Source organism: Pelecanus crispus, chromosome 4 (genome assembly GCF_030463565.1).
Source record: "Pelecanus crispus isolate bPelCri1 chromosome 4, bPelCri1.pri, whole genome shotgun sequence".
In the NCBI taxonomy this organism is placed as follows: domain Eukaryota; kingdom Metazoa; phylum Chordata; class Aves; order Pelecaniformes; family Pelecanidae; genus Pelecanus; species Pelecanus crispus.
In genome coordinates this window covers 50,110,847-50,229,266 of record NC_134646.1, presented here as the reverse complement: position 1 = coordinate 50,229,266, position 118,420 = coordinate 50,110,847, and the positions used below count along the sequence as shown (strand labels likewise).

Below are 118,420 nucleotides of genomic sequence, written 5' to 3'. Positions count from 1 at the left end.
TGCTCTCCGAAGGGGCTTGCTCTGTAGCAGGTAAAGTGCCTCATCATGTGGGATGGGCAAAGCTCTGACAGCCACATGTCCTTACTGCCCTGGAGAGCTGCCCTGCGCCTGCCACAGATGTGCTCCAAACAAAGCCCCCGCTGAAGGACCCCACAAAACACAGGAGATACTGCCCCTCGCATCCCACGGCTTCTCCCAGTGCCAGGAGGAGAGCTGCAGTCGGGGATGTCTGAAGCCAAAGGAGCGGGAACCTCTGAAAACGCCAGTGGTACCCCATGATGGGAAAGACAAGGGGCTGAGATCGAGGGTAGATTTTCCCAAATCACCTCCAACGAGAGCCAGGTCTGCTGCAATCCAACAGGCAATCTCCAGCCACGTTTCACATACAGTGCTTCATAGTTCCCAATCAGTTCACTCTCTCCAGCGTTCACTGTTCTGAGTCAGTCAAGAAAATGGCTATTTTTCCCACCAACACCATATAAAATAACGTAGATACAAGTCAAATTATGAAGGATTTGTAATTTGCGGTTAGGGTTACCATTTAGGAAGTGCTAGCAGGTTTATAAATAGGGTCACAAAACCAAACTATGAATCAGTACAAGCCAGAGCTTGTCATCCCATTTGGAAAGGATGCCACCGTGATTGTCATTCTCTGTGCTGTTCCTCCCACATTTACCCCTACCCTGCCTCTCTCCACACATCCAGCGGGTGTGAGGTATCATCGGGACAGCATTTTGTAGAAATTACCTTCTATCAAAGTGCAGGCTGGGGGACCGGTCCCATTTGCCTCATCAAAGTCTGGTCTTCCGAAGTAATTTGTTGATACAAACCTCTTTCCCGCTGTGAATTTTATGGACTTTTCCTCAGAAAAAGCTGTTGACACAGATCGCTATAGATGACTTGCTTGGTTTTTCTCTCCCCTTGTCCATAGGAAAGGATTGCTTCTGCTAACATTAAGCTTTGCCATGCAATAATCCTTCCGGGAAGCTGAACATGACAGCATTTCATTCGAAGCTGCTGATCGCATGGGAGAGTGGGCAAGGTCTCTGCCAGTTTCAACTTCTAAATAAAAAGGAAAAAAATCTCTAGTGATGAGCTGCTCAGCCCCTCACCTGTCTCTGTGAAGCTGAGTATTTAAACCTCTTCTCTTTGGAAAAATAATCTTATTTTCATTGGCCCTATTTCCAGCATGGTGTTGATGAAGCATGGGAAATTTTTATGTAAAAGGAGTTCTCTTTCTGTGTCCACCCCCACCCCCGCCACTAGCCTCGCTGTTTGTCACCAGCGTGGGTAGTGACAGCCCTAACAGTGCTGTCCTAGCCAGCATGCCAAATAATAAAGCAGGTGGGCAGCCTCACTGCGGGAAACAGCCTTTTCACAGTGTCTTTACCCTTGAGCATAGGTAGTCATTGCAGCATGGAGACCCTGTTTGGCCTAACAGCTTGCATATAAAAAAATGCATCCTAAGACTCAATAATTTCTCTTATAACGAGCTCAGCATCCAGGGCCTTGGCCAGGGAGGAGAGCCCCAGCTGGCCAGTAACAAACCTGGCCCCAAAAAGCAGTCCTTGCCAAAAATCCTGCAAGGGTGGGAAGAAGGAGGCAAGCAGAGAGAGCCATGAACGCAGCCCGAGGCTGTACTGAGCACATGAACAGCACCTGCAGGGCAGAGATGGTCTCAGCTAACACTTTTCTTCTGTTTGAAGGGATGGGAATGGGCTAATTTGGAGCTGGCAGTAGGTAACCAAAGAGAAGATACAAGATGAATCTTATATAATGATCTGAAACGGTTCTGCATCCCCCCTCCAGCTCCCCGTGACAACCATGGCTAGAAAGAGAGATGCCTCTGAGTGACGTTTAAAAGGTTTCACATACCAGTGTGGTAAAGAGAGCCTCACAATTGCTCATTGCTTATCCATCTCCCTCCTGTAATCTGTTGTGTCTGGAGGCTGCTGCCATGTGCAAACATCTGGGATGCGTCATGGACCTTCTCCTGCTGAAAAGAGGGGATGGTTTTTTGGACGTAAACTAAGCTCGGAGGCGCTCTGCAGCCTTTACAAGGGAACAAACAGCAAGTTATTGCACGTACGATAGGAACAGAGGGAAAGAAGGGAGAAGGTTTTCTTCCAAGACAAATGTAAGAGCCTTGAGGGTGTGCAAAACCTTCACAAGCAGAAACCTTGCATGCACACAGGGAGGAGGAAGGCTGATGGGTTGAGGCAAGCAATTATGACTTGTGTTTTAGGGGGCTGCCTGAGCAGAGGGGAATACTGCCAGGACCACCGAGCACCTTGCCGGTTTTGCAAGCTGTGTCTAGTTCCTACCTCAAGGGTGAAGGACGGCAAGTTGTTCTTCAGGGCAGAAGTTAACCAGGAGTAAGGATGGCCATTGCACTTGGGCAGCAGAGAGGAGGGAGCACCCGTGGCAACCTGCCAGGCAGGCCCTGCTGGGATCCCTCTCCATCCCTTCCTGCAGGGCTTTTTGCAGGATTCCACTCTGCCTGTGAATGGGGACCTCCCATGGGAGCCAGCCCTGGGCTGCCAGCCTCAGTGCTGCATTCCGGTTCCTGGCTGGGCATCACTCAGGGACACCACATCCTTATGGCACAACCACAGATACATGTCAGAATATTCCAGTATCCGTTGCTCTTTATTTTAGGTCTGTATAAACCATGAAGGCAGGCGCATGTAGTTCCCTGCCTCAGCTGGCTTTTGGGAGCCCAGGATCCTTCAACCTCCACGTAACATGAAGATTTTTTTCTTCTGTCTTCGGTTGACATCTTTCTTCTCCAGCCAAAGAGTTTTCCTCTTTGTCTTAGTGAAATCTCTGAAGTTTTTAAGCCCTAATACTCCAGTTCCCTTGTTCTCCTTCTGGAGAAACGCATCCACCCTCCTTCTTTCCCCTCAAAATGCAAAGGCCCCAGTCTGGAAGAAATCTGGGCAGAAGCTGATGGCCTGCTGACCTGTCTGTTCATGGAGACCCTCGCCAGGGTTGCACCACTGTCTGCATAATCCATGGCACAAGGCAGCAGTCATGAGACACAGAATTCACACACTACATGCCAGTATAGTCCATGGATTATTTTATTATTTTTTACCAAAAAATAAATGCCAACAGTCTTCCTTTTTAGCCTGACATGTGGGACTAAGTCGGTCGCCTTGCTCTCTCTTGAGACTGAAGCTGGTGGTCTCGACTGGCTGGACTTGATTAGTTAGCCCTGCTACTAATGCGCTGTCAAAAAGGCAGCTTCCTCCTCAGCAACATCCCAAGCAGTTCATTTTTAGAAAGACAAACAGTTCTGAAATCTGCAATGGTCTAAATATTTTAAGGCAATAGTCTTTTATTAGTTTCTGGTTCAAGGAAAATACACTCGTCTCCAGGCAAACGTTTTAAATGCAGTGAAAGAAATTTTCAAAACTGTTTGTCGTTCTGTAAGGCTTTAGTTTCCTGTTTGGTATTTTGGGTTTTTTTTTTTTTACTTCTGTCATCAAAAATAAGAGGGTTTCTCATTTTGTGTTTTCTGTACAAGCTGTGATTTGCTGAAACTGTTACCTGCTGTATAAAAGCAAAGCATGAGAAATACTGTCTCCCCATACTGGGTTATAGGTAATAATAAAACTGTAACAGGTGAAGGATCTACCTTTAAGGAGGAACAATAAAAATATTGGCTGCCTTAGGTCTGAGGACTCTTGAGTTTCTTCATTGTAAATGAATAATAAATGACCAGGGTTTGCTGGTGACTACTTACGAATAAAACACTACGGTTGGAAGGTAAAATTACTTTCTTCAGAAGTGGAAGGGAGAAGACGGGATGCTAGTACTGCCCGTGCTGCTGGGGAGGACTCCCAGGGGGTTGCCAGCCTGCTGGGCGCAGAGGCCAAGGGATGGCAGAGCAACAACAGAGCCGAGGAGCTCTTTGGGTTTCCTCTCCTACTGTGTGGGGCAGCCGCACCTGGGACACTGTGTCCAGTTTTGGGCCCCTCACTACAAGAAAGACATTGAGGTGTTGGAGCGTGTCCAAAGAAGGGCAATAAAGCTGGTGAAGGGTCTGGAGCGCAGGGCTTATGAGGCGCGGCTGAGGGAACTGGGGTTGTTTAGCCTGGAGAAGAGGAGGCTGAGGGGAGACCTTATCGCTCTCTACAACTACCTGAAAGGAGGTTGTAGTGAGGTGGGTGCTGGTCTATTCTCCCAAGTAAGAAGCTATAGGATGAGAGGAAATGGCCTCAAGTTGCACCAGGGGAGGTTTAGATTGGATATTAGGAAAAACGTCTTCACCAAAAGGGTTGTCAAGCATTGGAACAGGCTGCCCAGGGAAGTGGTTGAGTCCCCATCCCTGAAGATATTTAAAAGACTTGTAGATGTGGTGCTTAGGGACATGGTTTAGTGGTGGATTTGGCAGTGTTAGGTTTACATTTGGACTTGATGATCTTAAAGGTCTTTTCCAACCTAAACGATTCTATGACTCTTATGATTCTATGGGACAAGGCAGGCAGCCTGGGCTCTGATCGGGGTCCCTCTGTGGGCTGTGCACCTCTGTTCCTCAGACTGGGCACTGGGGTGGCCTTGTGTGCTTGCACCACGCTGGACAAAGTGGCCCCTGCCCCTCTCCTCCTCATGGTGCCTCCCTTGACTCATGCTTCTGCTGCAGACCTCTGCTGATGGTGAGACCTCTGCCTCAACCCACAATTCCCTGGGAAGTTTCAGGCAAGGTGCCTCAGCATTCCTTTAGAAGAAAGAAAAACATGCTGTATTGTATAGGTAAAAAAAAAAAAAAAAAAAAGAAGTGGTTACTGTTTTACTGAGAAGCTCTGCTAGGGCCATGCCTTGGATCAGGGTTACAGCTGGCCCAGTTGTAAGCATCTGAAAATCATCACCAGCTTGTGTCCAGCAGAAGCATGTTAAACTGCGGCAGCTGGATGCTAAATAGGACTTCTCTGGCAGGTTTGCTTTGTTATGTTATAGATGTAAGATATCTGTAAATACAGAGGAATGGAAATTGGCTGTTTTGACTCAGTGTTCTCAGCAGAAAGGCACGATCCAACAGCAAGAGAACAGTTCTTCAGCCAAGCAGTGGCCCTAGACATTTTAAGTATGTTATAGGCCACATTTCACCCAAAAGACGTCACTTGCTTAAGATCTTCAGTGTAGTGTACCTGTCAGCAGAGTAAGTATAAAGAAAGTTCAAGCCAAGTTTCTAAGAAAGTTTTAAAGTGCAAGGTGTGATGGATTTGGACAAGAGCAATTCCTTTCTAGATAATGACCAGCCTCATCTATTGCCTAAAATATGAGCCCACCATCAGGACAGAAACAGAAACAAAGCTCTCTGTGAGGGGGGAAACAGTGCTTGCAAACTTCTCCAGCAATACTGAAAAGGCCCTGAAAGCCTGCTTCTGACCACCACCAAAAATTGGCTCTGCCTGTGCAAGGCACTAGGTCAGTGCTAGCATAAAGCCCTAACCAAACTTTGGTACTTTTTCCCCCTATAATTCAAAATTCACAGTTTCAAGGAGATGGATTGCAAAAGGAGGAGATAGATGAAGGGGAGCCGGCAGACTACAAATAGCACAGTAGTAGTATGTGCCACTAGCAGGTGACAAGCCAAGGTGCTTAGGACAGTAGATGCTGCTTTGTGTTTTATCTTGTAAATCTTGTAAATCCTCATAGCTGACCTTGGCAAACAGCAGTTCTCAAGGCAAAACTCTGGCAAAGCTCCTGGAGCCTAAACCTCCTCAAAACCTTCTTCCAGGTGGTAGCAGAGGGCAGGAAAATGGCACCTGCATGTTACATGTCCACTCGGGCCTTTCTAATCAGCTGTTGTCACAGTGTGGAAAAAAGACTGAATCGTTTTTTGAAGAATGTGAAAAAAATTCCTTTCTGGAGCCCTTTCTCTTGGTTGTGTACACCATGTCCTCCTTTGGCTCATGAGGATGGAGAAGAGAGGAAAAGAGGGACCTGACACCTGTTGCTCTTGGCACCAGCATGCCCTAAGGGACCCCTCATTTCCTGGAGCTCGGGTGCACCTCAGCTGGGCCCTCACGCATTTGGGGGGGATCACACTCCCTCTGCACCCATCGCCTCTACGTCCAATCCAAACCGGACATTTCAAAATCAGTGAATTTTCTCCCTTGCGCTCTCATACTAGAATGGCTCACAGCCCTTTTATGAAGCATACATGAGCTCAGCAAGCTGTAATGACCCTTGGTTTTCTGGGATTTCTGGTTTGTTGTGCAAGGTTTCCTAAGTGAGGGAGGGAAACAGCCTGTTAAATGGAAATACAAGTATTTTCTCTGAAAACCACCGATGGGTGCAAAGAATCCACTTAGAACATATAACCAAATGTTATTTAATATCTTAAAAAGTAACACAATCCAAAATGGATATTTCACACAACACTACATAAACAACATGAACACAATATTACCATATGGAGGGACTTTCAAATATAGACTTACAAAAATCCCTGTCCTTTTTTTTTCCTTTAAATTATTATACTAAGCATGACAAGTAATCATCATTTACAATATGGTACACTGACACAATAAAAACCATGTTACAAATGTGCTGTTATAAATCAGTAACGTTAGGGAAGACATTTCATGAACTGTAATTATTTCATATGAAATACTATACAATATAAACAGAACATCCATCTTGGATGACCTTTACAGCAACCAGAGACCAAGTAATTTTTAAATTTTTTTTTCAGTGCAAACACATTTATACAAGGCAGTCTTGGCTGCAAAACTCCCTTCTAACATACAGTAAGTCCCACTTGCATTTATTAACTCATTTAAACCTAATGCAACAGCCACATTCAGTCACTCACAGAAAATTACCTGCAGAATTATGATCCCTTTAAACTTAAGTCTCCTCCACATATAAAAGTAACACCTGTGCCAATTACTCTGAGGGCCCTCTCGTACTTCTGGGTGGGTATCCTTTGGGCGGCTCTAAGCGCTATACAACACCAGGGCAGCGCACCGCACCGAAAATCGCCCTTCCGAGGTGCGAAACACGCGGCGGCTGTCGCAGCATCCCGGCTGGGCGGCTGCGCGTTTCGCCGGGGATTCAACCCAGGCTGCCCTTCCAGAGCCCGGTGCGTGCCTGTGGCCTTCTGCTCCTTCTCGGCATTTAGTGTCTCGCGTGGGGGGCGGGAGGAACATGGAAACCCTCAGCTCAGAACCGAGCGTCAATGGAGTTAACGACCCATTCCCATCTCCGTCAGATCCGTGGGAGATCAGGGGAATTACGCCAGATTTACACCCGCATAACTGGAACCAACGTTTTGAGCGCCGCTATGAAAGAAGCGCGACAGTCCCGTTTTCTTCTAGCACCAGCTTGGCTTTCGGTGGGTCCACTGCACGCTTCTCATGCAGCAACGATGCACTTTACTTATGCTGGGGGTAACATTTTAGATATATACTTTTTTTTTTTTAAAGAATTTCGTAAAAAATAGAACATTTCTCTTTAATACTGTACAGTTTTTTTCAGAAGAGCAAAGAGAATTGTAAACTGTGGGTGTGACACCAGTTTAGGAGTGCTATTTGCTTTCTCAGCACAACAGTTTGAACAATCATGTTGGGAAAAGCTCTGCGAAATGTATTCGAAAAACAAATTTTTAATTAAAATAACTGTTACTTAAACCACCGCTGGCAGTACTCATATGACTGAAAACTGATTGGTTTTGGCACTGCTAATCCAGGAGTCTCTGCAGGACTGCAAAGTAGTTTCTCTCTTACTTAAACAATCTGAATGCATTGAAAGAACAACTTCAGAGTATAAACATGAAACACTTTGGTTAACTATTAAATTTATTCCAATGACTGTAAGAAAGAAACTGGTTAATAAATTAGCCTGCAGGCTCTTAGGCTTTCTTTTTTCCAACATGCCTGGACATGAAGAGGGTCAGCGAACTCTGCCTACCTCACAGGCTCCCGAGGCTCAGTTGGTACCAAGTGCTTCAAGACCCTCAGGAGAAAAGGCATCATTTAAGTGCAAAGTGTTATCTGTGTTCATGATGGCCTCTCAACACCAGTTTGCTTGTTCTCTTTTCTAAAAACGACTACTGCTAGCAAGCACTTAGGCCATGGTTTTCATTAAAATATTTGTTTTCCAATACATTTTACTTTTTAAAGTTGAGTGAACATTGTTTTGCCTATTATGGGCATTTTACAGTGGTGCAAGGAGTCAAATGGCTAATGATTTCTTAAGATTTTTAACTGAAATACTTAAAACTGGCAAAATTAGCTCAACTGATGATTGTATACTAATTTGCATCAGGCTAATGGTACTAGGTTTGCTGAAAGAGGTCTTCATAAATCGGGATTGGTATATAAATGTGATCTGCTTAGGTTCAACTGCCACTTTCTTCCTTTGGTTTTTGGAAAAATCTTTCTTCCCTCTTGAAAGGTGGCTTGTTGCAGCTGGCTACTTTCGAAAAGCCAGCTTCATTTTTCTTGGAAACTTGCCCACGCTCTTTGAACAATAGGCACATACCTCAAGTAGGGACCCTAATGCTGCTCCCAGCGAAGTCAATTAAAGGCTGTTAATATTAAATTTCTATAGGAGCAAGTGTTTCAGATGGACACAATCTAGAGAACAGAGTGTGCATCGTTAAAGGAAGAGCTGTTTTAACACCCTTGCCAGCTCAGAGAAACTATGACCTGATATGTTGACAAAGATGGAGGCAGAATAGGGCCCAAAGTATTTGAAGGCTGCCAAGAAAATACCCAGAGTGTCTTCTGTTAAACCCCAAACTGTCAATCATATTTCACAGACGATAGATGTTCCTAATTTTGCTAAATTACAAATACATTTTCAAGTTCTACCAGGCAGAAATTTTAGCAGTAACTGGGGAGAGGATGGAAGGTTTCAGCCTCCCTTTCACTCTTACCCCAATTATGCAGCCTTGTCAAAGTCTTTAAGTGACTCATCTGAAAGCGAGATTTTTAATATTGTAGAAGGAAATTGTGGCAATGGAAACATGATGACTTCATACGCAAGCATTGACACACAAGAGAACGCCATGACCTAATGCTTCAAAGTTTTTAACCTTGCTTTGTACAATACACTTTTCATGTTGCTGCATTTCATCAAATTCATGGAGGTAGTTATATGTGTAAAAAAAATTACCATAAAAGTAACATGTTGTATTATAATAATACATATTAAGTGTGCAAAATGCCGACAGATTTGTGTTGACCCTTTACAGTTGAACACAACACAGATTCAACCTAATCTAACTCTGTAAACCTTTAAATTGATACATTAGAAAAATGATAGATAAGCAACCATGTAATACAAGGCTATGATTTCATCAAAGGATTAGGGTGACATAAAGCACTCAAGCTCCACTCTCGTGGTTTGGTTACCAGAACCTCAGGATGGAATTTCCTTATATCCCATTGTTGATTTTAAAAGGAAAAAAAAAAAAAAAAAAAAACCCCAAAAAGAATTCAACATTAGAACGTTTCTATTTGAAACTTCTGTTTACATTCCATATTCCAAGAGTCACATTAATATTGGTACAATGCCATGTCAACATTAATATGACATTTATGTTGTCTGCTGGTCTCTGGGAACTTTAGGAGATAACATACTATACAGTTTACAGGTATGTGCTATCATATTTTGTTGGAGTTATGTCTTCTGTACAACCAGCTGCCTGCATAAATTCTGATTAGTTTATGACAAACAAATATTTCCCCCAAAGGTGAAATTTGTTTTTGCTGTTCACATTTTAATACTGCTGTTAGTACTTCAGATCATCACTAAATTTTTTTATCGTTTTGACATTTTTATTTACTGAACTGATACATACTACTGATGTCAGAGCTTGTCTCAGAAACAAAATCACAGTCAGCCACTGCATAGTATATGACAATTCTCCACAAAAACTCTGACTCTACAGTTTGCATGGAATAAGTACGGCTGGAGTTACACATTGAATAAGATGCGTCATGCAAAGCATTATATGGTAATTAGAGCACATCTTGGAAGGTATGATAAGGCAGAAGGCTAAAGGCCAAGTGACTTTGATAACCAACCAAAAGCACAATAATTTCCTTTATGTGCACTGAAAGGTCTTATTGCTCCTATGAAATGGAAATTATACACTGAAACCAAGGAAAACAGACCTGTGCATTGACTGGGTGTTCTTGACAGAACTGGAAACTGATTGTGTCCAGAGTTAGAAAGCTGTTTTATAAGTAAATGAACTATATCCAACTGTGTAACATAAGGCTGAATCTTCAGTAAAGAATTCTGATGACAACAGAGAACATGAGTGAAGCTCAAATGACTTTGTGTACAGAATAACACATGTCACCAGAACCTGATGAAAATACTGGGTTTTAATATGTACAGTTGGGTTTCATACCTGTGTACTACAAGAGCTAGACAATGTAAACGTCCCTTTTCTAGGCAACAATTTGGGCTGTTGAACATTTTAGCATCTTTGTTATTCTTCCATCAATTTGTCTGTTCTGATTAAAAAAAAAAGAAAAAAAGAGTTAAATTTGAAGTCAGTTTGTTGCACTACCAGGTTGCATGAGTAACAGAGCAGAATGTGACCCTATATCTAAAAATTACTCTTGGAGTTTAACTATTCTTAGAAGTTACTCTGCAGTAATTAGCATAGTACTAATTACTTTGGAGTAACAGTTTAGGGGAGAGCAATTAGGATATACCATACCTACAGAATTCAGATTTCTGCTGCCAACCATGTGGACACATTTAATTTCTAGAAAATAGACATGTCCATAAAATGCTAAACTGCAAATAACATCCACTGAATAAAAAGGCCAGAAGTTTATAATTCTCTAAATTTTGTTCTCTGATAATCACTACAATGTATGCTATTTTTAATAGCCTAATTTAGGCACTCTATTTAATAAGCTACATAAAATAGATTTATGTCCTTCCACTAGAAAGAAATCAATTCTTCAGGCCATACTTGTCATTTATATCATAAAGAATATTTTTGTTCAAAGAAATTAGTTATTCTGATTCCTATATTAATGGCAAGTTGCAATACCAGAAGTGACACACGAATTAGATTATCTTTTTTAAATACTTGATTTATACTGAAGACATTTGTTATGTTTTGTGTCACTCCACACTGTGGCTCCATGACAGTTACAACTTTCCCTTCCTTCCCCATTCCCCCCTCTATGCAAAGGCCCACCTCCTCATTTGTGACTATGGAAGGTCAGGTATCAAGTCTCAGTAAGTAAACGTCTCTCATACTTTTGAAACACAAAAGGAGAAGCTGTCTCCCTTCCCACCCTCCATACTTAAACACCAAAACAAAACCCAAACCTCTTTTTACTCGCTTAAACGGGTATTTGCAAAATTGTGTCACAAAAATGCACAGTGAAAGTGACTGATTAATATTAATAATTCACAGATAGAGCTGAGGTCATCACTTGTCATGTTTGGCATTGTTTTTCCTCATGGTGATCCTGGCTGGTTACTTCCAGCAGTGGCTCAGTTTTTGAAGTAAAAACCGATCAACTCTGCAGCAGAGTTTAGCCTCTGACCGGGGGCATCACACATCTGTGGCATTTTTTTTAAATGAAGTTGGCAACTGCATGGACATTGAAAATGCAGATTACACTTACAGTGTCTAGACTTTCATATATGTGCTCAGTTACAATTAAGTGAAGCAAAAAGTGTACATATTATCCCTACTGCTATTCTGTTGCTACAGAGCCGCAAATGTGAAAAGCAATACCTTGAAATAAAGATTTCTTTGTTGCCCCTAGTCTACATAGCAGCACAGTTTAAGTAAACACTAAAACTGTGGTTGAGATGCTTTTTTAATTTTTCCCCAAAGATGTAAACAACAGTCCCAGTGTCGTAAACTTTGCTGTACAGGATGAGACAGAAGATCTGAGGCAGGATGACTGTCAGACACTAGTGACAGAAGCTTGCAGGCAGTTAGCAGGTTTCTGCAGTTTCTCAGCTTCACTTGTCGGGGGGTCTGCGGTGGCTCGGAAGCTGAATGTCGGGCCTGCGCCACCATGTGCAGGGCTCAGAGCGGGGTTCTGACGTCTGTTGCTTTCAACAATACTTGAAGTGTTGGATGCCAGGCTCTCACGAGTACTAGAACGGAAAAGAAATATATATACACTCATATATGACATGCCTATATATCTATCAACCAGACAGGAAAGGAGAATGGAGTGTTTTATAATAGGCATCCTGTATTTGTATGTAATGTCACATCAACAAACCATCTCATTTTGACGGTACGCATATATTCCTCCAAAACAGGTTCCCAAGGTACTCAGCAGTCATCATGCTGTAACACAGGTATAGCACTAAGCAGAGCTGAAGCTGAACCGGTATCAAGCATCTGGATTTTTCACCCAAGGAAATAGCTTCCATCTTGCACGTGGAACATATTAATTTTCTTTCCTGACTGGTGCATTTTTGCACAAAGAAACTTCATCATATCAGCTCTGTGACTAGGCAGAGCTAGGAGAGTATCACGTAACACAGCTTCCTCTGTTGTCTCTTCTTCTACTTATGTCTTTGTACACAAAATATTAACTAAAAAATGCTACTTTACATTAAACCCACAATGCTTCTAAACACAACACTTCAGTTTTGCTTTGCAGCTGAGACAATTGCAACTTACAAGACACTGAGAAATCTTAACTGCCTGGCCTGTGATCATGCACTGAACAACAACTAGTGCTGCTATTTCATTCATAAAATGGACAGCGTTCCTTTAGTTCTAACATATTGTTTATCCATGGGAGTGGCAGGACACTTAGCACTTTTAAAGACTAAGCCTTGTAATGATACATCTAATTATGAATGCAGAGGAGCCTGTACTTTTTAGTCTACAGCTTTCAAAAAACTCGGCCAAGATATGCTAAGGCTAGTTTTACCACTGCTACTCTTTTTGTTCTCTTTCCGCTCTTAATAACTTTTGATCTCCAAATAACGTGTTTCTGTGCAGAGACAGATTTGGTTTTCAAATAGCCATGTGGTCCCTGGTTATGTATCCTTCACCTATATCCCTACTTCTTTGCAAAATGACATCACCACTTGCTATGGAGATGTTTATAGAGTACATTTAGAGGACTGAATGGGTTTGTTAAATAAGCACTAGAAACAGAGACACTAACAACAGAGTAGTCAGTTTAAAGTCAACCTAAATTTACCTGCTACTGAAAGGGGCAGCTCTTGCCTGCCTTGTGTGGACCTGACCCTGCCACATGTTCCTGCTGCTTCCCTGATGCTGAGCCTTGCAGCCAGCCAGATCAGGGACCGCTCTCAGTTAAATACTAGCCCTAAGGAAAAAAAAAAAAAAAAAAAAATTAGTGCTAGCATCAGGGGAAGAGTAGCTTTGGATGTGGCAGGGAAGAAATGTGTCAGTGCATGGCACAGGGGAAGGAAGAAACAGCTTGTTTAGTTGTAGGGCAGATTTAAATCATCTTAAACTGACTGAATCTGGAAAATCAATGATGCTTTCAGGAAAACTCCCATAGATCTTTTAAATTGATCAAAACGGTACTGATCATCTTCTGCCAATTATTATTGTCAGTAGTTCCAAACAGCTATGATGGGTGACACACATAGTAAGAGATCTCTGTGAGCTGCAGTGATGTATGGTGCACTTCTGTTGCTCTTGTTTTGATTCCTCTCCTCTGCTTTTTAATGAAAATAGATGCAACCTTTGTTTTTCAGAGATCATTCAGTATTGTATCATTCTTTATGGGACCACCAATTCCAGATCTTCACACATTTTCAATTCTGATATTACAAACTGAGCGTTACAACATTTATACACAAAGACTGCAGTGAGAATTTTGCATGCAGAGTAATGCCAAAATTAGCTCTTTCTTTAGGTGACAAAAGAGCAGCAGTATTATATAAGCTCTAAAAATAAAGGAATAAAATTAATATTGACAGCTAACATTTACTATATACAACTTGCATAAAAGCAATGAACAAAATACTGTGAGGCTGTTTTCCCAATGGTGATGTATCCATGAATTTCACACACAAAATACTTCTGAAGTCAAATGACCACTGCAAATCTCTAACTACATCGTGCTTTTTTTTAAATGCCCCTTTTTTCATCACACTTTAAAAATATACTTGTTCTTTCAGAGCATAGAATCGGTAATTTTGATTCCCAACCATCATTGCACACTTCAGTTTAAATGAAAAGATACCACCACACCTCAGGAAGTCGAGAGTTACAACATCAGGGGAAGCTAGAAGAGTACACCTGAGGAATACCACTCCATGCACGTCCTTTCTTATACTCTCTTCCCTAGGCATCTGCTAATGGACACTGTCAGATCTAGGTGAGTCTTACCAGACGGATGCTGAATGGCTTTTTTTGTATTTCCTGGAAAAGGGCTGCAGAGTACATTTTTTGTTATAAGGTGAGAAAGTAATAACAGCATGGTAATTATAGCCAAAGGGCTGAATTCACCCTCAGCTCAATTTGTTTTTATAGACTTATACCGAGGAGTGACCAAAACTCAGCAAAATCATCCAATTTAATCATCTTGATGCAAAGCTCATAAAAAAGCCTTTGAAATATCCAGACTATACAATGGTCTTACAAAACCCTACAGAATGTTGCTTTTTAAAATTTATTTATTTTTTAAAGTTTACTTTATATGATCTTGCCAAAAAAAAAAGACATTTGTTAATAAGTAAACAGTAAAATTAAAAAAAAGGGATGTGTGGAACACATTATTAAAAGCTGCTTATCTGTTTCTCTTCTGATCTAAACAAAGTGATCTAAAGCTATCTAAAAGCTAGCTCTTGCTAGCTGAGTTTAAGATTAACATCAACAGAAATTTTAGCTTTTGTGTAAATAATTAGGGAAGGAAATGTCTGCCTTTGCCTTAACCAGAAATGCAAGCTTGATATTCAGCTAGCATACAGCTAGCAAAACAGAAGTCTAAGAACTGATTTTTATCCAGCTGACATCCTATCCTGGAGGTGAAATGCACTCTGAGGAGTGAGACAGGCTGGACAAGAAGTGAACACCACCATATACTCCCCTCATGAAAACTGACTAGCAAGTATAGCACTTCAACTAAAAGAAGAGATTACCTTTAAAAAAGAACAGTGCAAATAGCCTCATACAACAGTTGTACGTGAGAAAGATGCCAAGCATCTGCAGAACAATCAATAACAGGAACAAATTCAAAACCTTCTTGAGTTTCTTTTTTAAACTGGACTCAGTGTAAGTGGTACAATTTACTCAAATTATTTTTCAAATTTTTTACGCAGAAGATTATACATATGTTAAAAGCCTGCTCTAGTTTGATGATCACTGCATGCTGCAGCAGGCCCAATAATTACTGCCTTGTCATTAACATCAAGTGGGACTAGCCATCAAATCCAAAGGAATTTATTCCAGAGTGACATGACTTTAACTGAAAATTAAATTTACTCCTGTGTAGAAGCAGGAAATCTTTCAGATGCCTTTCTGAGAGCCTTTGCTATAGATTTAAAAAAATATATATAATTCTGAGGAATAAGAACACCTTTTACAGGGGGGAAAAAAAAAAACAACAAAAAAAACCATTTTTCTTTCACCTAATACAAATCCAGTCTTGGAGGTTTTATTTTTAAACACAGGCAATAAATAAATTACACTTAAGTGAGATGCTATAAGAGAACTACCATTGTAAATTATTTCTGTGCTCTTAGAGTCATTGTTCTGAACTCTGATGGGTTGCTATCCAGGGCAAACAAAACCAAGCAAGCTCCATTCCAGCAGGGACCTAGGACTCTCAGAGGCCAGAGAAGGAAGAAGGCTCAAGTGAAGGATTCTTAACCTGGAAATGAGCTTGTGAAATCTTCAGGGCAGGGAACACATCACCAACTCTCTCCTCCCTATGCTTGTAAGACTCCTAGCACACTGAGACTTCCACGATGTCTGAGATCCCTGGAATGGAAATGACTAACCCGCACCACCACATGGAAACGTCTGGACTCTCTTCCCAAGTATCTTAGGCAAGGCACCTCTCTCTCTGCTGAAGCAGTGGTGGGTCAGCTCTGAAGTTCAAATAGCCTGAGCACTTTCAGCTGTGTGTGAGGAGCACCTGTTCCAGTCTCAGCCATTTGGAATGGTGATAGATACACTTCCAATATTTTTGAAGAAAACAAACAAAAAAAGCCCAAAACCAAAACAATCATCATGCTCGGGTTTTTTTGTCTGAGCCAAAGATTATGCAACCTAGTCATGTCTAGTCTTCCAATTAGTCTTGTTGGTGGTTTCTTAGAGGGCAAGGGAAGGGGGGAAGTATGCAGGAGCTCACTCCTTCTATTCTAAATGCAAACACAAGTTTAATACAGAAAAAAAAAGGATACAGGGAGGTTTTCAGCAAACAGAAAATGAACCAATACAGAGTCAATGCCGCAAATGGTCATTGGTTGCTTACAATATGGTGGGAAACCCACACATCTGAATAGCAGATTCCAGAACTGTAGAAAACAGTCTGAAAGCATGTGAAATTGTTTAATAGGGCCCTGTGTTCTGTCACCAGTATCACACACACATATAACTAAAAATTGAACTTTCTAGTCTGTAAAGCTGGAATGAATGTGACAGTCCTACCGTGGAGAGTTGAACCCGCTGTCCACAGTAATGCTGCTGCTGTCCATGCTGTCCAGGCGGGCTGAGTGGGTGGCTCTCTGGTTGTTGCTATTTTCTGTTTCCTTCGGGGTGAGAAGAGTAAGATTCTTCTCAAACTTTCGCTGCAGATCCCTCTCCTTTTCCCTCTCTAGGAGCCACTGCATTGTGCCGACATCATCCCTGTTCTTTTCTTCCTCAGCATTTTTGTTGGTTCCTTCCTCTGAGTCGTCGTCGTCAGATACGTTGTAGTAGTCGAAGGAGGCCTCCTGGTTCCCAGTTGTCTCTTGCTGTCTTTGTGAAACGGGCATGACTTGTGTGACTGAGGTTACTATCGCTTGTTCAAGTTTCTCACATCTGACCGGCAATGTGTCAGAGGGGGTCTTTTGATGGGGCTTTAGCAGGGGTGTGCTAGACTTATGATAACTATTCACAGAAAGAGTGTTGTGCAGAGGTTTAAAGAGTGTATCTTTGCTAAATATTTCTTTCCTTTTATCAAGGCTGCTTGATTCAGCACTATGGTGTTGAACCAGCCGCCCATTTGCGATCACCTCTGGAGTTTGGCCAGCAACCGCTGAACCACTGCTTGGGCCCTTTGGGGACTCCTCTTTATGCACCCCAGGCTCCCTAGCAATATGTTGAGACTGTCTTTCTGCGGGAGTCATTTTTTTGAGCCCATCTGTCCCTGTCAGCGTGTCATGATCCTCTTTATTCTTTCCCAGTGGTGATGGAGCAGTAAGCACAGTCTCACTGGATGTGTTGCACTGAAAATAGTCATCGACTGCAGATTTTGTTGTGCAGGAGTTGAGCTCACTATACGACGGCAAAATCTCTGTAGGCTTGCTTTGCTCCAATAGGCTACAAGAACTGGGGGTTTCTACACTGCCACTAGCTATTTCAGGGATGCAGGTCTCCTTGTAGCTTGCAGATGAAATCAGAGCCCTTTGATGACTGAGCGACTGAGATGGCCTTAAGGTACTATCATCAATGTAAGTTTGGCTAGTTGTTTGGTCATCTGGGCTACAGCCTTCACCTATATCTTCAGGTGTGCCTAAAGTAGCTGAGCCCAGAGGTCCCTTGGAGTTATCCATGGATCTAGACCTTTCTTTAGCCTTACTGGACCGCTCATTCCTCGATCTTCTATCCTGTGTATGGCTGTGGCTCCGATGGACCTTGGAGTGGGAGCTTCCCCTGGAAGGTTCAGGGAACGGCATTTCGGTTCTTCTTTTGGCCAGCTCACCAGACACATCCCACTCTGGTGTCATGGGAAAGTGAGATTCAATCATGTTAGGATTGCTGTGCATTATAAAATTATCTCCCTTGTGTTCTATTATAAAACAGCCTTCCCGTGGGGATCGAGTCAAGGGATCATAGAACTCATACTCCCTTTCAGCAGGTATATCCAAATGAGAGCCATCTGATGGGTCTCCTTTGGACACCCGAGTCTTGCTGTGTGACCTCGATTTCCCATGAGACTTTCTGTGATTCCTGCTCTTTTTACTGCGTCCACTGTGGTGAGCTGAAGATCCTGCTTTGCTTCGTTGAGCTTTTTCTTCTTCAAGTTTCTTCATTAGTGCAGTGTGCCTCATGACATTTTCCACAGTCAAGTCTGGGTTAATGCGCCTGATAATCTCCATTTCTACCTCTCTAGGTATAGTGGTAGGGGTGTCCTCATCCCTTAGCGGCCACTCCTCTGGAGGAAACTGGGCAGAGAAATTTGCCAACTGTTTTGTCTTGTCCTTCTTAAAACTTAATCGGAATAATTTGAGTCCAAATTTCTTAGACTGCTTTTCTACATCCTTAGGCTTTGTGAGTGTCTCTGCTTTATAAGAAAAATTGACAGTACTTTTACTTTTCTCAGTAGGTGGGACCTGACATAACGAAGGAGGACAGTATGAGTCTTTACAGTCTTTTGCTGATTTCCTCTGTAGGGTAGATGCATGCATGCTGTGCATGTCTTCTCTGCAACAATGGCAGGAGTCGCAGTGGTTTTTGGGTAGTGTTCGGTCCCTGACACATCCCGAGGTGGAGGGAGTTATAGTTCCTTGTTGTGGAGAGGTACATTGAGACCTGTCAGGTATCCTCTCATCCAAATGGTACCATTTACTGTTAGTTCTTATGAGGGACGGTGTTATAAAGTAAGTCTGTGGGGTAACAATGAAATAACCATCTGGAGTTGGGTATATTTTCCTCTCCCGTACAAGCATATTCAAGGTATGTCGAAGGATTTCTGGACTGGGTGTTGGAACTCCTAGAAATGACAGTAAACACATATCAGGGAGTGCATAAAACCGTGCGGGACTCTCTGGCTCCCCCCTTCCCAACAAAAAAGCTGTTTTTTTCCAATGTGCAAGCTGGAATATGCTGAACAAACAACTTTGTAAGGCATTCTCTTGTCTGTTTGTTTTCCCACTTACCTCCTACACTTCAGACATATCTATTATTAATTAAATAGAAAGAAGGCCATTAATGGAGTGAGAGAGAGAGAGAGAACTTCTAGTCACTTCCATTACGCAGGTGACCTTAAGCTACAAGATGGAATCACTGGAAATCAAAGGGTGTCAGGGGAAACATTGCACTTTTATTCTTCTTCCAACAAAATATTTATGTCCCAATTCACCAGAATTACTTATTATAATGCCGAGTCACGTATAAAACAGTAGTTATTTGTTACTTTGGATGCCTGAGTTGTTTTCCACAGAATACCACACAGAAAAGAAAAAGCATTCCCCTAAACTGCCCCTTTATCACAAACGATCAAACTGACTTGCTCTCCCATTAAAACATGTTTCAACTACATCAGCTGCTCCACAAAAGACACACCTTGAATGATACAGTTCATCTTACCCAAACAGACTTTTCCACTATGCTGGAAGTTACAGATTTAGCTCCTAAAAATTTGCTTCTCAGAGTTATCTGCCTTTTATGTGAGATGTGAGGGACACTACCTAAGTGCATATACCACATACTGAGAGAAGGACAAGTATGACAATGCTGCATCAGTGTCACATTAGACACATGATAGATTTGGAATTGTGAGCCTGATCCTTCCCACCACCAGTACTCCTGCTGGGTTTAGTGATGCAGGACCAAGTCTTCAATACTTTATTAGATAAAATACCAAGTTAGCATACTGTGCACAGGAATAAGTTCCATCTAGAGCTAAGGAAACAAGGGATTTAGTTTAAAAACCCCCTGTTTATACTGAATAAGAAAAAAAAAATCCTTCAAAATTTTCAGTGGAAAAAGCTATCTTAAATCAATATATTTTGTTGAACTAAAATGCACTTTAATTTTAACTTAATGCTGGGTACTGACCCAGTTTACATTTTTAGAACTAGTGAAATTTTTTTCAAAAGTTTGGATGGTCTATTTTAAACTAAAAAAGTTAATATTATTTACTCTGGGTCTTAGTTTTCTTTTCAACAAAACTAATTTAGAAAAAAAAAATAGAATCAGAGAGTAACCTAGGTTGGAAGGGACCTCATGAAGTCATCTGGTCAACACCCCTACTCATAGCCAGGCCAACTTAGATTACCTTGTCAAGTCAAACTATGACTACCTTCAAGAACAGGAATTCCATGGAATCATGCATGCAAAAACATTTCAACAAAGCATATGCTTTTTACAAAAATGCTTCATGGAAAAATCTCAACCAGGTGTACCTGCCACAAACACAGTATCTTCAGCAGCACATAGTGTCTGGTCACCAACTCTTCTCCCATATGTCAAAGGCTGGGTGGAGCCTGTAAGCTCACTGATCTTGTGTTAGCAAATGTGAGGATGACAGCAAGGGCTCTGGCACTATGACCAACACCCCATCAAAAGATTAGTGACAAGGAGTAGAGAAGTTGTACTAATTCTCTAACTCACCCTCTTCCTTCCTACTGGGTTGCAGGCAACACAATAAGTATTCTTATGTCTGGCTGTGAATGTTGTTTGAATTTAGAGACATGACCATACTGCTCACATCCAGTAATATCTGTAACTAAAAATCTTACAACAAATCTGGAAACAGCGAAGTGTTAGGAATAACATGGACACGTGAGTGAAAGCAATTCCAACAGAGAAGGCGCACGGAGAAGTACATGGGGGCAGTAAATACATTTCATGCACAGTCCACAGAGCTGAAAGACTGGGGCCGATCCAGACACAGGAAGTAAAAGAGGTAAATAAAGAGTATGATTTGAGATAATAAATGAGACTGAAAATTGGAAAGAATACACTAATGAAATGGAGAATCAGGAACATACATTTTCTCCCTTTTTCATGTGGGTGTCCACAATTTATGTGATAATCCTAGAGAGAGTAACAAAGACCCCCAGAACTGCTGGATGAGCAAACATGCCAGAAATAGCAACAGATGGGAAAAGCTGAAATCCAGAGAGCTGGGAGAAAAAAGGACTATCCCTCCCTAGCCCAGAGTCCTGAATCTCTCTGGACTGAGGTAAACAATATGCTGAGCTTCCTCTAGATTGTGAGGCAGTGGCAATTGGAGAGCAGGCTGCCCTCCACATGAGCTTTCAGTAAAGCACATGAACACAAAGAGTGATTTCAATTCCCGTAACAACCAGCAGTCATCATCTAACCTTTTCTTTCCTGTGGTGGAGCTGCTATGTCCGCTTGGGTAACACCACCCCTTTTACATTATGCCTTGCCATCACCACAAGAAATGTGTGACCCTGACCTCAAGCTCCTGTGCTTCTCCACCTTGTGCTGAAAATGTACTGCAGGGTCCAATCCCGGTCCAACTGGGATGCACTTGCTGTGCAGCAGACAATCTCTCTTCCTGCCTCTACATAAACAACCTGATTGATCCATTGTATTTTCCAGGAGCTTACACGTAAATACCTCAACACATACCTACCTCTGTCTGTGAGAACTTGGTTCTTCATCTTCATTTTACTTAAAGATTTTTTTAACGTAGTTTCAAAAACATCCGAACAAAAATAAAAGAGAGAAAAAAATTCTGGGAGTTTACAGAAAAGTTAGGGAAAGAGACTAAAATGAATCTTCTGATGTTTTACAACAACTTAGGCAAAAATGCACTGCAAATACATGGTAAAAATAATATGATGTATTTTTCACCCAGTAAACCATAATGACTACAATGTGTTGGGTAAATGAGTCTCTCTGGAGCATGGATGCACACTGGATGCACAGTAGTTACATTAATTGACTAAATCCTGTGAATAGAGAATGTGCAGATAAACACCAAGAAAAAAAAGCAACTGCAGACCTGGGCAGTCAATGATGCTGTAAAGTTATCCACGTCAGCTGCCTTCTCTCTGGAGTTAGAGACTATCACTTTTATCACTCCCAGCATGCAGTACATCCCTGTGGTTCACTAAGCCAGCACTGACGATGGCAGATGCAGATCTTTGGAGCTCAGCACTGCCAGCTAATGCTAGCTATGGGTTTTGTTCAGATCTCTTTCAGGTACTTACAAAAGCAGAAACAGACCAAACTCTAATTAGGCTTTCCTGCATGGTGGACAGGAGCAATGACACTAATCTAGCTCCCATTGTTGTTATTTTAAATACAGATTTCCCAGCTTTCTCAAGACTTTTCTCTTTACAGCAACCTGCCCACATCATGTCTATATGTAACCTATCCAATGCCTTCAGAAGTCTCCTTATGGTCTCTCTTCCTCCATTAAATAGGAACAAGAGGAAAAAAACAGTAGTTTAGACACTCTAGCATATAAAATACTGCATGACAGCAGTGGTGTTATTTAAGATTATGTAGTGGTTTAATAATTCAAAAGCAGAAACTGTCTGGACACTGAATCATCAGACATGTACATTTTCTGCATCTCAAGAGAGTCTACTCTGCCATCCACTGAGCTTCCAGACAGAAGATTATGTCTTGTTTGCTGCTCACAAAGAACACTGACCTAGAGTGAACTCTGTTAATGTAAGACACTGATTTTAAGTGCTACATATACATTTCACATATTTAAAGAGTGAACAGTTATGAAGGTGAACATCAGAGGAATTTGCCAACTTTCAGAAAACTGTTTGCTTCAAAAGCGACCCAGTCCAATACACACATTTTTTACACTGAAATTTTTAACATCTTAAAAATTATTTTAATAACTATGTGGACAAAACTGACCCCCCCCCCCCCCCCCCCCAACAAACAAACAAAATCCTTAAGGCAGCATAGACTAAGGCTTGATGTTTTCTTCAGCCAGGTTCATACAGATAAGAGGGTCTGGCTGCCAAACACAGGAACAGAGGTTACATTTTATAGCTCCTTATACTGGATTTCAAAGATTTACATTAATGTATGGGATTTAAACCATGGTCAATAAATTATAAAGTAGGGCTGTACAAACATCTCGTTGTTTAATTCTAAGTTAGAATAATGGGAGCACATGCAGCAGGAGCCCTCTTGCTTTTTTAAAAATGTGACAAATAACAAAAGCCACAAATAAGATGTGCATTACCATTACAAACTTTTTCAATAAAATAAATTCATGAAAAATACATCTGAAGTAGTATTTAGATGGTGTTAAATCTGCTAAAATGATTTTCTCCTGAGCTGATGCTAAGGCTTAACAAGGGATAAAAGAAATACTCTGATTGGCTCATGAAATACTAGTTAAGGATGTGGAGTGGTTGCTATGTGATGTTATAAATAATTAGCATACCTTATTTCAGATAGAGCCATGGCCCAGATTTATGCCTGCACAATGGCTCAGCAAACTAGAGGGCTAGACTGCAAGTGTAAGATCCTGCACTGAGGCAAGAGGTTTATTATTCTTAGGGAGTTTGAGAATAGCATCTGGGGTCTTAGAAAATTTATACATGCCATGAAATGCAGTGAAGCATCTGTTCATAAAAACACAAACAACACAGGCAGACAAGTGCTGCTACAGGGTGAGATACAGAGAGGTTATGTGACAATGACTGATACATCTACACTAGAAATGTTCTCCTCTCTCTCAGAGCATCAGCACCTAATCAGGAAAAATAAACTATCAGAATATAGGAGGACATCAGATATTTTAAAATAGCCACAGTGAATACCAGGGCTCAGAAAGCCACGGGTGATTTATGAGAGAGTTTGGGCAGACAAGTCAAAAATATCACTCAGCATAATAAGAGGTTCTGTTTATTGGAAAGGACAAAATTTTTGGATAATGCTATACACTGAGAGAACATGTATGTTTGCTATGTTAAACATGTCATGGCTGGGAGAGAAAGGCATTTCTCTAGAGAGGGGAAAAAAATCAGACAACAAAGGGTAGATTTCTTTTCTCCCCCCAAATAATTTTCTTTACATTTTGGGAAGTGAGGGAGGAAAAACAAGGCTCTCCTTTTTTTTTAATCTCAGACTTCAGAAATGCACATGTTCATGGCTAGTGGAAAAAAAAGAGGCAGCAAGAGACTGTGTGCTAACTTGCCTCAGGCTTCTTCTGAGCAGAGTCTACAAAATAAACCAGCCTGTTGAATTATTTTTGATGCATGATTCTGTCTAGCAAGAATAGCTCAATACACCAAGTCAACTGATAATCATGCTCTCAGGAAACCCAAGGGATGCCACCAATAAATTATCATTTCCACCATGCAATAATTTTTATATAAAAATATTGGTAGAATGATTGGAAAAATACTTGCAATCTATGGAACTCTTCCAGTATGTAGCTATACAGAAAACATGACTTGGAAAAAAAAACCCATCAAAATGAATTAAACTGGAATTATAATTGTGAACTTTGCCTTCTTTGCATTCTATCCCTTACAACTTTTACCACCATTTGCAAAATCAGCCAAGCATACTGAAAAGAAACCCTGGTAAACAAAACCACAAATTGGGACAGAAAGCCAGTATTTACAAAATATACTTGCAGTATTTTTTTCCAAAGTGCATTATTAAATGTCAGACAGAATTGTTTATTCCAAACACAGCACTCAATCCAGAATTGTATTTTAAAATCTCAGAACTTAGTACCAGTTATAGCAAAAGCCATGTAACCTTCAAGGGTTTAAGTAACTCTTGCTCTGAAATGTAAGCAAAAAAAAATTCAAGACATCAAAACATGGCAATGGTTAGGCTGCCTAGATCAGGCAGATGCATCAGTAGTTTTCCTACTGAAGTATTTTTAATTAGCTGCTTTTTACAGCTGTAAAAGAGGTACGATAGAGCAGTTTCTCAACTAGTTTAGAGAATTGTAAAGTCAGGCACAGAACAGTTAAACATCTTGCCCAGAATCATACAAAGCACAAGCAAAAAAGTTGTGTTCTCTTAAGCAGTAAACCTCTGCCCGATGCTTTTACACCACACTTTTAGATGTCTCTACAAGATGCATTTTGCATGATTCACCAACTCCAGATGCAGACTTCCAGTAGGGAAGCAGCATATTCAAGAGTACATTCTTAATATAGGTTTCCTTGGTTTTGATGTTACAGTATCTTTAATCCAAGACATTTTCATTTTACCATTTAACAAACATTATCAAATGCTGACAAGAATATCTTCTGAACAGTACACCAGCATTTATGAGCACAGCAAGTGTATCTATGGCTCTCCAAACCTTTTAGTCATGGAGAGTTGTCAAGTTTAAAAAAAAAAAAAAAAAACAAAACCAAAAAAAACCCAAACCCAAAACCCCGAGATTTAAACATTTTTCAAGCAAGGGCAGTACAGAAGCCAAAGCCAGAACTGTGTCCAAGAAGGCTCTGAAAACCCCCGGAAACCAGGCTGACAACCTCCTTTCAGTTTAATTATAACCTCTCCCTGAAGCAGGCACATCATTGCCATTGGACTCTATTTACTTGCATCAGGCCATACCAGTTTTAAGAGCCTGTCCTAGGTGGAGGAAGACATGCAGCATGTGGGAAATCTGCTCTTTAGAGAGAATGCCCTACACAGACACCTCCATGAGGTTATCTCTATGGAGACTGACATCATTCAACCAGTTCAAGTGTCATTGTCCAACAGAGCTCTTATGAGTTAGCTTACAACTGGCTTGAAAGCCACAAAGTGGAGTAAGTCTGCTCTGGCTATGACATATGCCTCGCTCTCCATAACTACTAAATAAGTCATAAACTCTTTTGACTATGATGATAAAGAAGGTTATTTTGTGAGAAAAATTGCAAGCAAGCTTATTCTGATACCAGTCTGAAAAAAGAAACAAGCCAATATAGTTTGCTGTTTAGTACCTCAAGTAATTTTTAATATTTACATAAATTCAGGAATTAACCCTGCAAAATGCATCTCACATGAACGGTTATGTCAAAGAGAACTCAATTAGCTGTATGTTTAAGAATAAAGAAAAGGTTATAAGATTAGAACCCTGAAGCCTCCTTTTAATTTTGGGTAGCATCTCAGGATTAAGCAATATTCTCATCCAGAAGAGTGAATTAAAACAGACTACCAAACACTGAAACTCCCTTTTTTAAGGAAGCCAAAAAGATAAGCAACCTTTTGGGCAGGGATTGGGGATTCTTTAACTACCCTTTTACAGACATGCGCCCATCTGACCGATGGTTTATTAATGTCCAGTTACCTGGGAAGCAGGTTGTTAGGTGCTCCATTAGTGCTTCTTGTGTGACTTGTTTTCGGGCAGAGTTCATTGCTGAGATGGCCAGGCAAAGGATTTCCCCAAGTGGAATAAACTGTGACTGACTGATGGGAGACATGCTGATGGGTGATACATCACCTGTAAAAAGAAAAGAGATGTACAATGAACTGGTTTGTTTAAAAATCTGCTCATAGAACAAGGCTGTAGAGATACAATCGGAGAAGATGTGCACAGCTCTGTAGTCTTTGTACTGAGCTGGGGATAAAACTCTTACAACGGAGAACCATCCAACGGCTTATTTCAAAACTTAGACATGGTGAACTTTGGAAAATGGGAGATATACAATGTGCACACATAGTTTCTCCAAGGGTGCAACAGACAGATTCAGAAAAATGCTGACAAATCAGCACTTATGGTTGCAAAACCTCATGCTTGACTATCCTACTACGTAACTGCACAAACAAAATAGTTGCATGTATTTCTCTGGACATAAAAGCAAAGATTTCACTCCCCTTTCAAAGGCTAGCGGTATGGATCACCCACCGTTTCCACTTGATAGAATATTTTTCCTTAACAGTAACAAAGATCAGAAAAAAATGTTGCTAAGTTAATGATAACATTTTCACTCAGCTGATAAAGTGCAGAACACTCTTTAGAGGCACAAAAGCATCAAACACCTTAAGATTGATACTCTGAATAAATCTCTCCTGGATCTACACGTCAAATGTCTTTGTATGGACTACGTATTTTTTAGAAGAGAAATTCTAATGGTTCCAGGATGGTCTGAAAATTCACTTGTTGTAATCTTTCTCATGCTGTCTTTAAAAATAATTCATTAGCCTATACTTAAAAAATCATTGAAAGATCTTCAAAATGAAAGTTATAGCAGAAATTACAATTTGATAATACTTGCATGACTACACAAAGACACATACACACATGCATTTTAACATACTTTATATAAATACAGAAATGCTTTTAGATTCTGCTCTGTACCTCCTCTTGAAGTGGTAACAGTTCCCCAATGCTCTCAAATAGAGGGAAGCAGCAGGCTAAAAGATTTCCTTTGCCAGCGGAAAAGGAATAAGAAAGAGCAACAGACAGAACAAGGGGTGCTTGACTATGAATATTTTTCTGGCCAGGGATTAAGTTTTACCTAAAAGGCTTTGAAAATCTCAGGAAAATCACCCTATTTCTGCTGCCACTGTGCAATACCTTGTGATCAAATCAGGAATCAAATTACTGGAAATGAATTCAAATTCAAACTTTCCTCCACAATTTAGAGGATCTAATATTTGCCCTATTAATTCTATATTCCTATTACGTCTACTAAACAGGAACAGCAATTTCTAAAACTTGATTATCAAAATGCATTTAATCTTGCATTATACTCAGCACTTTGGGGAAAAAAAAAAAAAAGAACTGGTGGGAGTAGCAAATTGCATAACTGCTTCAGTGAGACTTATGAGCAGTATTTTTCAATATACCAGCTGGACAATCTGTTGTACAACAGTGATACACATTACCCAAGACACAACAATGATGGAAAATATACATTTGTGCTACGCTTTCTCCTGACTGCTTCTGCTTAATCAGGCCTGAGCAGATCAATGCCACAATCCCAACACAGCAGCATTCCTCCAGCTTCAACACAGTGCACCCCAAGATCCTCCTCATTCTTATCTGCCCACAGAATGATGACCTTAAAATATAACCTCTTCTGGACATTTTTATTCATATGCACCTGAAAAGTTCCTGCCACGTGCTTTACAGACAATGGCAATCTAGAAGATTGTAGGCAGCTTACAGGGAAAGGTGAAAGATATGCTTTCACATGCCTTGGAAGGAAACGCCATTTGTCCCCTCATCATTTGAGATTGGATAAATTACATCACAGTTATTATATTACTATTTACTAATAATTATACCTGTTGTCAGCTTAAACTTGTTCATAGACCAATCTTTGTAATCAGCCAGACACATAAGCTTACCAACTTTGATCACCAGTCACCATGCACTTTGTGTAGGGGATCAGTTTCTTTAAGTAGTTTCATGTCTAAAAAGCATCAGAATTATGGTAAGAATTATGCAGATTTAGCTAAGCAATTTAAGAAATTACTGTCTTTCACACAGAGATTATCTGTGTCATGGGTATCCTTGTGAGCACTACTAAGTTCAGTTCAGTGCAATGTCAAACAGATTGGCATACATTGCCCTCAGTTGAGGTTTAACCTTATCAGGTTCACTGGGCACTGAAATGGGCTGCATGGATAGCTTTAAGGGTATCCAGGTGAAAGGCAGTAACTTTCTGAATTGTTTTATCTGGATGATCAAAGACCTGGCAACTTCTTAAACCAAAGCACCGTGGCAAGAGTACCCCTGTGCCTACTCCCAGCCACACACACACTGCCACCAATGCAGGCACCAAGATGGGAGAGTGGGAGGAAGACCTCTCTCCCTTGCACCCGAATGATCCACTCACAGCTAACCAGACTGATATTTAGGATGTAAGGAACGGGCCTTAACACCATAATCAGCTTCCTGAAGTGGGAAAGGGACTCAAGGAAGGTTATACATGAAGCCTAGCAAGTGCTGCTAATTTATGTAGGTTTGCTCTGCAGCCTCCCAGCTGCCCCCAGAGGGATGCCTGGACAAGAATTCAAACCAGTTATGCTGCTCACCCCCTGGAGCAGCCCATCCCTCTCCCCTGACTGCCAAGAGTCTGCAGAGATCCACCTCTGGGATCACACCCAGTCGGGACTTGTTAACTTAAAACTGCCTAAATACAAGTTAAGAAATAATAAAGTTTACCTGGATTTTAGTAACCTTGTACTTTGCACAATCCTTCCTTTCAAAGCAGGCCTCCAGCATGGATTTGCTTTTCTACGTTAGTGTGCAGAAAATGTTCAGTCTGCACATTTGACCCCTGCCAGCTGGGCTCTTGTCAACAGGAACAAGCCAAGAGTTTCTACTGAAATACTAACTAAACTTCATATAACTTATCAACATAAAACATTCAGTATCAGTTCCTTAATGTTAACACAATCTCTAGCAAAGCACGCTATACTTAGTATGCCAGGGTAACATACATCCAGCTTGCAAATATTTGGGAGCTTAACAACCATTTAATTAAATATAAAGATTACTATAATCATCCATAAAATCATAATTTAAATGACTTTAAATGCAATAGCAATGGCCAACAAATACTGGTTTATGTGAGAGCCTTTCTTTCTGTTTTGTAAGGGACTACTGCCAGTTAAGCTTTATTCTTTCCCACTGAGTGCTTTTCAACCTTCTTCATTATGACAAGGGAACTCTTGTTTCACCTCTGTTGTGCCAGAATTACCTCCATAGCTTGCTGTCCATAACTGTCTGCTGGAGATAATTACTGGTTCTTGGTTTAAAAAGGTTAGCACACATCTGTAAAACTTTCAGCAGACCTAGTGATAGAAAGGTCCCTTCCAACCTAAAGCATTCTATGATTCTATGAAAGCCAAAACCCCCTCACTCAGAGAGGTTCTAATTTGCCAAGTTTTATCTCAACTATCCTGTGGCTCTGGGAAATTACAAGCACTCTGTGGTTATAGTTAAGTGAACAAACTTCTTTGATGCACAACAACAGAAAATACCTTGCGTCTACAATTTAGTATAATATATTAACATCAATTATGTGTATAAATACTGTTTAGCCTGTTGAACAGAAGGTTCACTACAACTTCTTTAGGAAAGATCGGCTTAAAAAAAAATCAAATACGCTTTTCCTAATTTTTTTTTAAGACCACATCACTTACATAAAACTTCTCGCATATGGCTCCTGTTAGCTCTGACTGATGCTTGTCTCAAGCAGCTTTCTTTTGAAATCAAATTACGATCCTTAACTTTCATATGTTTATGTTCCAAATTAAATGAAAACTGGAGCTCAGAAAGCAGTTTTCACCAGCTGACTGCATGTTTTGTTTAAATAATAGACATATATAGTTTTAGCTCTGTTTCTGCAGTGTCTTTCCAAACTTTTCTCTAAAGAATTTTTTTTAAAAAAAGTTTTCTAGATATCTTGTTTTAAGTGGCACTTAATTTTCAAAAACGTGTAAGCACATAACAAACAATGAACAGGATTTGTCCTCATTTACGCCTTGGGGATTTGTAGTGCTACCCTGTGGGGAAAAAAATAATTATTGTTACTTAGAACAAAAGATTACGTAGCACATAAAATAAACACTTAGCTCTTACATAGCACTTTTCTTTAGTGGATTTCAAAACATTCTGAAAAACTGGGTTACCATAACTATCCTTAAGATACAGATGAGAAAGTGATGGTCTGTAACAGAGCTGGGAATGAAAATTCATGCATCCTGAACCCATACCAGCCAGAACCTTTCCCGTGCCAGTTTACCTAGTATCTCTGTTCTCTGAAAGTCTGGGTACCACCATCTTGGGAGAAAATGAGGTAGACTATATTCTGCACCATGTATCAGCAATTAAACTATCAACTACATACTGATGACAGAATTTTTATTAGTGATTCTGCTGCTGGAAAGAAGGACCTGGAAGTCAAACTCCCTGTCTCATGAAGTTTGCATGAAGACTGTTTGATAAATCACCTTTTGACTTATAAATGGAACCAATTCAGTACAGCCATTGTGAAAGAAAATTAAGGAAATTACAGTGCAAAGCCACGCTATATTAGAATTTATACACACTATTTCCCTGAAATGGGGAAGAGACCCTTTGATAATACTCTGCATCCTGTAAAATATAGGAAGCCAATGCTCAGTTTCTCTTCTCCATCCAGCCTCTCAACACCTTTCTAACCTTTTGTTTCCTACAGATCAAGACAAACTTTAAACATGATTTTTAGCCTGGTTTCCACAGGAAATGAGGCTTGCACAATCACAGTCTGTGTGCATGTGCCAGAGAAATTGAGCCTCACTAGACAACAGAGATTCTAAAACAAGTGTTTGCTCTGCATACTCCATCTGCACAGAGCTTCAGGCACAGCCACCTAGACAGGAAAGAATACAGTCAAAAAACACTTGTCAAGGGAAATCTCATTTCACTACTACTGCTGCTTACAGAACTATGTTATTAATCAGAAAACATCAAACTAGAGTACAGTAAGTTTATGGCACCTTATGACTATAGTGGTGGTTGCAATGGAAATCCCCTACAAAAAAATTCTTGCCAGCAGCCTAGTCTGGTCAACACTCACCTATGATTTCACTCTGGGAAGAAGTACAGAAAAGTCCTTTTCAAACAAAAGGTAGCTAACAAAACCAAAACTACTGGTAACAGGCAAAAAGGGCTCTTCAGCCTAGAACATTGTAACTTTTTTCCAAGAATACTGTAAGTGAAAAGCCTCTTCCAGAAAAAGCACACTTTCAGATTTACTTAAAGAAGCGACAGATGCTGAAGAATTTACATGTCTGGCCTGGGTTGCACATAACCCCTTTGTTCACCCAAAGCCCAACATGACTGAATCACTCTAATTATAGAATACTTACATAGATGTAGCAAACAAAACCTTTCTTATGTGAACTCACAACAATGATATATAATTGCCATTTTAAGCCTGACAATGTTTCCATCTGATTAAACAACAGGAGGGAACAGGAAGAATATGCAGATTTCTGTGGTACTACCCAGATTACTCTGAGATACCTTGGATCTGCACTAGCACACTAATACAGAAAAGAACACATTTTATTGGCAAAATCTGAAATAAAGGAAATCAGGTGCGTTGCTTGCGCTGTTCTCAGCCATAGCTAAATCCTCATTTTAAACCACATTTCCTGGAGTATTTTATGAACAAAGCTGCAGGTTGTGTTTATTAGACAGTTACACATACCAGAGGACTGACAACAAAAAGGAAAAGAATACATTAAAGATTTTTCCATTTATTCCTATTTAAAAGCAGCTTAAACAAAGGCTCGACAAATGCACTAACACATTTACTAACCAGCAAGCTCCTTCTGCACCTCTGAAATGCATGCACACCAAAACATACCTTCCCTTGCAGATACAGATCATGAACATTTCAAGAATATGAGCTGGCAATGTGACCACTCCAATTCTAACCAGCCTGAAGAAAACACAGCAACCTCAATAATGACCAGTCATATGACAAACACTGGCCTCTGAACAAAGTTCTAGTCCCTTGCCAGTTATTAACTCCAACCATGTAAATTGGTCTTTTTAATCTTCTGGACCCAGCTAAAAGCATGACCTCCAGTTTCACCAAGTGGCACTAACTTTCAGAAACAGGTGCTAAATTGCCCATGGTCAGCAGACTTGTCTTACATGCATTCATCCTGCGTATTTCCTGTGATTTAAATTTCCTTTTCTTTGTCCAAGTCCTGTGGCCAGCTGCCTCCAGATCCAAAGTGATATCCCAGCACGTGTTACAACTACAATCATAGAAAGTTTCTGCTGGAGCACGGAACTTTCCCAGAGGTTTCAGTCGAGGAGATTTTGGTGGCATTGCTTATCCTGGGAAGAAGGAGGGTGGGACCGTGGTTTTTTAATATATTGTGTGCTTCAGAATGTTGTTTCCTCAAACAATATTTTTCAAATGCATCTTTTAATAAATGTCCATGTCTATACTCCTGGCACACAATATGTTAAAAAAGGGGAACTTACCTGAACCCCTATGGTCTGGTTCCATGCTCCAGTACAGTATCCAAAGTAGCTGTGATGTAACAATAACATGCATATTGGGGCTTTATATCACTGTGGAAGCTGGCTGGCTGCATCATAGGTCAGCGCCACAGGACCTGAAGAAGAAAAACAAAGCATGCTTTTAGGCAGTAATATGCTAAACACCCACCTCTTAAAGCAGGAAATAAGGGCTTGCAGAAAATAAAAAAGAATGCAGTATCTATGCAGGTCCACTGAAAGGAATGTTATTTCACACAATTCTCACATAAGTACGAGAAATAAATGGTTAAGAAACGACAGGGGAGATGGAGGTAGAGAATGAAGGGGACTACAAATATAACTCCCACACAGTGTTTTGAAAACATCTCTCTCCTTTTGCCCTATTTCTACGGAACGGCTGGAATCACGTTCTGACACCACCCCCTGTTCCAAAGGCACTCACAGTCTTCGCAAAGCACCTCTCCACTGCAGTGCCTCAGGATTCTGCAGTGTCACTCCTCTTCTCCCTGGCTCTCTGCAAAGTGAAGTCATAGGAATGGATCAGCCAACCTGACTTCTCACTACCCTGCCCAGAATCCTTTGTGAACTGAAATGAGTCATCGCTCTGAAAAAATCCACGGCACAACGTTCCAGGTTTCTCCCTATGCCTGCACTGGCTTCTTTGTCTTTGAAACCAAGTGCCTCTGCTTCTGGAACGGTGCCCAGCTGCATTGTACAGGATAACAAGCCAGCCTCCTCATTAAGTGGACAAGAAAGCTATTTACATGCATTAGCAAAGACAAGTTAAAGCTTTAACCCTCTAGTCAAGACAAAAAAAATCTACCCCTAACATACCTGCCTGATGCAATACACTACCCCCAATACACAAAACCACAAATGCACAGACATACCGCACACACACTTACACAGAGCAATTTTTTTCCTTAAATTATTCTCGATTTAGCATGACACCAGTTTTTTACTCTATTGATTAAAAAGAAAGATTTACTCTCCTTTGTCAGTCCTGAAGAATGCTGCAGACCTGCATGTAACAAACAGCTCTGCTGTACACTGGATCAAAGTTGTGCTGCTGCAAACTGTTTATCAAAAAATTAGAAGCAGTGGACAAGTCCTTGCACGCTCCCTTTTCATCATCCCATTCACCATTTGGGCTCAAAACAAAGTGAGCCCTGAAACCACGCCAGACAGAAAATGTCAAACTGTTCCAAGTGCCGAGAGCCAGCGGAGCTGCTTCAGCTTCTGCTGCTACTGACAAAGAAGGTAATGCTCAGAACGAGGTCACTGTGTCAGGATCTCACTCCCAGTGCTAGGTTTTCCTCTGCTTGGTGAGGATATGCTAAGCTAAAGCATCAGGAAAACACAGAAGAAGAGGTAGGAACAGTGTGTGATGAGATACAGATGCTGCTGCTTTGGAGAAACATTTTTAGCTGTTTGGGGATTTTCTTTTAAGAGAAGGAAACATTTAAAATTGCCTTTTTACTGCCTAATTACTGCAAAAGAACTATTTCTAGTCGTGATCTAGTCATCAAAATGAGAAGACCAATATGCAGAAATGGAGGGACAAACCAAAAAAGGAATGCTGCCGCAGGACACTTCTTTAAAGGTTCCTGTATCCTAAGCACTCTGAAATAGTTTGAAGCATAGTCAGCATATAATCCATAAAACCCTGAAACACAGCATTTCAGGACTCACCTGTGCTGTGCTGGAACAGCCAGTTCTCTTAGGTTTTCCCCTAAAGGAACACACCAGGTTTTTAGGACTGAATTAAATACAAAGGTCACCACCTCCCCATGCTGCGAGCCGTAGCCTTACAACTACCCTGGCAGTGAAAGAGTCAAACCCAGCCTAAAATAGGTCTATGTGTTTCAAGAAGATAAGTCAATAGCTGGGTTACACAACTATCACTTTCGTTTACAGGTCTATGGCAATTGTTACGCAGCAAAGCCATATTATAAACAGGCTCATTTACAAGGGCAAGGTAAGCTGGGTGCTTTGCTACACCTGTAGTTACACAGTAGCCAAGATCTCAACATTAAAAGCTGGGCTTTTGCTATACACAGTCATCAATTTCTGTGTTCCCTGAAAGGCCTCATTCCAGGAAATCTTCCTTCAACTTTACAGGAGTTTTGCCTTCCCTGGGGCTGCAGGATCAGCCGCAAAGCCTCTAATGAATGCAACTTGGCATTTGCAATGTTTGGGTCCCTCAGGATCATCCTGCGGAAACTCTGGTTGTTTGTCTGCTAAGCCCACACCCACTTTACAGCAACGAAACTCACTGCAAGAAGAAAAATTTCCGTGGGCTTTAAAATGAATTCCAACAGGCACCTACTGAAAGAAAAAATGAGAGCTCCAATCTGTTTTTTCTTTGCACCAGACAACATTCATGCACAGTTGAATAGCTGGGCTCGTGCATGCCGTACTGTTTTCACACACATGCACAAGTCTTGCAGCACTGGTTGCGCTCCTATCACCAAAGTTAAAATACTGGCAGAAGAAAGACAAAGATACAACCCGAATATCCTCTCTCTCTAACAAAATTCTCTAGCACTTGAACCTGAGTTATATGCTCAGGACCAGTGTGACTACTCTGAACAGACTAATACAACTGCAAACTTTTTGAGAGAGACAATTCCTCTTGCACGTGAGATGCCCTAAAGACACCTAGAATGCACTGAGCCTGCACACATACCTATGGTGCACATACATCTCGTGTGCACATGCACCTAGGCATGCCCTACTCAAATTCCTCAGCTCACAGCACTATTACACAGCCCTTTAATCAGTATTAAGAACAGCAAGAAGTTGTTCTTGTTGTTCAGTTGTGGGGTGACAGTGAACCACCAATGTAGTACAGCTGTGAAAAAAGCAACATTCATTCTTATTATATACAGGGCAGGGTATTTCCATTAAAAGTATGGAAATTTCAATTTCCTTGTACCTGATGCAGGTGAGAAGTTAGCTGGAGCACTAGAATATGGTGCAGAGAGCAAAAGTGAAAGGAGAGACCAGCAGCGGGGGAAAATGTAAATGAGAATGTTTAGAAGAGCTAAAGTTGATGGATAAACCAGCACTGCCATCATCAGTGATGTGACTGCAGCGTGACCTCAGAGGAGGAAGGCCCAGCCAAAATACCACATGCACTTCCCAATCAAGGCAGCTGCTCCATTCCTCCATCCCACATCTCCTCCCCAGCACATGACAAAAGTTGGTACTGAAATAAAAGCTGCCTTATTAACAGTGTACGGCATGAATACACCATATACTTCTCTCTGTACAACTCCATGCATGCACATGCATCTGAATAGACGAGTACAGAATACAGCATAGCCTGAGATCGATCTCCATCATACACTGAGAAAGCAGATGATGTAAAGATCCCATTTTCTTCCTTTGCACACACACTGTGTTGGAGTTGAACACAGACTCCTTTGTCAAACTCCACATTAGCTTGCATACACCCTTGAGCCCTCCCGAGCCAGGGCCTGGGATTCCCTTCCTTTGCCACAGCCCTTTCACCATCACCAGAGGGAGACTCAAGAGGAGAAAAGGAATGTGCTCAAATGGGGGGACAGAGAACAAAAAAAGTTAAAAAAGAACACTGCCAAAAGATGCCAAGAAGGTTATCAAGAGCATGAGAAAATTCAGACTAGCCTGTACCCGTTTCATGGGATTCCGAATTTCAGAGGCTAAACCCAGACATCAGCACTCAGTATTCGGAGTCTCTAGCTGCAGAGACTGTGGTCATCTACCATTACAATTACTTCTACAAGAACCAACTTCACAAAGCAGGAAGCACCCAAACACCGGACTGGGAACACAACCCATGAACCCTGTGGCCCCAGAAGAAACCAGACTAAGGATTTGTATCAGAAAGATACAAACTCACACTTAAGATTTCTTTAGGAAATCTCTTCATACTAAAAATTTTGACATATTAATGCTCCACTAATAATAACTTACTTGCAGTATGCTAATATGTTCCACATGGCTTACCTGAACAAATCTCCTGGTTCTTTAAGAAATCACTTAACAAAACACAAGAGGGAACATGATCAGGGTATTAAATTCAGCAATATCCCAACAAGTAATGCCCATCTGTTTTTCTGCTAATGTTGTCTAGGAGCTTAAATACTCTTCTTTTTTTCCCCTCCTGCTGCTTACACTCCAATGTATTTGAAGAGAACACACCTCCTTCAGATCTCACTCCACCGTGTTTAAAAAAAGCACGCTCTTTTGCTGTTTTTTCATATGTCTGCCCCTCCTGTCCCTTTAATCTTTCTAGAGGACTCTTCTACAGTTACTCTAACTTACATAATTTTTCTTTAAAAAGCAAAAACCAGAATTCTGCACCATATTCTAGTGCTCCAGCTAACTTCTCACCTGCATCAGGTACAAGGAAATTGAAATTTCCATACTTTTAATGGAAATACCCTGCCCTGTATATAATAAGAATGAATGTTGCTTTTTTCACAGCTGTACTACATTGGTGGTTCACTGTCACCCCACAACTGAACAACCGGTTCCAGATATCTTTTTTATACTGCCTGCAACTAATGAGTTTGAAGCAAATACTCCTGGCTTTGACTCCCAAGACCATGATCTTGCCCATTACACTTCAACAGCTCAGTCTGTAGGTATGACTAAGGATCTTTGACCATCCAATTCTTCTTATTTGTTACCCATTTTTTAAGCATCTCCACTTCAGCATGTGCTAAAAAGAGCCACAAAAACTATAATGAAAAACCAACAATACTTCAAATGTTACCTAATGCAGGACAGAACCATAACCCCTTGCCACACTTGCTAATACAACAACCCAGTAAACAGCATTTGAATAAACCCATCAAGTCTTAGCAGGAAAAACAAAGCAACCCACAAAACTCCCTCCCCCAAAAGCCCAGTAGGTAAAACAATTGTCTTTTTAGAATTTGACTACTAAAAGAGGCTTCTTTAAATTACAGCTCACTGGAAAGTATGTGATACATTAAACCACGCAGAAGAATTCTCTAACAGATTTTGTAACTAGGACCATAGGACAGGAGGGGAGGAGGGTTTGGGTTTCTTTTTGCATAGGAACCTATTACTATTAAATTAATTCGATTAATGTTACAGCTATATTGTCATTGACCACACCACCACCCCACCCCCTCACAAACAAAGCCTGCCTGTTTTCTGGCAGCAAACAGTAAATGCAAGGAAAGATAGAAGCATTAAAAAAATCTGACACTAGAGGAGATTTGGCAAGAGAGAGTGAGCACATGAGAAACAAAAGAAAAAAACCCAACAAACAATGATAAACCTAGATGTTTTCTTTCAGAGTGGAAATTTTATAAAGGCAGAGAAGAATATTCCTTTACAAATGCTCCTGAAAGCACAGAACATGACTGCTGAAACATAACAGTCAGCCTGTCTTAGCCACATGTTCTTCACTATCCTCTTCAGTTTCACCAGAATACATTTTCAGTGTGGCTGGGGATGCTGCAGCAAATATTCGCAAGAGTCTAGTCAGCAGCTAAAATTTTTGAAAGGTGAAGGGATGATTAGCAATACAACCTAATGACATAGTGCACCCCCTCTCATTTATATTAACCACGGAAGGATTTTTCATCCCAAAGATGATACTGCGGTGGTTACAGCTTTTCAAACAAATAGTGATGACTGGTAGATAACTGCAGGTTAAAATAAGAACCTGCAACACTGAACACAAGTCCCATGGTACTGCAGCAGCCTTTAACAGCCCAGTTTTTCCTGGCTAGGAGAGAACTGATGAAAAGGCCAGGCATGGAATCAATTAAAGTAGTGCCAAAGTGGTTTTAAAAAGAAAAGGTTAGACACTCCAAAGACTTAGCAGTTGAGAGTTTACTGGGTCATTTTTTTCCCTGTGGTGGAAAGCAGAGTTTTCTCTACGGCTGGAGTACATTTAAGATGATGTACTCTAATGAGTTTTATGAAATGAATGAGTATTCTTCTTCTTCTGAGTAATACTTCTAATGAGTATTATGAAATCAAAATATCTTACACGCTAATACATGAAGGAGCTATACTAGGATATTCTGCCCCTATACTCTATCTGCGTGGGGTAGATGCAGTGATCCCTGTTTCTCACACTGGGTCAAAATACTTTCAAATCTGTCCTTTGGTCTTCCCTGCGTGGGGATCAGCTGTGAGGATAGGAACACAGGAAATGCTATGGCACAAGAGTTCAGCAACTCACCAAATCTGCTATGTCTCTCATGCTGGTCAAGCATCTTAGACGAAGCATTGGAAAACCAAGTGCATACATTGCCACTAGTGTATACTGTGTCTTAAAGGGCAATACCCTTGTGCCAGACAGAAACAGTTCTTTTGGGATCCTCAAGGACTGGCAGATTTTAATTTTCTCTCCCAATTAGTATGATTATCAGCAAATACAACAATCAAAAACTACCTGCCCAAATAAATGACAGTACCTGCAACCAGGGGTTCCTGCAATTAAACAACTCACTAGATTAAATGTTTCCTCCTGTCCTTTTCACATGTTTTTTGCTTCTTGATTTTATTGACCACTTGTTTTATTACAGGAAGCATTAACCCAAACCTACAACAGGCATTTTACTACTATTTCAACAGTAACACCTCCCTACGTCCTGCTCTTTCCTTTTTTAAGTGAAATTTCAGGAATCTGAAAAATCTCCCTGTACATGAGCCATAAAACTAAACACGGTATCCAAAACAAGGATGAAATTATCAATTTCACAGACGGAGCTCTGTTGTGTGACTTCTTACATATCTCTTCATTTACAGTCTTACATTTAGACTTTTCATTACCACCCCCCCACTCACCTAACACATTCACCACTGACTCCAGCAACATGCAGACCATGCTCCCAGAGGAGTGTGAAACCTAACGTCTTTGAGCACAATTACTTAAATCTGCGTCCAGCTCTGGAGCCCTCAACTCAAGAAGGACATGGAACTGTTGGAGTGGGTCCAGAGGAGGGCCACAGAAATGATCCAAGGGCTGGAGCACCTCTTCTATGAGGCCAGGCTGGGAGAGTTGGGGTTGTTCAGCCTGGAGAAGAGAAGGCTGCGAGGAGACCTTATTGCAGCCTTTCAGTACTTAAAGGGGGCCTACAGGAAAGATGGGGACAATCTTTTTAGCAAGGCCTGTTGTGACAGGACAAGGCATAATGGTTTTAAACTAAAGGAGGATAGATTTAGACTGGATATAAGGACGAAAGTTTTTACAATGAGGGTGGTGAGGCAATGGAGCAGGTTGCCCGGAGAGGTAGTGGAGGCCCCATGCCTAGAAACATTCAAGGTCAGGTTGGATGGGGCTCTGAGCAACCTGATCTGGTTAAAGCTGTCCCTGCTCACTGCAGGGGGGTTGGGCTAGATGACCTCTAAAGGTCCCTTCCAACCCAAAGCATTCTGTGATTCTATTCTATGATTTTCCCAGTGTTCACTGCATTGCCTTACACTACGTTGCTCATGTCACTATTTTGCAGGATTGCTCAGCTGTTTTACTCAGCTGTCGCTAGTGCCTTCTGAAGTCTTCCTCAACAGTCTTAATGAACCTGAACAACTGTGATCTGACAGATAGGGTTACCACTTCATTATCCATTCCACCCTTCAGATTTCTAATATAGCTATTAAAACTCAAACATTTGGTATTGATCCCTGCTGCACAGACCACTGTTAACCCTTTCCAGGGACCAGAACCAGCTGTTGTTCTTTTTTCTCCTCTGTATTCTAAACTGAGCTCTGTATTCTAAAGCTAAGACTTTTCTCTTGGACGTTCACCAAGCATTTATAAAGCACTAGAGTGTGGAAGAGTCCTTGTGCTCCCCAAGTGTCGCTATGACCCAGTTTTCTGAAAGATGAGAGCACATAAACATAGTTGTGTCTTTGCCCTCTTATTTAGTATAGAGACCCCTAAACTAGGATATCAAGACTAGATTCCTGAGACAACTTCAGGAGCTGACGATTATCTCAACTTACATTGAATAAACCAAAAGGCTAGCAAAAGGAGAGATTTGGGATAATTTCTTGAACAAATTTGGCAAGTAACCACTGGACACAGAGAGAAAAATCACATATAACAAAATTTTCAGATCAAAGCATAGGGGATGCATAAATCCAAGCTCCAAATGACTACATTTTATGCCACAGCAATATAATATTTTCTTAACACACATTAATACAACAACAACAACAAAAAAAGTCATTCCTTATTCTGGACAAGAAGATAAAAGGGCTTACAGTAACTGCCATATTCTTTCAACGAGCTACCCCCACAGGCAGTACTGTAATTCACCCAGACCTTATGGGCCCAAGGGCACATGACTCCTATTTAGAAGAGTAAAAAGTGTCTCTGTCAGAGCCAGGGCTTGACAAGGGGCTCTGCTTCACAAGCATTTCTGATCATCACTAAACACTGCATTGCATGTGGTGAAGGGGATGGTGCATGCCCCTCTCCTCACCTGGCCACCCCCTTTGGGAGGCTGGAACTGCTGCACAGACCAGCCCTTGGAAAGGGATGTAGGCAGCCCTAAAAGCATTTTTTTAAACCTCTGCTGTTCCTCCTGCCTGTTTGGTAGCTACAAGTTTTAGTGTTAAAGAGTTGATGTAGAGGCTACTTAAAGAAAAACCTAGGCTATAAAGATTGAATTAGCAGCAGCAGAAGATTGGAGAGAAAAACAAGAAACAATTTAAGTAAGAAAAAACACAGGAAAGGTTAGAAGGAAATGTGAGGAAAGAGATGATTTTTGTTTGATTCCTAAAGCAGGCGATGCAGCATATGTGATGTTAATGATGAAAGAAGACTTGTTAAAAGAATCCAAATGCTTAGCGAGGCTAAACGGAAGCAGGAATAATAACCAAATGGTAAGAAATAAAATTAGTACCTCCAGCTGTAAGAAGGCTGGGAAAATATAAGGGTCTACAGGATTGCTGGAATAAGCAAAGTAGGAATGGCTGCATGTATCATTGAAGAAAGAAGTGAACAAAAGGACAGTTGTTTTGTGAAGGCCGATCTGCATGTGCTCTGCATCCACTTGGTGCTTGCCTTTGTTTTGTTTTCTAGGCTGACTTTCACCCCATGCCACACAAAGGATTCAATGAAAGCCTCCATTCAAAGTCTCAGTTAAAATCCTGAAAGAACAAACAGACATATCTTGGGCTGCAGCCTGAAGCCCAAGCGCCAGCGACCTGGCAGAGGGAGCATCCCCAGCAGCTCAGGTGTGAGCCAGAGTGCCCAGCCCTGGCTGAGGGAACCTGCATCCTCCGGTGCCTTTGAATGAGCCCTCCCAGCGTTCGGAACAGGCAGAATAGCTAAAAAGAAACATTTAGCTTGTTCTCCAAAGGGTTGCTCCTAAGCTTTTATGATGAAAGATCAAAGCTAGGGGACGGATGGGAGCTTACAGGACAGTAAAGACAGCTGAGAGTAAATTAGTGTGCGTGCTAATAAGACACACATGCAACATCACTCCACTGAGGGAGCATGCTAATGGTTTGGGCAGTTTGAAGCAAAACATGTGAAAGCAGTTAAGCATGTCACCACCAGTACTGTATTTAGACATGTTCTGCTGCTTTATGAGAAGCTCTTCAAAACACACATGCAGTTTCATAGAAAGAAGGTGTAATCCACAAGAACTTGAAAATGACGGGCTGCCCAAAGTGCATCCTGCATGCCATGCATGGTCTGCAAAGCCTCTGCATGAGGCTTGTGATTTTTTTCTTTAAATTGTGGTATTTTATTTTAATTCTGGTACTACATTTAATTGAGATATTGCAATGTAAATTTGTTACGCAGCATCCAGGTACACTCTCTGAACACAATCTGGGGAACATCTGTGTAACAGGGATAAGATGGAAACTGACCTCAGGGCTTAGTCTAAAAGACTAATTTACTGCCAGAATTATCTTGGTGTACCTATGTAAATCCCCACTTACTCTGGAACAAGAGTGGGGTTTTTAACCTGATTTAGCTTATACAACTTCCAAAAGTTGTATCAATGGGGGCAGTTGTACATGCATAATCATGCTAAATTCCTCTGCATGACCTTTCATATCATGCATAAAAAAGTGAAAATTAAAAATGGAATAATCAGTAGTAAAAATTAATAATTTTATTAGAGGTAAGAATGTGTCTTTCTGTTGTCCAATCATATGCTCCCTAATGTCTTCAAAAAGTAAATGTTAAAACAAAGGTATTATCCTTTCCTTTTACTAATATTTTTTTCCTGGGTTCTGACAGCTTTACTCTTGAAGAGTAGATAACCACTGACACAGAATTACAAGTACTATTTCTCTAAAAACTTCCTGTTACAGTCAAAGGCAGAGATAATAAAGGAACCAAATTTGGTTCCTATTGCCATATGTTGTTTCTAATAGTCACAGCTTGAGTTTCAAAACTGCCATAGATTTGCACTTCCCTTTCTCTCCATTGAGTGCTGCTGTACTCTCAGTACTTCTGAAAATCAGGAGTTACTTAGGAGCCTAATTTTAGGCACTCATTTCTGGAACCTGGCGTAAAAGGTCAGACTTGAACATGGAAAGAATCCATGCACGTAAAGTATTTGGGAATATGTGAAAGTCTCAGACACAATGCCTGAAGTTACGCATCTTCTTCATACATCCATTGATAGATAAGAGCCTAAAAGTCTACTTTAGGGCATAAAGGTTTGAATGTGATTTACATGTCTTTTGCCCTGCTCCTGACAAACTTTTTTTGATGGATGTTTTGATGTAATTAGTGTTTCCAAGAAAAGTTTTGGGTTTGCAAAATGATATTCTTAAGATGAAGAAAAAGAAGAGAGGGATACAGAGTAAGAAGTTATTGGTTTTAGAGAAAATAATTCCAGTATTCAGAGCCATTTCCTCATGATATCTTTGGAGACTGAGGATGCGAAAGCCTTGTGTAACTTCCCAGTGACATTTTCCTCCTGATAACACAACTTCTTTCAAGGACAAGTGTAACCTTGCCAAACAATCACCACAAATTTTCCCCTCATACACAGCCTCTGACTGTATCATTCATCACCTTCGCAGACAGTCATTATGCAAGCCTGCTTGCCAGATACTGCTCCTTAGGAAGTGCTTGCAGAACACCAGAATTACATAAACTCTCTCCCAGGCCTCCAGAGAGTGGGCCATCTCCTTTAACCATGTCTTCCACCAACAGTGAAGTCACAGTGCTGGCTTTGTGATATCACAGCATTCTCCGTAGCAACAGCCTATGAGGTCACAAATAAAGGATTATCACTTTGCTGCAGGATTAAGGGAACTAAGAAGCTGGTCTGTCAGGAAGATGGGTTTTACTTCAAATAATGGGAATTAGGAGAATGCTGAAAATAAATGGGTTGTAAATTGTCTTTGTCTGGCATGCACCCTTTTTTCAGTAATACTGTAAAATAAGATATTGCTTTCTTTGACAGCTCCCAAGTAACTGAGTGAACTGCAGGCTGCCTCTTGAGCAATTACATGGGAAATGAATCCCGAAACAACTTCCGTATCTTTTGACTCCTCAGTCATTTGATTTTGCAAGTGCAGACAGCAGTCAGACAACTCTCCTCAAACTGTCTGCTGGTTAGTTTATTCACAGGTGTTCAAAGCTGGCAATAAGTTCCAGAAAGCAATGGAGGGGGAAGGGAAAAAAAAAAAAAAAAAAAAAAAAAAAGAAGTCTGGAAACATCTTGCCTTAGCCCACCTTACTGTTTAGGCAAGGATTTGTGAAGATTATTCCAAACTGGGAGTCTGTGTTCCTAAGAAAGATCGAAAAAAATATGCATTGTAAGGTACGGTGCTTTAAATACTTGTTTAAAATGCCAGAAACAGTGATTATTTGGAAGAACCTTCCCTGCAAAATATACTTGCAGCCATGGGAATCTTTACTGCAGACATTAGTGTTAGAATAAAACACTTGTATGAATAATTTCATTACACTCTTAGTGGTTCTTTTTTTTTCAACAATATCTGGTTTACTCCCCAATGAACACCCTGTTTAAAAGTTTTGCACAATACAGAATTCCAGAACCTGGTTGAAACTATTCTGAACCCTCTATCTCCCCACTTCCCCACCATGGAGCAAATCAAGAATATCACAAATAAAATCACCCAAGAAACGCTTCCTGGCCCCTCAAGGAACCACTGAGGCTTCCATGCAACTATCCAGAGCACAAATTAAAAGTTAATTTGGTTTCAGCTTTAAAAGCTTAAAGGGAGTTACAGTCCATCAGGAGAGGGGGGAATGAAAGGAAGGATGATACCAGGTAAGATCATACTTACTACGTTATCCACAGAAGTCCTATGCCCCATGCATGCTTGCACACGAAAACACTTTTCCCATATTTTTGATGTTATTGCCCACTTTTCCAGATGCCTGGCAACTCAGGCTACCTGATGTCTGGAAACTATCTACTGCATGCATATAGACTCATCTCACATGTGCAGCAAGTCCAACACATCAGGTGTACTATGCATGCATAATTTACCTGTCAGGGGCTGTCCCAGATTTTAAGATTAAGATCTAAAAATCCCAAAACAGCCTGGTTTGTAATTTGCAACCTGAGCTGCAATGCAACCATAAAGCAGTTGTACAGTGTGAGAGCATCCTGCAACTTCAGGAAAATTTTCAGTAAGGGCCTACTTGCAGCTTACTGGAGCTGGGAGGAGGAGACTTCTAGCATTATGAGTTTAGGCACTAATACCAATTCTCCATTCTAGGACTGGAAGAAAACATTGGACAACTTTGCAGCAGCTCATCAGGACTTCACCTGGAGACTCACCCGGCAGTCTGGAAAATTTAGGTCTCTATTTTGCAGTCGGACAGCTGTTAAAAACGTTGAGAAGAAGTAACACAGACTGATGAGATGTTTCACGGTGTTTCAAATACGCTTGGAAATTTTGTAACCTATGTAAAAACGCGTTTGTTTCTTTGCCCTCCGGCACTAGCAATAAAGAATCTCAAAGGAAGTGCTTTGACATAACCAGATTTACTCGCTTTGCCGCTAACCTCTACAGCTTTCCAGGCCTGTAAATAACGGCCCGGTTCAGCCGTGCTGTTAAGGCACAACCGCCTGGTAACGCCGGGGCCGGGGCTGACCCCGACCGCCTCTAAACCCGCCCTGAAGAGAAGCGCACGGCCTGTACGTGAACGGTCATCTTCTAGCGGCCCGCTACCGCACAAGGCACGTTCAACCGCCAGCGCAGCCCGCGCCAATCCCCCACACAAAGGCACGGCACCGTCCACGCTTCCCGGCGGGGAAGAGCGGCCCCGCCGGTACAACCGGCCCGCCCGCCCGCCCGCCGCACCAACCGACACTCGTGCGCCAGCCAAAGGGGCCGCTGCGACCGGAGCTTTTATTGCGCAGCAAAGCGGGAAATCGACTCAAACGGGGAAGAAACGCTCCTCGGCTCGGCTCGGCTCGGCTCGGCTCGGCTCGGCTCGGCCCGGCAGCCCCTCACCAGCGGCACCTCCCGGCGGCGCTGAGGCGCGGCCGCCCCGCACCGCCGCCGTCCCGGCATGCCCCGCGCGGGGGCACGGCAGCCCGTCGCCATGGCAACGCGTGGCGGCAACGTGGGCGGCCCGTCCGCAACATCTCCCTTCCCAAATCTTACAGGAAAGATGGCGACGTTTCAGGGCCCCCAAGACAAGGAAGAAAAGCAATAGGCACCCACTTCGAAGGTGCGGCGTTACCTTTGCGCTACGCTTTTTCACATTTTCAACCAAAACCGGAGGCAGCATTTTCCCCTCAGCGACGACCACCCGTGCCCCCGCCATTTTGGATGCCGGAGCGGTTCCCACAGGACATGCACCTCTGTGCGCTGCTGCTGCTGCCTCAGGAACCGCCCGGGTCCCAGCTGGGTGGAGCTCAGAAACAAAGAAGTTTTTTGTCGATTGGTTTCTTTGGACTTGGGGTTGTGGGGTTTCTTTGCGCTTTTTCGTTTGAGGTTGGGGATTTTTACATGGTGGTAAAGCAGATTTTCCATCCATTTCCTGTATCAGCACTCTGTCCTCACAAGAAACCTTCCCACCTGAAGCGAGGGCTTGGTACTCTAAAAAGTGGTAAAAGCACAAACCCCCTTTTGCCTCCCCGAGGGCGGCGGCGTGACGGGACGTGTGCTGCTGACGCCAGAAGTAAATCTGAACAGTCGCAGCAACCAAATCCACCCCCTTCTTCAAAAGGCTAAAGCCTTCAAGTATTTTATGTGACTTTTTAACTCAGTATGGCTTCATAATTGATCCAAGGGTTTTGTTGTTTTAAGTTTAAGAAGGTAAAACAAAGGGCCACAGCAAAATACTCCCCTCTGGCTGCTATTGAGGTAGAATCTACCTACCCTTGTACAGAAACTTTAGGCCAATTTTCCACCTTTTTAAGAAGAAGTTATTGTCTAAAAAGACAACCATAAAGGAAATGTTTTTGCACAATAAGGGTAAAAAGACCCACTACCTCTATCTTGAATAGACACAGGAGTTTCTATGACCCAAACATGCTTTGTAAAAACAGTGACCAGCACACATGCTAAAAACCAAAGCTTCAGAGCAATCAGAAAGCTAAAACAAACCACATTTTCCATCTCTCGGTTCTGCTTATAAAATGATGTCTGACTATACAGTCTTTAAAAAAAAGCATCAAAAGCAAGGAGGAGAATTAGTTTATAAAGGCAAATCACTGGGTGACAAAGGTGCCTTGCTGTGGATCCTGGGGATGAATTTGAACTTTGCTCTGAACCTGGGCCGAAGGCTCTCTTCACAAGTGTAAATGGGCATCTTGGTTTCTAGGGCTGGTGTGTCTCATGGTCCACGTGCATCAGCAATACGTACAGCCTAACCACATCAAACTGATGGATGTTTAGGAGAAAGCTAAAGCAGTATTTGTGTCACAGTAATTCTATGTTTGGGATGCAGCTGATGCAAGACCTGGTAAGACACGGGAGGTCTGCAGCGAGCTGTGGTCAAGAATCAGCACCATGACCTCATTCTCCTCCGGAGCTCAGCCACGTGGGAAGCTGAGAATGGACCAGCAGCCAATTAACAACTGATTCAGCCTGAATTTCAATGTTCTTCCCTTTATGAGCTCACTCATCATTTGAATTACTTAAGGAAGCTGCACAAATGCTTTTATTACAGACTTTAACATGCAACCCATTACTGCAACTGGTTAACTTTAAAGAAGTGGAAACTTTCTGCTTGAGCAACAGAAGAAAAGATCAAGAAAATAACGCGGCAGAGCAATACCAATTTTGAAAGGCAACTGCCACCACTCTAAGCAAGACTGAGAACTGCTGCAAGGCAGCAGAAGTGCTAGGATCTCCCCTGCCCTGCAACTACACACCAGAAATGCGCGCACAATCCACAAGACCACTGGCACAGCCCTTTCATACTAAACAAATAGCTGAAAGGGGGGGAGGGGGGGAAACCCCAAACCTCTGTAAATCCATTTTCCCCATGCCAGGCAGTATAAAAAAGCAACAGCAGGCGATTCCTATGATCATGCAACCTCTGGCATACACATACAGGAAATCCCAGGCCAAGGCTCAGCATAGAAGCTACAAGCCAAGGCAGCGCAAAGGTTTTTAAAAAGGCATACCACCACATTGTGTCCAAAGCATTTTCTCGCCTATACATCAATTTCTCACAGTATTGTTTTGGCTTCTCTGTTTGCCATTAATCTTTGAGACCTTTAAATGCTGGCAATCATCTTTCCTTCAGTAATGCCACTGAAACCCATCACTTCCTCTACAAGTCAGGTATGAGGAAATGGTTCTTTACTGGGTGACATCAGCAGTGTCTGGCATTTTACAAGATCTGGAAGAAGACCGGCCCTGCCCCAAGGAGTTCACAGCCTAGTTCAGACAGAGCCAACATGTTTCAGATACAATCTATGAGGCCATGGTAGCATGAGATCACTTCCTCCTTGTGATCTTCAGCTTTACATACTTGTCAATTATTTCTTTTTAAAAGGTTCCTTTGGAGTGGGGAAAAAAAAAAAAGGCTCATAATGATTTTACCAGTTTTGGTATTTGGCTTTGGGGCCAAGCATGTACCTTCAGTTATTAAACATTCATGATTCCATTTTTCCTCAAGTACAGGAGGAGGAACCTGGCAAACAACCAGGGAGGACAAGATGACTCACAACAGCTTACAGCTAAACTAGCAACTGCTCAACCAAATTGCATAGTCCATAGAAGATGTGCCACGACTGCTAGCTTAAGGATGATAAGCCTACAGTCAAAAGCCATCATTTCTATTGGCATCTCGTTTGTATTTAAAGAAAAGAGGAAAATCCTGGTGCTTCCATATTTCTCCAGTGTCTGAAAGCAAAGGATTCCTTAGCTTTCTCCACATAGTTTCTGTTAACTGGAAGCCTGGAATGATCTAACTACTACCTCCACGTACAGGATTTGCCCAGATACTAAACTTCTGGATTTTTGTTGGAAGCTTACAGGATGTTTTTGTTCTTTTCTTCTTCAATGCTAAAAGGGAAAGATTATGGCAAAGATTAAACAAGGCTATGCACTCAATTTGTGCCAACTTTCCACCTCTCCAAGATGCAGGTTCAAAAATGTCAACCTGAACTGAAATAACAGATGATCATCAAGCAAATTAGTTACAGCAAGAACCAAATTGGAGGCCCTGCACTGACCAGTAATAACTCCAGGAGGAGATCCTCAAACAGCACACCTGGAATCTTCCAGCCACCAGGAAAAGCTCCAGGACAGGTTCCAGCACACCTAATTCCTGCAGGCTAATCATCAGGATTCCCTAAATGGCACCAGGAAAACAGCTTTCATACAAAAGCAAGGGGTGGTCAAGATGACGTGAAGCTACCCGACACATTTGTGGTGCGTTCAGTGCTGTGACTGTAGCTGATAGAAATGTGCCTGGGCCAGCTTTATGCTACCCATGTGGGGTAACTCCCTGACCATTCAAATAGTTTTTGCAGTCTCTGTTGAACACTGTGGTGCAGCAGTTACACTGCTTATGTTAGTAGAGCTGACTAGGTTAGAGTTAGCTCTGGCCTGCCTATACAAAAGGAAGTCATGCTTACAGCCCCTAGTACTCAGCATATCCTAGACACGTGTTTGGCCCTTTTAGACTTTTTTTAAATTTTGAAATCTAAGCATCTGGAAAACCTTACTGAATAGTTTATGCAAAATGGTCTCTCCCATGCCAGAAATCTTCCATTTATAACAGAGAGATAGGGTTAAACAGGCAATAAAAACCAACATAAGTAGCCAAATTGCCCTTGAAACACTCATGTCAGATGCATATATTAGAAATTATATACTCTTGTCTGTGCTTAAAACCTTACTAGGAAATCAGGTGCTTTTAATAGGCAAAACATCTAAGCTGGCAGTGGAACCAGAACCAAACTCTGGAGAAACCAAAGCCAAGCTGCATGCTCAAAATCGGCTCACAGCACTCAGCCGCTGGTCAGCTGCACTGCCAACAGGTACATTTGGGTAAGCCTCAAAAAGATCAAACCATCCCAGCCTGACCTAGAGCGGAAAACAAAGCCGTTGCCAACAGCTATTTTCAGCTAGACCCTCTGGACTAATACTGAAAATGCTGTTGACTGAACATCATCACTGCTACTTCGGATGGCATAAGAAATCCATCACCACGCTGGTGATTTTTTGTGGTATTTCCCCTTTGTTCATAGGAAACTGGAAGCCCTTACACAGACAAGTTATCATTTGCCAAAGCCTTCAGAGATGCCCAGCTGCACAAGAGAGATAACCAATCTAAAGGCTAACCATTGCTCTCCTCACCCATCCCAGGACAGCCAGCATTCATGGCTGATCCCCTCCCTGAGTTAGTTTAGGGAGCTAACCCAGAAAGAGGCCAGTCCTGCCAAAAAAACCTGAATATTTTATGCCAAACCCTGACCGGGTGCCCTGTTAGGACAGAGGAGGCCCTGTCACAGAGCAAAGCAGGAGGCAGCAGCCCACAGGCAATGCAGGTATGGAGAAGCAGGACCTCCTGCTCTGGGGGCCACTAGTTGTAAGAACTGTTCAGTTATCATGAAACTGCATTATAATATGGCCACTCACCACAAAAATGACTGACAGTCACCACCCTGACCTTGACTTCCAGCAAGTCCACGTGACAGCTGGACGTTTCAAAGGGCTTTAAAAAGGCTTACTGAATTCCGTCTGTTTTAATGGCATCTGGGTTCAGGTCTATCCACACTGGTTTTATCAACAAAGGGCAAGTTTTGCAAAAGCAACCACAGTTTGTCATATCCGATAGACCATCGAGACTTGAACAAAGTAAGGACACATAGCTGGAATAAACAAGGATATAAGTAGCAAGCGCATATTCCAAGAATGTTTTTAAAAATAGTGCTGTTCTGACAGAGACAGCATGTACCCATTTTCATCAGTAGTACCAAGGATCTGTTAAATCCATCACAAGCAATAACTGAGTTTCCCAAGGAATATGGTCTATTAGACATCAGATACCAACCATTCTCGTGGATAATAACATGCAGGAGAAGACAGGCAGAATCATGCATTTCTCTACCCACTGCTGGAGTATCTCCCCAAAACACAGATGACACACCGTCAGAAAGAATGGCTTCACATGAGTGACATCCTACTGTGTAGAATACAACTCCACTGATATTAAAATGTATCAGAAAACCACACTGATATTGTGGAATATTAATTTTGGAGAGAGGGAGAAATATTTTGACAAATGTCAGAACTTCCTGTTACTGCATTCCTACGTGAAGTGTTTCTTTCTCTCCCTTCAAATTAGTTCGTTCTGAAAGGCTGCATTAGGTAGAGCAATATTTAAAACATTTAAACAGTCAAATTTGAAACAAAACAGTCTGATCCTGCTGGAATTAAGTACTTCATCTGATCTAAAAATACTGGGTTTGGGATTTTCTTCTACATGAAATTTGACTACTTTGGAGCTCTGTTTCAAATCAGAAAACAATTTCCTTAGAATCCAAAAACCTCCACAAAATAGAGCTTCTGTCTACTAGTCAACCATATGTAAGTCTCAAGTTTTACAACACGAGTTTCAACATATGTCCTTACAAGAATATCCAGTATCATGTATTTCCTCATGCGAAACTTGAGAATCTTAACACATTAGTTTCAAATGAAAACTTACATTCAGTCTGAGCAGGATTTGAACTTGAAGGGTTTTTGCCTTGTTCAGCATCTCAATCCCTGTTTTGTTAATGTATCTTGAGAATGCAATACTTGATTGATTTGCATATGTTTATAAATATGTATGTACAACTCAGAATAGGAAAGCAGCAATGCCATTACATCAGCCTCAACACCTGCACCATGTTGACTGAAGCAGAGAAGGCTGTCTATTGTTTCTCTTTCTTATTAACGTCTAACTTCCCAGCCTTACAAACTCTTTACTTCTCCAGCAGTAACAGAAATCATGCTGACTCTATTTGACTTGTAATTTCCACTATGACTGGAGAGGCAGGTCTTAAAGAAAAAAAACCCCCAAAACAGTGAAAATATCTAACAAATATTCTTATCATTTTTATAATGACATTTGCCCCAAGTGCCCATTTGTGTGGAAAATGTTTAAATTGTTCCATTTAAAAAAGTCTACAGTCCTAAGGGAGCTTTTAGAGTTATATACAAAACATTTTCATGCAGATTGAGGGCATTAAGCACTTCATGCATGCAACAACAAAAAAAGAAAAAGAAAGAAAAAGAGCTTGAAGAAATGTTTCAAAAAGAAAGCAGGAGTATTTTAAGTCTGAGACACAGATCTTGTCCATCACACTCATAGAGAAAACAAACTGAAAAGAAACCAAAAGGAAACAGCTGATAAACTACAAAACAGATTATTTCCAAGGACTTAGTCAGCATCTAATGTAAATGACTGTCACAATAATTCTTCTAATCTAAAATGTAAACCTTGAAAAACACCTCATTTTGCACCACAGAAGTTTACCACTCTTTATGCTAAGCTATGCATTTAGGCAGAACAGACAGTAAGGATCCAAGACAGCCAGTGCTGGGACAGATGCTCACCATGCATCACCCAGAAAATAGCTTTGTTTCAGCAAACAGAAAATTCAGGCAGGAACTGAGACCGAGATTGCTAGCCATGACAGCAGTAGGGTAACAGCACAGCCTTCTAACAGTAGGGACAAAACCTGCTTTTAAAATGGATCTAGAGCCATTTGTGAAAAGGCTTAAGTCACCTGCAGCAAGAGATGGGACCCCAAATGCACGTGTCTTCAGATTCAGGCCCCTACCAAAAGGCAGTTGTGGGAACGATGTTAGCTGTAGAAGCATCTGAATACCTGGAAGACAGGCTACAAAGGAGAAAGCATTAAGACAAAACCCTGCGGGGCAGCAGGACTGCTTTGGAAATGTTTATTTTTAATTTCAAATATTGATTCTGAAGTGATAAAGAGAAGCCCCAAGCAAATGAACCAGAACAACGATGTTGTCTAGAGCATGATTTCATCCTCCCCACCTTGCAAGTTGCTTATCAGCTCAGAAGGACACTGTCAAGCTTAGCAGCCCAGGCTTGCTGCTGGAAGAGCATGATGCCACTGGAAGAATGTGGAGCTAGCAGGGTTTTTCAGGTCAGGCTGGGACCTGGTACAAGGCTGCAGATTAAGCAACTTGAGTGAGTGAGGCAGGAGTCTCAGAAGCAGACAATTTGCTCCTGGGAATAAGATTTGGAGTGCCTAACCAAGCATTTCTGTAGGAAGGGACTTCCAGCCCTCAGTTTGTTCCTACTTTGATGTTCAAGGGATCAGAAAGGGTAACCTTTCTGTAAGTGAACAAGTCATACTAAGAAAACATTCTGTGTCACCAATTTCTAATGCATACGCTGGGAAAATGAGTTTTGGTTGCTGCATGGCAAAAACTCCAAGACTGCTCTGAAGATCTGCTGTAGTTTTGCCTTAAAGCTCATCAACACTCAAAGCCCATGAAAAGCTGGCATTTTCTCACTGCTAGTGAACATATAAAATAGCAATAATAAACAAGCATTGTGAAAAGAGGATCTAACTGGTGGACAGATTCTTGAAACCTGGACACAACATTCAGGCATTTGCCTGTCATCTCTGTGATCTTATGTCTGAGTTCTGTGGTCAAGAACACAGGTTATTAGCTAGTCTTTCTACTGTCTCTTATTGGAGCCCAGATTCTTAATAACATCATTTAATATTAATTATCTATTACCAAGATGTAAATGAGAAAGTCCTATGACATTCTTATTGCCTCTCACAAAGATGAGCACCTAACACCAGCTGTTTTAAATGGAAATTTAATGATGGATAGTGTCTCACAAAACAAGGTAAACATACCACTAGGAATGTCCCCATGCCTCTTTTGTATTGGATGCATCATTCTTGTAACAGTCAAGGCTATTCATTAACCAGATATTGGCTGAAAAAAATAAAATGTCCATTAAAAAGTAGCATCAACTTTTGGAAGTGCAGTAAACTAAGACACAGCTAAACTTTACGAGGCAGAAAAGGATTTTAGCTAGAAACTTTGTCTTGAACTTCTACTTTATCTAACTGGATCTCATACCTTGAAGAGAGCTGCCACAAAAATCCAGGTAGATTCTGAGCAGGGGGCAGTGGGGAGAAAATTATGATCTTTCAGGAATACCATGGATAAAGCCATACAGACTCTTCAGAAGAGAATCCCTCATCTTGGGAGTTAATTTTCTGCCACCTCCTATTTCAAATCCAAAGGATGCACACAAAACTGTATGGGTCAAAGTGATTTAAAATGTGTTTCTGATTATGCTTGAATGAGGAGCTGCTTGTGGAGTTATTCACACAAACTATTTCCGTTTGTTAAAGCCATTATCCTGATTCTCTGACTACTCCCCCTGCACCCCCTTAAAAAGGGCAAAAAACCCAACCAAAAAATTAAACGTTTTGATATGACAAATGCCAGACTCCGAAACACATAAATGTGCTCAAACAATGCACTTAAAACTCTCATTCCAGTACCTTACCTCTTCAAATAAACCTCCTGAGCTCATTCAAAATGTAAGCACTTTAAATGTACAAACAGGGAAAGAACTTTCTAGCTCTCGTAAGAAGATAACAAATCACAAAGTTAACTTCTTGCCTTCAAGACGACTCTCAATCGTTGCTTCAGTGATTTTCCTTTCAGCCTCACCCTGTCCTGATCCTGACATGTTCTGCTCGAGAACACACACAGAGATCACAAAGGCTTTGCTTAAGATTCAGAAAGAAGATAAAAAGTACGGGTGATTAGAAGTGTACTCTCTATCCTGCCTGAAAGGATGGAGGGGGAGGGCTGATGGTGATGGGGGGAGCAAAAGGGCACACATGATATAATAAGAAAGGGGACATACTCTTCCAGAATGAGGGAAGATGAAGGGGGGGTGGAGGGGCAGATCTAAACAGTTACGAAGGAGAAAAAAAAAAAAAAAAAAAGAGACAAACTGGCAGGTTTTAAATTCCTGAGAGAAAAAAAACATCTACAGCATTAGGGAAATGGATGCAATTTTTAAAAATTTAAGCTAGAAGACAAAAAAAAAAAAAAGATTTAAAGGAGAAAGTGAGAGAGATACCTATACTGAGCGGGTTCTCAGTAGATGCTGACACCATCCATTACGAAGCCCTGGCATTTGAAGGGCAAGGCATCTGGAAAATGTTTTTCCTCCAAAGAAAAACTGGAGGAGTCTATGATCGGGGGAGACCTATAAGGAAGCAGACATCAGTACAATGGTCCCACTGGCTACCCAGACCAAAGAGACAAAACTAACAAGCTCTTTACGTGACCATGGGAAATGAAGGGATGGCCCTTTGGGGATGATTCGTGAAAACCACAGCAGAAGCCCTCGGCTGGCCCGCGCTGCTAAAGAGGCTGAGCATCCTGAACAAATTCTCCAAGCATCTATTTGAATACAGGCCTGGGCTGCTGGCCGGGTGGATGGCAGGACTGGAAGCAGGGTGGAATCCACAGCCTCCAAACGTCACTTGGCACTTCCAACCGTGGAACAACCTGGTGCAAAGATTTCTACCCAGGTTACTGCAGAAGCCAGAATACCTTCAGGCAGCAGCTCCCTCACTTCATCCCCATGACCTGCTATCCAAAAATCGATTCCCAAGAACTCTTTTTTGGGTTGGGGTTTTTTTCTGTTGTTTTGGGGTGGTTTTTTTTTTTTTTTCTTTCTTGGTTCACTCTCCATTCTCAGGATGTAATTAAGGTTCAAAGTGAAGAAAGAAGGGGAACCAGCTCTGTGTCAGCGATTAGCTCAACATCCTGTTAATATCCACCCATAATCACTCCCAGTCTAGGCATGTATCACCTGAGAACTCTTCATTAAGAAGCAGCTCAAGACAGTTTATGAGACCCCAGGTAGATTAATTTTCCAGTGGTTGCCTCCATGGGTTACCAATCTCCATTTCTTGTTATACATTCAGTTACATGGGCAACAATTAACGTCTCCTGTGAATGCATAACCAGGTATTATACTTCACCTCCACAAACCCTATCCTTCTGTATCCCTGTATCCCCCACATGAGGGATATAAGCTTAGTTAGAAACAAGAAGTCCCGTTTTCCCATGCACTAGGACATCCCTTATTTTACATATTTAAAGCACAATACAACTGAGTACAAGCAGCTAGAATGACTTCAAAAGTTTTATTAAGGTTTTTTTTTTCTTTCCAGTTCTTTTGCTTGTTAACAAATTGGGTTAGTTTCACAGTCTATGGGTATCAGTGCTCAGAAAAGAAAGAAAAGATCAGCAAGTTATAGTCACAGCTTTTAACAAGTTCTCAAAGTTCCTTAAAACCCCATAAAACAAGTATCACTTACGTCCCCATCACCTAGCACAGTGATCCATATTGAACATATGCCACAACAGCATATGCACACCATTTCCCTTAGAGCACTGCTCAGTCAAGTCAAGCTGACATGCAAGAATATGGCACCCCGCATTTCCATTTTTTCCCTTTTCCCAGCCTCGGTGATGACAGGTAGCAGGTCTGTAACCCAGCCTTGTCTTGAGCGTCCCCAAGGCAAACATTACTGAGTCTAGCCTTGCAGGCGTTGTGGAGGACTTCACCAGCCACTGTGGTAAGACAGTTCTGGCTATTCTGGTAGCCACAGAGATTTGGAAGCAGGCAGGCAATTCCCAATTTTGCCTTCTGCTTTCCCAATGTCTTGGGAAAACAGAGATTAGCATCAATCAACTAGAAAGAGGTGACCTAAATGCTAAAAAAACCCAGACTACATCCTTACTGCCGACAGGACTATTCATTTCAGAATGGAGGGGCTCTGTTTATGTTCCCAGTCTTCTCCATTTATGTACATACTCTCTAACACACACACACACGTTCTCATCATCAGACAATGGCTGAATGACAGGAGGTTAGGAATCACTCCTATCTCTTTTTTTTTTGTTGATATTTTTTAAACAAAAATCAATTCAGTTTATGCATCATTTATGGAGGTTGTTTTTAACTCAGCTGTTTTGCACATAACTACAAGGATGGCTCTGCTGAAAAGAAGGGAATAAAAGCTCCCAAAGGATGATTTATTCCACGCTCCCCAAATTCCAAAGTGAGGTCTCTCTTGCAAACTATACTTAATAATCTGGATTCTTCTTTGCTGTATTGTTATTTCACTGACAGAATTTACCGGCAGTATAAAATGCAGAATATTTTACTCTGTATATATTTTGCATCTCCATCTCTTTTCGCATCTTACTTCTCCAAGTACATTGTTTAGATCCTAAGGCTTCAAGACATTTACAATCCTTTATTTTCTGTGCCCAGAACAATGGGTACCCCTTAAGCACAACTGCAATACAAATAAATAATTACAATAACAATAAATCAGCATCTCTTCAGCTGCACACCAGGCATGTGAACTTCGGTGAAGTCTCTGTGCTTGCAGAGCCAAGACTTGAATTCCTGGTCATGGGCAGGTCATTGTCAATAGAAAGAGAGAGCTGGGTTGGGTTGGGATAGAGAGGAAGGGTCAAGTCCAAGACTTACCCAGCAGAGGTCAGGCTAAACCAAAATTTCACCATCATTACAGGTCCTAAGAAATTGTGTCCTTAGGTCCTTCACACTGTTTTCCCTCAGAATCAACCAACAAGTATTTTTACAATGTGACAGATAACTTCTCACAGTAACTCAAAGGTATTTAAAACAGCAAAGGCTCAAGCCTGTTGGCCAAAATACTCTTGAAAAAGACTGAGACAAAAGTATCTGACACCAAATATTTGAAGACCTCAGTATTACCATTGGGCAAAAATGTATTAATTCAATGAAATAAGAATGAAAATCCATTGTAGCAATATCAATAAAACATCGTACTTGATCTCCAAGAATATTTCAACTGAATTTTACTCAGAGACACAAAGCATAGTAAGTGCTTGCAAAAATATGTATTCATATGAGTACTCATAATGAGAGTGTTCACAAGGAAATCATGAAGGGTCTCAGAGTGTGGGAGTCATCTATCCACAGAACCAAAACCAAAGGCATCACATATGTGATTTAACCCATAGCACAAAAAGCAAAAGAAAGACAGAAAACACTTAAAGCAAGACTCATGGAGACAGAATAAAGTAAGCCTGCATAATGTGCTCATATACATGACAAAGAATCTATACAGGGCCCCACAGCTTTCACTTAAAAATGTAAAAACACTACAGAAATACTAACAAAGCAGATGCAGACAGTGTTCAATACCACAGTACACTGCATTGACATAAACTAAATGGTACAGAACAAAACAAGCACAGAAAAGTTAAAAAAAAAAGTGCAGAATCAAATATGTCTGTGTGTTTGTGACATATATACATACATGCAAACATGCATTACTTGTTGAATAAACTTTTCTTCCATGGAGAACGTAAGTGTTGGAGGTGAGGTTCAGAGCAGGTGAGAAAGACTTTAGCACAGGTAAGATGTTCAGTACCATTTCTTATGACAGCTAGTACTAGAATATCACAGACAAAGCTAATTACACCCTGAATATTGTTTAAATCAAAGGGTTTGACACATCATCCAACACTAAGTATGGCAAGCAGCAATACTGCATTTCACAGGGGAAGACACCAGAGCTGTTATACAGCCGCTACCTTAGGTACATAAGGAAGCGAAGCACCTTAAGTCTGACTTAGGCAGAGTTGGAGGGTGGGGGGTTGTCCGATTTATGTTTAAAATGTATATATTTAAAATCCAGTGCACTTTTCTTGTTGCAGCACAGACATCTAGCACACTTGGTTATGCTCCGGTCTCCTCTCTGCTGCCTACCCAGAGAACACCAAGCCTGGCAAAGGCAACTCTGAAAGCCCCTTTGGGCTTCCCCACCTTGCCCTGCTCTGTGGTTTCAGCAGGATTTGATCGCAACTGTCCCCCCGAAGCTCCACGGCATGAAGGAGTGTTACCCAGGAAAATACACCTCCTTTTTTCCCCTAATAGTCTCCCTACTTAGGGCTTGTGCACTGTCCTCTAAAGGCATCCCTAAGATTGCCTTCCCATCTCTGCACCAAGTTTTCCCCCAGGCAGATCAGGGGCTTAAAGAGCTACCCCTCTATTCCTCTTGCTCCACATTAAGGGGCCACATCCAGTCTAAATGTTCTCAATGACTATATTTAAAGCACAACTAGAACTAGCTTGCAACCTACCTGTACTGGTATTTACACTTTGACGGAGGGTTGCTTTCAAGTCTTGACTGTGCAGACTGTTGAAAAGAAAACTACCCACTTCAAGGGAAACATAACGCAATACAAAGTTCCAAAATCACTGCTGCATTATTACAGGGCACACAAATAGTTTTATTCATATAACACATGCACAAATCTTTCAGCTCTGAGTATGAAAGAAAAACATGGCCATGTAAAAGATACTGCAGGGATGCCAGAAATGGTTCTTTTCTAAATGGGATCTACACCATATGCAGCTTCTTTAGCAAGCAACTCCTGCAAGGATGGAAACGACTACATGTGAAATCCTAGAGAAATAACTTACAAACTGCTCTATTAGTCCAGCAACAGTTTCAATTGAAGATGAAATGAAATACAAAATGCACTGTGGAAAGACTAGTAAATACTACAGTTACCCTTTAAATACCTCTTCTGCAAAGCAAGAATCAATTACAGTGACTGCAAAAGCTGGGGCAGCCTCCCTCATGACCTGAAAACCATCTTCTAGAACTTGGGACAAAGTCAAAAGGGAGACACAATTCATGACATGAAAACAAGACAGACACCACCACTGCTCCTCCAGACACAGCCCATTCACCTGGGCATCCAGCAGACAATTTTGCTTCCGTCTGGTATGTCAGCCACCCTTGTTCCATCTCCTGGCTAATGATTAATCACTCTTCAGGGCAGCAATGCATCCAAGGCAAACCCTGGAAACAGAAAAACACTGGGGGAAATTTAGGCTTCGCGTTTTCTGTGCTTTGTTCTACTGGTGAAACTGGAAGTATTAAAGCCACATGGTATCACAAGATAGTATTTCTGACTGCTGAAAGATATCCAAGACCTTGGAGCGGTGGGGGAACCCAAACCATCAAACCATTATGCATCTTCATATTAACCACTTACTTGCCACTGAATACTTATCACATTGTATATACAGTTCAATGAAAGTTTCTTCGATGCAAGTGAAACACTTTTCAAAACCAAACGTACGACAAACACGTACAAGCAACACCGTGTTCTGCAACAATGTGTGCCAATAGCCCAGCTCAGCCCTGGCTGCACTTTGCCAGCCACAGAGCTGCCTCCTCTGCTTTTCCAGTCCGGAATTCATTGCACTGCCGCTATCACCACTTTGTCTTCTTCCTCCAAGCTCTTTTTGACAGCTCTTGTTAAAAACTAGCCAAAATGTAAGCTTGGTTTAGATGGCCAAATTACCTCACTTGTATGAATGCAATCACCGAGCCTGCCTCAGTAAATTAAATTTACAATAATAATAAAATAATGAGAACCACTCTCACGGGCACATCTGGAATGTGGTGCTAGATATGAGATACAGCCCTGGCTAACTCTAGCACAGGTCCACCTCAGGAGGCAAAATGCACAGGATTTGAGAACAGGTTTTTTTCCTTCTGCTTTTGTTTATTCTTGATAATGTCACTACGTACTTTCTTGGGTTATTCCATCAACTGGACACAAAATTACTCAAAAAAATGAGAACAATAATACAGAATTATGTAATCAACAAAACCAGTATTTTTGCAATTAAAGCAAGAAATAGCATAAAACGGGCCCAGATTAATTAAATACACTTCTAAGTAAGATCATTAATGACAAAAATGGGTGGTCCTTGAATTAGGGATGCAGTTTGTTTTAGCATGGGCTTCACAAGCTTTTGCTTAAGGTGAGTGTGATTTGCATGTACTGTTCCCCAACTAAACTGATGATTTAATTTTGAAAGCATTGTTTGTGCATAAATATGCAACTCCACTGGAGCGAAATGGCTTGTATTCATGAGGAAGAGGTTGGAATATAATCACCTGAGATCCCTTGCAATCTGAATTTTCCTGTGATCTTGACCCTCCGGTATGTAGATGTTCAATCGGATGCCAATTTGTATAGACTACTGGGGTGACTGGAGGCAGGGTCTGGAATCCAAGACCTGCACACTACTATTGAAAATACGTATCAGTTCTCATGCTAAACTTCTGATGCGCGTCATGCAACAGTCAACAGCGATCAATATCAGGTCTCAAATTTGCGAATGCTGGCATACCTGTATCCTGTGACTCGTAGGGTCACCTTGGATGTGTTAGCAACAGCAGTTCAATTAACCAAAAGTGCAGAATGTAGGTGTTCATGCTATCAACTTATGTATATTTCGAACAGAATATTTATAATGAAAACTCAACAGTCAAATCTAAGTAGAGTTCTTATTATCTTTCCTACTGCATCTTTAGATTTTGCTGATGATGCTATGGGTTTTGTGCATGTTTGGGATTTTCTCCTGGTTTTGCTGGCAGGACCAGGGAAGTCCGAGGGCTGAGACTCGTGGAGAGGCAGCGTTCCCAAGGACTGTACAATAGACCAGTGTTTCCTAAAGTAGGTTATGTGAAGGATGAGCAGAAAGGCACAAGAGGGAGGGGTGACTATGGAAAATATGGATGATGTCATCCTTAGGATGAACAGATCTTTGAAAATATATGGCAGTGATTTACCTTCCTAGTGGGAGCCACGCTTCCAAAAGTTGGGAAAAACGCAGACCTACCCCAGTGTTTCCTTGTTTAACTGAATCCTTTTAACCCACTAGTTCTGGCAATGTGGACAACCTGGTTATAAACGGCCACGTGCTCAGCCTTTGTCTTAAGCCTATGCCCAGATGACCCATTTTGCACATTTCAACCAAGAATAAAGTGACCTCATTTCCAAAAGTGCTGAGCACCAGCTGTTCCTATTGTGTTCACAAGCTGCACTACAGGTTCTTGTTTTCAAATTCTTGACCTCAAAAGAATTTTGAGGCAGCAGAGTGATTATATGTTCTTCCACTTGCCATATGCCTATTTATTTTAGTTCAAATATAAAAGTCTGACTAAACTACTTTAAAATCCTGAATGCTCTGAGTTAGAACAAGTGCTCTTGCCACTGGAACATAAGTGCAACGTAAGTGAGCCACATGATATTTGAAAAAAAAAAAAAAAATTAGTTTTTTTGCACAGAAGAATGACTAGATTGAAACTGTAACTCTTAGTTTCTTTTTTCTTGTCCTTCTTTTTAATGAATGGCTTAAGAATGGGGGGAAGGTAGCATCCCAGATCGTTTAAACACCTGAATTTATATTTCTGGGATGAAGTTTCTTTGCTACCTACTATATAAAGTTAGGTAAACAAATTCAAGATCATTTTACTACAGTTGTCAGCTAGTGACTTCTACACAACAAACATGCATGTGCCTCTAAATAGTTTTAAACTGTTACTTCAACATAACACTGTCACCTTGGAAGCCAAAATATCACACTGCTCGTGCAAAAAAATAAACACGATTGCTTTATCTCCCTCCGCAACACTAAGGCTTCAGAACAGCAAAACCAACTTTACAACCAAACAACTTACCCAGAAATAACAAAACAAGCCATGCCAATGAGCAGTGCACAGTATTTGGTTTTCATTTTTAAATTCAGCTGGTTTTTTTTAGCAAAAGGTAGCAAGAGAAACTCAATATATCCAATTTACTACAGCTTCTTGTTGCATCTTCACTGATAAAAAGCTCTGACTTTCATTAAACTTGGCCTGAATACACCACACAGATCCCAAGAAAACATCCTGACTAGGAGTGAGGGGACTACCGCTACTTTTGGATGCATGTAAATGTATCCAGATAGAGAAAATACATATATACACACCACCTAATAATAAAAAAGTCATAAATATTCTCTCTTCAGTTACAGTATTTTAATATTCACAGTAAGTAACTTGAAGAGGAATCACTTGTACCCCAAAATTCTATTGATGTCATCATGATGTCTTGCTTCTGTTGATTAGTCAGAACTCTGTTTCAATTCCCTTGTAAAAACAAACCTGGTCTTGCTTTCCTGAAGACTTCAAAGCCTCATACTTCAAGCTCTGCCTACATGATATAGCAGAAAGCGAAGTTGTGGGAAGGGACCTTTCCAGAAAGCAGGGTCACTAGTTGGGGGCAGAGAGCCCAGAAGAGGTGAGGGTGAAATAAAGCCAGGAGGATCTCAGGGTAAAAGCGAGGAGCAAGAATGTCTCGCTGCTGCACAGATGAGCTCTCACCTGAGAGAACCAGAAGTAAAGCAGATGTGCTGGTAGCTCAGAGTCAAGTGGCTTAATCTGGTTTTCTAAAATTCTCCTCATATGTGCTGACATTTTACAGGCCAAACTTCCTACAAATGTCACTGGAAACTATCTGAAAGTTGCTGGCAAAGCACGCAGGAAGAGGCAAAAGCTTTATTTTGGAAATAACTCAGAATAGAGCCATTCACTGCCAGGACACTGACAGTCCTGAGATGTTTGAAGGTGTTTCAGAGGACACCTTAAGATATCAATAAAGGAAATAAATAAAAATGCACTCTCTTTCTCTTGGTGACACAATCTTTGAAATACAACTTGTTTCCTTGGCATGAGAAAGGTTTGTCAGTGACATTTTGAGAAAATACGGCTATAAATCCTGCAAAAACACAGTTTATAAATCCCTTGACACATCAGTACTTTCAGCTTCGGGGTTCCTGAGCTATTTCTCCACTCATTTGTCTGGCTGCTCCTCTAAAGACCACACCTCAGCTCCTTCCAGGCAGACTCAACTCCCGTTTGGAAAACTGATGCTAAGCTGAAAAGAGCCAGGGGCATGATCAAAATTTCTAAAATGTCATATTGGACCTGAGGCCCACTTGACCAATGTGTGGAGAGGCAAGGCTACAAGGGCAGTAAAAAAAAAAAATCACAACATGGAAGCTGGCAAAATACTGCTAGACATGGAAGAAGATGTTAAGAGGCTACGGACCAGCACGAGCACCTAAATACCACCGAGTTGCTGGCTTCCCTGTCTCTTTGGCTATAAAGGAGTACCTGCTTCTTTAGCTTCACTGGTCCCAATACAGAGTAAAATTTAGGAATTCTGACGTTGAACTTTCTACTTATTCCCAACTGCAATGTGGGGAGTGAAAGGGAAGAGTGACAAGAGTGAGAGGTAATGGAAGGGAAAAAAAAAAGTTAACCTTTGATTAGTCAAGATGAGAAGCATAGGAATTTCAGGAGTGTTAGATTTGAAATCAAAAAGAAACCACTTAAAAGCATGTGTGCTTACCATTAAAACCGTAAAAAACACACCTCCACTTGTTCCGTGCTGCTGATGCTTTGAGAACCACGAGAAAGCACATCCCAGCTTTGACCTCCAACGCCAGACCACATTATTTCTGAGGTTTGCTCTAATGGTGAGCCACAGAGCATTTGCTAACATCACAGAAAGAGCTGGCTGGCCTTGTCTGATGAACTACCCTAAGAAAAGCTATAAATCCAATAGTAATTTGTACATGGAGGAATTGTCATTCCTCCATGTAAACTATAGGTGCAATCACAGTGGAGATGTCATTGCAAACAAGAGATGATATTATTCTTCTGTAATCATGAAAGTGAGGACAAGCAACATAAGATCCCAACTTTTGTGGTTCACACGCTAAAAGAAAAAAATCTCTGCCATTTTAAACTATACAGCAGACATGAACTTCTTATCTGAACACAAGCTACAAAAGCAGGTTGTGCCTTTTGCTCTTCACAGAACAAAAACCACACAACGAACCCACAAGGACCAAGAAAGTTCTGGGCATAACTATGATTTCTAGACCTCTAAAACCAAGCCATGCCTCTTTATATCCTTGCTGCTGCTCTGAGCTGGTTTCAGGCAGCTTTTACAAGTATACAACAGAGCAGGAGCCATGAGATATCCAACAAATTAATTTAGACTATTCCGACCCATTCAGAAATGCCTGGTCAGACAGGCTTGGTGGCAGGCCATCAGCTCCTTGTGCAAGGGGTCTTGGAGTCCCACCACCCTGCCCCTGCCCATGGGAACAGCAACCTTGCTGTCATCAGAGCCCTTTGTGGCTTTGAAAGAGGTGACAAGAGGGGGGTCTTAGGATTTGCCCTCATATAATATAAATATTTCTACACAAAAGACATGCAAAAGGTTGAGATGCAAATGCTAAAAAGAAGGTATAAATGCAACTAGGAACATCAGCTCTTTGCAATTAAGCTCATTAGACTTTGGCCTTTTCATTCTGATTACATTATTTTTGTGTCTTCAAAGATAAAAGTAGGCAGGCCAAAAAAAATACCCAAAACGCTCACACATAAAACCCAGCTGCTTAGCATATTTCATTACCACACTGACTTCAAAAATACTGAGCAATTTAAACCTCCAAGCCACTTGGCTTTAGCTAGAGATAAGTGCCTGAGATAAGAAAGGTATAATTGTTCAATGTAATACCGTAGCATGTTTTATATAAACATTTGCTAACACTGCACTTCACATATTTTGTTTCAGAGTTGTGAAATGCTGCTGAATGTTCCAACTTTATTTGTGGCCTGTTCCTTTTGTATTTACACATCCAGGGTTCCCCTTGATGCTGAATTAAATAAATTATCTTACCCTAAAGTACCAATGGGGCAGTTCTGCTTTGCAACAGAGAGCACAGCCTACAGGTTTCCAGCAGTCACCCAGCTTATTCCTCTTCACTGCTGAAGAGGCAGGGAGGAAGTATTACAAGAATGTGTTTGTGAAGAGCTCTGAAATTGGGATTAACAAGACAAATCTTTTGCTTTTAATAAAATGCTTTGGGTTTACCTAACAGTAGTTTTTTTTGCATAATCTAACTATTAAGTAAATTAAGTACTCTGAAGTTAAGGCCCCCATATATTTCTTGGAGACCTGTTTATAGACTTCTTTTTGGTCTGGTTTCGTGATGGAACACATGGTGTGACACTACTATCTCTTAGCCCCCTGCACTATCAGTTCTTCCATATCATAACTCTTGGATGGTTTCAAACAAATTTGACAGTGGGGAGCAGTCTCAAAGGTCTTGTGCCCCCACAAGCTTTGATGACCCATCACAAGGTCTACTGAGGGACAACTGAAGCCAAAGCTCAGCCATACAATGACACATCACAGTACCCACAAGGGAGAGAAACTCTATGAAAGAAAGCGATGGGAAAACACAGCTCACAAAAACTTCCTCGCTTTCTTTGCTTTAATAGCTAGTTGTGAATAACTACTGGGAGGATCCTCCACTCGGAGAAATCTCCCTTTGAACACGTGAGTTTATCTCCTGCTTCATTTAAGTATCCACCTCTGGTCCAACTCCCTGCCCTCAAAACTCAAGGGGAGGGACTGTCATACGGCAATGACAGCAAGGTGCAGCTCAGGATCACAGGAGGGAAAGGTAAACTCTATGGTGTCACACCATAGCATGTTTCAGCAGGCATGACATCTTACCACAAAATCTGACACCTTGCCCTGATTTCAGAATTACCTGTAAGTAATACTCAGCAATAACTGCTTTAGGCTCCGGTTCTTCCCCTTCCCTCACCTACATGCTTTTGACATAAGTGCTCCAGGGTTTTCTCCTTTGCCTCCACCTGAGCACCAAGAGCTCTAGGTCCCATTTCACCCCTTATGCGAGCAGGGGATCACCAGCTTACATGCACATGCAAGATCAGACTGAGCTCACTGCTGTCACAGCAGTAACAGCGTTCATTTCAACGACGCTACGACAAAGATACGTTATTACTCAATGTGAGTGTGAATATCCCCCTTTAAATCAGACAATTAGGAATAAAACACCACTAACAAATGGAGGACTAAAGAGTGCCGAATTTCATACTGCAAATGATCCTTGGTCTTCCCTGACCATCACGATGTGAAGTCCAATTTTCTTGCCTGGCTCTCCATCTAGAGAAACTATTCTACTTATGCCACCAACGGCCTACTCTCATGCTACAACAAACTAGTAACAATTCAGTTAAAAATCAACAGAGTTGTGCTGGCACACAAAGAAGAATCTGACTCCACGGTCTATCAGGTCATTTTCAATAATTCTATAATTAGAGAAGCCAAATTAAACATTTAACATTTGACCTTTATTGTTGCTTCTAGATTAGCTAATAGAGATTAAAAGTACACACTTTTTTCAAGAGTTCACAAAATAAAGGCTTTAGCTCTTGTAAGGAACATTTGATATGTTCTTGTGCACTAGAATTTAAAATGCTAATTTTTTTAGTAAGTAATATTAACTTCAGACTGTAAAATCATCTAGTCTGGAGTTACTCTGATTAAGCACCCACTAGATGGTTAGATTGGACTGGAGTGGACCAAAAAGGAAAAAAAAAAAAAAAAAAAAAAAATCAATCTTCTGTGAGAATCTCAGTGCTACAACGGTGATTAACAACACTTCTGCATATGAAAGAAGTGACAAATTCAAAGATTGCCAAGAGTAAATTCTTAAGTTTTTTTTAAACTGAAGTCTATTACTAAAATTTCATCACTTTTCTATTGTTTTTACTGTTTTGCATCCTATGTTTTCTACAATTTGCATTGTTTTTCCAATATTTATATTTTAGTCTTGCTAGGAAACGCATCTGCAACATCAATTACAATTACTAACAGCATGCACATCTAAATTAAACACCTGCGGATGTACACAAGGCATAAACAAAATACACTCATGTTGGTATACAATATAGTCTCTCCAAATAGAATATATGGAATGGATACGCTCTGATGTTATATTAACAAGCAGAATATAAAAAATTCAGCAGAATGGTGGAGATTAAAGAGATCAGTCTTAAAAAGAACATAAGCTAAAATTCTATATAACCTATATAAATGTATTATACCACTCAGCACACGCAGTAAAGTCATTTTGCACATACACAGCAAAAAGATGATTCCCATGAGTGTCACTGAATGTGCATACAGCATCCCTTGGAAGGGCTGGACCATGCGCAGCAGACACACAGAGCATCACTGGAAGAACCACCACACGCAGTCACCTCCATCCACATCACACCTGAAATCTTTTTCAGAGAACACATTTCTATGATGCCGGTCTATGAATTGACAGGGCTTGGGGACATAAGTGTGATGGATGCTTCAAGCAGCTCTGCAGAGAGATGATGGTGACCAGACAGATATTCAGCTCTACACTCCGTCACCGTTTTCAAAGATAGCCTATTCGCCGACCCCATGGATGGGGTCAGTTCAGGCTCAGATGCAAATGCAGATATGTGGATTTTGAAACCTGCACAGCCCAATTTACCAGCCTTCACAGATGTTGAATGTTTGGCTCCTGCAAAAAACAGCACTTTCACTGAGACACCCAACATGCCACAAGCTCAGAAAGCCATGCTGGAAAGTTACGGCCTTTAGCTATTAGCTAAACAATTACCTCTCAACCAAGATTAATCTTCTAAGCTAGCCAACACCTCCAAAATAAGGAGAGACCTTGGAGACGTGAAATGGTAGGATCCACTTCTGCAGTATTTTCTCAGGACAACTCTCTTGAAACAGCAGTTCTGCCTGATTAATAAGTGGAAGACTTGGAAACGACTTACGTCTTGGCACCAGATCCTGCTTGCAACATGAATCAGGAGCTGACATTTTTGGAATGTCAAGAGTTGATATAACAAGAAACTCCTGCTTAATGCAAGCCTTTCATCTAGGCATGTGTCACCTTCAAGATGAGACAGCTCATGATGCCCAGGATTCAGAGGGGAAGGAAACAGAGGAACTAAGGGAATAAAACTAGTGAAAGAATGAATAAGTGGAATTACAGAAATAATTAACAAATGCTTCATTCATGACTTCACAACCTGTCTTATGTAAATAGAGAATGTGTGATGACATGAATACTATTAATATCCCAGTTACAGGAATCTGGAATGTGTGTGTGTTGTATTTGGAGAGCGGGGATTGATGCTGCCTCTTGACCTAACAGCTGATCCGCTGCTCTTTCACCACCAAAAATACCAAGACCCTCAAAACCTTCTTCACATGTGCGTGTATTCCTCATTAGCAAGCAATGCTGCAAAACAGGACAGGATGAGACCTAATGCACACAACTCAGGGCTGCCACAGGGCAGCTCCTCGTATACAAGGTGAGCAGTCATCACTCCCCTCATATTCCCACAGGTACCACAGAGTACACCTGCAAGAGAAACCTGTTGAGGTTTCAAAATGAAACAAACCATATTGCCTGAAACAGCGTCAGGCAGGGAAGCATGCCAGGGAAGTACCACACGCACTTGCTCTCTTCTTCCTCTTCCCTGGGCACCTGTTTATTGGTCATAGCTGGACACGGCACAGTGGGCAAGACAGACCTGGGTCTTAACTGGCATGGCCACTCTCAGGTTCTCACTTGTGGTAAAAAAAGGAAAATTTCCACACTCCTTCCAGCTTTTGCTGGAAAACTGTCATCAAAACCGTCATGGCATGGCAATGTATACCAGAGCAGTTTTTAGATTTTTTTTCTCCTTGCTGGTCCCCCATAACAAAATAGCCCTCCCAATGTTATGTACAGCAATCACACACACCCATCCACTTAATCGTACAAAACACAGGTCAAATGCTCTGATCTGAAAAGCTGGGTTTGAAGCTAATTTGCTACCAGCGATAAAATGACAGTTGCCAAGGGCAGCTGTGCTGCCAGACAATTTTGCCACACCTAGCATTGACAGAGTTTGGTGTGACACCAACCCATGACTAAAATCCAACATTGACGTCTTTTCGTGTGCTTTCTCATTGCTTGAAATATGCTGTCCTATTCAACTGCCCCATGAACTAGTGAATGAATTGCAATGACATAGGCAGGTAAAGCTTTCTTCCTCAACTTACTTTTTCATGATTTAAGTCTAAATGCAAGCTAAGGTGAAACACTTCATTCTGTTTTAGTACATTTCTTGAAGATGGGAAGAAGGGAAGAGTGCTAAGATAAAAAGGGATAACCATGAAAAGCTGAGTGCACTGTACTGCTGCATGCCTATGGCTGTATTTGGACCAATCAGCAATGGGATGAAAACTGAATGAGATTATCATCTGGTAGGCAGAAAAAAAAAGTTCTATCAATTATTAGCCTTTGAAATGAGCTCAGAGACATACAAGTCAAGGAGCAACAGTCCTGACTTAACTCCAGCAAGCTAAATGACTTAAATTGAAATCTAAGAGTGAGCTGGGGAAGCGTACTTCTCGTGGCCAGGACACGAGAACACAAGCCTGCTCTGGCAGAACAACAACTCTGCCCACAACTCCTGTTTTTGTTCGCTGCCATCACACCCGCCCTTGTTTCTGGTAAGCCTGCCCCAGTTTCTCTAGCTGTCCAATCTATGGCCCTTTTTCAAAGGCAGACTTCAATTAAAAGGGAGCATTACTCAGCAGTTACAGCTATGCCCTCCTCAGCCTTTCCAATTCCCCGATGAAGGCAAAGAATATGTGCAAGAGAGACGGGTACGTGCATCGTTCAGGGAGGCAGCACTGCTGGGAGTTAAGGTTTCCTACCTGAACAGGCAACCAAAAATTTGTGCACTCTTCCCACTAAAGGACAGAATCGGACCCTCAGGGACTTACCGTGCATTCTCACGTATAACCATTAGCACACACAGACAGAGAGCACAGGTTTGCAACATATAAAATTTAATAAACTTACATAAACTACACTTTACTGTGCTGCACAGGGCAATATGGCAGAGCACATATCTGATGAAAAGTTACTGCACGTGGCTCTAAAATAAACAATACCTTACAAAGCTACTTCACCCTCTTGTGAAAAGAGGTAGATAAGAACATGGTTTTTAAAATGAGGTTTCCAAGAGATGCCTTAATTTTACACTCATAGTTACTGGAGAATATTTCTGCAATTAAAATAGTTATACAGACTGAACCTAAGATTGACTCAATGGAAAACACGTCATGATTTTGGGGGGAATCTGTAAAATGCTTCATTTAGAGATGGCTATATCTCTTTCCAGAGAAATTCGAAAAAGTTGTTCAGAAACTGAGACTTCATTAGAGCTGGTTGGAAAAAAAAAAAAATGCAGAAAACCATTTTTTGCTTCTGTGTTCTGTGAAAATATTCCAACCAGATTCATTCTTATGCAAACATCATCTCAAGATTTCACTCCTGAAATTCAACGCCTATGGAAGGACACTTGTCCCATACAGAAGCCCAAATGATTTTCACTGAGCCCTGGTCTCAGTACTTCCATGCGACGATCCTGTTGCCTAAGTGTATACATATATACCACTCCCCATAATTTTGCTAAGATTTTTCATTTTTTCCCCTCACGAACCAATATAACATGTACAACTGTAACACAGTTGTGTCTAAAGAGCAAGAAAGTAACTACATCCATCCACAATGAAAGCAGAGACTAAAGACCTAGTAGTAACATATTACAAACCCCTAAATATGCCCCAAAGATGGATTTCCTTTGTTCATAATTTTGGACTGGACTACTGCAAAGGGACGGAGTCGGCACATGGACCAAGAGCAGCGAGCCGTGCTGCTCCCACCTGCGATCCCGTCTCCACGTCAGTAAGCCTGCCCTGAAGTTAACACCAGAGGCTGAGGGACCACTTGGGCCTCGGGTGAACTTTCCATGGCCAGCGGTATCTGCCCTCTGTCTCTCAAAAGAGATGTGCTGCAGGCATGCTCAATTTGCACATGGGGGTTGCAGCTGTTTCAGACTTAGTGTTAAAGCCAATAAACCTTTTCCTCTGAAGTTTTTGTTCCCTCTACTTGCCCAGCCAGCCATGCAGCATTTACACCTAAAAGCACACAAATCTTAAGAAAACCTTGTAAAAAATAATTCCGTTTCACCCTGTTTAAAAAAATATTTAGTTTAAGGCTTACGTGTAGTAAAACAAGGTCACTGTATGATCCAAGAACATAACTTCTCAGGAGAGCAGAATTTAGGACAACCTATGAAAATGAAGAATGGTACTTTGCTCTAAAACGCTGTCAAAATTTAAGAGGCAAAGTTAAGAACCACAATGAAATTTAGTACATCATCTTTACTGGCTTAGAAGATAAACAGTCTAATTTATGGCATTTAAAACATTATCCCATATGGTCAGAAGTTCATCTTCTGAAACTAGGTCACAGGTCATCAACAGGAAATTCATAGGAAATTATGGAGGAAATTAAAAGAACACAAACGGGCACAAAAACTAGTTTATATAATCTAGGTTCTCCCAGCACAGCTTCCTGTGTTATGATGAACTCAGCTTTCACACTGAACTTTGCCTTTTCCAGGCCGCATTAAGTAAGTATTTCTGAATTGTCTATTATACTCTTCAGGCCTCAAAATGTTGAGGTCAAATTCACTACAAAGGGCCATTCATTTTTTTTTCTTCAAACAATATAGCCGGGAAAGAAAACAGTAGCTGGAAAAGGTGTTCTGAGATCACTAAATGCAGATTCCTACTTGCTATCAGCACCTCAAGAACGGGTGTGCGAGACGCTTCATGGGCACGCATACCACCCTGAGGACAGTACCCAAACTCAAGAAGGGATTCTTGTATTGCTTCAGTTCCAGCACCCCAGCCAAACTGTAGCTGCATTCTCCATCACGTTTGGGAAGATGACAATTAGTGTCCCGGAATCTGTTCTACGTTAGACATACTTTTCAAAATAAAATCCCTGGTCCATAAGGCATAAGGAAGAGCGAGGGTTACAGTTCATCTAGGCTATCTGGACAACTTCTGTAAAGAAAAACTGCTGAACAGAAGCAGTTACTGCTTAAGGGTTTCAGCTGAAAGCTAAAGCATGCAATGTACTGCCCAGGCACCAACAGCTCTAATGGATCACAGGGAAACAAAAGTTAGGAGTAACTTTACAAGACAGATAAAAAATGGAAGACTTCCAGGATGCCTCTGCTGTCTCTCTTCTTGCTACTTTCATTAAATAAGACCTAGTATAAATACGATCAACTTCCCATTCATTCTTTTTCACAATACCTGAAATCCACATGCAATACACAGGCCATCCCTACCCTTAAGAATCATAGGTCCACATAAAAGTCCACAAATTAAAAGCAGTTCCTCAAATAAATTATTCATTCTTCCTCTTTTGTCTTCTGCTTTCACACCCTATCAGATCCAATAAAAGCACTGAGATCTGTTTTTTCAACAACACAACTTCAAATTTCTAATAAATTGTCCATTTGTAACTATCTCCTGCAGATAGCATTTCCCACTGAAGTAACAACAACCACTCCTATACTTTAAAAATTATAGGAATCACATCATCTACAATTTGATGAAAAACAGCACTATCTTTAGGTTGTGAGGAGTTGGTTGACAAGGCAGAAGTGATAACAGCACTGAGTAAAATCATTCCACATCATTTACTGCTGGTATTATAAACAGGATTTCTCTTCCAGCTTGCAGGAAGGCAAGATGGAAAATTCTTATGAACACCGTGGCGTCCAAAGGTTGATCTGAACACAGGATTTCACTTGCGGAATGAGGGCTGCTCTGTTCACACTGAATACACCTATTTTTGGATGTTCATTCTTACCCACCATTACCAATTCAAGGCCTGGGTTGAGATAGGACCTTTTTTGTGACTGGCAATATTGTGGTACAAAATAAAGGAGATGGTTATCCTGCTGAAAAGATTACAACCTAAGTGTAGAGAACTGCAGAAACAGTTAAAGTGCCCAGGAAAACAAAGATGATCACTGACACCTCCCTCACCTCCTGACTTTCAAACCCAGTGATTTTAATCTCTCTTTGGAGGAAGGAAAAGAGAAACTTGCTATCCTTTTTATAATGAATTCAAGCCTGTTGAAAATTAAGTTTTCTTGTTTTGGTTACCTTTTGCAGACTTCTTAAAAGCTTCCAATAGAGCCCAGGGCTCTGTCTAAACTAGACTGCTCTACCCACTCCATCCTGCTGCACACCCAAATATGCTTCCTGTAAAGCCAGGTCTCCCTTTTTTCTTTTTTCTCTCCCCTCTCCTCCACAGTCTATTTGAGCAAGATAATTCCAGCACCTATGTCATCCAAGAGTGAGATACAAAACAGCATCAGCAGAGCAGCCAACTCAATAGCTGCTGAAAAAAGCAAGCCAGTAGCTATAAACAACTTTCATACCCCCCTCATAGCTATAGGCAGTCACTTGGGAGCAACAAATGCTGGTTTGGGAGAGGTTTGCAGCTTCAATATTCAAGCATTTTCCCTAGGACTACTCTGGTTGCCATTGGCCTTGATACCAAAAATTACTGCAAGGGCAAACACAGAAGCACACAGTTTCCTAAGACTTCCAGAGAGGCTTTTAACCCGCGTTTCTGCTTCCTGTCCTCATATTTAATCTACCCAGAAAAAAAAGGCCTATAACTGAAAGTGTTCTGCTTAAGTTCAGGCATTCAGATCTCAGTTTCAATGCTTACTACTCCTTTTCCTTTTTTGCGTGAAAATTAAACCAAATGGTCAGGCAGCATTGCATGAAGTATTCATTAGACACTTCTTACAAAGGGCAACCCATATTTCTAGGCTCAGATTTACATCTACTCCATCAAAACCATCAAATAACCAGTTTTGATAATTTAACGGTAGCTTTATTTAAAATAATGTAATGTATCATGCTTTTCAAGGAAAAAAACACACAATTAATATTGTATTATTTAGCAATTCTTACACAAGTTCCAAATTAGCTGAAAATTTTTGATCGTGGCTTTAATACTGTCTGGCCTCTTCCAAACAGGTAAAAGCATGCTCAGGAGGAGCCAAGAGTACTTGTATCTGAAAATTTTTTTCAGCACTGCTTTACTTGAATGATGGCCCAGAGTTTATGTGATAGGATGCTGATTCGGTTTTAATGCTGTTCACAGAGATATTCTACAACCTGCTACATGTTATGAAGCAGAGTCATGCTAAAGAAGCTCCCCAGAACACTGAAAAGAAGCCCCCAATTTCTGGAGGACTTCTACAATGTGCTTAGCAAAATATCATCTTTTTAGTCTTCATCCCTGATTGTACTTATACCTCCTTAAACTGTGCAAATAATTTTACAAAGATGGCAGTTTACTCTGGGATGAACTCTTCTGCATGCAAATGAAGGCCTGTTGTTGCTCACAACCGAGCAGGCCACCAGGCTAAACCAAGGTGATCTGCAAAATTCTCACATTTCAGCCTCCTCCAACAACTAATGCATTTTCCAAAGATGTGGCTGCTATTCAATTCCAAAATGGCAAGATACTCGACACCCTTCAGGTTTATCAAATGTAGCCAACAAAGACAGAGTATGAGTTCTACACCTGTGAAAGAGTGGGAGCTATCTGTGATGAATCAGTACTGTGTGTGTTCTGAACTTTTGTCTATTCTTGAAAGAGGAGCTTCCTGTATCTTCAGTAGGCTATCACAATACCTAGCGTGCATATAACAAATTACTTCAATCACAGGACTACCGGAAAACACACCTAGAAAGGTATTCAGATTCAGACTGTCATCTGTGCACAAACGCCCATGAGATGACACTCTTTGCTGACCTGATCCTGGAGCACCCCTGTGCACCCCAACCTGGCCGAAGGTCCAAGCAAACCAGCAGAGAGAACACGGGGACTTTGAATGCAAGCAGCGACAGAAGCTGGGGAGGAAAAATAACCTGAAACTTAGCCCTGCAGGGATGAGTGCTTTGAACTGAGACAGAAACATGAACAGGTCCAGGTAAGACAGGCTCACACACAGACTTCTGTTTCTTTCATTCATTCATTCCTGTTTGATTTTACTTCTAACACCATGAACAAAAAAGCCACTCTGGATCCCCTTCCTCATAGGTCACAGCAGCCAGGAAGAACAACAGGTACCCAAGTGCAATTAGGTCAGCTGAATGCACAAGTAGTACACAGGACACTGTCCACAGCTTGGTCTGAAAGAGAAGTCATGGATATGCAGAAAATATCTTGGGATCTGGTGGGAAAGGACCAGGCGTGGAGACAGTGGCACAACACACAGGCATGGGCACAGCGCTGTATGTGAGTTAATACTGCACAGGCAACCGCAGGAGTGAAAATCAGGGTACTTCAGCAGAAGGAGAGAAAAGATTGTCTTTTGTATTCTTTTAGGCAAGAAACCAGGGGGAAAAACAAAACGAGCTAGAAACTGTGCAAAAATGACTGGTCCATGAACCTGGACCAAGTTTGTGTCTGAGGACAAAGCACACTTAGACCCTCTCCCCAGATCAGGATGCAGTGTAATTTCCTATTTTTCTGGCAAGGTAAGTAGATGCCCCAGAGGCCAAAAGGGACCGGAAGGCACAGCAAGCCCAGGAGCAACTTCCCAAGCAATAAAGCAAGCATAGCCCCTGAAGGAACTGAACGGAGTGACCCACTTGAGGTTCAGCAGGTCAGCACAGGCTGAAGCAAAGGAGATGGAGCAGGAGCCAAAAGGCAAAGCTAGCCCTGCTGGCCACTGACACCTACATGCTCTCCGTTTTTACTGTCCCATTAACGGGTCTGGTCTAAGATGCCTAAAACTACTCAGAATTCAGGGAGGCAAAGAGATCGCATTACTGTTTAGCAGGTGAATGGGAAGGTGTTTCTTAATACCACACTGCGAGAAAAACAAGGTGATGCAATACTGATTATTCCATAAAATATTAAATAGAGCTACTTTCAAGCTAGAATATACTCCTTTAGATAACTGAATTAAAGGACAGGAGAACTGAACAAGCTTCAAGGCTTTGCGTGTATCTGTCACTTCTCAATCACGTTAAACTGAGTTCTTCAGATCATGCATGGTTATTTCCAAATATTCATTTTTATTAGAGTTAGAGGTTCAAGCTTAAAAAAAGAAGAAACATACTCAGGAATCTCAAGTTTGCTCAAATGACTCCCAAGATCCTTCTTACTGTTCAAGGAGGCTGAAAAGGCAGTCCTAGACCTTCCATCAAACATCCCTGAAACAGAGAATGAGGACATCTTTTCCTCCTACAAATTTTAATTTGCACACAGATACCATCAGTTGGATAGCAGCATTACATACTTCTCTCCTTTCCCTTCTGCTTCAACTTGGTAATCAAACTCCAGTAACAGTAGGGCAACACTGAAACTGAATTTTACCCTTCAACTTTGGAGCACTGAAAACCTCTGTAAGGAAATTTTCTAGCAAAGAGCAATAAAGTAATTGCAAACTTTTCAGAAGGTAACCTTCAAATAAGCATGCTCTAAAATTAGTTTTTACTGTTGTAGAAAGCTCTTCAGACATTCCTTCGTGCTGCGTGTGTGATAGACTGTTACCCTACACCACCCCCCATCTCAAACTGACACATTACCTCCAACACCAAGATCTTGAATTAAAATAGCTCAAGAAAGGCTGCAGAAAAAAAGTATTTCTTTCCAGAGCACTACTCAGTTTTGGCAACATTCAATGGCTGGGTCAACCACAGGGTGCAGTTCCTCTAGCCGCAAAAACAAAATCCAGGATTTGCCTTTGTTATTTAGGAGGGAAAAAAGAAAAAAAAAAAAAAAAAAAAAAAAAAAAAGCAAGAAGCTTCCAACATTTCAAAAGCTATACGTATTATTTCATGTGACTTTTTGGAGCCCTGCTAAGCTTCACCAAGTTTTATTCTGCTTGGCAGTTTCATATGATTTCTTTATTTTCCCTTCAATTAAGCAGCAATCCATCAAAAACTTCAAGTGTATTTCCCCTTTTTCAGTAACGTGTATGAATTTTATTGGATTCAAACTTTTCAACATCTCTTTTCACGCAAGGTCAAAGCTCTACATTGTTGTAGTTTTCTTTTTCAGTGTTTTTTCTCCAAGTCAATCCTCCACTGGGAAATTAATATTCCGCAGGAACAATGAACTCCTTGCATGGCCTTTGAACCTAGCGGTTGCTAGGAGGTCTAAAGAAACCCTGGAGTACAGCCAATTTAATAGCATGTATCAAGAGATTATTCAGCAGTAAAAATGTGTGATTTTCTAAATTCCCTGCTTTTTTTCCTCCTTACTTCCATCTCCCTTCATCTTTCAAACAATCTTTAAATTTTGGATGAATTGCATCTGCATCAATTTTCTACAATTACGGGCAGTTTGTTCCCAAAGTATTGAAAATGTGACTGCCAGCCCTCAACGCTGCTTCTAATCAAGCAAATATCAAACCAGTCCTTACTTGGTTTTACTGAAAAGGCTGCTTAAAATCGGGTGCGCTCCGCTACTCTAGCATGAGGTTTGCACTTCCATTATAAACAGGGTTCTGCTTAGAGACTGTATTTTCCCAAAATAAAACACCACGGCATTGACTGCAACACCATTACTCAATATTTCTCTGCTGAAAGAAATGTACGTATATACGATTCTCCATTCCCCATTCAGGCATACTCAAATATTAACGTTTCAAGCTTTTTAGCATCTTACTGAAGGCTGTTTGACTGTCTGCCTTTTGGTATTTCCCTAAGCAGAGCAATTGAGGCAAAACCCCAAGGTTTCTTTCCCACCCTCCACCCCCATCCCAAACAATGCGGCATTTAATTAAAAGAGAACTACAACAATGCTAATGGTGATGAGGTTAAATGGTTGGATAAACAGAATGCAGCCCTCTGAGAAGGCCATGTGTTTCAGGACACTTTCTCCCCTACAACATTCTGGGTGACAAAGAACGTATTTGTATTCCTGATCCCCACAACTTTTACACCAGAGGACTTCCTATAGATTTCCTGCGAGGAAGAGAGTTTCCTTCAAATAGTGAGAAGTGTTTAATACAGTAGCCATTCCTCCCAAAACTAATATTTGGAAAGCCAGTGGACAAGGATCCTTTAAAAATAAATGAATGTGGAAACTATCCATCAAGAGAGAACAATTGCATTTCCAGCTAAAAGACTACAAAGTTGTTATTTAGAGAAAAAAAAAAATTTGCTGATTTTAATTTCCGATGTATTCTCCCTCCAACAACTTTAGCAAATTACTCAAACTAAACATGACATTTGTCCTTCTTCTTCAATTATTGCAGTTGAAATCAATGTGCTGTATATTCATAAATACGATATTCTGGGGGTCTGGAGATTACTTTAAAACATTTACAGCAGATTACAAATCTGTGCCCCCCACACCCCACAATGACACAGATATCTGCCAAAAAAATGCAAGGTGACTCATCTGATTCTGCAGATCGCTGATGTTCAAGCGCCTGGTTGGATTGTACCAATCTTGCCAAGATAAAGCTTCTCTGAAGAATTAAAAACAAGCAAAAAACCACACCACTTGGCACAAAATGTTCACGTGAGCTCGTTCTCTTTCAAGTACGGGCTTCCGCACTGAAAGAAAGGCCTTAAAGTACCGACTTCAACAGAACTGACAGAGCGTATCTTGCAGTGGGAATATCAGGACATTCACACAGAACAACGATAATCTTCACAGTAGGGACAGATTTGGCTTTCCAGCTGCTTTCAGGTCCTGCAGCACCAACAAAACAAAACGACCCCTCCACCACCACCATTCTCCTCTTCTTCAGCTGTTCAAGCATAAATTATCCTTGTCATTTCCTCTCAATATGTGGCTTCCCAGGAAAGGGAAAAACCAGAGCGGCTATTGCCAAAATAGCACAATGTTCTTACACAGGCAGATTTTTCAATAAAATGCCTATTATTTCCCTTGTGCTCGGGCGTTAGAGAAAGAACAGTCACGAGACATTTTTAAAACATGAGAAACCAATCTTGACTGAAGAGACACGTTTATTAGGGCCAGAGATAGGAAAGTGAGCATATAACTGACAACCACAATCTTTAGCTCAACCTTTGCAGCAGAAATGGGGGGGGGGGGGGGGGGGGGGGGGGGGGAAACAGGGCACAGGACTGGAAACGTTTTCAGTAATGCATAATGAATACCTTCGTTTTCTCCCTCTCCCTCTTTTTCTCCTTTAAAGGAACCTTGCCTACTCAACCTAAATTGAGCCTCAGAGGGAAAACGTGCCTTCATGATAAATTGGAATTTACCATCATAGTAATGAAACGTTATGTCCAATCATCACAATAAGCAGGCAGCAGAACAACAAAGGAGGTTTCCAGGACTTTCTGCCCCCGGCCCCCTCCCCGTCAGCATTTTCCCCAAGTCTTCTTTTGGGTGTTTATGAAATGTCTGAATTCCAAGGCCATTAAGATGCATTTCAGGATGGAGCAGCTTTCATTAACAGTACTGAGGCTTTCCGAAATCGCACCAGCACTCCGTCGGCGGCCAAGCCTCTCCCCAATACCTGCCTTGCCCTGCGCTGTTTTTTGTTTTGTTTGCGCTCTCTCTTTCCCATGCACAAACATGTTGGTGCAGTGTCCATTATTTCCCTACAGCCTCCCTTGAAAGCAATCGACAGACGAATGTACATGCACGCGTGTATTCCCCCACACACAGAGGTCTGGTCTCCTTCTAAACCTCAAGTAACAAATGCAAATGTGTTTACAGTCATTTTCACCAGAGCGTGCTTTGCCATTGCAGAAACATGCAGCTGAAACCCAGAGAGCCTGTAACAAGGTGAGAGTGTTTGCAATCACAGGTGATCCTTTTCCTTTCAAAAACAGAAAAACATGAAAGCCCGATGAGTGAACTAGAGCTAACTGCATTAAAAGGGGAATGTGTGGGGCAGCAGTAAATAACCAGTACATGCTTTTACGCACAAAAGGAGCAAAGGGCTCCATGCTCTGTGCACCCAGTCATTTTTATCTGCCGTTCCACGACAGAGACACACGACCGTTTCTCGCATGCATTTATTTCACTCGACTAATAAACACCATATTGCGAGGGCCCTGCTGTGAGTCTTGCAGAGGTACAAAATGGTGGATGTAGGCTATTTTTTTTTTTTTTTTTGCATTATTCATAACAACTTGCGCTCCCGGTCGCAGGCTCCCCTCCGTACCCACCGACACAGCCTTCCCAGAGCCACACACGCATCCCGCACCAGCCTCGCAATAACGCTCTCTCCCGCACCCACAAATTATGTTACAAACCTGATGTCATGTAGCCCCGTGATGCCTGGGAAATAAAAGCTGGTGGGAAGTGTTTGTGCAGCCGGTAGTCCTTCTCGCTGCGGGACCTCATGCGGTCTGAGGCCCGGTCGGAGAAGTCGGAGCTAGGCCAGGCCCGCCGCAAGGTCGTACTCCGCGTCTTCTTCATCCTGAGGATGCCCGAGCCTAATCCTCCCGCCGCAGCATGGGCCAGGCCGTGCGGCTCGCTGGATGCGCGCTGCCTGGCATCAGCCTAGCGCGGGCACCGCCGGGGCACCACCTGCCCGCATCCCGCCGCTACCTCTTCTAGGGCACCAGCCGCAGGTCCCTTCCTTTTCTTTTTCCTTTCCCCCTCGAATGATCCGATTTTACACACGTCCCACAATGCATTACACTTCATTTGCAATCCGTCCGGCTTACAGCTCCCAGATTCGCGTGGAGGAAAGGCACGTTATGTGGCTTCTCAGGCAAAAAGCGGGGGGGGGGGAGGGGGGGGGATGGGGAGAGAGATGTGCAACGTGGGAGCTCGGGGGTCCCGAACAATGGCCCGATTCAGCCCGGCCGTGCTTAGCCAACTGTGAGCCGCCACACAAAAGGCCCAAACAAATGAGGAAAACCCCGCGGCCGCCGGTTGCGACCCCGACCGCGGCGCGCCCGGCGCTGGGGAGGCAGGCGGCAGCTCCCGGCGCGGCGGGAGGAGCAGCGGGAGGAGAAGGAGGAGGAGGAGGAGGAGGAGGGAGAGTAGAAGGAGGGAGGGCCCGCAGGCGCCTCTCCCGGCCGCGGGACCGGCGGAAGCAGCCGCGACCCCCCCGCCGCCGCCCCCCTCAGGCCCGCGGCGCCCGGGCGGCCGGCAGCGGCCCGCGGCCCCCGGCAGCGTCGCGCCTCGCCATGGCCGACCCCGACCCTCGCCCGCCCGTCCCCGGGGCTCGACGGCCGCCGGCTCCGCGCTAGGGGCGGCCGGCGCGGGGGGGGAGGCCACCGGGGAGGCCGCTGGCCGCCCCGCCCGCCCTCCGCCCCGCCGCGCCAAGAGCAGCTGCTGCTGGAGCGCCGGGCGCCGCGCCGCCGCCCGGGCTCATGCTAGTCCCGGCGCGGCCTGCGCGTCCCGCTGGGCTCCGCGCTCCCCGGTGCGGCGCCGGCCGGGGCTCGGGCCGCCTCGCAGGCACCCGCGCACAAAGCCCCGTGCGCCGCCGGGGGGCCGGCCCCCTCGCGCCCGCGCCCGCTCCGCCTCCTTTCCGTCTGTCCGTCCGTCCTTCCCGGCGGTGGCTCTTGCGGGGGAGCGCCGGGGCCGGGCCGGGCCGGGCCGGGGCGAGGCGGGCGCCGAGCGCGGTGCGCAGCGCCGGGCACCGCGCAGCGCCGGGCACCCCGCAGCGCCGGGCACCGCCCGCGGCAGCCAATGGGGAGGGGGCGGCGGCGCGCGCCGCCCCGAGCGGCGGGAAGGAGGGGAAGGGCAGGGCGGCCATGGCGGCGAGGCCCGCCGGGCCTCGTCCCCCGGCCGCGTCGGGGGCCCCGCTCCCGCCCCGGGGCCAGCGGGTACTGCGGAGGGAAGGCGGCCGGGAGAGATCTGTATCCCCGGGGCACCCCTGCGTGGAGCCGGTGGGGTTCACCCACGCACCTTCGCTCAGCGGCGCCTGAGAGCCGCCGGCTTCCCAGCTCTCCCCAGCAGGGCCTGGTCAGGCACACCGCCACGTTAAAAAAAAACATTGCACCCTGCAAGGATGTCCAGGAGACCCGGCCGACCCTCCTCGCCGGCGGGAAGGGGGTCACCCACCCTCTCACCCCAGTGGCGCGTGCGTCTGCGCCCACGGCACCATCTTGAACCCGGCCAGGCCACCGCGGAAGCGGGGTTTTATGAACCCCAATTAACCAAAACTGCGCCAAGGGACTCGGTTCCCCCTCCGCGAGACAGCTTTGAGCACGCCCAACGTCAGGTGGTGCCAGCATTACCAGAGGAGGCAACTGCAATGCAGGGATTTGAAAATGTTGCCAATAAATTACTTATATTTACATTTCTGTCGTTATTTAACTTTCTTACAGCGGGTTGCGTCACGTTTCTAAGAGCGTGGAAAAATGAGAGGACTAATTTTGTCAGTAGTTGAAAATTTTCAATAGTGGTGAATCAGTAAAAGGATGGACGACCATCGGTGAATGAGCTGAACATCAAAGCCAACAGACCTTGAGACGTTACATAGACCCTGCTGCGCAGCTTTGGGTTAACCACTTCAGTGCCCACCTCAGCTACTGTGGGCACAACACGCGCCCAAGAATCTTTCAGGGTTTCATTTGCAGCCATCCCTTTCACACAAGTAGAAATTACGTGAATGAAACCCAGCAAGAACGTTGAAAATTCAATACTATGGGGTCCTTTCTCATTCAGCCTCATCTCCTTCCAAGTGTGTGAATAGCCATCAGGAACGACTTGTTTCCATTGATACTTTGTAGACTGGTAGCAACAAGAAAAAGTAAGACCAGCAAAAAAAATGGCCTAGAGCTCCACTAATAAAAATGTAAGATATTTTCCATCATGCAACTTACTCATCTAGCAATTTACTCATCAACCTACGCAAAGCTTATAATAGAGCATGTTTTCACCCTCAGACCAGAAAAACCATAAGGAGAACTTCTAGAATTCTTCAACTGTTCTCATCGAAGGCTGAGGTTGGGATAGATTACTTAGCACTACCTAGCTAAGTCAAACCTAAAAAATCTACCTATTTTACCAGATGTAAAAGCAAATTAAATTCTAGCCAGGAGTGTAAACTCTCATTCCACTTTCTAAAAGTTGAACGAACAATGGGTGTGCATTTCCGGCTGTCAAGAAGTGGTTGAATATAGCTGGCCAGCTAACTTTAACCTACGTCTGAACTAAACTCAACCTTTCTCCTAGTCTAGACACAGCCCTAGATATCAATCTGTTCCATTAAAAAAGACATGAGAACAAGAGGCATAATCTGAGACAAGAGACAAATCGGAATAAGCAATGAGGAGGAAAAATGAGGTCATGAAGTAGAAAGACAGAACAAAGCGGGGTGGGGGGGAACAAACAAGACCACAGTGATCCTTACGCTGGCTTTCTGCATAATTATTCCCAACTAAAAATATCTGAGTCTAGTTTCAGAGCTAGTCTTACAGGTATCAAAGCAAAAACCAGGGGACAGCTCTGCAACTGTCGGATAAAGCACACATATCCCAATTCTGTTTGAGCAATTTGCTGTGCACTAATGAACTGGTGACAGCGCACAGAAGTCTTTCAAGTAGTTTTAATCGATTTAATTGTACACTTGCAGGAATTGTCATGAGAGCAATGCAGTACATACAATTAACACGTGGTATCTTCTACTTCTCGACTGTAGGAATCAGACTGGTCTATAGTTTTGAGCACAGTTAATGATGCATTTTCATTGTGTGATAATTCTGAGTGCATAATAATTTGCTCCTCCAACTATGAAAAGTTATTTTCATATTAAAATGGGGGAGGGGGAAGAAGAGAAATAAGCAGTCCATCTAGGAAAGTCAACTTTCCCTTCCCAAATGTGGGAGATTTGCTTAAAGGCAATTTTGGAGGCCTCCTCTCAGTAGTACGACATTATTCTTGTGGTCAGCTAAAACTCCTTGTATTTGGTCTTCTCACAGTTATCTTTTTTGGTTTCAGCTGAAAGTTTTCTGACATGGTATCTGAAAGAGTTCTTCCCTTTGAAGAGAGGAATTCAGAGCAAGTTTCCTCCTGCTCTTGCATTGTTTGAAGTCAAGTGTTGTTACTGGGATGAATCAAAAATATAATTAAAGACCAAGTTTAAGTTTTGGCTGTTTTCTTTGGAAAAAGAGCTAGAACTGGAAGTGTAATTCATTTTTTGCTTCAGTGGCCAAACTGAAATAAAATAATTTTCTTCCTGTGAACTGAAAGCTAAAATTTGAGGGCTTTAAAAAAAAAAAAAAGACAACATTTTATTCTTAGACACTTTAAATTACTTTTTTCTTTAAATAAAGGAAAATAAATGTCTGGATTCATACGGCAATGTTAGAGCAGGGTAGGCAAAGAAGAGTTCCCAGCTACAGGTGGCTGTCCTGCTTGGTGAACAATAGTACAGTACCCTTATAAGAACAGTTTGAAATAAATAAAAATATGCTGTTTAATCCAACAGTTCCAACAGGGGCAGGGAGGACCAATTTTCTTTGGCTGAAATTCTGCTCTAATTTACAAATATTTTTGCCTACCTGTGACACACTGGTAAAGTTTTGCCTAATTCTAAAAAGAAGCATGGAAATAGTCTGATGGAGCTTGCTAAGAATAAGGGAAAATACTTTTTCCAAGCAGGACTTAAACTGATGGGAATCTGATCACTTGCTATCAGTGATGAAAAGGAAAAGGAGATGGTTTCAAAGCTTTTTGCTTTTTTTTTTTTTTTTAATTCACCTCCAGCTGTTTTTTTAACTAAGGGAAAGCATTGATTCATAAACTTTTTGTCCAGGATTGGATAAGCATTTTTTTTTTAATCATTTGGTAATTAAAGTCTAACAGGTACCATCTCTTCCTTGAATTACTAGAGGGGGAGGTGAGACTTGGATGAAGAGACCATACAGAACTTGGGAAAAAAGTCTGAACTAAACCAAAAATAGCCATCCTGCCTCCCTCTTGGCCTAACAGTTCCTTATCAGGAATTGGAAACATAACTGTAGACATCTCAAAGGCACTGATTCAACATTACGAATTTAAAAAAATAGAGGCTTTAGGTACATTTAAGACATCACAAAGGATTCTTATGTGTTCAAGCTTTTAATCACAACCCTACTTCAGTCCAAGTTCGTAGGGAGCCTGAAGGCTTTTGGAGAAGCAATTCAAAATGTTAGCTTCTGAAAACCTTCTGTGTTATCTTTTAAAAAGTGAAAAACCAAATATTACTAAGGATATCTACTGCATTTGATCCTCATAAATGCTCACTTATTAGTTACTAAGCAGGCCTGTTCCCATTTTATTGAAGGAAAATGGCAAAAAGAAAAGGACATAATTGGCCCAGAAGAGCATAGGAAATCAGCGACAAATAAACTGTTAAAACTCAAGGGTCCCAGCTTCCATTTCATAGGCTTATTTTTCCTCAGTTGAAAAATAATAATCACATAGCAAGATACAATATCGTGATCTGTGTGTATATATATATTTCTCTGCATGTGTGTGTGCGCATGCATGATTGTGCACGTGTGCATATATGGTAATTGCTCTCATGTAATGTGGTATTTCAAGTTTCAGTCGGGGCTACTTCTTTTTTCCTCCCCATGACAAACAAGTTTCCAGCAGGCTTCCGTAGCAGGGTGGGCTGGTCTTACCGCCTCAGCTTGACTGGCTTAGGGACTGACTGCATCAGGTTTTCAAATGAAATAAGCATGCAAGCCAAACATTAAAATAAAACCGGCAAAGTAATAGGGCACGCAAGGAGGAAAGCAATCCCCCTCTTCACTAAGACAAGCTACACCTCTAAAATCATCATCTCTCAAACTACGCGTTGAAAGCCTGGGCTCTCCCTTACCCTGTCACTACCTTGCCTGTTGCACATAGTCAACCGGCTGCCTCGCAGGGAGGAAATTAAAAGGGCTTCACTTTATTACTGTCAGCCGAGCTGGTGTCTGACAAGCACCCAACACCACCAGAAGAACCAACACTGTCAAGATGCCGAGTGCTTGGTGCAAAGCCTTGTGGCTTCACTCTCTTGTGGTCTGTGACAAGGGTCCTCTCCCGGTCCCCAGCTTCAGAAACAAAGACTACGAATAGCGTTGGTATTACTGGGACACGGGGAGACTTTGCCCTAATGACGGCCACGGTCACCAGCAGCCAGGTAAAACAGGGAGCAGAGGGCCATTTTGTGGCCTATGAAAACAAAACCATCAAATTCTGTAACTTTTTAGAAGGTGGAGATAGGATGCTGCAAGATGGTGGGAAGGAAATACAGGGCCTATGAAAGTGGGAGAGGGGGAGCAGAAAGGAATAAATAGAAAATAAAGAGGGGAAAAAAGCCTGTAGTACAAGCAGTTGAAAAGCAGTAAAGCAGAGGAGGGGGAAGGAAAGTTAGTGTGAGAAGAGGTGGAAAAAAATGTAATTAAGAACTGGGGAAAACCACCAAACTCAGGTATAACATCACAGGCCTTGGCGATACATGGTTCTATTAGATCTACAGCTCTGCATAATAGCCTTCCTGAGAAAATACATTACCTGCATTTCTAATATTAATAAATCCATGAAGGGGGAAAATTGTCCCCTGCATAAACTCACCATTTTCATGCATGGATTCTTGCGTCTCTGCATTAACAAATGTGCAGAACTCAGATTCTAAAAAAGATGTTTTTCTGCAATCCCTTACTGGTTAAGGAGGTCTGGCAACAGGCCACAACTGTCCTTGGCTGTAGGAAGTACTAGTTTTCCCTTCCAGTCTTTGTAATCAGATATACTGGCACAAACAAACCAGAAAACTCATGATGCAGCACATCCTCTTTCACAGCAGCCCTTAGACTTCTGACATTAACACTATTAGTTTGTCATCTCTCACCTGTACTTTTTGTTACTAAAATATGCAAGAGAAGCCAAGTACTTGTAATCTATGCTTGTGGTCCAGGTCACAAAATAAGACAGCCTCTCTTAATGGATTTATTGGCAAGGAAGAAGTTGGGCTTGCTCAGACAACCCTCTCTCCTTGGAGAAAGCATTTGAGAAACTCCACCAAAAAGAGAAAGAAAAAAATCCCAAGGTCAAAGGTGCAAGTGAAAAAACTTCCAAATATAAAAAAAGGAAAATGTTTCAGAGCTTATCACAAGCAAGTCTTCAGTCTAACTCCAAAATGCTATCAGGTTGTGTTATACTATGGTAGTAATCCTGGCTTAATTACAGCACCTCTTAAACCAGTTTTGGATCATATTTCTCTCACTGTTATGCTTTGGGAATGTGTGATGACAGGAATGCAGTACTGCTGCTGCACACATGCTGTAACTCACCGATTCATTTTTCTGTGTGCTGGCTTATGCGCTGTGGTATTTATTTTAACTTGCGTGACTTTTAAGAAAAACCTGCCTCCGTTATGAGAAGAAAGGCTCCCCTGTTTTTTTTCATGCCAGACCTTCTGATTGAATTTGTGCTTCCTCTGCACAGAAGACAATTGATGCAGAAGGGTTTTAAATCTGGGTACCCAAGACTACCTAAAAATGTACCAGCGTACTGAAAGGAACACAGGCTGTAGGACACAGCCTTCGCTTTGACGCATGGTTTTCCTCTCCTATTATCACTGGCTCAAAGCAGGTTAGTTAAAACGGATGGAAGCTGGGCTTGTAACTCCTTGGTGTACAAAACTAACTGGAGAGGGAGGCAAGCCATGAATCCTGCACAGATTTTCACACAGTCAAGCATTTATTAAACCTCTCACATATAATAGAATTCAAAAACTTGGAGAAGTGGAGTTACAGCAACTCAATTCATTCACTGCTGCTCTTCCAAAGGATATAGTAGTAAAAGATGTGCCAAAAATGTTGGCCTCAACTTTCTTGTTTTCCACTGGTGTCACATATCATTAGTACTCTGGTATTTAAGTAACATACTGATATATGGGGGCCAGCTGTACTGTAAGTTAGAAAGACAGCCTATCCTTCTGCTTTGGGAGTTGAAAAAAATAGGGAGCAAGAAGTTAAGTATCCCATATAAAGCCTACCAGCAGTAAAAACCATTACAGATTATGTTTTTGAAGACTAATTCACACATCTCTGCACCTCTTCCCATTCCTCGACAGAGCCTGTGTTTCTGCTTTATGCTCATGTATCACCTCATGAGATTGCAAAGACGGCACCTAGCACGAGCAGGCCTTGGGCTCTGGTGAAGCTCCTGGGTGCTACAGCAACACAAACAATGAGCAGATTCTGCACATCAGGTAGGTACCTTTAAAGGAAAAATCCACTGAGAAAGCAAAGCAAGCCATTGGCTATAGCAAGTGGTCACTGTTTTGCATGTTGCCTGGCTATTATTTATCAGTATAGTTTAGTTTTAAACTCTAAATTCTTGTGTAGAGGAATTACTTGCCATGCACAAAACTGAACAAAGCACCGCAGGCATGTCTGCAAACAGGACAATGAACATGTTTGATGGGCAGTCCTAAAAACCGAAGCAGCATACCAAGGGAACTAAATCCCAGCAGCTGCTACAACTCCACAGAGCATTTGCTGAACAACCCAGTGCTAAGCTCCCTCTCAAAATTCTTGCTTATACAGCTGTGCAATATAGTGAGTATATTTTATAGATGTATATACATAGCATGTATAACAGGCAGAGATCTTAAAAACCTTAGAAAAGTTGGGAGGCCTGAAAATAGGCTACTCCACCCTTTGTAAACAACCTCTTGTCATGAATTTACTTCCATATGTGCATGAAGCTCTGCCTATATTAAATAGGCTTTCAAAATAGTGGGTTAGTGCTGAAAATGTATGGTTCCCACCCATCAGTTTGAAACAAATGCAAGCAAGAGACAAACCCAAGAGTGAAAAAGCAGTGATTCATCACCTCACAGAAAAGTAATTCAATTACTTCTTGGATATTTTATTATAGTCTTAGATCCAGAGGCTGTCTCATTGGCTTATGCTAGTATTTGGGCAGGAAAAAACTCTAGAGAGGAGTCATAAACACAGACAGAAATTAGGTGATTCAACATATGCCTGACCCAAAGGCTTCTGGAAAATCAGTGCAAAACTATCAGCCTGCATGTTCTCTGGACCAGACCGCTGTGTTGCAGAGTCCGTTTGTTCCCATGCACTCTTTAGTAATTGGTTTTCAGTGGGACCCTGGAGCTTCTCTGTTCTCTTCTGATGCCACAGTAGTGCCCGTCAGAATGAAGACTCCACTCCTGGGACAGCTATCCTGCCTATTCCTGGTTACCACAGCTTGTTGGCCCCCTCCGCTTGGCTTTTGAAGCTCTGACATTACCCACCTGTGTGCACCCAGAGACAATTTCCCATTGCCCTGTTCAGATGAAGGTTTACGCAGGCACCACTTGCACTTGCCTCTCTGTAGAAGCTGTTCTGACCATTTCTCCTGAGTGCAGAGATTTTTGTATTCTAGTAGAGGAACAAGAAAAAACATTTTATAGCACTGGGTCTCAAACTTCTCCCATCACCCTATAAGAAAGTTAAATTCTTCAGCTGGGGACTAGTCCAACAAAATAATTTTTGTCTTACTAAGTGACACCACACATAACAGTGCAATCTGTTAAAGCAAATGTACCAACCACAGGGAGCTCTACTACTTTTTTCTATATATCTTTCTAAAGTACTGGGTGGCTGTCAATTGCTTTGTTATTAATTAATTTGTTTTTAAATACAAAAAGGGAGTTAAATCCAGCAGAGCACTGTTACCTCCCAGATTTTCTGAAGGTCAGTGCAAGATCTTTCTCTGTGGAGCTAAGCAGAAGGGACCAGCACCAGAAGACTCACCTTAGCAAAATGCTTCTAACATAGCACTTGAGTGTCACACTGGATATAAGAGCAGTCTCTGGTGTGAATTTTTCAGCCTACAACTTTCCTACCATAGTCAAGGCTGAGAACAAGTGAAACATGTAGATGTTATGAAGAAAACATCCCTTATTACAAAGGAATATCATTGCAATAGCCAAATTGAAAAGTGAAATTAAGAAAAGTAAACTAAAGTCAAATTAGAAAAACAAAGAAAAAATCTCCTCTCTAGTTCTGAAAAGAATACTCTTCACTCCCACCACCAAAGCATACTTACATCCTTTAAAGCATGTGAATGGCACTGGCATAGGATAAGGTTTCTTTCAAAATGCTTTTCATATTATAATGAATTTTTGTGAGGCGTAGAGAATCACTTATACTTAATACTTCTGGAAATCTAAAAAGATCTTTTTCAAAAGAAGCAAACATCTTAAGTGAGACAATTTACATGAAAGTGAAATTTCCTAGCTTTAGAATTCTATTTGAAAGAATCATGTACAAAATGAAGAGATAGAAAGTCTTTAGTCTTCATTAAAACTGATCACTATTGAGCTGAACTCAATACCTTCACAAGCCAACTGTGGTAAATCTTACTAGTTTCAGTGCTCATCTCAGAAACTCTTGCAAGGAGTCACCATGTTTCCACACCTAAAAAATTCAAGTGCTCTTTACCCCCAGCTATTCCAGAAATCAACAAATACTCAGGACAAATACTTCTTAGGTTCTAAAAGAAAGTAAAAGAAGCTCCATATGCAAGTGCTCAGTGACCTGCCTTTGATCTTCTTCTTGATGGGGGACACGTTTGGTAACCTTTCCATCTCCCAGTCAGTGTTAAGGTAGATCAGGCAACTTCACAACTGGCAGATTTCAGATTTGTCAGAGCATGATGCCAGTGTCAAATTGTTTTTTTCTCCCTTCCTCTCCAAAGATGGATCTTACTATTATCCCAGCTGATGGAACCAAGACAAAATAAACCCAGACATCCAGGACTGAAACAATGAGAGACTATCTCAGAAGGCACTTAAGTGCCCTCAGTCGTCCAAGGAGCAAAAAGTTATAAAAGCAAGTACTTGTTTTATTGCTCACATCCTTGTGTCATTGCTGTGGCACTTAGAAAGCCACAAACCCTATGGACTTCACAGAATCATAGAATGGTTTGGGTTGGAAGGGACCTTAAAGATCACCTAGTTCCAACCCCCCTGCCACAGGCAGGGACACCTTCCACTAGACCAGGTTGCTCAAAGCCCCATCCAACCTGACCTTAAGCACCTCCAGGAAGGGGGCATCCACAACTTCTCTGGGCAACTGTCCTGGTTTCGGCTGGGATAGAGTTCATTTTGTTCCTAGTAGCAGGCATAGTGCTGTGGTTTGGATTTAGGATGAGAATAATGCTGATAACACACTGATGTTTTAGTTGTTGCTAAGTACTGCTTATGCTAGTCAAGGACTTTGCAGCTTCCCATGCTCTGCCAGGTGCACAAGAAACTGGGAGGGGGCACAGCCAGAACAGTTGATCCAAACTGACCAAAGGGCTATTCCATACCATGTGACGTCATGCTCAGTATATAAACTGGGGGGGGTTGGCCAGGGAGCAGCAATCACTGCTCGGGAACTGTCTGGGTATCGGTTGGCGGGTGGTGAGCAATTGCATTGTGCATCACTTGCTTTGTATATTATTATTATTATAATCATTATTATATTGTTATTATTATCATTACTATTTTACTTTATTTCAATTACTAAACTGTCCTTATCTCAACCCAGGAGTTTTCCTCACTCTTACTCCTCTGATTCTCTCCCCCCATTCCACTGGGGCAGGGGGAGTGAGTGAGCAGCTGCGTGGTGCTTAGCTGCTGGCTGGGGCTAAACCACAACAGCAACCTGCTCCAGTGCCTCACCACCCTCATAGTAAAGAATTTCTTCCTTAGATCTAATCTAAATCTACCCTCTTTCAGTTTAAAGCCATTACCCCTTGTCCTATCACTACATGCCCTTGTAAAAAGTCCCTCTCCAGCTTTCTTGTAGGCCCCCTTCAGATACTGGAAGGTTGCTATAAGGTCTCCCCAGAGCCTTCTCTTCTCCAGGCTGAATAACCCCAACTCTCTCAGCCTGTCTTCATAGGAGAGGTGCTCCAGCCCTCGGATCATCTTCGTGGCTCTCCTCTGGACTCGCTCCAACACGTCCATGTCCTTCTTATGCTGGGGGCCCCAGAGCTGGACACAGTACTCCAGGTGGGGTCTCATAAGAGCAGAGGGGGAGAATCACCTCCCTCGACCTGCTGGTCACGCTTCTTTTGCTGCAGCCCAGGATGCAGTTAGCTTTCTGGGCTGCAAGCACACATTGCCGGGTCATGTTGAGCTTCTCGTCAACCAACACCCCACCCCCAAGTCCTTCTCCGTAGGGCTGCTCTTAACCCATTCTCCACCCAGCTTGTATTTGTGCTTGGGATTGCCCTGACCCATGTGCAGGACCTTGCACTTGGCCTTGAACTTCATGAGGTTCGCACAGGCCCACCTCTCAAGCCTATCAGGGTCCCTCCGGATGGCATCCCTTCCCTCCAGCATGTCAACCACACCACTCATCTTGGTGTCATCAGCAAACTTGCTGAGGGTGTACTCAGTACCACTGTCCATGTCACTGACAAAGATGTTAAACAGCACCGGTCCCAATACCGACCTCTGAGGAATGCCACTCATCACAGGTCTCCACCTGGACATCGAGCCATTGACCGCATCCCTTTAAGTGCAACCATCCAGCCAATTCCTTATCCACCGAGTGGTCCATCCATCAAATCCACGTCTGTCCAATTTAGAGACCAGGATGTCATGTGGGACAGCATCAAATGCTTTGCACAAGTCCAGGTAGATGACGTCAGTTGTTTTTCCCTTATCCACCAATGCTGTAATGCCATCATAGAAGGCCACCAAATTTGTCAGGCATGATTTGCCCTTAGTGAAGCCATGTTGGCTGTCACCAATCGCCTCCTTATTTTCCATGTGCCTTAGCAGAGTTTCCAGGAGGATCTGCTCCGTGATCTTGCTGGGCACAGTGGTGAGACTGAATGGCTGTAGTTCCCTGGATCTTCCTTTTTTCCCTTTTTAAAAATGAGGGTTATGTTTCCCCTTTTCCAATCACTGGGAACTTCACTGGACTGCCACAACTTCTCAAATATGATGGATAGCGGCTTAGCAACTTCCTCTGCCAGTTCCCTCAGGACCCGCAGATGCATCTCATCTGGTCCCACGGACTTGTGCATCCTCAGGTTCCTTAGATGGTCTTGAACCTGATTTTCTCCTACAGTGGGCAGTTCTTCATTCTCCTAGTCCCTGCCTTTGCCTTCTGCGACTTGGGCAGTGTGGCTTGAGCACTTGCTGGTGAAGACTGAGGCAAAAAAGTCTTTGAGTACCTCAGCCTTCTCCGTATCCCAGGTAACCAGGTCTCCCGTTTCCTTCTGGAAAGGGCCCACATTTTCCCTAGTCTTCCTTGTATCACTGACATACCTATAGAAGCTTTTCTTGTTGCCCTTGACATCCCTGGCCAGATTTAATTCTATCAGGGCTTTAGCTTTCCTAACCTGATCCCTGGCTGCTCAGACAATTTCTCTGTATTCCAACTGGGCTACCTGTCCTTGCTTCCACCCTCTGCAGGCGCCACATAGCTATGGCACTATGTGTGTACCCACCACACAGTAATTACTGAAATAATGTAGTAATTACTGAAATCACAAAGAATTAGAAAAAAGTATTTCCAAAGCCTGATTCTATTACTGAGCTGCCAATGAAAAAACTCTCTACTAACACCCCTTAAGTCTATCCTCCTGCACTCCTAATCTGAACACAAAAGGTTGGGTTTAAACACCCGCCCCCCTACCCCCCAAGATTAAAACCGCCTGCAGTTTTCAGCTTCAGGCCAGCAATGACAATACTTTAAATCCTTGGCTACTGGCTTCACGAAGATACAGCCTACAAACAGTCCCCCAAAGTTCTTTGAAATGTTAAATACAAAGCAGGAGGAGGTCATAAAGAAAATATTCCTTATAAAAGGAATGGATATCCTATGAAGCCTTTTCAAATACATTTCTCAGTTGCTTTGCTTTCAGCCACCATATTCTCAATCCTGCATTGTCTGAAGCTTTTGAAATAAAATTCAGGAATGAAATGAAGCACACAAATTAGTGCTGTAAACAGCTGCCAATATATGCATGTGTTACCTTTTAGCTCTCATAAATCTCTCCAATGTATATTGTATCCTACTTCTTACCTGGAAAGACTAATTATTTACCTAATAAATGGTCCTACAGCAATTATCAAAAACCCAGACACTTAAAAGTAACATACAGGTTTTATTGCATAATCTTGTGTAGCATCTGCCCAATTATTTCAATAGAAGCCAGTGTGGTTCCCTGCTGCACTGGAAATCCAGCTATCTTTCTGCCAAGAGCCTTCCACTGCACACAAAAGGAATGAGGATTGTGAGGCCTGTTTTATCCCCTCTTATCCCATAAACTAACAAGCCTTTTCTCCACTGCAATTTTTCTCAACAAATACAGGTAATTATGTAGGAGGATAGGATTTTCAAGATAGGTTAAAAAAAAAAAAAAATCAGTTTAGCATACCAGCTTTGCCAAGAAATACTGTCAGCTTAAACTATGAGAGAGTTGCTTGCAGGGTAGGGGAGCAGGCAAACACAATGGTGTCCTGCCGCTGACATAGGCCCCAGGAAGTGACGAGCTTTGTCATTCAAAACTGTTGGAAGGTAGTCAAGTTTTCCTGTCCATTCGCATTCCCCTGGAGGTAAACAGAGTGGTAGGAGTTTTATTTCTGGCCCTTGCCCCAACCTGAACACTCAGTGCCTCTCCTTCTTCATTTGGGTATCATAAACTCAACGAAAAATGAGTTTTTCGTTTATTTTGAAGAACTTGTGTTTGGTTTGCTCGTCCCGTGAGGTCTTGCGAGCCCAGTCCATACTAGCTTCTGGCTAGATGCCCCACCAGACATCCACAGAAACATCCCTGTTCAGATTTACAGATTGTATAGTTGGGGAGGAACATAACCAGTTGCCACAATGATGTCTGCAGTCTGAGGAGCCTTTGGACTTCAGTCTCATGAAAGGTACCAAACCGCCTTTAATTAGATGAAGTAGTTAATGGAAGCAAGCACTCCAGCGAGCAGCAAATGTGTGGTTAAATCACTGGTGATCCCTAAGAACCAGACTACTGCAGTTTGAAGTTATTCAAGCTGATTAATGTTGGGTTATTTGCAAATTAGTGTAGCCCAGCCCACAGAAACAGCCATTGCTGTGACTACATGCATGTTTGATGACAAGCTGCTGTCCTCTGCTTCTAGACATAAGTATATTATTTGGGCACCTTCACAGGAGGGAAAGCTTGTTCCAGAAATGTTCCAGCTACAGCAAAGGACTGAAAGGTTATAGCAAGCTCAGGAACATCCAATGCTTTTGGCAAGGTGGGATGAGGAGGATGAAAGGCGAAGGAGGGTAAGCAGAAGAATTATTGTTCCTCGATGATTAAACAAGCACAGAAACTATGATTACAGATCACAGACGTCTCTTATAACATGCCAAACTAGCACACAGCAGAACATGCCTCGTTAATTCAGTCGCGCAGGCAGTATTGGCTCTCCACAGTTTGAAAGAAGATGGGGGTCTTCTTAAATAGAGGCCCTGCCCTGACCGCCTGCTTTAGACCAGTGAAGCAGTACAAAGACTTTGAAGTACGCTGGAGAACAGGCACTGCTGGACATAGCCCTGGCAGGCAAAAATGCTCCTCGATTGCAATCCTCACTCTTCATGGCAGGAATCAACGCAAGATACATAGTGATCTCAGCCTGTCTGTCTCCTTACCCCTATAAAACAAGTAAGAACAAACTCCAGGTAGTTGTAACCTGCACCTACGCTTCAGCAAAATGTGCAGCTAAGGAAGTGTCCCTAGAGGAACCTTAGTAGCTAGGTAGTTTATTGTTAGAGAAGATCAGGTCCACAGAATTTCCTAGGAGTCAGAAGCAATGATCCACAGACACAGTTCAGGCTTGCCTTGACTCACACTGCTTGCAGTATCAATTACAGTCAGTCAGCCTGGTTAGTCCAAGAGAAAAAAAAAAAAATCAGTGTGAAACAAAACTGCTAGTACTCTCTGTCCTCAACTAAAGTAACCAACCACCCATTAGTTGCAAAACAATGTTGATGATTCAACATTAATATATTTTTTAAAAATCACATATTTCTGATGAGTAAGATTTCTTGTCAATTTTAATGAGACATATACCACTAACATTATAAAAGTATGACTTTTTTTCATAACTGTACGCTATCAACAACTCATTTAAATATTTAGTTCTATTTCTTGTTTCAGTGTAACCATTTAGAGAAGTTTCAACACATTTTACTTTTTCCCTATTTAAAGAAAAAAAACCCCATAAGCCAAACAAGAACTCTGTGAGCACACGGCTACAATAACACAAACTCCTCTTTTAGCAAGTTGAGATGTTGAGCAGGCCACTTCGAAAGCGGCAAGATCTTGATTTGGAGGATGTCTGAACAGTTTCCTATTTATCTGTACCACTTCAGAAAACTGCATTCTCCCTGATTGCTATGCCCTGAAAATCAATGCAAAGCCTGGCGATCTCAGAATAAACAGACTGAGAGAAGACATGGCTAGAAACACAGATTTCACCATGTCCATCTTCTGATAACAATATTCCACCACCCCTGGAACAATTAGGCAGGAAATTGAAACCTTCTAACTCATAAAAAAATGTTTAAGAAAAGAGACCTGAGCTTTCCAACTGTGAGAAAATTCAGTAGTCAAAACCAAGAACAAATTCAGACAATGCTGGGACTATCTTTGCCCTCTCAAAGGAAAAAACCTTTAATGGAAAGAACTGCTTAAGTCCTTTCCAAAACAGGATGCATAGTTTTAGAGTCAGTTATGGAGATGTAGCCAGCAATATGAATACAGATTACTACAGGAACTACAAGCAGGAGCATCTCCCAAGCGATGGAGGCAAGTTATTGGGTACTGAATGCTCCTAAAGAAACTTAATTATGATTACCCATGTTTGAACCTATTCCTGCACAAGCTAGGGTTCCACATTTACTGAAAAGGGTAATTACTGGGTTTAGATTAAAAAGAAATAACTCCAGTAACAAAATAGCTATCCTGACAAACTGGAGAAATCATGCTCATAATTCATGTATGAGTTCATGCTTTGCTTGACTTTTTTAGAAGGCAACTTTGTCTTGGATATTGTGATTTTCATGATCAGAAATAAAACATAATCACCCATCATTCCCAATGAGGACTGCGACAACTGAATTATCTGAAGATGGCAAGCTGAAGCTCTCTGTGATGCCTTTTCATATCTGAAAAGCAGGCAAGGAAAACAATCTTGCAGAGAGAAGCAGATGGCCAATGAGTTATCACTCTCGGTCTGATGACTTATGTGGGCTGAACTTGTTTATTTACTCACATATTTGCAAAAAAGAAACTTTCCTTATGCTAGCAGCAGCTATATTATGTATATATTATATACACAGTACATACCGCTACCTACACACAGCATCAAGGGATCAAGTACATACCCTCAAATTACCATGTGTTCTCCTGCAATGACAAAAGTCACACTTGACCCTTCCCAGGGCCAGGGAGTTAACTGACTGGTATGTCTATCACCGCAGCTCAAGAAAGGGTTAAAAGGGGATCACAGAGTTATGGCTGTCCTGCTTGCTGGCTTGGAGACAGGACAGAAGTAGCTCAGGTCCTCCAGGGCAGGGAAGTGAGCCTGTAATTACTGGCTATACCCTTTACACTATCCGGGAACTGCGACCTCTGCCTGTTCACTAGCCCCTGTTGATGCAAACCCTGTGCCAACCCTGCATGATGCGTGATGAAACCACCGTCATATGGTCGGGAAGCAAAAAGCACTGTTTGTGTGTCAGCGAGCCCTGTCATATGAGCCATTCTTGAAAATGCAGATTCTTCTTAGACCATCTCACCCCCTCTTTAGGATTGTTCTCATTATCTTCTCTTTAATTGTTCTCATTATCTTCTGGGCATAGAAAAATAATGCAGCCGTTCTAAGCACATAAAATCCAATTACGTATAAATACAGTGTTGGGAAAAGAATTAAAATATTTCAGCTGACAAATTAGCTGCTGAAAATCAGGAAAGAAAGGTCACTGTGTGACCATCTAACCCTCCTGAAAACCACCCAGAAGTATTTTCTGTCTGCAGTTACAGTGATGCTCCTGCCCTCAGCTACGGTTAACAACAGCCTTACAATTGTAAAGCCTATTGGCAACCACCTCCTAGCCCATGTTTTCTGGACTAAGAGCTTTTACATCATTTTCCCACTAGCAAAAGTTTCACTGTGTTCTTGTACTGCAACTAAAATGAGTAAAGGATTAAAAGCAGTCACTGTAATTTTACATGCTGGCAAGAGTCCTGAAAGTAGAGCAAGACGTTTTTCGGTAGATTCTTTGAATTACCAGGATGTAAATGTGATGCAGGATGTGCTTATCGTTGCCTTCACAGACCAGTATGCACTGAAAAGATCGCTGCAGGATGGCTGCATGGATCAGCCAGTTACAGAGCAGATCCTCTTCACATTCATAGGTACATTACCATGGGGATGGACAGGGGAGGCTCTCTGGATAAACTACTGAGCTCCAAACAACTCCTCTTGCAACAACTACCCCTGCAGTCCCACAGACTTCAGCAGGACCGTGTGTAGCAGATCCCACAGCAGCAGTCCGGAGGCTGAAGCCTGAAAGAAGGAAGCAGGTACGGTGCAGGAAAGTGGGGCTCCGAGCAGGAATGCTCCCATCTGACCCGTCTGCATCTGGTGCCAGGCAGCCCAGCGCTGTACCTGGTGCAGCATCTGAGCCTTTGTGCCAATGCAGAGAAGTCTACCCCCGTCCCTCCACCCACTCCATGGTGTAGGAAGTGTTACACAGACAGACTCATGAACACCATCTGCTTAACTGCAGCGTTCAACTCCCTTCCTCAGGCGTATAATAGTCTGAGACTGTCTAAGTGCACTAATACAGTCCTACATTTTCCATTTCGGTATGTGGTGAAGAAAACACAAAGTCAAAATGTACTTTTCATCTCCCACAACATTGCTCTCAGTTTTCTAACTGAATTTGCTTGCACTGTTTCTTTAAAAAAAAGGAATAATAAATTCTGTGGGAGCATGAAGTTCAACTAGAAGAAACTCTTATTTCAATAAAATTAACAGGCATAAATATGCGCAATACTGACATCTGTACAGGAACATGATGCCTACAGAGGAAACAACTTTTTTTTATGTGGCATTTTATTCATTCTACTATGAAGAAAGAACACTAAATTTCATACATTAATGCAAATACAATGAAAACTTAATCCGGACCAGGAAAAAAACCCTTCTTTCTAAATATGTGAAATCACTAGCCATCTTTTTCCTATTCACATCCACATTTTAAAATGAAAAGAAAAAAAGGGAAAAAAATTTCCAAGTACTTGGGTTGTCAAGTCAAAGGGGTTTATTAATCCCACATGACAGTGTGGTCTATTAATTATAGAATATATTACTTACAGCACTTCTGTAGCTTGGAATACAAGTAACTGAAATAGCCTTCCAGCGCTCTGTGAGATATGACAGCTAGTTAGACAGAGGCACACAATCTAGTACTTCCCGTTTTTAAAAGCTGTCCAGTGATTTCACTTGCCTCATTTTTCACAGTGAAGAGAATGATGTTTTTAAATTTATTTTTCACAGAAGTCCAGAGTCCCGCAACGGCAAATGTGGTCACTTGGCTCTCACTGGGCTTCAGCATCCCAGAAAAAAACACGGAGAAAATCAGTTCCCAGCAGGCTCTAACTGAGAGTCCTAAAAGGGGAACACTCCAGTGCACCGCTTGCTCTCCAGAGCATCCCAGGGAGCTCGCCCAGCACCCCACAGGAAGCAGAGTTAGCATCAGCATTCTCATTTCCTAGTGCCAACTCTGCATCCTAAGAAGAGATCAAAAAGATGTTCTTCATGTATGTGTTATCTGTGGGCTATACGTCAGCTTTCCCTAAACTGACAAGCATAGATAGAAGGACAGGGTAGCTTTTGAGACACAGACACAAATGATCCCAATCTTTCATTTATCTTTAATGCTAAACTATCTGTACAATGTCCCCTGAAAAAATAATTAAAAGGATTTTATTTTTTTTGCTCAGCCTTATGATACAACAGTTTTGTTTGACGTGGGGAAGAATGGCATAGGAAAAAAGGAACATACTTTTAATGTAGCAGTGATTTAAGGTAGGGGGAATGGAGACTGCTCACAGAGCTCATTACCACACCAAAACCTTTCACCTGTAAGAGGAAGCCCCACCAGCCCCAGGCTCATGCTGCGATCAGCTTACATCCGAAAACTTGTTCTGCCCCACCTCAGCCCAGTTCCCAGCGGGCATGCCTGCGTGCCTCTAGACCATCCCACCAGTCCCACCACCGACACTTTATACTCAGAGCTAGAAAGAAGGGGAGAGCAGAAGGATTTGAAATACTGATGCTTATCTGAAACCGTATACCCAAATAAGCAAAAGGGCCAACTCCAAGCAAAGGAGGTTGTTTCTGATTCTCATAAGACACAGCAGTTGCCAAACTAAGAAAAATATTAAACTGTTAAATGAAACACAAAAGGATGACACAGTTTGACACTTACTGAGTATTTACATGTGGACAGGACTGGCTTGTTTGGGATGATTAAAGCAATGTAGATCAAACCTTGGAGCGTGCACTTCTGAGTGCTCTCCCAAGCCCGGGCAGGCTGGCTGGCCGCAGCAAAACCCAGCCAAGGGAAAAGCTGTTCCTCCAGAGGCTGGCAAAAATACAGCATGCACCCCCCACCAGAAGCCAGTGCCTGCACGCTCTGGGCATCCACAGCATCTTGGTACCCCCTGGCGTTTCCACACCCTGCCCTGCTCCTGGCTCTCCCTGGCAGACACAGGGAAGATGAGCGCTGCTCGGGCAGGGGAATGTCCCACTAGCAGGCTGCTGTGCCTCATCTTCCCCCACAAAGGCCACATGAGCCACAGCTGCGATGAGATGGGCTCCGCCTGCTCAGTAAAACCCGTTGGTGCAGGGTTAGGAAGATTACACTGCGACTAAATGAAAGACTCCCTTCAAAGACTCGAGCCATACCTTTGATGCCAGCGATACTCTGCTGCATGGAGATGCCGCGAGTGCAGGACGTGCAGCCGTAATTCCCTGCTGGGACTGGCTGCCTTTCTGCTAGAAGACAAGACTGGACTTACTACTGTGGCCACAGGACTCCTGTGCAATGAATGCACATTAATTTAGTCCAGAATTCTATGTTTTGGTCATTTGAATAGCAGATAGCATTTGTAACCTGCTCAAATACCTTGACTCTCAGGATAAGACATTAAAGAAAGCAACCATTCAACTACTATTCTAACATCCTGCAAATTGGAGATCTATTAGTGGAATTGACAGAATATGGGAGGTCAAGGGGAGGAAATACTAATATCGCAATTATTCAGTTCATACCATTGTAGTAAGCTATTCAACAGAAGAAAATATGAGAAGGTAGCATTTGAAAACATTCAGAGAAACACATTCTTAAGTGAGGCTTGAAAGCCATATGAGTAAATACACCAGAAATCTTCCACGGGTGTGGGTTTATAACTATGATTTATATTCTGATAGCCAAGCAATAAACGCAGTTTGTCAGGCACCTGAAACTGCTTTACATTTATGATCCCTTTGCCCAAGAACCTCTTTCAACAGCTTCCTTTTTTTTTAATTTGAATTATAAGACCATTAAAAGAGAAGAAAGGCCCCAGCAATCCCCAATACACATCTAGCCCAATATCCAGCCTCCTAAGGCGGCAAACAGTGCACAGCCATGGAAGAATAAGGCAGCATTCATACCTCACCCTAATAATCTCTGTGTCTCCCCCCATTTTCAGCTCAAGGGATTTGCTACGCCTGCTCTGATTCCTCTATTGAGTAGTCTCTGTGAGACCTCTCTGCCAAAGGCTTGCCCAGTCTCCCCATCAGCCTACACAAACTTCTTGTACCCACAGCATCGTCCAGCCAGAAGTCCTGCAGGTTACTCCCTCTGGCATGAAGAATCACCTCCTCTTTCTTTTGAACCCAGCTCCCTTCACTTTTATTTTCCCCAAAAATTATTTTGGCCATGACAAGCAGTACCTTCATGAGCAACAACTTTAAAGTGTATCACATGATGCATTATGGCTAGAAGCTGAAGCATCATGTCATTGCACCTTATGATGATGTCGTCTTTATATACTAGCACATATTTATACAGCTTTATTGACCTTGCCTGATTTGATGGGATAGTGGCTGCTGGGCACTTCAAACCGATTTATTTTTTGAGGATAGCATCACTCTCAATATAGAAAGAATTCAGCAGTGGCAGTATTGAATATTGGAATTTATAACCAAGGTTGCATGCACAAACATGCATGACAAAGACTGACCACAATGGGCTCTTTCTTCAGAGAAGAAACAGTTCACCTCTTCACCTCTTACCATGAAGAATGTTTTCATCCCTGATGTGTTGCATTTAAATATAATGAACTCTTGCCTTATTTTAATTTATTTTTGAACCAGGCAAGTTGAATGTACTCAAGAGATGGCAGTGATATAAACTACTTTTTAGTATAGGGTTATGAAACTTGTAATGAACCATCCCACACAGTTTTTATATCAGACAGCTTCCAGAAAAGTTACTTTAGATTATTTCTCTGTTGAAAAGTGGTTATGGCATTGTGCAAAATATCCTGCCTGCAGAAATCATCAAAATACTTCAGTCTCCAATCTTGCAGTGGTTGCTCTAGGTTGGCAAATTCTTCAAACTCTAACCCTGTTTTTCTAGGAGTTCACCTACATCATTATTGCAGGATGAAGGATCTGCCTAGGTCTTCCCCAGTTTCATCATGATTGCGCCTGGAAATTTCTGAGGAGTCATAGTGACAGGGATGACTGCAGATGAACTAAGAAAATGAGTGTAACATTTGATTTTTTTTCAAAACATGTAAAACTGCCGACAGACTGTCCTTCGATGGGCCATGTCTAGATTTTATGAAGACACAATGGAAAGAATCTGACAAAGGCACACAAGAAAGTACTAGATGGTAACTGTGACACACAAGTAGTATTCTTAAGGCAGCTCTCTGGGTAATGAAGACAAAAAATGCAGAATTTTGCTGTACTTCAAAAGCTAAGCACCACATAGTGCCCTCTGCTGCATACAGAGGTAATAGGCAAAGCACCACTGAACAATGACATCATTTGATATTAAACAACACACGGTATGTTGTACGTATGACAAATATTTACTTCCTTAATTGCTCTTGTTTTCTAAACATACTAATAAATTACGCAAAAATCTTCAGTACCAGCTTAGAGCAGATATTTTTTACACTCTCTCCTCCCATCTAGTATCCTGCGTTCTGCCTGTGAGCAAGCTGTCAGCCCACCTCCCACATCTACACAGTGGGAAATTCATGCTGAGAGTGAGCTGAGACGCTGGGCGGCTGGGTGGGGGGAGCGTGCAGCACCCTCAGCATGAGATTTAATCACGAGACGCCCATGACGGGCATGGTCTACACACTGCCCTCACCGCTCCTCCTAAACTCAAGTGAGCTGGAAGTGCCTGTCTCTCCCTACTCTCAGCTAAAAGAAACAAAACAAAGACAAGCAAACATAAGGGAAGGTCAAACCTCTGATGTAATTGTCAACTTCCAAATAAATGTGCATTAACAGTCTATAAAAGGTCCTTCATGCACAACATGAAAGAGGTAATCGCAGACTGGAGGAACCGCAAGCCTGAAGAGGATTTATTGATTGTCAGACAACCAAGGAGGTCTCCTAATGTGGAACACAAATATTTAATCTGATTCTGAAATCTTATCTGCTGCCTTTAAGAAGGTTAACAGAAATTCTCTTGCAGCAGACTATGAATTCTGATCCATTTCGTGAACCAGGAATATTTTCAAGAAGCAAAGCTTGTGCATTTTAACTGGTTTATTAGCGTTCTACTCAAAATCAAATTCAACAAGGTTGATCAAGGTTAAAACCTGTTCAAGGAAGTTAGGTCATTAAAAAACCTGTTATTTGCATGCATACATGTTGCGTGAAACAGGCATGTCACAGGCATGCACAGACATGAAAACATAAGGTATCTTATTTTACATGAGACATGAAACATTCAAGGTCTCCACGGTGTTCTTGAACAAAAAACTGGCATGAAGATGTTACAGTAGAAAAGTTCTTGCTAAAAAAAAAGTTTTCCCAAACTGATAATCTCTGCTCTAGCCTGGAATGAAAGGAGATATTCCAGAGAAGAGGGAAGAATCTATACATATGTCCTTTTTTCTGTCTTATACAGACCGAGCACAAGGCAGACAGCTAATATCATCGCTGTGCTTGGTTCCGCCCTATGAATCTATGTAACTGGCCAAGTTTCAGGCTTCTCCTTCGCTCTTCCTTTACATAAGTGGCAAGGAAAGGGAAGTACAGCCAGCCGGCTTGCTGCAGCCGGCTTCCCTCCCCCGGAGGAAAGCGAGGGAGCCGTCCTTCCCGTTTCTTTCATTTCTGCCCATACGCTAAGCTGGCAATGTGCCAGATAGCCCAGTCCTAAGTTTTCCATATGTTTTTCACTAGAAATCCGTGGGCTCCAGTAGGGTCTATCTGAAGGAAGAAGAGCGGGGTAGGCACTTCGGCGGAGGAGGGGGAAAACCAAAGCCATCTCTTCCTCCCCATACAAGTTCCCCCCCAGCAATCCAAAGCGAGACGAACTGCTTGGGGCTCTGCTCCATGGTCACGAGCTGCCCCAGCCGGCTCATCCTGCAGCCCTGCTGAACACACGGCATCTCTGCTGGGCTACAGGAGTAAGGCACAATGATGCCAAATATCCATTTAAAGCAGGGCTGAGAAGCATCACACATCAAGCAACCCTCAAGCACTTGGCAGGTCTGCTTTAGATCTGTGTTGGCTGGTTGAATTCAGCCTGCTCCTGTTTAAAACGAGCTAGCCTGCATTTCAACACTAAGTAGGACTTCAGCTGGGAGCGGTCAGCACAATGAAACCAACCCAGAAGCATATATACCGACACTCCTGCTTTTTTCTCAATAGTCAATTCATAATGAAGCTACCATGCATCAGCTGAACATTATCTCTGTGCTATTAGCCCCAGGGCTTTTACCTGAGATGTGAAAATAAGTCAAATAACCTTGCATTTGTCATGAGCAAAGAATACATATGCAGTTGCAGCACCTCACCTAACTCAGTCTGAGCCTTTCATCTAGACAAGACTTTGATCCAAGGGCAACCCAAATCAGCCCTCAAGTACAGCGCTGCGTGGGCTTCTGCTTGCTACCCGAGAAGGTAATGTAATGCACCACTTGTATATGCGAATGAATGCCTGCATCTTTCCTGCAGTCAATGAAAAATTTTAATTATATTTTCATTATGAAAAAGTCCAAAGGACATTGGTCTTTTAAAGCTCTATGTTAATTCTTTATATTATCTAGAGCCGAAGTACCTCTCTTTCACACAGAACGGTACAGGATCACAAAGACGCGGGCCCGTTGCCTCCTAAGCCTACAGAAACCCCATGTCCCAGAACCATCCTCCTCAGCAGGGCACAACGAGTACTTCACAACCATTACTTTTGCACATAATAACCATAGTCACAAAATGAGTCTCCCCCACAGCTAAAAGAAAGTGTTTAACAAGGATCTTTGCATAATTTCAGGTAAAGCATGTTATAGTTTCCTGCTCTCCTCATACCTTCTTATGAAGATATCTAGTTGGTGAACACCTGAGGCGATGCAATAATGTCATAAATGCATTGTCACAGGACACCCTTCCCAGTATAACAGCCCAGATTTAAGTGGCCCTCCCCGTATTTTCCCCCAAACACCTACTGTGTAGCTCATATAAAGCAGAATCCTGGGGAAAAACACAGTCATATATCCTCTCCTGCTCTCAGCTGTAAAACGACAACAGCAACATATCCTTCCCTAAAGGGCTTCTGTGATCAGAGAGGCAGAAAACCATCATATGTGTCCTGGTACGGAGATAGCGAGGTCAATACACATACCCCAAAAGAGTCTTTGTCCATCATAACCCAGAGGCAGGGGAGCAAGAAAACTTAATGTTGTACCAGAAATTATAAATCTGCCATTTCTTTAGCTGCGAGCACTTGCTGTCAGAGCTTTTAACTTCAGGTTTTAGCACATAAATTCCTAAGGTGTCTTAAGGAAAACAGAAAGGCTGCTAATTACATGCATACGCATGCACATGCGCTATACATGTACAACCCTAAATATCTGCTTTCTTACATTGCAGAAAGCCTTTATTCCAGAGCATACTACCCTGACGGGCCTCACTACTGAAGGCTAATCTTATGTTGCCTCTACCGCCACTGAAACCAGGAGTACTTTATGCCAAGTATGCAGACTTTAAAAGTTATCCTTTCTTCTTTTTTCATCTTAAACCAAAACACTAATTTTCTGTGCAAGATACTCAGTAATATATATGCAGAACTTGTTGGCACCAGCAACTACTACATGACACTCATCAAAAACTTAAACTATACCAAAAAAACCTTCAGATTAGACAGGCTACATTGGACGTTGCCTGTTGAACTTGATCCTGAGCTTCAGCACACAGGAGCTCCTCTTAAGCAACATTGGATGATAGGGAAAGTCTGTGGTTACTCTGGGAGGAAGCAGGAACAAGAGAGCGCTGCATCCCCAGCACTAAACGCAGGGCCTGGAGGGTGCTCCTGGGCAACTCCCCGCTGGAAGATGAGAGACTCTTTTATCACCTGGTGCCCTTCAGCAAGGTCCTCGGGGTATATGCTGGGTGCTGGGAAGCTCTCCTTCATCTCGCAATCTCCTAGGCAATCCCAGAGCCCTCCTGGCTGCTGCTGCTTTGAAGGCTGTGTGGTCAGACAGAGTACATATTTTCTGGCACACCTAAAGTTTTCTCAAGGGATGTAGGCCACGGTAAGAAAATTTTCACTTTCTAGCTCTGGGTAAGAGCAGAACTTCCCGAGTCAAAGAAAAGATGCTTCCCTAAGCCAAAGGCAAGTTATATGCTGCTGCAAACAAAACCAGTTTTAGGGTTCCTCTCCCCCACCCCCTGTTTCCCCTAAAAAAAAAAGGGGGGGGGGGAGAACCCCTCACTCCTAACGCAGTGCATTTGGTGGCCTAAATATGGGTGTTAGCAGATTCCCCACTGATGCGAAGAGGCCAGAATTTGAGAAGATGAGAAAATGACTTAAGTTTCCATAAGAAAAAATCGACCTGGAACAATTAACCTGAGAACGGCACCAGGATGACATCCCAGAAAGCTCATTTCCAAGACAAGTTTATACTGGGAAAAGTTTAGCAGTTCAGGACTGCGGAGAGTTAAGTTCTCACATTTACATCTGACACAATGAATTCATTTGGGCAGGCCATACTCTCAGAACCCATCTGAAAAAATAACTGCTTTTTGCTACCATGTTCTTACATCATTTGCTAACCTCCTTATACAGATACTAGGAGTAACACGCCACCACATCCAGTATTATTGGCATTTGCCTCCAGTATAGAGAAAGGAAAACTTTGTTATGTGCTTGCAAAACCATTGAGCTCCTTTGAGAAACATCCTTGCCTTCCAGGATGCTGCCTGCTTCTTACACCGATACCTAATTACCACGCACCACTCCTGATCATCTTTACAGGTTTTTGGTACACTTAAAAATGCTTTCTTCAACTATAACCAGTGCTTTTAACACTTTTTTTTCTTAAATGCGAGAAGTAAAACAGCATATTGTGTTCTGTCCTTCAATAAAATTACCTACACAGCTACTTTTGACCTCTGAGTGCTTGTTCTCCCTCCCAATTTTCTCTACAAACCCCAACACACAAGACAAACTTAGATTACTTGACTTTTTTTTTGATTAGCCGTCTGCTGGACCTGTATTAGTGCAGATAAATATGAACACATGAAAAAGTTACAAACAGAAGAAAGAGAGGCATATAAATGGGCTTTCACTAACCTTTTGCCAGGGTGGGGAAGATGAAATGGCCTGTGAAGGTCGAGCCAAAGGGGACCAAACCAGGCAGCAAATTTGCTCCCGTCAGCTGGTGAGCGAGTGAGCAAGCAGGGAGGGCTGGTGGCTGGGAGGGGAGGAGGAGCGTACCAGGGCAGAAGAGTGGTTAGCTACTAAATTAGAGAATAAGCAGCTAGGAATTGCAAATAACTGTACGCAGTCTGGGAAGTGGAGAGGAAGAGGTATTTTCTGCCAGATTGCCCTGAACTGTCAAACATCTGCATTTTTCACTCTGCAAGGGTCTCTGTTCCCCCTCCTCTGCCAGCCTTCCCTGTGTGCCAGCAGAAAGCTTCTCCACAGCACCTGCAGACCGTAGCTTTTCACTGGGAACACCGGCACAGTTAGCAGGAAAGCGCAGGGAGCTGGCATGTGTGCACACACCTGGAAAGGAGTGCTTAAGAGCCGAAATCGCTCCTGGGCTCTACTCATTCCTGCAAACTTTCCTCTGCAGGGAGTGCTCTCTGCACCAGCTTCAAGTCTTTTTATGGTCAAGGTAGTTGCAACGTTGCCAAAATGCTGAGATTGCCGAAGCTGCTTTGATGGCCTAAGAAGGTCTCCAAAAGCCTGAAGCAAGGCAGACGTGATTAGTCTCCATAATAAAATTTCCAAATACTCCTCTGGTGAGGAAAAGCCAACGAACAAAAAACAAACCACAGCCTCTGACCTACACCTTTGCTACCCGATTTTCTGTTAGAACATACCTCTGATGACTGTAACACCCTAAAACTTATAATTATGAAGCTGAACGCATTTTCATCGTGGATGGATGGTTGTGGGTAAAGTAACTTTCAAAAGGAAAATGACTAGAGACCTTTCACAACCAGAATCTCAGATGTCATTTGAAAAGCCAAGAGGATTCAGATCCAAGCCCAACAGATTAAACCTGACTGAGATCATGCTGAAGCCAAAATAGCAAAGACCTTAATTTTACCAGTCACCTGGAAAATCATCTTTCTCATATAGGAGAAGAGACTGTGGGGGTTGCCACTGGGGATAACAAACTTCTCCTAGTTCTCAAAACATTTCTGGTTTAATATAATTGAAATCTTGTGAGAATTATCAGCTATTATTTATAGCATTTTTGACCAAAATCTTGCCGCATGTGCTCACAAGATTTCAATGTCACTGAAGCACATTAATCATGGTCTAAACCCCAGCCCACATGAAAATGATACCTCCTCATACCATCTCTGAGTAAAATTAATAGCCTTTACAGCACTCCATCCTATTTTGACTGCTCTTTTTGTTCACGTTTCCACTCATAGAAGTAATACTTAATCCTCTTTTTCAGCAGACTGTTTCTGCCTTGTTTTCTGTATTCACCATTTACCTCAAAATGTGTTACACGGGAACAGGTCCTAGCATCACCATGCCTCACTGCCTTCTCCAGCAGTGTCCTCTGCCCTGCACTGCACATGAATCCTTGCTTAGCGGTTAGTATTAAGCCTTCACGTTAGCGACTAGCCTATAGCTCTGATAGTCTTCGGTGCCTTGCCCACATTTAGCAAATAATTATGCCTTTAGTGTTTCTGCTTTAGTTGATCCTAAGACTTGAGTTCTTTTCTCCTAGCAGAAATGCAAATACATATTAAAGTAAAATGCATACAATTTCTAGTTGTGCAATCTTCTACCGTTTGTTTCCACGTATTCCTGTTTCCTGGGCTCTTTGTAGCTGACATTTCTCTTTAGACACCTATAGTTCTATAGCACGGGAACATCAAATTTATTTCTACACCCCTCTCAGACCACTTTTTGATGGCAGAAATGTTACATGCAGTCTGGCACACCTTCAGTCTGCAGCACATCTATTCTGTGGATATTAAAGGGGACTTTGCTTTCCAGTCCAGCCAAGCCAACACATTTAAACGAGTGAAGGGAAGGAACAAAAAGAGAAAGAAAAAAAAAAAAAAGAGGAATAGTTCTATATCATAATTGCATACTTATAAATAGCATGTTTTCCATGTGTGTCAGATATCAAATAGTTTAATGACAACTGATAACTGGCTGATTTCTGCAATCTGCCATCAGCTGCTATTTTCAAGAGAACATGAGCTATTCCTAATACCGCAGTATAACTCCACTTAGTTGTGTAGGAAGCTTACATTTTTCAACCAGATGGCAGGTATATACTATTTTAACCAAAATCCTGTTTTAAGAACAGCGGTCGATATAATGACAGTGCTTGACAAGCCAAGAGGCATACAAAAGTAGATAACTACATAATACCATTTAGTATTGCCCTTTAAAAAAATAACATAGTTATGAACGGCAACAGATGGGCCAGGCAATCGGGCTGCATGACCTCATTTACGGGGGAAAAAAAAAGTGGTTTGTTTGTTTTTTTAATTAAACTTCAGCCTTTATTTCCAAAATATACTTTGTAAAACTTGGATGTGATTTTTCTCATGCACGTATCAAGCCAAAAAGCCTCTGCTCCCTGAGTCAAGCAGGGACAGAGCTGTTCGGCTGCATTACAGTGTGATTAATCCACACAACTGCATTAACACCCAACAGGGGGAAAAGCCTCCTCTAGAATACAGGGTTTGATAGGATACAAATAACCTGTTGTTAAAGACCTTGTCATTAGAGCAGTGTCTACCAATTAGCAAATAAATTATTTACACCGGCATTTCTGTTGCAGCAGAAGGCATTATCCCGTTCTGTTTCGCTGCCATCTCCTAAATAGCAACAGCAAACAGGAGCTGTGAAATCCGTTTTACATCTTGCAGAAGCAAAATTAACTCAGCATTTTTCAGAATTGCCTTCGTCTGGACACAATTTCTCTTCTTTCCCCACCCCAGTAACAAACATCAGCCCCTTTTCAGATCTGACTCACTGCAGCCTCGTATTGCTGCCTCTACCACAGGACATGGTTTGCCTCCGTACTTACATTACGTCTGGGGTCCCCTCTTCAAATACAAATGGAGAATCAAGAGGAGAAGTAGACTCAGGGTGACTGAGCTGCACAAGTGAAACACCTCAGGTGATCACCGCAGCTTCTCCTCTCTTCCGTGTCAACAGCTTCCCTCATATTCAAAGCTAGTTCAGGGGGAGAAGATCCGATATCCTACCAGTCAAACACACTGAGCCTCTGGATCCTCTAAAGCCCTACCAAAGCATTTAGGAGTAGCTGTCTACATATTTACTTCTGCCTTTTTTTGGATGTATGCCTATGTGAGAAGGAAGCAAACTCTCTTTATATTTCACACCCATTCACACTGCATTTTTTTCAGGGTGTTGCTAAAAGAAAAAAAAAAATCCCAAGCTAGTTCAGCTCCAAATGGCCAACCACACAATCATTTATTTTCCTCTGGTTACACTGACTGGGTTATTTTCCCACACGCTCCTGATGTGGTGAATGACTTGTCTGAGCAAGCAAGATAATGCTTTAGGCAGCAGATTAGAAAACGCAAATGTGCAGAGTCCAATAGGCACCTCCTGGGCTGCGTCCTCCCTGGTGAGGCTTGGCTTTCCATCCCCAGCTGAGGCTTCGGGAGGTGCCCACATCTCTGAAGGGTTATGTTGGGGATCTTGGGCACTGAGTGAGGTGCTACAACGTCCCCACACCCCAACCCTGTGACCGAAGGCAAACAGTAAGAATGACTTCTGCCAAGGGCTCAGCTCTGCTATTAATTTTGACAGCTACCACGTCGCCAACCCAGGGCAGACTATTTCAGCCAGCACAGAGGTACAGCTTGCCAGGAGAAGGGAGGACAGCCTGGGAGCACCAGAGTCCCTACTCCATCACTTAGATGGCAAAAAGGTCAGGGAAAACCAGAGACAGAGGGGTTGGACGGGTTCTCACCCCCCTGATCAGCAGGATGGCCTTGCTTGCCCCACACCTACCCCCAGAAGAGGACAAACAGGTCCTCATCCCTCCCACCCCTGTCCTCATGGCAGGGAGCACCATGTAGAAGTGTCCCAGGCTCATGGGGTCATTGCTTACACTGTCTCCTGAAACAAAAAGAGTCTCGGGAACATCTACAGAGTGAAGGAATGACGGCACATATTTACTTCTGACCACCTCTGACTGCTCTAAGTGCCAGGTGATAATGAACTGCAAATTACCAAGAGTGTCCTGGAACAGGTTTCCCAGCCGGGCTGTGCTGTCCACATCCCTGGAGGCTTTCAAAGACCCAACTGGATCAAGCCCTGAGCAACCTGGTCTGATCTCACAGCTGGCTCTGGCCTGAGCAGGAGGTTGGACCAGAGACCTCCTGAGGTCCCCTCCCACCTGACTTCTCCAGGGATCCTCTTCTATTTGACCTTCTCATTCATTTCTGGCCTCCTTCTCCCAGGTCATCTGGTGCGTCACCACTTCAAAACAATGTGCTGCTGGCCATGTACTGTCCAGGCCAGCAAGTCCTCACAAGCCCAGCACCCTTGTAAGGATTTTGGGGCCAATTCACTACAAAGGCACAGCAAGGTACCCTCCTCCCGCTAGGAAGGTCTCTGGACCAAGGTTCTCCTAATGGCCACCAATGAAGTGCTCCGAACACATACAGGGTTGGGAGTCAAGAAGTGCAGAGATAAACAACGTCTCAGTTATAAAGAAGGATTTTCTAGATTTCTCTGTAAGCTTTTACTTTTACTACTTTCTCTGTAAGCTTTTACTGCTCAGTTTACTTTTTTTGCATTGAAAGAAAGTCTGTATGGATCTAGCAGAATAAAGACATCACCTTTTTTAGTATTTAGAATAACTGAAAATTCGTGTCACATTACAATCCTAACTAGAATCAGGAGTGAATTTTTGCAAGTGGCAATAATGAAACAACGCTGAGAAGGAGCACCCTGACACCTCTTTTCACAGGCTCTTCACTTAAAATTGCAATTATAGTGATCTAAGTATGAAGACAATTCTGATATTAAAAAAAAAAAAAAAAAGTTAAAAGTTGTTGTAAGAAAAGAAAACGCTGTTTTCAGTTTGCGGGAGATCCTGAATCACAGGTATGCCTGAACCACAGAGTACACCCCGGCGGCTGGCAGGATGGGTCTGTCAGCTGCACCGCACAGTCCTCCCCGGGCTGCTGGCTCATGCAGTACTCGAGAGCACAGCCGAGACGCCCGGGGACACATCCCACCGCACAGCAGCCCAGAGTGGCTCGGTATCTTCTCGTGGGCAGGAGCACAGCTAGGGGCAATGGCAAAGTAGGAGCAGAAGCTAGTCCTGCTGCAAGGACATCCCAAGAGTTGCAGCATCTCATAACGCCAAGTCAGTCTGGCTTCCTTCCATCTGACTCATGCCCACGTACCAACGCAGCTGGTGCATGGCTGTGCAGGGAGGGAAACCACGTTTCTCCCCTAAGGGAAAGCTTGATTCATGCTAAAAAGTATACCAGTCTGGATCTCAGGACAGGTATCTGCCCGGTCTCGCTGACACCAAGGTTATTTAGCTCCCTCCCAGCGTCCAACCCAATAGCCTCGGCAGTTTGGGCACATCACGCCTCAGCAGCAGTGGTCCCACAAGGGGCAGAGGGATTTATGGACAGAGTGATGTACCTCAGATGTTCAAAGTCTCCAGATCCCATTTAAAGTTTCACAGCAGGAGAGGAAAGGGAAAAATAGAAGAAGTAAATTAAAATAAAATAAAATAAAATAAAATAAAATAGACGTGTCCACAGAAACCTGAAACACAGACGGACAGTAGCTCTGTTACCATTGCTGCAGCTCATTTAACAACAGTACTTTTCCACACTGCAGTGACATTTCCAGTTCCTTTGCAGACCTACCTGGAGGAACCAAATAATTTGCATCTATCTTTTCCCAACATTCCACATATTATTTCCATTTATCGTGAAAGGGTGGAGAATAATAGTGCTTAGTGCAAGAAATAAATACATTTTAAAAACAAATCAGTCAGCGCTGCCAGTCAGACAGATGCAAAAGTTGACAAAATACAGCCTTTCATTATTTTTTCATTCCAACCAATGCACAAAATACATGAAATATAAAAGAGTGCCTCACATAGATTTTTTCCAGCTGAATGGAGCTTTGACAGTCAAGAACACTGCATTTTTCACATAATAAAATGTGATTTTTCCATCAATTGTACCAGTAATGAAAACGTAGCATACAGCACAATCCCTTGAAAGCCAAGAAGTCAAAGCCAAGGGTGAGGCTGAAAGTTGCAAAACCAGGAGCCTCAAGGGAAGAGAAGCGGGGGATAGAGGAGAACTGGTCCTCTGCCATTCATTTACTTTTCTACCGATGTCCCCCCAAAAAGGGCTCCCCCTCCTCCCATTCCTGGTGTTCAATGGGAGGGGCAGCCAGAGCAAAACCATCCATCTGGTTCCCATCACAGGAAAGACTGCCTAGGCTAGCTCCTGCCAAAGCCTGTCGTTAGCAATCAGCATGAGAGAGAGCATGAGAAAACACAGCACAGCTAAGACAACAAACCTAATACTTTTAATACACTAATCATAACAACAGTACTCAATTTTGTTCTCTATAAAAATATCACGGGAGTCAGATGGGTCATCCCGGTAGCCTCATTTTATCAGAGAAATTAATGTAACAGGCAACGCAAATGTTATTTTCTTCTGCCACACTATATCCATCAGCACCTATTAGACGCATCTACAGAAGTGAAATATGGCAAGGAAGGATAATTTGATTAAGCGGGTGCAAAACCTTGCTACCCATTAATATACTTTGTCTCCTTTTAGCTACAGCGTAATAGACATGGCATTTAAATCCTGATGCAGCCACTATAATCCAAGATCTAGTATTTTATGAGAGCTTGGAGAGATGACCATCAAATTGCCCATGTTCTCTTGCCACAGAAGTTCAGCACAACCCTTCCCACCTCCCCCAGCCCTGCCAGCCAGGCAGAGCAATGCCAGTATTTCCACAATTTCCACAAATAAACTGCCCTTCTTGCGCATCATCCTTTAAGAACTATTTTATCACTCTTGCATTTCAGATGACCAGAAAAAAACCCAACAAAAACTCAGACCACATCCATATGTCTATAGCAGTACCTCCCGGGGCTGCTGCCACAGGGAGTGAAGACCTGCAAGGGTCTTGTACTGCTGGACGCTGCAGGCAGATGAAAGCAGCGCTGCCAGATGGACTTTTCAGCCACAAAATTTTCCCCGCCTCGGGAATATAATCACACACACCCCTAATTACTGAATAAGAGTGTCTGTTAATTACTTATCCAAAGTAATTAAATCTGACTGGGGTCAAAAGTGATCTGCCAGTAGGGGACAGAGAGAGGTGGCAAGCTCTAATCCTTTGCTATTCTCCGAAGCTGCCTCAAGCCTCAAACCAGACCCCGCAGGAGCTTGTTCTCCTCCCCAGAGGCAACGCAGACTCCTTGTTTGGGGCATTTGCCCAGCTCCCTATGAGCTGCATTTTCCCCCACCACTTTGACAGGAGCTGTCCCTGCTCTACTCGCTCAATCCCGCTGTCCTGGAAGAGCGCACTGGAGCAGGCGAACACTTGGAGATCTCCAGGAGAGCGACGTGAGATCAGCTCTGCGTCACGATGCTGCCTTGAGCTCCTTGCACTGGAGTAACAGCGACATCATGACCGACACTTGCACGGCAGCAGTCAAAGCTGACGAGTTTCTTTTTAAAGACCTCCCCTCCTTCCAGTCCCCTGTACCAGGGGCAGGGGACAGAGATGGGAAATGGAGAAGAAACCTCCTTCGGGAAGAATTACCATGTCTCTGCCTAAAGATGACATGGCATCAACTCCCTCAGGACTGTCCTCATGCACATCACTGTCACCTGGCTTGCTTCTCTCAAGCTTCCTCCTTTTGTTAGGCTGTTCCCACGCAGATCTAATAATATCCTGAACAGATGAGCGAATATGAATAACAGCTCTTTCTTCCTCCTTTCAGGAAACTATTTCCCTATTTGTTTCTCTCATCTCCCTGCTGCGGTATTTAGCTCCAAACGTTAATGACCCATTTATGAAGGGGAAAGCATCTTCTAGGAATGACTTGCCCTGGCTACTCCATGGGCTGCTCAGAAGTGAAATCTCATTGTTTATACCCTCTTCAGTAGAGGAGAACATTCCCAGGACCAAAGGAAAGCACAGCTAGACACAGAGATGGAAAGGAAGGGGACTTTTTCTTTGTCTCCTTCTCTCTTGCACGTTTTCCTGTATTTATGATCCTAGTGCTTTAGAAAGTAAACATCACTGGGAGATCGGAGCTGAGCCCCAGCCCAAGTCTGCTCCAACTTGCTGCCCCATAATCAGTGAGGAACTTCTCAAAATGTCTTTTTTTCCCCCCACTTTGTGGGACAGGGACACTTATGTCTCAGCCCACTGTGCTGACGCTAACACAAGCCTCCAAGGGGTCAGACAGGCACCGGTGCCACAGCCCGCAGTGGGACCACAGGAGAGGGCAAGGAAGCAGCACCGCTGCAGGAACCCGGCCAACATCAGTCCTTCTCCCCGACCCAGCTGCGCTCCGCCACACCTCCTGCCCTGCCTTCCTGCTGTCCAGGCTTCAGACTGCACGCTCACCTGCTGGTTGGTAAAAGGTTGTGTGCCAGTTTGACTCCTTCAGGTTGCTCACTGGATCCTGGGGATCATTCCCCCTCCCAGGAACAAGGTGCACAACCGCGGGACACAAGTAGGAACCAGCCGCAGGGCACTGCATATCTGAGAGAGCTGGAGAGCAGGACGAGATGGAGAATGAGGACAGACAGCTCTGTGAAAAGCCGGAGGAGCAGCTTTGAAGGAAGAGATATGGTAGAAACAGAAGTTGGCTCCTAAAAAAGGAAAAAGAACAAAAAAGGCTGTGGAAAAGCAACCCAGCTGGTAAAGACCAAGCAGTTAGGATGGGGGAAGAAACAACCAGGCTACTGCTGATGGATGAGAGTTCAATTTCTCTCCTAGATCTCTCATCATAAGAAGAAGATGGAAAAGGGTGTGTCAAAACCCTCAGGAACCAGAGCTAGTAGAAATATCTTTCTTTTATCCCTTAAAAGCCATGGATCAAGAAGGCTGTGATTCCCTTTCACCATTCTTCCCATCTCAGAAACATTTTTCCTGTTGTTTTTCCACTCTGTAGACTTTTACTTTAAGATAGCAGAAGATACTGTGCATAGGAAGCCAGCCTGTTGTTTAGACACAGTCGTCCAAACCTAAACAATATAAAGAGGAAAAAAAGCAGAGGGGAAGAGACAGGCAGATGGTGGTGAGCTGTGCAGACAGGCATTGCAGCCTCAGTGTTATTGCAACATGCTGAAGCACGGTTTGCCAGAACCTCTAACTCCCTCGTTTTTACAAGCTTAAAAATGCAAATACAAAGTCTCACTGTGAGGCTGAAAGTTGGGAGCTCAGGTTTCAGCTCAAAACTACATTCCTAGTGCTGTCGTACTTGAGATTATAAAAATTATGCATGTATATTGAAAAACCTCATTTGGTGTGTCTCTAAACTTAAAAAAAAAATACAATTTTTGAGACGTAAAAAAGGGAAAAACATTATAAAATGTGCTTTTCATCAGTTGATCATGTACAATTGTTTTTAAGTGATTATCTATATAGCATTTTCACAACAGTGTTTGCCCAAAATTCAATAAAGCTTCTGAATGTGAAGGAGTACCTCAATACTGTTGGGT

The 118,420-nt window shown here is 42.4% G+C and overlaps 1 protein-coding gene across 1 annotated transcript; it reads right to left on the bottom strand.

Annotated features, from left to right (window-relative positions):
* Positions 1 to 11,909: 11,909 nt before the first annotated feature.
* Positions 11,910 to 81,396, bottom strand: STOX2 (storkhead box 2). Its single transcript, XM_075709626.1, has 4 exons — positions 81,231 to 81,396; positions 26,136 to 26,288; positions 16,604 to 18,869; positions 11,910 to 12,105 (listed from the first exon to the last, which is right to left on the bottom strand). The coding sequence occupies exons 1-4, from the start codon at positions 81,394 to 81,396 to the stop codon at positions 11,910 to 11,912; spliced, it is 2,781 nt and encodes a 926-aa protein (XP_075565741.1).
* Between the last annotated feature and the right edge of the window lie 37,024 nt (positions 81,397 to 118,420).

What these genes read in the sequence shown, in the direction of transcription:
- STOX2 (XM_075709626.1), bottom strand. Translation starts at nt 81,396, where the DNA reads ATGAAGAAGACGCGGAGTACGACCTTGCGGCGGGCCTGGCCTAGCTCC. An exon ending in CCTAACAACCTGCTTCCCAG is followed by an intron (nt 18,870 to 26,135) that starts GTAACTGGACAT and finishes TGTCATTTCTAG; the next exon opens with GAGTTCCAACACCCAGTCCA. An exon ending in AGCGGGTTCAACTCTCCACG is followed by an intron (nt 12,106 to 16,603) that starts GTAGGACTGTCA and finishes TTTCCGTTCTAG; the next exon opens with TACTCGTGAGAGCCTGGCAT.